This window comes from Puntigrus tetrazona, chromosome 20 (assembly GCF_018831695.1).
Source record: "Puntigrus tetrazona isolate hp1 chromosome 20, ASM1883169v1, whole genome shotgun sequence".
NCBI lineage: Eukaryota > Metazoa > Chordata > Actinopteri > Cypriniformes > Cyprinidae > Puntigrus > Puntigrus tetrazona.
This window is the reverse complement of record NC_056718.1, coordinates 2,685,577-2,829,755: the sequence shown is the minus strand read 5'-3', so window position 1 is coordinate 2,829,755 and position 144,179 is coordinate 2,685,577. Positions and strand designations below refer to the sequence as shown.

The 144,179-nt window shown below is 35.7% G+C and overlaps 6 protein-coding genes across 22 annotated transcripts in view; 3 read left to right on the top strand and 3 right to left on the bottom strand.

The window, feature by feature from the left end:
- rev3l (REV3 like, DNA directed polymerase zeta catalytic subunit) overlaps positions 1-42,617 on the top strand; it is a 61,487-nt gene extending 18,870 nt beyond the window's left edge. Inside the window, 31 exon segments of the mRNA XM_043218727.1 lie at positions 1-122; positions 2,003-2,129; positions 2,496-2,727; positions 4,640-4,782; positions 4,877-5,765; positions 5,767-5,878; positions 5,880-6,142; positions 6,144-7,011; positions 7,014-7,368; positions 7,371-8,691; positions 8,783-9,540; positions 9,543-9,665; positions 10,324-10,412; positions 10,529-10,606; positions 10,608-10,655; positions 10,844-11,036; positions 17,131-17,242; positions 17,419-17,534; positions 17,653-17,771; positions 17,860-17,978; positions 18,401-18,542; positions 31,733-31,977; positions 32,102-32,210; positions 32,541-32,747; positions 33,177-33,286; positions 33,762-33,876; positions 33,992-34,129; positions 34,277-34,467; positions 39,483-39,729; positions 40,140-40,355; positions 41,572-42,617. The exon segment at positions 1-122 is cut by the window's left edge and continues 8 nt beyond it. Of these exon segments, the coding sequence (XP_043074662.1) occupies positions 1-122; positions 2,003-2,129; positions 2,496-2,727; positions 4,640-4,782; positions 4,877-5,765; positions 5,767-5,878; positions 5,880-6,142; positions 6,144-7,011; positions 7,014-7,368; positions 7,371-8,691; positions 8,783-9,540; positions 9,543-9,665; positions 10,324-10,412; positions 10,529-10,606; positions 10,608-10,655; positions 10,844-11,036; positions 17,131-17,242; positions 17,419-17,534; positions 17,653-17,771; positions 17,860-17,978; positions 18,401-18,542; positions 31,733-31,977; positions 32,102-32,210; positions 32,541-32,747; positions 33,177-33,286; positions 33,762-33,876; positions 33,992-34,129; positions 34,277-34,467; positions 39,483-39,729; positions 40,140-40,355; positions 41,572-41,712 (8,048 nt within the window). The 3' untranslated portion in view covers positions 41,713-42,617.
- An 855-nt stretch (positions 42,618-43,472) lies between these two features.
- On the bottom strand, positions 43,473-47,202 carry LOC122324359 (sodium-dependent glucose transporter 1-like). Its single transcript, XM_043218725.1, is given in 7 exon segments — positions 43,473-44,307; positions 44,310-44,383; positions 44,386-45,252; positions 45,355-45,471; positions 46,050-46,096; positions 46,098-46,216; positions 46,837-47,202. Coding segments are annotated over 7 exon segments (1,815 nt in total). The 5' UTR covers positions 47,095-47,202; the 3' UTR covers positions 43,473-43,974.
- A 3,728-nt stretch (positions 47,203-50,930) lies between these two features.
- On the top strand, positions 50,931-68,610 carry LOC122325188 (RAC-alpha serine/threonine-protein kinase-like). The gene is given in 15 exon segments (XM_043220148.1): positions 50,931-51,120; positions 52,590-52,738; positions 55,850-55,978; positions 57,642-57,753; positions 57,838-57,964; positions 58,137-58,242; positions 58,245-58,267; positions 61,310-61,375; positions 61,930-61,998; positions 62,204-62,329; positions 62,425-62,553; positions 67,594-67,808; positions 67,950-68,037; positions 68,143-68,245; positions 68,451-68,610. Coding segments are annotated over 14 exon segments (1,419 nt in total). The 5' UTR covers positions 50,931-51,120; positions 52,590-52,692; the 3' UTR covers positions 68,531-68,610.
- A 3,715-nt stretch (positions 68,611-72,325) lies between these two features.
- Positions 72,326-89,204, top strand: cep170bb (centrosomal protein 170Bb). Of its 12 annotated transcripts, none has more exons than XM_043220137.1 (20): positions 72,326-72,497; positions 74,092-74,226; positions 75,804-75,893; positions 76,203-76,281; positions 76,390-76,448; positions 76,555-76,669; positions 78,023-78,124; positions 78,237-78,740; positions 79,699-80,822; positions 81,185-81,361; positions 81,498-81,624; positions 81,764-83,452; positions 83,604-83,829; positions 83,934-84,093; positions 84,361-84,399; positions 84,856-84,987; positions 85,160-85,248; positions 86,548-86,641; positions 86,732-86,786; positions 86,891-89,204. In XM_043220137.1, exons 2-20 carry the CDS (start codon positions 74,122-74,124, stop codon positions 87,064-87,066), a joined length of 5,142 nt encoding a protein of 1,713 aa, XP_043076072.1. In that variant the 5' UTR covers positions 72,326-72,497; positions 74,092-74,121; the 3' UTR covers positions 87,067-89,204. The 12 variants fall into 12 exon arrangements, 10 of the variants coding, with proteins under 10 accessions (XP_043076072.1, XP_043076069.1, XP_043076066.1 ...); XM_043220134.1 differs by having other exon boundaries at positions 78,213-78,740; positions 86,735-86,786; XM_043220131.1 differs by having other exon boundaries at positions 78,213-78,740.
- Positions 89,205-89,532: 328 nt separating this feature from the next.
- LOC122325186 (pleckstrin homology domain-containing family G member 3) lies at positions 89,533-128,608 on the bottom strand. 6 transcript variants are annotated; one of them, XM_043220144.1, is made up of 20 exons: positions 128,410-128,608; positions 122,659-122,708; positions 120,187-120,253; positions 107,944-108,401; positions 104,323-104,423; positions 101,008-101,077; positions 100,820-100,866; positions 100,167-100,317; positions 99,710-99,841; positions 99,147-99,329; positions 98,885-98,977; positions 98,066-98,152; positions 97,938-97,971; positions 97,744-97,839; positions 97,612-97,644; positions 97,122-97,132; positions 95,844-96,194; positions 93,637-93,741; positions 91,863-93,423; positions 89,533-91,467 (listed from the first exon to the last, which is right to left on the bottom strand). In XM_043220144.1, the coding sequence occupies exons 3-20, from the start codon at positions 120,233-120,235 to the stop codon at positions 90,551-90,553; spliced, it is 4,479 nt and encodes a 1,492-aa protein (XP_043076079.1). In that variant the 5' UTR covers positions 120,236-120,253; positions 122,659-122,708; positions 128,410-128,608; the 3' UTR covers positions 89,533-90,550. The 6 variants fall into 6 exon arrangements, with proteins under 6 accessions (XP_043076079.1, XP_043076078.1, XP_043076080.1 ...); XM_043220143.1 differs by lacking the exon at positions 122,659-122,708; XM_043220145.1 differs by lacking the exons at positions 122,659-122,708; positions 128,410-128,608 and adding an exon at positions 124,147-124,170.
- A 1,391-nt stretch (positions 128,609-129,999) lies between these two features.
- Positions 130,000-141,246, bottom strand: spint1b (serine peptidase inhibitor, Kunitz type 1 b). The gene is made up of 10 exons (XM_043220178.1): positions 140,650-141,246; positions 139,856-140,013; positions 138,450-138,591; positions 133,915-134,085; positions 132,747-132,782; positions 132,528-132,653; positions 132,401-132,448; positions 131,646-131,816; positions 131,474-131,542; positions 130,000-131,088 (listed from the first exon to the last, which is right to left on the bottom strand). Exons 1-10 carry the CDS (start codon positions 141,041-141,043, stop codon positions 130,907-130,909), a joined length of 1,497 nt encoding a protein of 498 aa, XP_043076113.1. The 5' UTR covers positions 141,044-141,246; the 3' UTR covers positions 130,000-130,906.
- Positions 141,247-144,179: the final 2,933 nt, after the last annotated feature.

Genomic DNA, 144,179 nt, shown 5'->3' with positions numbered 1-144,179 from the left:
CTGGGTCTGAAGTTGACTCTTTCCCTGAGCTCTCACTTTATGCTGCTGTGTTAAGCCCAGATGACTTGCCTTGCATACCTGCCAGCCAAGTGGATGTGCATCGAGATGCATTTAAAGGTGAGGTTATGAAAGGTTCATATTTTGGTCATGTGAATCCCAACAACAGGTTGACATGCATTTAAGGTGTAAAATTTTAATCAGATTATTAATATGAATTAGCTCTTTAATTAATATTTGGGGAATTGAATATTGATCATTCAAGTTGGTTTCATTAAATGTATAGAATGCACTTTATTGGCTAATCCCTTCAGCATTTAGCACAATTGGTATTGACTTTGTTTATCTGACTTAATTCTTAATTCTCAGCTGGGTAGCGCAGACCTGTGTAGAGTTTGACTTTGAAATACACAACACACATGACAACGACTCCTAATAAGGAAACAGAAGGTTTATTGCACTATACTTCTACTAACATGACTAAGCTAAAAATGAACACACACAAACAGTTTTGGAAGGAATTGATTAATGATGTCCAAAGTCTATTTGCTATTTCTAAGATCGCATCCCATGAGAATTCATCAAAGCAGAGGATCTAGCTTATCGTTAGCTTTTCACCTTGCACCATTCAGTTAAGAGAGGGAAATTTTGTCTGCGTTAGCGAAACAGCTGGCTTCTCTGATTGGTCACAGTGCTTGACGTGAATGACGTCTTTGGAATTTGAATGGGATTTGAAGAGGTTTCCATAGTTGAAGCTGCAGAAGGTCAATGCAATTCTCGCTGAAGCAGTTCAGTGATTCGTGTTGTGACAGCTTGTGCTGGGTCTTTGGCAGCTTCTTTGGCAGTCGTTCTGTGCAGCGAATTTGTGAAGTTGTTATAGCCCAACTTCACAAACGCGCTGCTCTGATGGAGAAAAACTCTCCTAAGGAGAGAAGACTTCTCCTTCTCTTCCTTCTTTTTTTGCTCTTCATCTTCCTCTTCTAAAGCTCCTTGCTTCAAAGCTTTAAGCAGCTGATTTGACTTGCCCTGAGGGGTGCTTATTCAATCAATGAGGGGCTACAGGGTGTGTTCACACCCAGTTTGGCTTCTTTTCCAAGCATAAATTACTCTACGTTTCTGTCCCATCTGAAGATAGCATCTCTGCAATGTCGTATACTTTATAGAACATTTCCTACATCCCATATAACAACAAAATAACAAACAAGCATTCATACCATGAATACCTGCCAACGTGGCTGTTGGGTTCTCATTTTCATTGGATCGTCATCACAGTCATAGAGGCGCTCTCCAGACAGCAAGGCGCCATGATGGGTGCTCAATTGGTTTTATGGCTTGGGAACAGTTCTAGGAGGAGACATGACAGATTCCTCTGAAAAGTGGTTATTTTTGTAGCTTATTGTGTTTATTCATCGAGGTCCTACAAAGGTCAAAAAATGCTTTCATTTTCTTATATGCACTTTTATGGGTTTTGATATATGCAAGATGTTATTCTGCTACTAAATCACACTGTAGTTATTTTGATCAGTGTCAGGACATAACTCTTAGTTAGAATGAAATAAAAGGAAGGAAGTAATAATTTAGAGTTTTGTCTGGTTGTGTTGTTAAAATTCTCTTAATTGTGCTCTCCTAGTTAGTAAGGACTACATAATCAGAAGATAACAGGAGTCAGAAGATTCACCAGCAGTGATATGCCAGTCCTGTTCTAAATACCAGAGCAGGAAATATTGTAACACTAGCCTCAGAAAATTACTTCAGTGGGCCATTATACCATGATGTCAATGTCCATTTTTGCTGGAAGCAAACCTTTTTTTTCGTCTGTATCTTTAAATGTAAGTGAACTGCTGCACCCTGATATGTCTTTCCAGAGCAGTGCCTTTACAGCTCATGCGTTGATTACCATGGAAACAATGAACAAAACATCTGTTTGTTTTTGATTATCATTACATTTCACACCATAGGCATTCAAATTGAATGTATTATTTAAAAAAATACTTTTTCACCTTAGACGCAAAAAAGACATGGTGGGAAAGATGCTGAAGTGGCAGTTGTTGATGAAGAGGCCATTTTGAGTTTGTTGGAAAACAGCCAGACCTTCCTCCATTCTCATGGACCCAACCAATCAGCAGTACTTGGTACTAATATTTTTACAGCTAATATATCTAGCTAAAATTTCCCTAGATTTTCATACTGCAATTGCTCTTAAAAAAATCCTGAAATCCAGACAATAAAATATATTAGTCTAGAAAATATTTCTATATATCTATATTCAGCTTTGTTTGCATTTTTGTGTTTTTATATAACATTCACTAGTTAATGGTTTAAAATGGAAATAGGAAAAACTGGATTTCAGAATATATTCTCTTAAAACAAGCTTTTATATCTATGTATGTCTTTTTTTGGCAACATTGTTTTGCATATGTGTACAGTTTCTCTGTTCTTGTACATGTTCTATTTGTATTTTCAAGTTTACATTTACATTTTCCACAATGTTTTATCAGACAGCAGTCAAGACCAGGCTATGATTGATCTGTTTGAAGCATTGGCTGATGATGGATTTAGAGTCGACAGATCCAGAACAGTGTCCCAGCAGCTGTCAGGCATTGCTAGCTGCATGTGTAACAGTGATGATGAGGAAGCTGGGCCTGAGCTGGAGAAAGAAGAGTCAGAACTCAGTATAATCATGTCCCAAAGATGGGACTGTGACATGCCAGGACCCTCTGCTGGGCAAAGGTCACCAGACTTTCAGTTAGTATTTTTAGAATTGTATATTGTATGTTGTTGATTCTTATTTGTATTAATTACATAGCTGTTTTAACTACATTATGCAGTTCTCATTTTATGGTCAATCAGGTTCATTTGAGCAGAAAGCTTAAATTATTATAGCGGTGCCTCCTAAAATGACACTGGCCACCCAATTGCACCCCACCCACCCTCCAACTCCAAGAGTGGAGTTTTTTTTATCAATTAACATTGACATTTAATAAACACAATAATAAAAATATAATAAATGTGTACCATAAAATATGCTGTAACCCCTCCCCCTCCTTACCTGCTTTGTTGTGACCAGTGTAAAGCTTACTTATCCACTAAAAAAGCATAAATTACTGCAATTTGTAAGGTAATTTAATTACAGTTACTTGCGTTACTTAAGAACCTGCGTTATATACTGTAAATAATTTTAATAGTAGATTCAATAATCAATATTCAATTTTAAATCTGCATTTATAGTCGAAAGATAAAATTGAATGCAGCATCTTTAACCATCTGTATGCTGGCGCATTCACTTTCAGGTTTTTGGTAGCGCTTTATTTTACAGTGCATGTACTTCCCTGGTACATACATGCTAAATACTATGTACCCACAGATGAATGAGTGGTAACACAAGGTCCTTACCTGAAGTTTATGTAAAAAAAAAAAACTCTACATAAGTCTTGCATGCATGGTAATTAGTTTGTACATACAGGCAAGTGTGGGTGAGAATGGTCACTTATAGGTAGTGCCCCTAGATGGTAACATAACTAATTATATACTTTATTGCACTAACTAGTGTTTATACGTGGTAAATATGTAGTACTTACAGACAAGTGGGTACAAATGGGCACCACCTTTTTCTGTATGTACATATCAGTATGTACAGTAATGTCTTATTAGTTGCCATATACAAGTTTACCATATACCTGTAAGGATGTGCCTTTTGTACCCATATAAGTACTACATATTTATATACAGTAAATAGTAATATTGATGTTTTGAAGCCTATAACTTTATTTGTTCCCAGAGTTAATGTTAATGTTAAAACGTACACTGCATGTGTGTACACCCCCTCTGAATAATTATAAAATATTTTATTAGCCATCCATCCATCCATCTTCTACTGCTGATCCAGGGCCAGGTTGCAGGGTCTTCCCAGACACTTCCTTCAGCTCTTCCGGGAATATTTTGTCAATAATCACTAATATAATTCATGAAAAAAGATAGGCAAAATTTAAATGTATTACACATATCCTTCATAAAAACAACAAAATATATGCCAATACTTTCTGTAAGATAATTAAATGAACCAATTTTGTTTAAAATTAAGAATAGCTGAAAAGGATACACCCTAGTTCCAATTCAACAAAATTATAATATTCCAGTACTTAGTATGTCCTTAAGTATCATTGTATTCTACTATACTGTTCAGTGGTTTGATGCAACCTGTGTTGTTAAAAGCGCTATATAAATAAAAATGATTGAAAGTATTTAAGTATTTTAAGCACAATGCTCTCACCCTTCTTGGCACTGAGTGTACAAGACCATTAGAAATTTCTAATGAGCTGTTTAAAAACTGGAGGACAAGGTTCTTAAATGCTCTGGTCTCTAATGCTATGTTTTCACACTTTGAACAATAATTTGGTATTCCTTTTTTACTATTGTCCTCTTTTATGCATAGAAATAAATCACCTGGCAGTTCTCTCAAGAGTGGTTCCACTGCTGCCATCATTAAGTCACTGATTCACTGGACTATTTAACATTTTTACTTGTCAGGAAATTATGTCTTTAAACAGTTTGGTTCAATATACTTACCTGTATTTAGAAAATAGCCTTAAACTATTAAATTATTGCATGTTGTTTAATAATAATTTGTTGCTTTCCTGCACAGATTATGTATGAAAGAATCAAATGAAAGCTCCAGTGAAGAGCAGCAGGCTTCATCAGATGAAGAGATATATTGGAAGGGAAACAGTGCTGTTCTTATTGATCTGTCCATTCCACAGTTGGATGGAGCTGCAGATGAGAATAGTGGTAAGTAGAATTTGAATTAATTTAATGACTTCCAATGACAAGTATGTCTTTTGGTGCAGTGGTGTATACATATTTGTTGTCATGTATCCTGTAGATTCATCACTAACAGACAAGGAATCTCGGACACGCTCATCTCTAAAAGCAACAGACAAGATCCTTGGAAGCAGAAATGTTTTTGGAAATGAAGCTGTTCGTATGGAGCCACCATCTTCTGCTAAAATTATTATTGAATACAAATGTGCTGAGCAGAAACTCAGTCAAGAGGATTTAACAGAAATACATTTAAAAAGTGAAGAGGTGAATGAATATTCAACTGGATTAAGGGTTAACAAAGAGGAACCATATATTCCACCAGTTAAACACCCAATTCCTTTTAAGGCTGCAAATATACCTAAACTTGGTGCTGAAAAAATAGGTGTGCACTCTTTGTACACTGATGACAACCAAGCCACTTGCCTTAATCAGCCAGATCCTGATGATTCAATTTTTGGAAACTCTAAGCTTGCTCAGAGCATAAAAAATTGCACCAGTATTAAAAATGTGGAAAACAAGCATTTATCCATCTCTGAGAATAACAAGAGTTTCTTTGTATGTTACTCTGAGCTGATGAACTGCCCCACCAAGACTGAAATGCAGCTTAGTACGAATGAGTTCAGAAGACCTGTGATAAGCTTTGACCAGACACAAAGCCCTGTGGCAAACAGCCAAGCTTTGGGCCATCAAGAATGTGAGACAGGACTGGATAAAAAAGAGGAAGATGTCAACAAATTAAAAATAAGATATGAGGATTACCAAGAGAATAAAACTGAGAGGACCATTGTGGCACAACAGGAGGCACATTACAAATTTTTTCCCAGCGTTATTCTGTCAAATTGCTTGTCCAGACCTATCAAGAAACAGACTACGAGCAAGACTGGAGATGGTTGCTCTATCGTAGACCCTCCTGAACAGCGAAGGTCAAGGTTAAAGTTGAAAAAAAAACAATGTTGGGTCCAAAAGGGTAAGCCCTGTGAGGACAACATCTCCTATGAAAGAGGAAGCAAACACATTTCTTTCCAATCCTTTAGGCTCTCTTGACCAGAAAAAAATGATAAGGAGAGGTTGACATGGAAATATCAGATCCACCAACCACTGAAGGTTTCATTAAGAACTCTGTAGAGGATGAACTTGCAGATATTCCTACCAAAATCTTTTGTACCAAGGTGTCTAGTTTACCAGGTAGTAAATATACCTTGCGGGCAAAAAGGAAAATGAGTTATGACAGTGAAAATGGAGATCAGCCAAGTGCTGGTTCTGTCAAACAAGCTTTGGTGCAGCATGTAAGCCTTAAGGGAAAAGGTCATGTCTTTAGCCAAAAAAGAGGAAACTGACTAAAAAGAGCCACCAATCATCATTAAATATATAATCATTAACAGATTCAAAGGTCAGAAGAACATGTTAGTGAAGATTTCTAAAATTAACGCTGATGAAACTTGCACAGTTTTAACACCAGAAAAGCTTGCGCAATACAAAAAGCTTGCTCCTCTCAAAGAATTCTGGCCCAAAGTGCCAGAGTCTACAGCAGTGAAGTACCCATTACTTGAACCAAAAGTAAAGAAGTGTCCCAAACGAAAGGCTAAGGTGAACCAAGTGTCAAAGAGGGCTGGCACCTCTCCAAAATCTAGGTGTCCACAAGCTGGTCAGGCTAGGAGGGCGAAGCAGTCAAAAGCACTGATAACATTACCAAAATTACCCCCTCCATGGCCTTGTTATAATGAGTTCACTGATGACTGTTGTACAGAGTATTCTGATGTGATGGTGGAGTTGGGTTATTTGTCAGAAAGAGCCTCCAGTCCTACTGATTCAACCCCACCTAGATGTTGGTCTCCTACTGAGCCCATACTGGGATCAAATTCAAATCTAATAAACCCATATAATGATCCATGTCTAGGTTCATCCTATGAAGTACTAGCTCCAAAACCATACCAAAGAGGTCTTTTGAATAGAAGAACAACCAGGTCTAAAAAGACTTCTGCTACCAGCCCAAAAAGACAAACTAATACTACAACAAAGTCAGTGAACAAAGATTCAGTGACATCTGTGGTTTCACAGAGGAAAGGTAATCGAGCGGCTTCAAGGAGACCTAAGAAACATTGTGAAAGTACTGAAGGAATTACTCTGGAAGATGACACATCTACCTCTCAGAAATACAGGATGCTTAATGACAAGCAAGTCTCAAGAAAAAGCAGGTCCAAGATGAGGAAAGTGACTCCAGACTCCTACAGACTCCATATTCAGTTAACAATGCACTTATTACTTCCTCATCTGATGACTTAACTCCTTATCAACATCCCATTTCTCTAAAAAACAGTCAAGAGGACTTTACTATAAGTTGTTCACGCTCTCAAACAGAGGTCACCAGTACTGGAAAAAAAATCAAATCAAGATGTTGTTTTTGTCTTTAATACCATTGCCTCAAGTGACTCTAAAAAGACTCTCAGATTGTCCTCAATCCCTGTATTGAAAAATCTCTAAATCACATTCTTTCCCCATCCACCAGGATGGTAGGATATCCATGTTCTGTCATCACATACAGCAGTTCTAATTCGAATCACAAAATATGAGTCAAGATGGGACTATCACAAAAAATCTATGTAAATTCAAATCAGAGGTTTCTGGCCATGAAGAGAATTCTAGAACTATACAGCATTTGCAGTCAGCCAGGAAAAAGAAACCGGCAAAAAAAGATACCATTACGTTTTTGGAGTCTGATGATTGTAGACCCTCCCTTATGCCCTCTGCTAAGAGTGCAATTAGATCTGGATTTCACACAGTTCTTACGTTGTCGGACCCTAAAATTGATGAAATGTGTGTTTCTCCCGAGTTGCCTTCTGGACTGGTTGTCTTGAAGGAACTTCTCCAGAAGAGGCAACATGAAGCAGGACAGGAACCATGTGAAAGCGATCATGTGACTGAGGATATGTCTTCTACCAATCAACCAACAGATATTTTAAAAACAGCCAAATCTAAATTGACTTATTCATCAGTATCAAGAAAACCAAGAACTAAAGTGCCAAAAGAGTTACAGTTCAAAATCAGAAGTAATCAAATGACACAGGATGATTTGAGAATTGACTGTCTTTCATCAGATGGCAGTCCTGTGTTTTTTTCTGACCCTGGCTTTGACAGTTGCTCTATTGAAGATAGCTTATCTCCAGAGCTCCCAGACAATTACAGTTTTGATATCAATGCCATTGGGCAAACAGAGTTCTCCAGTCTTTATTCTGGTAACCAGTTTGTGTTAACTGATAGGAACTTGCCTCAGAAGTTTCTCAGTGATGTCAGTCAGGAGGCAATCAATGCCTTTGTCGGGTTAGGCGACAGGACACACAAGGTGTTTGATGTTGATGCGAGCAGCAAGCATGAACAGGACAGGCACAAGTCTGGGGCCCTTAGCCCAGAACTGTTTGATAAGTCATTTTGTGAAAGTGGCAAAGTTTATCCCAATAAGATGTCTCTTGATTCAGAAAAGATATTTAGCAAAGATTGGGAAGGCTCTTTAGGTAAAATCCATGGCCTCAGCCACTTTCAGGACTTTCACTGTGAAAAGAAAGATGTGTTGCTTGACCCAGAGCCCTTTTCCCCCCTTACTTCTGCTTCGTTTGGTTATAATGGTGTTTCTCCAAATAGTGATCCCCTAGATGGGAGTTCAGCAACACCAAGCAGTTCTCCACAGTCCTTCAGCTCACTGTCCCAGCTGAAAAATGGAGGTCAGAGTTCAAAGACTGGGGGTACTCACATTCTCAAACCTCTCATGTCTCCACCTACTCGGGAGGAAATCTTAGCTACTCTGATGGAACTGGACCTCTCAGAAGCTATTTACCAGGAACCATTCTGTAGTGACCCATCAGATGCACCCTTGAAGCCAAGGTAACATTTTATAATGGATTACCCACTTGAATTTTGTTTTTGTATAATCCTTTAAGCTACTGTTTGTTTTTTGTTTTGTTTCTGTCACCAGGTATATTGGTGGTCGGAAGTTGATTTTGGAAACCAGGCTGGTGAAAGAACTGGATGAATTTCAAGGAGACTTATCTCAAAGTGGCTTACAATTTTGGAAAATGGCATTTTCTGCAATGACAAATCAAGCCTCTGCACCAAACAATGGGTGTAAATCCTCTGTACTGACCAAGGAACAAAACCCATTTTCTGGCAGTGATCAGAAAGTGATTATGCTTCCCTGCAAGTGTGCGCCGAGTCGAGAACAGGTGCAGTTCTGGTTGCAAGCCAAAAAACAGTATGAGTGCCTTCAGAGTGAAAGGAAAAATTTGTGTGGCCAGACAACTGTGGAACTTGCTACATATGATGGGACCTCACATCAGAATGAGGACTCTAATTTACCTTCCTCAGGGAATCATGATAAAAGGCTTCAGAGTTGGGAGAAAAATGTTGAAAAGACTTCAGATTTAGGATTTAGGTTAGGAATCGATAGGAGTGGTTTAAGTTTACCACTCCATATTTCACCAGTTAAAGCAGCTTCATCTAACAGTAGACCTAAGAGTGTGAAATGTATCTTCGATATAGAGACAAACAAAAGTTGTCAAATCACTTCTCCAAGTTCTCCTGATCTTTCTACATTGCAACAAAGGCCTGCTGAGATTAAACAAGATGAGGACAGGGAGGATTTGACTGATGTATTACAATCCCCCGGCTTGGACCAGTCTCAAAATCTCAATGACACATCACTTGAAGATGTACAGCAAGACCTCTTGAGTCCATCAGTTTTTCAGTAAAACACCTATATTCTGATGTCAAATGCTCTTACCTACTTCATAGCACACCTGTCCAACGAAGAAGCTACACTGATGATGATGAGTCTAGCTACAGTCCAGTAAGAAATGAAGGTATAGTTTTAATGTTTTTTTTTTTTTTTTTTTTTTTTTTTTTTTTTTTTTTTTTTTTTTTAAAGATTAAATCTTTTTTAAGGCTATCTTAATGTCTTCCCAGACATTTTTTTGACTGGAACCCACCTAGAGAGGTAAATTCTTTTGTGTCAGTGAGGTTGACAGGGCTTGGCAATAAACAATATCATGTGGAGATCATATAATTATAAAATTTGTCAAGGACGATGATAAGCTGGACATTTCTGCTCAGTTGGGCTTAATCAGTATATAAAAGCAAAAATAATTTTGACCACAGCTAGTCAGTGCATGTCGCTAAAATGCGTGTTCTGCTTTTTTCTGTGTGAATGAATGGCATAGTTTGCTACTCAACAAAGGACACAAACACATGCATTTTATTTCCATAGGTATTCTTACAGTCACACTGTTTAATTTTGATAAAAGCTACTGTCAAATATTACTATTATACTATTACAATTATAGTTGTGAAATAATTCCATTTTCTTTTGCTGATAGGTTCAGGATAATTGAATTAGTCATGCTTGCTTGTCTTATGTGATCATGCTTACTTAACTTTTATTAATTTTCAAAAAATATGACTACTAAGCTTTTTACATTAAGCTACTCATCGCAAAACTTTTATGGATCTGTTTTTGTACAGACATAGAGCCCAGATCACAGCGACCACAACAAAAGGGTCATAAAAGCAAAGATGCTTTACGGAGAGTTTTGCTTACCACACAAATGAAGGTCTGTAATTTATTTAGATAAAGGTTAATGGATTTATGAATTTGCTGAAGTTTCTATATTATAATCCTAAAGTATCGTATAAGGTTTTTATAACACAAGCATTATATCCAATACAGAATCAGCTTACCACTATGAATATTCCAAAGAGAGAAAACTCCCAGATTGAGGGACCATCAATCTGTAATTCCTACGGACTTTAAAGTCAGTATGCAGAACTTGCAGGAGGCCAAAGCATTGCATGAGGTACAATCTTCTTTTGAGTATGCTAAGAACCGTTAAACGGAGTGATTGATCCAACATAAATGGGTAAATTCAGTTTTAACAAAGGGGAAAGGTTTGCCCTCTTAATGTCATGTCACGTGGTTAGAAACACGTTTATTTTTATAGGATTTCAACTGTTCTCATCTCACATTTTTATCTCTTTTCTACAGGTACAGCACCTCACATTAATAAGCATGGAGCTTCATGCAAGGACTCGCCGTGACCTTGAGCCTGACCCTGAATTTGACCCTATTTGTGCTTTGTTCTACTGCCTCAGTTCTGATATCCCTCTCCCAAAGTGTGACACTACACAGATGACAGGTGCCATTGTCATTGATAAAGATTGCCGTTTTTCAGCTCAAGGTGAGATTGGTGTTGTTTGATTATTATTTATGTATATACCAATAGTAAATTTGTAAAACTATACATCAATTTAATGTTGATTGTGGGGGTTTTCTCTGTATGACATAATGCACTGATTAACCACCTTAGTATGATGCATTGTAGTAGAAATTAAGTGGCTAGTCATGACTGTTTCCCAAACACTGTTTCATCTGTAATGTTTGAACCACATTGGTTTAACAATAAAGGGCCATTGTTAATGACATGATACTTACGTGGTAGATAAATTACTTAGCATTATTAATTTGAGCTCTTTGAGATGCTGCTGTGTTGACCGTGATGACAATTTTTTTTGCTGACTGTCATTTAGCTTTATTTGATGTTTGAGTCATCACTGGTTCCATATGCAGCATACTACTGGGGTTTCCTCCAGGGAAATTACACAAGTGTGCACTTTTTAAAAACAGTGCTGCTCTAAAATATAGAGATTCAAATTTGTATGTATTTAAATACAATTTTAATTTGAATGAAATTTAGTGACTTTGCTCACAAAGGGTATATCTACTTCTGAAATTTGTTTTGGATCATTTTCATAATTTTTTTATGGGAGATTTTTCACCTTGTTACACTTGTGCTATTTGGGGGCAAAAAAAGACCTGGCCTCAAATAATTGCTTATAAACCACTCATTATTCTATATTATCACCAAAGATTGTATTCAATCTTTTCGGCAACTTGTTTTCTGTGTACATCTCATTAATCGTAAGCTTCATTTATCTGAGAGTAGGTACCTCTTTTTATATAAAATGGAAGCTATATTTTGTACTGTATGCTAGCTTGCTTATTCTATCTAAGAGCATGGTGTATTTAAGTCTTTAAGTTTTAATTGGCCCAACTGAGCCTGGTGGTTCCCCCAAGGTTTTTTTCCTCCATTCTGTATGGATGGGGTTTTGGTTCTTTGCCACTATCGCCTCTGGCTTGCTTAGTTGGGGCACTTACTTTCTAGCGATTATCGTCTATTTGTCTCTGCATTCAATAACAAATTGTTCAATCTCATCATTATAACATCCCTATCGTTGTATTCTCCTATTTTATACTGTTCAGTGCTTTGATATAATCTGTATTGTTAACGGCGCTATATAAATAAAAGTGATTGATTGATTGATTGATTGACAATAACAAGTAACTGTACTTTTAACCTCTTTGTGGATGTTCATTTGAACTATGGTTTATCATTACCAACATTGAACTATGTTGGTAATGATGAAACTTGCTACCATAGTTTGCTAACGATGATTTTGGAAAACTCTGTCCTTGCTGGTTAATGTTAAATATGTAGTTCACCAAAACATTGTGAATTTTTAAATATCCCTTTTATTTGACAGGTGACTCATGACATCTGTTCAGCAGCCATTTAGCCAATTAATGAGGAACAATGAGGAATCTTTTGACACACAAGAAATCTTTATAACAATTTGCAGCTATATACAGTGCCCTCCATAATTATTGGCACCCCTGGTTAAAAATGTGTTCTTTAGCTTCTAAAAAATTTAGTTTTGTTCTAAATAACATAGGACCACAATGGAAAAAAGAGGAAATTCCAACCTTTAATTCAAGTGCATTCACTCAGTGGAAATAAAATCCCACATTAAGAAATAATTCTTTTACATGAAATCATGGGTGCCACAATTATTAGCACCCCTGATGTTTAATACTTTGTACAACCCCCTTTTGCCAACAAAACAGCACCTAATCTTCTCCTATAATGTTTCACAAGATTAGAGAACACAGAAAGAGAGATCTTCGACCATTCCTCTTTGCACAATGTCTCTAAATCATCCAGTGACCTGACTCCTCTCCTCTGCACTCTCCTCTTCAGCTCACTCCACAGGTTTTCAATGGGGTTGAGGTCAGGGGACTGAGATGGCCATGGGAGGAGCTTGATTCTGTGTGGTGAACCATTTCTGTGTAGATTTGGCCACATGTTTTGGGTCATTATCTTGCTGAAAGACCCAGTGACGACCCATCTTCAGCTTTTGGGCAAAGGCCACCAGATTTTGCTTTAAAATGTCCTGGTATTTCAAAGCATTCATGATGCCATGCACCCTAACAAGGTTCCCAGGGCCTCTGGAAGAGAAACAGCCCCACAGCATCACCGATCCTCCTCCATATTTCACAGTGGGAATGAGGTGCTTTTCTGCATACTCATCTTTTGTGTTCCGCCATACCCACTTAGAGTGTTTGTTGCCAAAAAGCTCTATCTTGGTCTCATCTGACCAAAGAGCATGGTCCCAGTTGAAGCCCCAGTACCGCTTAGCAAACTCCAAACGCTTATGCGTTTATGATTGTGACTGAGAAAAGGTTTTTTTCCTTGCATGCCTCCCAAAGAGCTTGTTGGCATGTATATAGCGTCTGATGGTTGTTTTGGAGACTTTGTGACCCCAAGATGCTATCATTTGTTGCAGCTTTTTAACAGTGAGCTTTGGAGAATTTTTTACTTCTCTTACCATCCTCCTTACTGTGCGTGGAGGCAAAATAAACTTGCGTTCTTGCCCAGGCTTGTTTACTACTGTTCCAGTTTTTTTAAACTTCTTAATGATTCCTCTCACAGTAGATATGGGCAGCTTCAGGCGGGTGGCTATTTTCTTGTACCCATTACCTGACTTGTGAAGGTCGACACACATCTGCCTTACTTGAATGGTGTGTTCCTTTGTCTTTCCCATGTTGAAGAGTGGATAAGAGAAATGGCCTCTGTGTCACGTCATATTTATACCCCAGGGAAGCAGGAAGCGATAAATTGCTAATTAAATGTTCCTAGATATTCTGATCAACTTTGTAAACTACTGTAGAAATGACAGAAATACTTCAATTACATTTATTTTATAGGAATTGTTAGGGGTGACAATAATTGTGGAACAAGTTATTTTATGAAAAATAATTATTTGTTAGTCAGGGATTTTTATTTGCCCTTAAAATTCATTTTATATTCACATTATATTTTTCTACAATTTTCATTGTGACAATATGCTTCTGCAATAAAAATTGAATTTATTTTAAGGCTTTTAACACATCTTAACCAGGGGTGTCAATAATTATGGAGGGCACTGTATGTTTAAGATTACTGCCTGTGTGTGCAGTGGTTAGATTTTTTTGGAGAACGGCATTTATTTGTGTGATGCTGAATTTTAAAGGCTCCCTTTGAGTCTAGACACACAAGTGACTTTGAACTGCGTTGTTCTGTGTCTGTAATGGTTGTATGCTGTTTTCTGCTGCTCCATTTTTGCAGCCACATTGATTGCTAGTTTTGTGTAGCAGTGGGGTAAAATCATATAGCCATATTAGCAATATTAGTTTCTTAATCTCAATTACATATGTAAGGTTTCCAGCTGAAATCAAAATTGACTAGTTTTTTTTTTTTTTTTTTCTGTTCACATTGCTAAGGTAAACAGTTCATCTGTGCAAGTCAGTCTACGCACAAAAACAATTGTGACAATACATTTTGTCAGTTGCTTGACTTTCATTTGTGTATTCCCACATTAAAATTCTGTTTTGCATTGAGGGATAAAAAATTATTTTAAGCATTTTAAATTTTAATCTTCGTTTCTAATGGTCACCATTGGCTCGTAATGCAATGCAATGCAATGCAACAGACCTAGATAAAGTCTTAATTGTTGACTTGTTAATGTCCATGTTGAAAAAGATGCATTAGGATTAGCTTTCTTAGACATTCTGAACTCCATTGGGCTTAGACAACACAGCAGCGCTTATCTCCTTTGCGTGATGATACAAATAAAAACGATCAACAAATAAAAGATAACGATAAACAACAGGATTTGGAGCAAAAAGGGAAAGGACATCAGTAAGGGGTGAGTGAGACTAAAAACTATTTCAAGTGTAGAGCAGCCTAGTTGTAGTTCTGAATGTAATTTATCTGGTAGAGTTGAGCAGGTTATGGATAAAAGTGAGACAAAGAGTGGTGTAGAAGATAAGTGTGAAGTATGAAATGCTGTACAGACTCTACTGGGTGTAGAGGAGAGTTTGGTTGATGAGATGGATGTTTTATTTCAGTGTACTGATGATGGAAGAGATGATTAACAGTGGACAGGAAATAATAAAGATTTTTATACTGTTGAACAAATTAATTCTTTCCTAGGGGAAAAGCAAGTATCAAAGTAGGTGATTTTTTTTCTCCCTGACATTGACAAGTTTATCTCTTCTGTATTGTGGTCTAGGAAAATAAGTAATTATGAAGAGCTTTCACAGCAGAAGCTTTTTTTCGTCTCAAGAAGCATATTACTGTCCTTAGACAGGGAAAGGGACAGGAAATACTGAGAAGACACTTAACTGGTTCGGATGTTTTAAGCATTATATTAAGCTTTCTGCTTATGTGCTATGGAAACACATGTTTCATCCATGGTAAATTGGCAAAAAGTGGTGCTCTGTGGTTTGGTTGAGATTTTTATTAGTCTTTCACTACCTGGTGGTTTGCAGTGGGGGAGGACCTTGTGGGCAAATGGTTGCTACTCTAGCTGTCCTATAAAAGGAGGGTCCTGATCAGTAATAATTATCTCTGTGGCATTGAATGATGATTCTAGAACTTTCAGAGGACTTAGTAAGAGGAATTCCAACACATGGTGGACTTCTTTTGGTCAGGTCAGCACTGGCCACAGGAAGGCATTGTGAATGGCAAAAATGACAAAAATTGGACACTTTGTTTCTAAAGATGGATGGATTTCTCCTGAGAACTTGGCACCTCAGCTGGGATTTTTAGCAGTTTGGGAAAGAAAGCCATTTATGCAATGATTGTGAAAGTGTCCAACATTTTTCAGCTTCAGAGTATGAGAGGGTATGAATGGAGATCTTTGCCCTCCAGTTGCCTTTAGGTAAGGTGTCTGGACCACTGTACAAGCCTCCCATAGAGAAAAGAACATCTTAGTTACTTGTGTAAACCCTCTTTCCCTGAAGGAGGGAACTTAGAAGTTACGTCATTGACCACATTGGGATCCTGCTCGGGAACCCAATCTGCTCTGATCTTTAGAGAAAAGGCCAGTGGCTAGTGGTATTTGTATGCCAAGCCCCTCCCTTGTACATACGAGTATATAAGAACATTATTCCGGTTTATGTTGAGGAGCCGAGATCTTACCCGACTCCCAGAGCAGATCAAGGTTGTGGCAAGAGGTTGTGACATAACATCTCTGAGGGTTACACAGGTAACTGGAGACGTTCTCTTTCAGTCGGTCACTACGGTTACATCATTGACTGATGTCATGGGGTCCCTATGGAAAATGCCACAAACGTTGGTGTTATCGGCACATATAATCGGCTTAAGAATGTGCATGTAAACACGTTCATTGAAAACAAACGAAAGTATACAAATTCAAAGTATACAGACAACATACAAATATCTCACTTGCATGAGTTATAATATCCGATTAATAAAGGCATTCTGTATACAGTTAAGGGTAGGATGAAATAGGTGTAATACTCACAATAGTTTTATGCATGCGTGTGTGTGTGATAGTGTATGTATATATGCATCCATACACACAAAGTTCCAAGGCAAGCACAACATGCTCCTGAACACTAGTTGTTTCTCAAGTGTGACTTGCAATTTTGTACAAAATAAAACCATTTAAAAACAAACTTTCTGACATTAAAACACACTAGTGTGATAAAGAGTGCAAATGTTGTAATTTTTTGTTTCATATTGTGAAAATTATTCATTAAAAAAATATTTTTTTACTCAGAAAATTAGGTACCTACTCTGACAAATGAGGCTCATGATTAGTCAAACAAAACAAGATTGAATCCAATAAGTGAATTATAAGCAATTATTTGAGGCCGGGTCTTTTTTGCTCAGGAACATCACAAGTGTGACAAGAATCTGAACACAACACAAGATTTAAGTGTAAACTACATAAATACAGAAAGAGGTGATATATTATAGTAAGAGCCACTATAGTAAATCATGTTTGCTGCATTACTATAATTATAAAGTTCTGCTTCATATTGCCGTGGACATTCTTTTTCAATAAGTCCTAGTCTGCATGATTACATATTTTATATAATGTTTAGTCTGTATTTATTTCAACATTATTACCTTATTTTTACTTAAGCCTCCAGAAGCACTGCGCCATTGCTTTTTAAATCTGGTGTGACGGGACTGCTGGTGACCTATGTCCGTGATGAGAAGGAACTTTTTGAAGAGATCACAAACATTCTTAGAGAGTAGGTTAACAATGTATATTTTGGATTTTCGGACCAGTCGAATTCTGAACTTAGACATATATTTTTGTCCTGTTGAGCACAAAAGTAATGTTTTTTCTAAATTTTAATGGAGATTTTATGATGATGATGATGATGATGATGATTTAAATATAACCCAACAACTTCAACTCCACTAGGTATGACCCAGACATTCTTGTTGGATATGAGGTCCAAATGCATTCTTGGGGGTACTTACTACAACGCGCATCAACACTCGGTGTAGACCTGTGCCAGCAACTCTCCCGTGTGCCAGGTAAGGTTAGCTCATTTAGCAGGAGTATACGTGTTTATTAACTGTTTTGCTCAATTTCACCATCAGAAATAGTTCCAAACAAGGACACATCAAATGTTGTATTTGATGTCATTAACAGGAGATACAAAAGAAAATAGGTTCATGGCAGAGAAAGACGAGTATGGTGCAGACACTATGACTGAAATTCACATTGTTGGACGTGTTGTCCTCAACATGTGGAGGATTATGAAGACTGAGGTTGTCTTGAAATTCATACGCCATAAGTGCCAGAGCTAACACCATTTATTTGAGTGTTTTATCAGGTGCTTCATGTATTTTTTTTCAGGCTGCATTGAATAACTACACTTTTGAGAATGTGGCTTTCCACCTCCTGCATCAGCGCTTTCCTCTCTATAGCCATCGCACACTCTCCGACTGGTTTGACCACAACACACACCTGCATAGGTGGGAATTGTTCTTATATCTATCTGTCAAAAGTCTATTACTTCCTATGAATATCATTGCTCTATTTATCTTTCTAATAATGTATATATATATATATATATATATATATATATATATATATACACCAGCAAAAAGTATGTGAAATGTTTATTAATGTGTAAAACAGGCAATAAAACAACACAAAATGCTGACAATTGGTGCTGTCAAACAATTAATTGTTATAAAAAAAATTAAGTAATTTTTGTGTTTGCTTTTGTTAAAGTAATATATTTATGCTTGTGTGTACTATGTACGTTTGTGTGTGTGTGTTTGTGTGTGTGTGTGTGTGTAAAACCCCAGTATCTTAAGCAACTCTTAAGCAAATTTTCTTTGTTTCTTTTGTTTCTTGTTTCTTTGTTTGTGTGTTCTGTTGTTTTGGACAGGTGGAAAGTGGTGGATCATTATGTGAGCCGTGTGTGTGGCACAGTCCAGTTGCTTCAGCAGCAGGATATTATCGGCAGGACAAGTGAGCTGGCACGTGTGTTTGGAATCCAGTTCTACCACGTGCTAACCAGGGGGTCACAGGTAAGGATCCATCTAAAACATGTCACACTGATGTCTTTAGCCACTCTGTTTAATCACTATATACAATTGTGCTATCATAACTGGTAAATATGAGCAAAGAAGTCTTTAAAAATAAATTTGAAAATTTTATCTGATATTTAATTAAAAGATTCCACAACCTTTAACATGACGTGAAATTATTGAAAAATCTCATTGCGAAATGTTTTTATCTAATACAGTCACTTTTTGCAACTTCCATATGCCGACATGATATTGCTAAATCTTCTCCTATAATGCCTGAAATCCACATTATGTGGGCCAAAAAGCTCCTGTTTGAGTTCCATTAATTAATAGTGCATTTCTGTAACTAATTGCACATAAGTTTGTGATCTTTTATATTTTTTATATATTTTGTTAATTCAAGTTTGTTATATAGACCATTTCAACAGCTATTTAATCCATTTAGGAGGTGATGTCTTTGTTCTTGGTTGTTACCAGTTGCATTCCAAGTGCATTCAAAACTATAAGGCATGCGCTTAATGCACAATGCGATGGTGTTAATCTGTTATTCCTGCTGTTTATAATGTCAAATTTAAAATTAAGTCCTTGTTGCTGTGTGGTTGGGTGCTCTCTCTGGCCTGGAAGTAACATTAGTTTATACACTATATTGCCAAAAGTATTCGCTTACCCATCCAAATAATTGGAATCAGGTGATCCAATCAAGAACCTAGGCATGCAGACTGTTTTCACAAACATTTGTGAAAGAATGGGTCGTTCTCAGGAGCTCAATGAATTCCAGCGTGGAACTGTGATAGGATGCCACACGTGCAACAAATCCAGTCCTGAAATTTTGTTGCTTCTAAATATTCCACAGTCAACTGTCAGCTGTTTTATAAGAATGTGGAAGTGTTTGGGAACGACCACAACACAGCCATGAAGTGGTTTGCCATGTAAACTGACGGAGCAGGGCCAGTGGATGCTGAGGCACATAGTGCGAAGAGGTCGCCAACTTTCAGCAGAGTCAATCACTACAGACCTCCAAACTTTCATGTTGAGATTCATGTTCAGATTAGGTCAAGAACAGTGCACAGAGAGCTTCATGGAATGGGTTTCCATGGCTGAGCAGCTGCATCCAAGCCATACATCACCAAGTGCAATAAATTGTGACGAATCGTGCTTCTCCATCTGACAATCTGATAGATAAGTCTGGGTTTTGGCAGTTGCCAGGAGAACAGCACTTGTCTGACTGCATTGTACCAAGTGTAAAGTTTGGTGGAGAGGGATATTGTGGTGAGGGGTTGTTTTTTAGGAGCTGGGCTTGGCACCTTAGTTCCAAAAATTCCCATAAACACACTCTTAAACCTTGTGGAAAGCCTTTCCAGAAGAGTTGAAGCTGTTATAGCAGCAAAGGGTGGACCATCAGCCTTTTCAAATCAGCCTTTACTCCAGTCTTAAGTGTCACTTGATTTTTAAAAAAAATCATACTAATGTGCTGATTTGATATTTGGTTATTGTCAGTGTTGGAAACAATTGTGCTGCTTAATATTTTTCTGGAATTTGTGTTAATTTATATGGGATTGATTGATTGACTGAATCAATGGCTGAGATTTTCAAAATATACATCTTTCTTAACAGTATGTCTTAACTTGTAAGGAGGAGGCGGAAGCCGACATCGAATCTATTTGCAGAAGTTTATTTTTTTTTTAAATAGTATTTTTATTCGAATTTTTAATTTTACAACAAAAACAAAAACAAAAAAAACAAAAACAAAAAAAGACAAGAAACCCCCTCCCCTCCTCTCTTAAAAAAAAAAAAAAAAAAAAAAAAATTACAATAACAATTAGGGCATTGGGACAGATGTAGTATTATACACATTCCAACACAAAACACTTCACAAGAGCTAACAGCATGCTGCAATTCAATATCACTGGTCATTTTCACTATTAAATTGAGCAAGATGATCCAAAAATGGCTGCCATATGTTATAAAATTTATCTATGTTGCCTGCAATTCCAAACCGAACTCTCTCCATGTGCAGTATTCCTGTAAGAGAGCTTAACCAAGTCTTGAACTGAGGGATATCCTCGGACTTCCAAAGTCGTAGAATTATACTCTTAGCAATAATCATTCCATAAATAACAGTGTTTTGTACAGAGTCATTATGGTCCATTAAAGAAAGAGAATGTCCGAATAGTGCAATCTCTGGGTCAGGCTCCAACACAAAACCATACATTTCAGAAAACCATTTGAAAATGTCACACCAAAATTATAGAGCTTAGGACAAGTCCAGAAAAGATGGGTAAGAGAGCCTTCTGCAGACTTACACCGATCACATGTAGAAGAAATAGTGGGGAAAATTCTGTGCAGTTTAGACTTTGAATAATGCAATCTGTGCATCACTTTAAATTGAATTAACTGATGCCTAGAGTTAATGGAACAAGAGCGAATCCTGCTAAGGCTCTCCTCCCAGATCTCAGGTCCTATTTCTATACCCAATTCCTCCTCCCAAGCATTTTTAAGGGAGAGTGTGGAGCAACTACTTTCATTAGAAAGTGCATTCACAAAGTCAGAAACCAAATGTTTGGAATCAGGCGGGACTAACATCAGCCTATAAATTCTTCTTTCCTCTGGGAGAGTTTCAAAATTAGGCACTGCATGGCGTACATAGTTCCTAATCTGCAAGTACCGAAAGAAGTGTGTTTTAGGAGAGAAAATTTGTCTGCTAATTGGGAAAAAGATGCAAAATGTTTATTTATATACAGGTCCTCCAAAGTAACAATGCCATTCTGCCTCCATATGCCGAATGTTGAATCCAATAAGGAGGGGGGAAATGCATGGTTGCGATACACCGGGGAAAAGACTGCAGTATCAGGCAATTTACAATTCTTCTTTATTTGGTGCCATATTTTCAGGCAGTTCGAGACAATAAGATTATCCACCTTTACAGGTGGAAGTCCAGGGCTGAGAAAAGAAGCGCTGGGAGGGAACTGTTCCCAACACCACTTCTCTCAATTGCAATCCGGGGGTATCAACTGAGATCTCCATACTATAATCCTCCTGCCAGTAAACAAGAGCCCTTGCATTTGCTGCCCAGTAATAGTGTAAAAGCAAGGTAGCCCCAGCCCACCCATCTCTCTAGGCTTCTGTAAATGTTTTTTTGATATTCTGTGAGCTTTGAAACTCCAAATAAAGGGTAAAATTACTGAATCTAGTGATTTGAAAAAGGCTTTTGTCAAAAAAATAGGTAAATTCTGAAATAGATACAAGAATCTAGGTAGAGACAACATTTTAACAGCATTTATACGACCTACCATAGAGAGAGGAAGAGTCCTCCATTTACTAATGTCCGATTTTAAGTTTTCCAATTTCTGTAAGAAATTCAATTTAAAGATTAATTTGGGATTTTTGGGCAGAGTAACACCAAGATATTTAAGTTTATCTGTAATTTTGAAAGGGAGATTTTCTAAAAATTCTGTATCAAGATTAGCATTTAAAGACATAAATTCACTCTTTTGCCAATTAATTGTGTATCCTGAGACTGTACCAAAAGATTTTATAAGGTCCAATAATATTGGGACTGACTGTTCAGGATCAGACAAAAAGAGGGCAATATCATCAGCATACAATGAGATGTAGTGGTCCACATTCCCCAGTCTTACAGGTTTGATAGATGGATGATTTCTAATATTAATCGCTAGGGGTTCAATTGCTACTGCAAAAAGTAAAGGGCTGAGGGGACACCCCTGTCGCGTGCCACGATGTAGTAAAATGGCTTCGATTTTTCCTGATTTGTAAGAACAGAAGAGGATGGATGGGCATATAATGTTTTAATCCATGACACAAAACGACTCCCAAACCCAAATCCCTCTAAAACGTTTAGCATGTAGGGCCATTCTAATTGATCAAAGGCCTTTTCTGCATCTAAACACAGAGCAGCCACTTTAGAACCTTTTGGATATTTGCTATACATTATGTGCATTAATCTTCTAACGTTAAAAAATGAAAATCTATTGGGGACAAAACCTGTTTGATCTGCATGTATAATGGATGAAATATGTTTATTTACTCTATTAGCTAATATTTTGGTAAAGATTTTGATATCAGAATTAAGTAACGCAATAGGTCGATAAGATGAAGGCTCAGTTCCATCCCTACCCTCTTTCAGTATTAATGAGATATTAGCATTATATAATGTTACAGGAAATTTTTGAGTCTCTAGGGAATGCGTGAACATCCTCAATAGAAGGGGGGCCAGCTTCTCAGAATATTTTTTATATAATTCAATACCGAAACCATCAGGTCCCGCTGCTTTGCCATTGGGGAAGGACTTTATGGCATCAACAATCTCTTGGGACGTAACATCCGAATTCAGGGCCTCAGAGGCAGCGTCACTCAGCTTAGGAAGATTTACAGAGCTCAGCCAATCAGAAACATTTCCTGCCTTTGATGAATACAATTCTTCATAATATTGTTTAAAACAATCATTTATGCCTTTTGGATCAACAATTACATCACCTGATTTTGATTTAATTTTGTGTATAGATTTATTGGCTTGTAAACCTCTCAGTTGTCGAGACAGCAATTTATGAGGCTTATCTCCCAGCTCAAAGTATTTTTGTCTCACCTTTAACAGCTGATCCCATACCTGCTCAGATAAAATAGTATTATATTCATATTTCAATTTTAGAATGGCTTGTAGTGTAGAAGGGTTAGAAGAGTTTCTATAAGAGGGCTCTAAATTAGATAGTTCTACTTCTATTTCTAGGAGACGCCTACGCTTGTCTCGCCTGGCTGAGGACTCAAAAGAAATAATATGGCCCCTAATCACCACCTTAAGGGTTTCCCAAAGGATGGAATCAGTGACCTCAGCATTATCATTAATCTCTAAAAATTCTGATATCTTGTTAGATATAAACTGGGTAAATGTCGCATCAGAGAGTAAAGCAGGACGAAAACGCCAGCAATATGGTTTAGTCTTATGGCCAAAATCAAAAATAACTGAAGTTGGTGCGTGATCAGAGATTAAAATGTTGTGATAATCTGAGGTGACCACATTTGATATAAGTTTAGAGTCTAATAAAAAATAATCGATTCTGGAAAAAGTCTTGTGTCTTTGTGAAAAAAAAGAGTAGTCTCTACCTGAGGGATGTAGCAGCCTCCATATATCGACCAGGTTCATGGAGGACATTAGGTCATTCAAAACCATGGAGGCAGAAGGCAACTGGCTTACCTGGGTTGACCTGTCCAAAATGTTGTCAAGCACACAATTAAAATCCCCACCTATAATTACATGCGAATCAGTAAAATCAGACAATAGGTTAAATATTTTGGTGAAGAAAGATGGATCACAAAATTGGGCCCATAGACATTTAGAAGTGTGACATGAAATGAATAAATATAACCCGTTACCAAAATATATCGACCATTTGGGTCACTCAGGGTAGAAATATGTCTGAATGGAACTGTCTTGCGAATTAAAATTGCAACTCCTCTAGCCTTACTGGAAAACACGGACTGAAAAATATGGCCTGCCCAGCTGCATTTGAGCATCTTCTCCTTTGTGGGCCTAATATGTGTTTCCTGTAAATATATAACATCTGCAGACAAGGATTTCAGATGTGAAAATACCTTAGCACGCTTAACCACATGACCCATACCTCGCACGCCCAGCTGGTAAAAGTAATGCTGTTGCCCTTAGAAGGTAACCTAGAAGTCATACCACAAATAAAATTGAACAGTGTATATGCCTGCCGCCTTTTTAAAACATTTGAAGTAAAAAAAAATTAAGAGAAAAATAATAACCAAAAAAGAACATTACCCCCCAGCCCCCATCCCACTTTCCCAAACAAAGTGAGAATACACATCCCAAAAAATCACTAAGGGGTTGCCGGACCATCGGAACAGTGGAACTTCGGTCGTGTAGCTCCCACTCCATGCTTATGTAAAGAACTCAAGAACAAAACAAGCGGTCATCTAAATGTTCCAGTCTAAATAGCGCTGCTGCGAGAAAAGTCACCTACATACCCAAACAAAGGATATCAACACATGTCTTTAGCGGTTTTGAGACAGCGTTCCAATAAAGGTCACCGCTTCCTCGGGAGAGGAAAACACCTCATCAGTGGTACCGTGCGAAACGCGCAGTCTTGCAGGGTAAATGAACCCGCTCCTCACCCCGGCATCTCGAAGTTGTTTCCTGACATCCTGAAATGCCTGGCGCTGTTTCATTATTTCGGCGGGAAGATCCGGAAAAATGTGTATCGGCCTTTCCTTATAACACAGAGGGAACTGTTGACGAGCCAGCTCAAGTATTTTTTCCTTCATTTTAAAGTGATGAATCTTGGCTATCATCACACGCGCCGCTGCTGCTTTTCTCCAGGTGACTGCCTCCCAGCCGATGAGCCCGGTCCACCTCAAGTGGTTTAGAAAAGTTACTAGCGCCCAGCAGATCGGGAATAAACTCCGTCAGAAATTCCGTGGGCCTCCCGTTTTCTATCTTCTCAGGTAAGCCGACGATTTTAATGTTTTGTCGCCTGGAGCGAGCCTCCAAATCAATTAATTTCTCACGAAGGGATGTATTTTCTGACTGTATTTTGAGCCACTTCTGCTCGACGAGTGAAAGACGGCGATCATAATCGGCTGCAGCATTTTCCACCTCCGTGATTCTATCTCCGAGAGACACTAAGGTTGCTTGTGTAGATGCCAAAGATGCCTCCAAAAGATCAAACCGGTCTGTCATCGTTTTGCTCATATTCTGTATTGCCAACAGAATACTGGTAGACTCCGCGTCTACTCCGCAACTCATTCCCGAGATTGCCGCGGCCTGCTCGGCTGACTCCGAAGGCGACGGAGCAAGCGCCTCGTTCAGAACTTTATCCATCTTTTTCCCCTTGACTGTTTTCGGCTTAGACATTTTGTAACCTTGCCCCAAGAAGTGTCCAAAATAATAGCGCTGAAGAAACCTGAAAATTATGGAAATAACCGACTAATTTAAAGAAATGGAGGAGAGCTCGACAAACTACGACTACTCCATGTGGTGCTCACTAGCGCCCCCTTGCAGAAGTTTATTAACAGGGGTTGAAACAGAAAGCATAAACGGTAAGCCAGGCAATGGGTCAGTAACAGTGAAACAGTCCGATCTTAAAACAAACACTGGGATAATCTAATAAATGATAGTGAGAAGGCAGGCAGTGAGTCGTAACCAGAAAGGCATTTCAGTCCAGGCAAAGAGTCCAAAGGGCAGATCCGTGAAGCGTAATTCAAACAGGCAGGCAAGGTCCAAACACATTGCAAACAATCAGATATACAAGAACATTTACTAAGGCAGGTAGACTGGCAATACTTTGCGACGATCTAAAAGAGGGCTCCTGGTTTTAAGGCTCTGGACAGGAAATGATAGTAGAAGAAGACAGAGGGAGTGGGGTACTGCTAGTACTCTGGTGATGGCTCCCTCTGCTAAGCATTACAGAATCCAGAGGTTAAACTGATATTGATATCGAGGTGTTTGCAAAAAAACTCTCCATGCCTGAGACGTGATTTGGGTTCCCCCGATCACTCACAATATCTTCTGGAAGTCCAAAAATCTGGAAGACATGGTGAAAGAGGGCCTGAGCTGTCTCCATGGCTGTGGGAAGTCCCTTCAGAGGGATGAGACGGCATGACTTCGAAAAGCTGTCGATAATTCAGAGTATTGTAGTGAAATTATTGGAACAGGAAGGTCGGTTACGAAGTCTATAGATGAATGTGACCATGGCCATTTGAGGAATCGGGAGTGATTGGAGGAGCCCTGATGGTAATTCTTGAGCACAAACTTGGCATGACTTGACGTAACCAGTGACATCCTTGATCATCTCAGGCCACCAGAAGGAGTTCTGAACCAGACGTATAGTGCGGGAAATACCTGTATGTCCTGCAGTTAGCGAGGTATGAATCCACTGCATAATGCGTTGGCGTAATGTAGAGAGATTGTACTATTGGTCGGGTAGAGTTTGTGCCGGCATCGGTTCATGTTTTTGCACTCATTGTAGTTCCTCCATGATATCCTAGGACACTGGGGCCAGGATTACAGAAGGTAGAAGGACGGGCTCAGGGTCTGATTGTTCTGTGGATCGTTCATACCTTCGGGAGAGGGTATCTGCCTTACTGTTCTTACTTCCGAGTCTGTACCTGATCGTGAATTGGAATCGTGTAAAAACAGACCAACAAGCTTGACGTGGATTTAATCGTTTGACACTCAATGTATTTGAGATTTTTATGATCGGTAACAGCCTCTTCAAGCCAGTGTCGCCATTCTTCGATCGCCACTTTCATGGACAGGAGTTCTTTGTTGCCTACGTCGTAATTCCTTTCAGCGGGAGTGAGTTTTCTGGAGTAGAATGCACATGGGTGTAATTTACAGGTCTTGCTAGATCGTTGTGAGAGGACGGCACTTATACCACAGTCGGACACGTCAACTTCTACAATAAATGGTAGGTCAGGATCAGGGTGTTGTAGAATGGGGGCTGATGTGAATTTAACCTTGAGACGAAGGCTTGTTTGGCCTCCGAAGTCCATGTGAGCTTGGCTGGTTTGCCCTTGAGTAACAAAGTTAATGGTGAGGCCACAAGACTGTAGTTACGAATGAATCTTCGATAGAATCAATCAATCATTTTCAATCATTTTTATTTATATAGCGCTTTTAACAACACAGGTTGCATCAAAGCACTGTACAGTATAATGACAGGGATGTATAATGACAGGGATGTATAATGACGAGAGTGACCAATTTCTTATTAAATGCAGAGACGGTCTCTGTAGTCAATTCAACGATAATCACTAGAAGTTAAGTGTCCCCAACCAAGCAAGCCAGAGGCGACAGCGGCAAGGAAACAAAACCCCATGCATACAGAATGGAGAAAAAAAAAACCTTGGGAGAAACCAGACTCAGTTGGGGTCAGTTCTCCTCTGACTGGACGCCCAGCACTTAACTTCCAGTTCAATTTTAAACGCAGCTGTGTCAGATAGTGTAAATGACTTAGAGTGTGTGTGTGTGTGTGTGCATCAGGATCTGGTGATCGGTCCACGGGGCGCATCTAGGTGTTCTGGTCTCTGATGAACATAATCTCTGGGTGCTGATCGACCATCTAGTCTGGATACAAACTGTGAAAACAGATTGAGAAAGAGACAGGACTAATATTAGCGTAGATGCCATTCTTTTTACGATGTCACAAGTACATCGTATTGTAGGAGTAGTGTTCCCAGTTCCAGCAAATCTAAGTAATGCAGCCTAAAAATCCTTTAACGGATTTGAATAATAAAAGGTGTGTTGGTGTGTTATGTGTAGGCTAAGTTAAAAAGATGTGTCTTTAATCTAGATTTAAACTGGCAGAGTGTGTCTGCTTCCCGAACAGAGTTAGGGAGATTGTTCCAGAGTTTAGGTGCTAGATAGGAAAATGATCTGCCGCCCGCAGTTGATTTTGATATTCTAGGTATTATCAAGTGGCCAGAGTTTTGAGAATGCAGCGGACGTGTGCAGGACTATAATGTGATAAGAGCTCGCTCAAGTATTGAGGAGCTAAACTATTCAGGGCTTTATAGGTAATTAATAAGATTTTAAAATCTATTCGATGTTTGATAGGAGCCAGTGCAGTGTTGACAGAACCGGCTAATATGATCATACTTCCTAGTTCTAGTAAGGACTCTGGCTGCTGCGTTTTGGACTAGCTGAAGTTTGTTTATTAAGCGTGCAGAACAACCACCCAATAAAGCATTACAATAATCTAACCTCGAGGTCATAAACGCATGAATTAATATTTCTGCATTAGAGGTTGAAAGCATAGGTCGTAATTTAGATATATTTTTAAGATGGAAAAACACAGTTTTACAGATGCTAGAAACGTGATTTTCGAAGGAAAGATTGCAGTCAAACAGCACACCTAGGTTCCTAACTGATGATGAAGAATTAACAGAGCAGCCATCAAGTGATAGGCTGTGTTCTAGATTATTATATGTGGGGTTTTTTTAGAAATTCGCAAAGCCCAAGAAATGTTGTAGTTCTTTGACAGTATTCGGGGTATGGCCATTCAATGACTGCCTTGCCTTTTAACTCATCCATTTTTACACCTTGAGGGCTAATTTAATATTCTAGGAGGGAGGTTTTTGTTACGTGGAACTCACATTTCTCTGCTTTGACATAAAGTTGATTCTTAAGAAGTCATGCTAAAATACTGTCTAGACGTGGGAGATGTGTTCGGCTTCAGACTTTGAGTAAATAAGGATATCATTGAGATAGGCAATGACGCACTGGTTCATAATGTCTCTGAAGATGTCGTTGATGAATGACAGCAATACAGCTGGTGCATTGGCAAGCTCATACGGCATTACCTGATACTCATAGTGGCCCCTAGTGGTGATTAATGCAGTTTTCCACTCATCCCCCTCCCTGATACGGATGAGATTGTATGCGCTTCTCAAATCGAGTTTGGTGTAAATGAGGGAACTAGAGGGAGTGGATATCAAAACTTGACTGTGACATTGTTGAGGCCTCTGTAATCAATACATGGACGAAGACCTCCATCCTTCTTCTCTACAAAGAAGAATCCCACGGCTCATGGGGAAGTTGAAGGGCCTCAGAGTACCTCTGAGACATAATCCTCTATGGCCTGACTTTCTGTTCTATATAACGGGTAGACTTTACTTTTAGGGGGCATGGCGTTGGGGAGAAGATCAATAGCGCAATTGCCAGATCGATGAGGCGGTAATTTTGTAGCTTCTGATTTACTGAAAGCCTCACGAAGGTACATGAGGGAATGATAACTGCCTGCTTGGATTCAGGACTCTCTACGGTGGTGGTAAAACAAGGCACGAGTTTTTGGGGAATACAATGTTGGTAACGGAATGGACCAGTTCAGTAATTCGCCACGATGCCAGGATAGTTGAGGATTTGAGTGGCTAGCCATGGGAATCCCAAAATTATCTCCTGCTGGGGGGAATCAACTATGTAGAGGGAAATTGATTCTTGGTGGAATAGACCAACTTGGGAGTGTTAATGGCGGTTGATCAAGTTCAAGGAAGCTCCTGAATCTATCATGGCTGTTAAATCAAGCGATACAGAATTAAACATGAGAGTCTTAGGTAGCGTGAGTGATCCATTCATAAGGAGAGAGAATGAATTGATATTCACCCTGGGCATTGAGAATTTTCTATTTCCACGTGATTATGCCATTCTGCTCCGTCCCCAACTACATGCTCACCTGTCAGCATTTGTTCCTGAATTACGTAACACAGTTTGGGTTGTGCCTTTTTCCATAGGGACACCATGACGTCAGTCAATGACGTAATGTCATACTGACTGACTGAAAGGGAATGTCTCTGTACACAACTAACAGAGACATTATGTCCCAAACTACTCAGACTAATCTGAAGTGTGAGAGAATAGAAAAGTCAGCGTTCTCCAGGGGGCAATGACTGAAGATAGCGCACAGATCCAATGGAATTGCATAGCAAACCGACACTGGCCTCCTTAATTACTTGATGTTATCCAGTACATGAGAGGACACAGGCTCTACACGAAGTTTGTAAAATCTTGTCAAGATATTGGGCGTCGCCCATCATATGTCTGTTCTGCTAGAAAGGCTTCCTGTGTCAGCACCCAAGAGCAGGCAACACTCAGAGTGAAATGATCTCTCACTCCTAGGGGGCATGGCTCATCCTGGGACTGGTACGCCAAGTTGATGGCATTCACCACCCAATGAGCCACCCTGAGTTTGGAGACAGCATTCCCCTTCTGCTGTTCCCCAAAGCAGACAAAGAGCTCCTTGGAGTTCCTGAAACTCCACATAGGTGTGAATGGCAAAGCAAGGGCCAGGTCTGCCTCATCCGGGGGCAGTGCTTGCAATTTCACTACTTGACCCTCAAATGGGAGTAGTGGAAACCTTGAGCATATAACCAGGTCGGGTCTCAAAGTAATGTGAGAGTTAGTCAGACCGAATTCAAGGCACAAATTATTAACAGAGAATTTGTGCAGGTCTCACATCATCTTAATAGAAGTGAGCAGGAAGACAAAAAACTCAAGTTTCAGGAGTCAACCAGCTCAAAGGGATCACCCCGTAGTCCTGACCTTAGCAAAGCCATCGACATGTGGTCACAATGTGAGCATGACCCATCCATGAACGCATGTTTACGGCCCAGGCATGTGAGATGGCAATTGTTTCCATTATCTGAAGTGAGGAAACTACAGCACCCAGAAGCAAGCGGTGAGAAAGACATCCTGACATCCACTCTTAATGGCTGTGCATGCTGTAGAAATTTGTTCTTTTAGGCTGGATTGCCCAGGGGAGGACCACTGCACACAAGGTGTCTCAAGGATCAATAGCACATAGAGTTTGTACAGTACAAAAACCATTACGCCTATAAAGAGTCCTCATAAACCACAAATGCCAATGTCTGTGTGTTGTTTAGTTTTTTTTTGTTTATTTGGTAACATTGTCAAGTAATATGTGACAGTAGTCATTTAGTGATTATACCGATTTAAGTGTCACAAGTATAATATGACACTATAACAGTTTTTAGTTTGTTTAGTGGTATAACTAAAAGTGTTATTTTGATAAGTTCAGTAAGTTCATTTGTTTGGAAGTGAAGGCTAGAATACACAAAATTACTTTTTGCCTTGTTTACAGTCTGGAAGAGTAAACGAGTCACTAGTTGACAAAAAATGGTCTGCAGATATTGGGAAATCATAGGAAATCACAGTGGTCACCAACATTTAAATTTTTCTGAACATTAGGCAATGATTCCATCGAGCAGAACAATCAGCAGACATTTGATATTTTGAGCCAATTTTTAAACACAGCCAATTTTACGAGTTCCCTAGTAAAATGTGTGTATTGATGGTATACATGAAGTTATTGATCAAGTGTGTGTATATGTGTGTATGTGTGTATGTATGTGTATATATATATATATATATATATGGAAAAAGCTTTGTAATTTAAATGTCTATACATAAATGATATATAATAAATGTATAATGATGGATTATAATTATTATATTTTTGTGAAAAGTTTGAACCAATGCTATGTAAAAATTTGTTAATATACATGGGAATGATATCCAGTACTTATATAATTCTTAAAGAAAGATTCACAGATGTTGTATTTATGTTTTTATTTATTACATTCATAAATACACTTTTGTAGTTTTGTGTTGGTAGTCAGTCTTTCTTCTCCTACTGCAGTACCGTGTGGAGTCAATGATGTTAAGGATTGCAAAACCAATGAATTACATCCCAGTGACTCCAAGCACACAGCAGCGTGCCCAGCAAAGAGCTCCACAGTGCATTCCGCTCGTCATGGAGCCAGAGTCACGTTTCTATAGCAACTCTGTTATTGTGTTGGATTTCCAGTCACTTTATCCATCCATCATCATTGCCTACAATTACTGTTTCTCCACCTGCCTTGGACGTGTTGAGAATCTTGGAACGTAAGCTGTTTTTGGATTTAGAGTAATATACATTTAAATCTATTGTTGTAGCATATACTAATGCTGTATTTTTATATATCCATGTATTTTGTGGTTCATGAATCTTATCTTTTCACTGTCTCAGGTGTGATGAGTTCAGGTTTGGTTGTACATCCCTTAGAGTCCCTCCTGACCTCCTTTACCACCTCAGAAATGACATCACTATTTCTCCCAATGGTGTCGCATTTGTTAAGGTAATACTGAGAATGCACTGCCATTAAAAAGTGTGACTGTATCAGTTTTATGGATGTTGACAAGAGCTCAGTGACACAATTAACCAGCATTTTCTTATAACTTAAAAGCTACATTATTTTAACTATTCATTGAACCCTGGTGTTCTTTTGATTTTGTTTACCAAGCATTATGAAGGTCTTTCTGTAAACAGAAACTGATATAATGCAGTGATATAAAATTCAACAGATGTGCATTTACGTTAGATTTTAAATTTTTTTTTTGCTTTGAACACATCTTTTTATACAATGTTTGTGTCCAAGTCAGCCCAATTCAAGTCTCTGTGTGTTCAGTCTTCAGTACGGAAGGGTGTCCTGCCAAGTATGCTTGAGGAGATCTTGAAGACGAGGATCATGGTGAAACAGTCCATGAAGGTGTACAAAAATGACAAAGCTCTATTACGCCTGCTGGATGCCAGGCAGCTTGGCCTTAAACTTATTGCTAATGTCACGTTTGGTTACACTTCTGCCAACTTCTCAGGGCGTATGCCCAGCGTTGAGGTGGGTACTGAAATTTGCATCCCAGAAATTATGTAATTGTTATGATGGGAAAATAAATAGCCTTATCACATTTGCAAAATTTTAGATGTAAAATTTGGTTTTGGCAGTAGGTTTTTTTTGTCTGCTTAATTAAATTTTACAGACTGAGCACTAGTTTGGCAACTTGTTATTAGTAAATGGTGTTCGCTAATCTAAAGTCTAGCAAATTTGGGTTTTTGAATACTTGTATATGATAAATTATTTTAGGTTTACCCTTATTGTTTGACTGGAAGGGCCAGTCTTTATTAATTGGTTTGCAGCAGTGTTGTATGTACAGTTTGCTAATGACCAAATACATAATTGAAAACTACTTATTTTCTTTAAGACCCACCTAATGCAGGTTGTCTGTATAATTACTGTGTATATTCTGTCTTTGTCCTAATATACCAGTTAGGTGACAGCATTGTGCACAAGGCCCGAGAGACTTTGGAGAGAGCCATAAAGATGGTCAATGACACAGAGAAGTGGGGAGCACGTGTTGTCTATGGCGATACAGACAGGTAAAGAAATAAAAACTGTCTAAATTCATTTCATTGTAGATGTGATGTTGCTAACCAAGCAAGTGTGTTCAATTTTTTTTCAATTTTCTCCATTTTGAGACTTCTTTTTTATATGATAGGTAAGCATTATAATATTGCTAGGTGAATTAGCCAATTACAGTGCTGCTGAGGCATTGCCTCCTTTGAAACATTTCCATTGTTGTGATGGGCCAGATGCAGTTCAGTTTTAAATTGATTGATTGATTGATTGATTGATTGATTGATTGATTTTTCTGAAATTCCTGCTCTGTCCTAGTATGTGAGACTGTTCCCTAAAAACTCACGTTAATATAACACAGTTTTCATAAATAAGCAAATACTATTTACTATACATTTGTTATTTTGTTGTGTAGTTGTTTTGTATTTAGTGTTAACAGACAAATTGCTTGTAAGTAGAAATTATGCTGTCTCTGATCTGTCCATTTCTCTTTTCTAGTATGTTTGTGCTGTTGAAAGGAGCAACCAAGGAACAGGCATTTAAGATTGGTAATGAAATTGCAGAGGCGGTCACTGCTACCAACCCTAAACCTATCAAACTGAAGTTTGAGAAGGTTTGTAAAGTGGTTTGTGTGTATAAGTGTACTTTGGTTTTGATTTGAAGGGAAGATCTCATATGATTGTTATTCCAATTTTGTTATTTCTCTGCGTTCTTGTCTGTTTGGGTAGGTCTACCTCCCATGTGTGTTACAGACAAAGAAGCGTTATGTTGGATACATGTATGAAAGCTTGGATCAGAAAAACCCAGTCTTTGACGCCAAAGGCATTGAAACTGTACGTCGTGATGGTTGCCCTGCTGTTGCCAAGGTAACTAGCATTCCAATATTATTATTTTCTTTTTGCCCAATCCCTTGATAAAGTTTTGCTCCACTTGTCATTCACATTGCAGTTGTAATGCTGTGTTTCTCAGCCAGGGGGCAGTTGAGTTTAATGAATAAAATTCTATTATGTTAGATTTTGGAGCGATCACTGAAGCTGCTTTTTGAGTCACGTGACATCAGCCAGGTGAAGCAGTATGTGCAGCGGCAGTGTGTGAAGGTGTTAGAGGCCAAAGCCAGCATGCAGGACCTCATTTTTGCCAAAGAGTACCGTGGCAGTGGATCGTACCGACCAGGGGCCTGTGTCCCTGCTCTGGAACTCACCAGGTGAATAAGTATATGTGTTTAAAAAGGTTTTTTCATTCACCAGCAATGTAGGCAGAACAAGAGTTTAGTTTACCTTTGCCTATCAACAAACAGGGAAAATATTAGGGTTAATTTGTAAGGGCCTGACAATGGAGGGGGTTTCAATCAAATGTACATTAGTGAAATCACATCATACACATGCCTATAATTTAAAAAAAAAACATTCAAACATGAACCTTGTGAAATTTCACAAGATTTGCTTTATCATTTGTTCCACTTACGATTTATGCGTGGTTGTTCTCAAAAATGTGATCAGTAGCAGTTACAATATCATGATTATGGGTAAATAAGAAAAAGACATCAAATTAGGCTACATTTATTTTAGTAGGCTATTAAATATTTCAACATATCAGATACAACTTTGTAGATTTTAGTAGAAAAGCCTAACTGCTTCATTTTGGCTTAGGCCTATATTTGTATACTTTTCTGATTTGCATTTCCATACTGCTCTGTTACTTCTACTAAACGTTAATTAAAACTAATACTAAACTATGAAAAAAAACAATAAAAATGTCTTCACAAAATAAAAACTAAACTAAAACTAACAAAAATGATGTCCATCTGTTTTGAACTTGCCGCTTCCTAGCAATAGATTTTTTATTGAAGCTTTACTTTCAAATACTCAGATGAACTTTTATTTTAGTGGCAAGAAGCCATGTAATGCACATCCAGCAGGTTATTGCAGAATAGCCCTTCACTTTTATATAACACCCAATAAGCCTGTCAGGCTTCATTCTGCGATAGCAACCTGCTGGATGTACATTATCATGGTTTTTGCTTTTATGTAAAGGATAAAGTTTAAAGTATTCAAAGATAAATCCTATATAAATGAAATATTTGCACAATTTACTTGGGTACTTTACTTGGGTACTACAGGATATTTACTGGAATTGAAATAATCATTTGTCAATAATTATTGTCACACCTGTTTATGATATGGTCATGGACTTCAAAAAAAATTTTTTTTTTTTTAAAACAAAATAGAACCCTAATGCAAAAAAAGAGAAAAGGAGAAAAATCCAAACTTTGTTTTTTTACCTTTAAGTACATTACTTTGGTGAAGAAAAAAAACAACAACAACTTGAAATCATGTGTCCCACAATTATTGGCACCCCTGATGTTAATACTTTGTACAACCCCCTTTTGCCAACAAGACAGCACTTAATCTCCTCCTATAACATTTCACAAGATTAGAGAACAGAGAGAGAGGGATCTTTAACCATTCCTTTTTGCACAATCTTTCTAGATCATCCAGTGTCCTGGGTCCTCTCTTATGTACTCTTCTCTTTAGCTTGCCCCACAGATTTTCAATTGGGTTGAGGTCTGGGGACTGAGATAGCCATGGGAGGACCTTGAGTTTGTGACTGCTGAACCATTTTTGTGTAGATTTTGCCACATGTTTTGCCATGGTGGACATGAGGTGCTTTTCGACATACTCATCTTTTGTTTTAAGCCAGACCCAAAAATCTCTATCTTAATCTCATCTGACCAAAGCACACAATCCAAGTTGAAGTCCCAGTACCGCTTAGTAAACTCCAGACGTTTACGTTTGTGAGTGTTGGTGAGAAAAGTCTTTTTACTTTTATGCCTTCCAAACAGCTTGTTGGCATGTTGAGAGCGTCTGATGGTTGTTATGGAGACTTTGTGACCCTAAAATGCCACTCTTTGATGAAATTCTGTGACAGTGAGCTTAGGAAATTTTTGTACTTCTCTTACCATCATCCTCACTATGTGTTGTCGGAAGATAAACTTGGGACCTCTTCCAGCCTCATTTGTCACTGTTCCAGTTGTTTTAAAATTCTTAATGATTCCTCTGACTGTAGATATGGGCAAGTTAAGGCAACTGGCTATTTTCTTGTAGCCATTGCCTAACCTATAAAGGTCGACACACATCTGGCTTACTTGATTGGTGTGTTCTCTTGTCTTTGCCATGTTGACAAGTGGGTAAGGGAATTAGGCCTCTGTGTCACGTCATATTTATACCCCAGGAAAAGTTCCAACATAAAAAAAAAAAAAAAAATATATATATATATATATATATATATATATATATATATATATATATATATATATATATATATATATATATATATATATTTTTATTTATTTATTTATTTATTTATTTATATTTAATTAAAAAATTTAGGAGCAATTGTTAGGGGTGCCAATAATTGTGTATGTGAGGAAAAATTATATCAGAGAAAAGTGTAATTGGAATTGAACAGATGATCCAATCTAAATGTATATAATTACTCATGGAATATTGTTACTATTCCTAATGTTTTGAATATATGATTGAATGTATCACTTTTTGAACATTTCCATCATAGATAGATAGACCTTGATAATTTTGGTTACTGTAATTGTGAAATGAAATTGAATCTCAACAGTACACAACATGAGTAGATCCCCTCTGAACATAGATGTATTACTGTTTATCACTCTTAACATTCATGGAAAGAAGAACGTATTATATTAATTATTATTAAAGCGTATAATTAGTAAAAAGTATAGAAAATGTCACCCCATCTGTAAAAAAAAAAAATAATAATAATAATAATTGGGCAATTTTGCTTAAATGAAGGGTTGCAAAAATTAATACTCTTTTGCAAATTCAACCATTCATTCATCCATTGTGTAACGTTCTAGAATGTAATATATATCCCAAACTTGTCCATAACAAATGCTTATCTGACTTTTCTTGGCATTGAGTTGTATAAGTTCAGACTGTCATATCTATTCTCTTTAACTTGTATAAGAGTCACTCTCCTGTTGAAAACGTGTGTAATAACACAGGGAGTGAGGAGAGGGTACCATCCTCTTTTCAATTACACATTTAGGTTGGTATAAGTGTCTCTTAGTCATTGTGCTGATTTGTACGAAAATACAAGAAGCTTCATTCTTTACTAAAATTTACTGAGATTAATAAGTTAATACGTTTTCTTTCTTTTTGTTTGGCTAAATGATGAAATAAACAATTGGTTCACCTATACTGCTTCCTTCAGTTTTACGGTGCTTTATTGGAATGACCAGTGTTTTTACATTTGTATTGCCAAAGCACGTACAGGTGCTGGTCATATATTTATAATATTACCAAAAAGTTGATTTATTTCACCAATTCCATTCAAAAAGTAAAACTTGTATATTATATTATATTCATTCATTACACTCTGATTCATTACAGACTGATATTTCAAATGTTTATTTCTTCTAATTCTGATGATTATAACTGACAACTACTGAAAATCCCAAATTCAATATCTCAGAAAATTAGAATATTACTTAAGACCAATACAAAGAAAGACATTTTAGAAATCTTGGCCAACTGAAAAGTATGAACATGGAAAGCATGAGCATGTACAGCAATCAATACACCTTTTGCCTGAATTACTGAAGCAATGCAGCGTGGCATGAAGTCAAATGGTCTGTGGCACTGCTTAGGTTTTATGAGAGCCCAGGTAGCACTGATAGTGGCCTTCAGCACTTCTGCATTGTTGGGTCTGGCAAATCGCATCTTCCTCTTCACAATACCCCATAGATATTCTCTATGGTTAAGGACAGACCAGTAGATGACATGGCACCCCAAACCATCACTGACTGTGGAAACTTTACACTGGACCTCAAGCAATGTGGATTCTGTGCCTGTCCTCTCTTCCTCCAGACTCTGGGACCCTGATTTCCAAAAGAAATGAAAAATTTACTTGTCAGAGAACATAACTCTGGACCAATGAGCAGCAGTCCAGTCCTTTTTGTCTTTTGCCCAGGCGAGACGCTTCTGACGCTGTCTGTTGTTTAAGAGTGTCTTGACACAAGGAATGTGACAGCTAAAACCCATGTCTTGCATACATCTGTGTGTAGTTGTTCTTGAAACACTGACTCCAGCTGCAGTCCACTTTGTAAATCTCCTCCCACATTTTTTAATGGGTTTTGTTTCACAATCCTCTCCAGGGTACAAATATCCCTATTGCTTGGTCATAGAGCTCTGTGAACAGCAAGCCTCTTTTGCAATGACCTTTTGTGTCTTGCCCTCCTTGTGCAAGGTGTCAATGGTTCTTTTGGACAACTGTCAAGTCTGCAGTCTTCGCCATGATTGTGTAGCCTACATAACTAGACTGATAGATCATTTAAAGGCCTTTGCAGGTGTTTTGAGCTAATTAGCTGATTAGAGTGTGGCACCAGGTGTCTTCAATATTGAACCTTTTCACAATATTGTAATTTTCAGACATGCTGAATTTAGGGTTTTCATTAGTTGTCAGTTATAATCATCAAAATCACAAGAAATAAACATTTGAAATATCAGTCTGTGTGTAATGAATGAATATAATATAATATACAAGTTTCGCTTTTTGAATTGAAATAGTGAAATCAACTTTTTGATGATATTCTAATTATATGACCAGCACCTGTGAGCTTTTAAAGCATTGCAGTAGAACCAACCAAGCGAAAAGCTCATTTTTAGCCTTGACTAGAATTCAATTGGCCTGTGCTGTAGTCACTCTGTAAAAGCAGGTAAAGCCACTAAGAAACTCAAATGCATCGTATCACAATGACAGCACAAATCAAATAAAAGGCATCAAATGCCTTGAATCACATTAATTTGCTTTTACAATAGTCATGTGTAAAAGGAATTTAGCGAGATATTATTGGAGGGGTAAATTAATTAATTTACATTCACACTGCCCTAGACACACACACATTACATAATCCAGGGAAACTTGCAGAAAAATGACAGTGTGCGCCCTGTAGCTAATTAATGCAGATAAGCAGGACTGTCTTACTGTACCTTAGGCTGCTGCCTAGCAACACACCCATTAACAAATGCTGAAATTACATTTGAGCCATAGTATTCTGCCTTCTGTGAATATTGCTGTAGTTTATTTTTGATTGCAGGCTGAATCTAAATGCTTTAAAATTACATTAAAATTAGATTTTTCTTTTATTTTTTTTAATAAATTTTTTTTGGCTCTTTCTCTCAGGCGTATGATGGCATATGATCGACGTTTAGAGCCACGCGTGGGTGAGCGTGTACCGTATGTTATTGTGTACGGGATGCCAGGAGTATCTCTCATACAGCTGGTTAGACGTCCTGTGGAAGTACTGCAGGACCCCAGTCTGCGCCTCAATGCAACCTACTACATCACCAAGCAGATCTTGCCACCGCTTGCACGAATTTTCAGCCTAATTGGAGTAGATGTGTTCCACTGGTACCAGGAGTTGCCGAGGGTTAGTGGTTTGACATTTTGTCTTTTAGCATATGCAAAATATAAACAAGCTTGAAATTGAAATATCATTCACCTTAAATATATGTATCTACAACTAGTACTTGTTCCTTTGTTTCTGAATTATACTACCTAGTATTCACATAAAGGCACCATCTGATGATAAGCAGGACTGCAAATGTGTAATGTTTTACATATGAAGTTGACATTTGACAATTGACAGGTATTTTATATATATAAAAGTATTTTAATATGCAGAGACAACTGCAAGTAAACCAGTAAATTAAATTTAATCATATAGTTAATTCAGCATATACAAATTGGAGAAGGCATTTTAACATTCAAAATGGTGTGCTACCTTTTAAAAAGCACAGTCAAATTAAATGTAAATTTTTAGTATTATTCACTGCATAGGTACAGAAGGCATGGAGCTCTGCGAATGGAGGAGGGGAGGAGAGCACAAGAAAAGGTACCATCTCTCAGTACTTTACAACGCTGCATTGCCCGGTTTGTGATGAGCTGACACAGCTCGGAGTATGTGAAGGTTGTCGGGCTGAACCACAACGTGTTGCTGTCCACCTACACCAAGACTTGCGGCTTTGGGAAAGCCAGCAAGAACAGCTCCTAAAGGTGAGAGGTTGTGTTGTCTTAGTCTTGCCATATGCCATAAAATGCCATGGTTTGTTCAATGATCATTTGATTGCATCATTCCAATACAGTCTTATTAGCAACCTGTGTATGTTTGCTTGAAGAGAACAAACATACATTTGCGTATAAATGTTTAGCTGAAATGAGCTACAGGAAAGTAAATAAATGGACTGTAATAAAATAAAATAAACTTTTGCAGAGTTTTGAAGAAATTAAAATTAGAAAAACAAGCTGGGGTATTAAAGTGGATAGTATATGATCCAGATTGTCGAACCAGCTAGGTTAGATGAAAGATTCAGACAATGGGTCTGAAGAGGAATTACATCTTACTCACATCTAATGGAAATTTACTGAGTTTACAGGCAAGAGTTTGTCAGACACATTTGGATTCGAAAAGCATGATGTTATAAATGCTTGCAAATTATGGATTACTTTAATAAAAATGTTAAATGTTTGATAAAGAGTGATGAAAACCTGATCACAATATTCATCAATGCAGGTGATAATAAGAGGCTGGTATTGAAATTATATGGACATATACGAAACAGTAAAAAAACATTTGTCAAACTGTCTAAAACAAAAATGGGAGAAATAATCACTCTTATATAACACAGGATGACTGGGTAAATATGTGTTGCACAGGCAAACACAACAAACTCAAGATCTTTGTTCAGTTGGAAGTTGAATTGTATATAAATTTTTTCCATCCAAAATCTTGCAGTGGTACGCACAGATGAACAGAGTTTGGCCTTTGTTGGAAATGTGGAACCTCAATGACTAATCGTTTTCATATTTTCTCAATGTATTTAAACATACAATCTTGATATGAAGTGGCACCTGAAATTAGAAAGATATCAGGAGAGGAGTTGGATTTTTCATTTATTACGCTGTAGCCATAACATGTAAGTTTCAGGTTGATCCTCCAACAAAGAAGCAGTGATTGGGAATTGTACATGAAATATACTGTTTGTAGAGACTTACAGTTGCTGTTGGACTTCATTTTGAAAAAATCTGTTTAAGTATTTATATAAATGGATTATGTACACAAACCATTGAGGAAAAGTGTAATACTTTGCTTCAAAGAATGTATGGAAACACCTAAGACAACCTTTTGTTCCTTGTTCTCAATAAAGAAAAAAATACATTTAAAAAAAAAAAATAACAAAAATTTTATCTTTTGTTGTAATTTGATTGACAGGTATGTAGAAGTTGCAGTGGGAGTGCAGAGCGCCAGGTGCCATGCAGCTCGCTGGACTGTCCTATCCTCTACAAATTATCTCGTGTTAATAGGAATCTTTCCCGAGGACCATATCTTCGCCAGCTGCTGCAACAGTTCTGATAGTCCAGAATTGTGTCCTCCTTCATTTTATTCTGGTGCTAAATATTGTGCCATTCAGCACAATTTCTGTGTACAATATAAAAGGTGCTTTTTTTTCCCTGTGTCCTTGGAGAGTTTCCATCTTATACGGTTTGATTTTGTGTGGTACTGCAGTACAGTGGGACTAAAGAGGCCTTAAATACAGAAAAGAGGAAGATGATTTTGATGCACTGTGTTTGAATTTGCTTAGTAGTTGTCTTTAGTGTTGATTAAATTAAATTAAAAGGTTTAAATGGTTAATCCCCCAACCCCCAGATCTGTCTGTTGTAAATAATCCTTGCATATGATTATTCAAAATTCTGTCTATGAACACTGATTAAAAAAATTACGTTTTTTCGCATATGTCCTGGGAAGTTTTATGTCTGTCTATTCTCTACAAAGGCAAGTCTAAGGACAAGCAAGTCAATATCAGCCTTGTCTTTGACTTCTGCAATATGTTTAATAAGTATATATTGTCTGTGTGCATAATTGTCCTTTTAAAATACTTTTCTAATGCTTTATCTATTCTAAACCAGACATCATGTTACCGACTTATGCTACCTACCAGAGCTACATAACCTGTGTTTTTGTAAACATGTAAATAATTTTCTGGTGCTTTGTTTTTTAAACAACATTTGTGGGTGGAGATTTAATATTGATATAATAAAATTCAGTGTATTTAACAAATGTTTGTTTTAGTTAAAATGATAATTTTTACATAATTTTTACAGTGTAAGCTTCACAGAACTGTATTGGAACACTGTATTTAAACAATGTTTTTCAGCCTTTTTGTGTGTTCAATGACCCATAGAAGTGAGTTATAAGTTGCTACATTAATTTGAGTTTTTACTACTGACTTTGAAAAATACAAAAAAAAGATACCTACACAGAAGACCTTCAGTGTTACTTTATCTCTGCTTCAGAGTGTATCACACTCAAAATCGTGTTAAGTGCTGATTGTACATTAGAGATGAACCCCTGCTATTAACAAGCAGAATTACTTAAGAAAAAAGAAATAAGAACTACTGCCACTCAGCCACAACGTTAGATAAAATCAGATTAAATAAATCTTCTCAGCAGAGCAGGATTAAACAACTGTACAAACAGCATCACAGTTGATGTTTTATTTCTTTAAATCAGTGTTTACTTCAGTTGGGCTCTTGACCCTTTTAGAACTTTTTAATAACTTGCAATTGCTATATTGTTTCGCTGCAAACACTGTCCATATTGTTGAATCAGAAGCTTGATGTAATAGATTGCAGATTCTGCTTATAAAGAAAAAAGTTTACTGAATGAAATTAATGCAATAAAGGAGAAATAAAATGTAACAAATAAACATGGCACTGAATGCTTCCATGATGAGGCATTTCTGGTCAAGCTTTTAGACATGAACCCTTTGATTCTTAATAGTGGTGCCGTTAATTATTCATGCTGCAGTGCATGATGAGTTTTTACTATGGTGTTACCAAGCATGAAGAATTTAGTCACCATTGTGATTCTGCTTCTTGATGTCTGTGTGTGTCTGTATGGTGCAGACGTTCATTTATTTGAATTTGTGATAACTGTTGTGCGATGCTGTTTATGTAGTTGTTTAATCCTGCTCTGCTGAGAGCTTTTATTTCAGTTGATTTTAGTATATATGCACACACACACACACACATAAACATATACATATGTTGAATGAGACCCAATACAAATAAGATCAAGATCATGATTAGCAGGGCAGGGAGGAAATCACAAAATTTAAACCACAATGTGTTAATATTTATTAATTAACAATCTTTCAGTATTATTTGAAAAATGAAAATAAATATTCTGTTAACATAAAAGATAAAGACAGCCTTGTGAATTGTGCTGGTTAACATTGTGCAAAATACTTTAATATATGGTCAATTAAACAATAACAAATAAGCAAATCTGAGGCAAATAAGATAAGAGATCCAACATCCTAATATACATAGGTGTCCAATAATTAGGCTGATCTGAAATAACAGGACAATTCTCAATTAAATGTACAATGTGCTAATCACACTTCTTTAGAATAATCTTGTACAGTGGTGAGCAGGAACAGGCTTGGTGTGAGTTATGTTGATTTATGTAATGGACTTCAAACCTGCAGTTGGTATTTAGAAAGTACCAAATCAACTAGTTCATGTGATCTTTTCATCCAAGAAAAAAAGCAGCCACTTCTCAGTTCCTGGATAAGAGCTAAAGTCTGAGACTTCTTTTATGTAGTGCAACATATTAGTCTTTCTTCTCCCTGTTTAGAGATAGTTTGCGTCTGGGAGAGTCTGTGGAAAAGGGCAATGTGTGAGATAGAGACGCCAGGGCTGTAAGGTCTCTCGAGGGTGCTGGCAATGAAGCAGTCACTGATTGGGCAGCAAGTGCACTGGCTGCAACATCAGGTGGCACTGAGGCTTTAGAGGGAGAGCTCAATAGGCTGGCATCATCCATCTCGATCACCTCAAAGTCTGCATCATTCCACTGGTCAGCTTCACTTTCATTTTCCTGCTCCTCTTCTTCCTCCGCATTGTCCAGCAGTGCTTGCCGGTACTCACTATCATCAGAATCCTTGGTGCGTTTCCCAGGGTTTTTCGCAAGGTGGCGTCCCCTCCTGGTGACGCTAATTTGTACAAGACAGGGAACAAGATCAAGTAAAAGTGGATGTGCCGAGTGCCAGGTACATCAGCAACGGCTGATTCTGTACCTGCCCCAGTAACAAGCCCAAGAGAGCTGGCAGAACCATTTCTCCAAGAGCTGCACCCACCACAAACACCGCTGCTGACCGCCCTGTCACAGTCGTGTACTGTTCAACCCATGAAATTCCACTAGGAAAAGTTGTAGACATAGAGACACCATATATAGCAGTGCATGCCCAGAGCATAGGGGAATTTCTGCTAAAAAGACAAAGCAGAAGCGCAGAAACTGTGGTGCCCACTAGACTCAGTAGGATCAGGATGCCTGGGTGCAGACAAGCCGCAAAACATATGGCCAGACCACGACCAGCCGCAAATGTTCCCCAGAAGAGTGAATTCAGTCCTGCTGCCTGAACAGGGTTCATTTTAACATAGTCCTTGCCAAAGGTATATATAAAGGAACCGTACGCCACCTCACTTCCAACATAGAAAAAAAAGAACAAGGACAGCAGGAATATGAGTATGTTATGGTGTTTGGAGCACAGCTGCTTTCCTGTAGCTGTTTTTGCCCTATTCGAGTTGGGGGAACTGCAAGAGTACAAGCAAAAAAAGATGAGCGACACCAATAAAACAAAAGCGCCAATCACAATGTAGGCCCACATGGATGTTGAAGTGGTGCTCTTTAGATAAGAAGATGGCAAGATGGCATTGAAGGTCTTGGACGCATGACCAGACGTGTAAGTGGAGACATTGTTGGAACTGTGGCCAAAGAGCAACTTGGCTATGATTGGAGATGCAAAGGCCCCAGCCGCAAAGCTGAAATGTAGAGCCTGCAGGTGAGGTCCAGCTTGTTCTCCCCATGTATTAAGTATGAGAACATTACCACCTGTTGACAACCAGAAACTCAATTACAGTAGACCTATCACTTTTTTATTTTTCTATTAATTAAATAATAACTACAGCACCTTGTCTACACCCGGCATCTTACCTGTATCTAAAACTCCCATTGACACCCCCACACCAGACATCAAAATAGTAAGCAGCCATGCCTTGTTACAGAAAGGAGTACCAGACATCCCAAATGCTGTGATTAACAAAGAGAAGCCTGCAGATATAAATCAACTGTGAGTAACGAATCATACTTTATATCACATGTGTATCCAAAAAAATAATAAACATGCCAATACAAAACAAAGGTAACATACTCCAATGTACTACTAGCAAATGTCATGTAACTTCCATGCATTTTAAAGTTTCTAAAATATTACAGCTAAATAAATCTACAAATCTGTGGGGTCCTAACACAAAACAAAAACCATGAGACATGGCTCGTCTGATAATCATTAAACTCATACAAGATAGCTTCTACAAGAGTAACAGGGTTTGTTTTTTGTTTTTGTTTTTTTGAGTAATCTGGTTTTCTGTAGTCTTTTGTTTATTTTGCCCTTTCTGTTCGTTTTCTTTCTCTTATTGATGAATTTAAATAGTTTACCCCAAAATAAAGGTTAATCAGGTTATTCTCCAAACCTGCAACCTTTACAGTCTGTATTGTTAACTGTTAGACCAACTCCTATAATCAGTTATAACACACTTTCACAAGTAAATGATTTACAAAAGTTAAATATTAAATGACTCTTTCAATTAATACAAAGTCCATTTCTCAATGGAGTTTCTGGACCTTACCCAAAAGTAGATGGGGATTCACACAGTCAAACAGGATCCCTCTAACAGGAACCTCCAATATATCCTGACGAACGACCCACAAATATATAAGATAAATTACTGATGTTTTTGTTGACATTGGCAGCCAGGTCTTCAAAAGTAGGCCCCAATACAGAGATGGCCATTCCCTATAAATATAAATTCCCATATAAACAAATATAAAAATATGCAATAGTTATTGTTCAAACAATAATTTGAAATTATAAATAATATCGTTTTTAAAAAATAAATAAAAAAGTACAGAATCTGCTCATAAATCATGATTCCTGCTGTGATTAGACCTATATTTGCTATAAATAGATCTTGACATTTTAAATGCAAGTAATTTGAATTAATTTCGGCAGTTTTTCTACATCGCACATACTATGTTACATACTCGGCACATATGGTAACCAAGCAGTATCATGCCGAAATATTACGGAATTACCCTGAATTCATAGTACCACAGTACCCAGGCCACAATGAACCCGTCAGCCCTGTTACACCACTGCTAACTTGTCTGGCATCTTCTTTTATGTAAATAATCCTGTTTCACTAGGATACAGCAAAGCGACCAGGAAATTAACAATAACAGTCATTTTACGTCTATTTCAGCAGTCTTTACTATGAAAATTTCAGGCTTTCTACAGAAACAGGACACTACCTACATAGATTAAATATCAAAACGTAAGGTTTTAAGGCTTCAAATCACAGGTTTTACGTGTTTTGTTTATTTTTGCAACAATCAAACCGAACATGCAAGACCTACCAGACCAAGAAACGATGCGCAAAGCGCTAGACTGACTAGCCATCGCCAGCATGCCCCAGGATTACCAACTACATCAACCTGATCAGTCCCCGGATTCAGTATCCCTTTGCTCCCCTTCAGAGCGCTTTTCAGTCCTTTTTTCACTTCTTTACGTTTGTCGAAAACAGTTTCCTCTTCCTGCTCGTCGTGGTCAATGCCCTCTTCCATCTTAGCGAAACGAACGTGCTTTTTCTTCGGCACCGCTTCAGCGGAGGGCATTGCAGCACGATTGTCGCGCTCTTGTGTACGGAAAGCTGTCAACGTTTCCGTTAGTTTATGGTCAACCTAAAATGATCCACATTTGCCCTATTCTTGCCTATTACCGTATTGAATTTATGTTCTGGATATATATATATATATATATATATATATATATATATATATATATATATATATATATATATATATATATATATATATAATTTTTATTTATTTTATTTATTATTAATTTATTTATTTTTTAAACTGTACAAAACAGATTCAGCGTCGATCATAAGTAACGCAGTAATATCGCGTGATTATACACTAGAATTTAGGTACTATTCAGAAAGCTTGAGGCTCAAAACTGCCGTATAGTAGGCGCGCATGCGCACAAACCAACAATTCTTCTGCAGGCTTGTGTGTATATTGCCATCTCTCGCGCTGGAGTGTGGTTTTGTTGTTTTGTTTGTATTTTATTGAATGCTTAGGAAACAACCACCATTCTCATAACAATACAGCAACAAACAATGTTCCTTAACAAGTCTTTTAGTCTAGACTGACTGCCAAGCCCTTTGGATAATAGAGCAAGCAAGGGTGTATGGATTACAGTTCAATTGCCTTCACACTATTCTAAAATTAGATTTGTTGTAAAATATATATGTTCAATAATCACATGCGAAATGAAAAACAATTAAATTTCAATTTCAATTAAAAACATCTGTCAAACAATAGTAAAGAGCCTGTCATTGTAATGAAATAATCAACCGCTCGGAAGTATACAGCGGTTTGCCCAGCACTACTACTACCATTTTTAACAAGAAGCTGTTAGCAGTTTTGTTGTTGTTGTTGCTTTCAACGTGGATAGGCTGATTTATTAATTAAATTTAATGTATTAGACTTCCAATAAAAAAAAGGGTTGTAAAGAAAAAATTTAATTTTATTTTAAACATGTTTTGACCATAGTTTGTTGCATGTGCACAGTTGTGACCAGCAGGCGTCACCAGCACGTTTTGTTTTAAAAAGCTTTGAAACCTTGTTTTTAAAAAGATTGATTTGTTCCTTCACTATTTTGCAAACTAGAACACACGCGAATACAACAAAAGACCACAATTGCATTATTTGACAAAAAAGTAATTATTATTTACAAAATATATATGTTTTTAGATCGCTGATGACAAATTTATTAACCACTTTGTTCGCAAACAGCATATTTTACATGGATACCGTTAATTAAATTTGATCAGTTCTCATCCACATAAATAGACCTATCTAATATTAGATGGAACCTATGATACAGTACACTAAGTAAACTTATTCAAAAAAGGAAAAAAGGAACACAAACCCTAGAAGGCAATAATGTTTATTTATTCATTTATTGTTATTTGCAATTATTTTCGTAGAATACCATCAAAGACTAAGAGACTGTACACTTTTAATGTTTTTGATATGCATTAAAAAGCTCTTTAAAAAGTCAAATATTGCTTTTAGTGTTTTAGTTTTATTCTAATTTTATGGTAGACATAAGTCTCATTCTCTTTTGTTGTTGTGGACTGTATATGTTTATTAATAATATAAACTGTTATAATAATTGATCTGTAATTCCTACTAAAACATTTTTTGTTGTGTGATAAGGAAATGTTGGGTCTGTTTAAGAAAAGCTGACGTCACCGCCTGCGCAACTCATTGCTGCACCACACTGAAATATCGCGAACGAGCAAAGAAAAACCAAATGAAAGATGAGCTAGCTGAGAGGGATATATAGCGATATAAGAGCGAGCGGAAAGAGTTTTGCAGGATATACTTTTACCCATAACATGATGGAAATAAGTTGTACAAGAAAACGCTCGAAGAATTTGTGAAATGAACCGAAGTCTCATCTGAGGTCTTGGGGTATGGCATGATTTTGTACACGTGCATATAGATTTTTTTAAGTATGCATGATAGCAGTCTTGTTTTAGTGAGAAGTGAAGGGTTTCCTAAGGCATCTAACCGCTTCACGACTGAAGTTGTCCGAGCAAACACAACTTTTGTCAGCTCAGTAAGCAAGCAAACATTTTGTTCTTCAGGAGTAAAAACTCAGACGGTCAGGGGTTTGTAGTTGTTTTTCATTTATTTCTTATACTGCATATGCCAGCTTTCAAATGCTATAAATGTTAATGCATGAGATTCATTCAATTATTGTGCATACCTTACCTCCAGCATCCAAATCAAACGCCAAAATTTCTATTAGAGTGAAGTTTGGCTTCAACATGTAGACCGATTTAGACCATATACTATATAAATAAATTATAATAAAACGCAAACAGATTAGATCAGAATATAATAAATTAGAATACAATAGAATAGATTATAGTTGATAAGGCAGGTTTGAATTTATTTTTATTTTTTTTTTACAAACAGTTGTGTAGGATGCTTCGGGTCTGGTGTAGGTATATTTGCGCAATGTGGTGGTCAACCAAGGTAGTTAAGTGCCCAGGAACAATGTTCTTTGTGTGTTTGAAAAGTTTGAAAATATGCCTAATTGACTTAAATTGACTAGCCCTGTGATTTGGTCAGTGTTGTGGATTTATTATTATTATTATTTTTAATAAGAAAAGTACTGCTTTTTTAAGATAGTTTTCAGTATATTCAGATTGTTAGATTTAGTAATTAAGAGATGCCTCATGACTGTTGAAACATGACTAGCTGTTGAGAGAGCAATCATGTTCTCCTTTTAAGAAAATCCTAACAGAAAACTACCTTGTCTACAAGCTGAAAAACTTGGCGGCTCTCTCAAGGACTCAACCAGGCCTATATTAGTAAGGAACTAACAATAAAAAACAAACAGGCCTCTAAAAGCAGTAATTGAAGACCATGTTGTTTTACCCAGAATATTTTCAAATTTTGTTTTGTAAATTTTGAATTCTGTGTATAATCCCTTATTTATTTACATACCGACAGTTCTACATTAATTGTAAGTAATTATGAACTAATGAGTATAGCAGTTATGTTTTTGTCAACACTATGCTATTATTATTCACTGTTGGTTGAAGTTTGGAATAATCTAGGATTTTTCATATTTTTTTAAAGATGTCTTGAATGCTCACCAAGGCTGCAATTATTTAATCAATAAGGTAATACAGTGACAGCAATATTGCATGATATTGATCATGTGGCACTGAAGAAAAGCTGAAAATTCAGCTTTGCAATGACAAAAATACATTTAAGTACATTTTCAAATATAATAATTTCCTTTATTTAAATAATTGCAACCTTGGTGAGCATAAGAAAGGATTTTTCAAAAATATAAAAAAAAATCTTTACGATTCAAAACTTTAGACCTTTTATATACTATATTTTACATTTACATTTAGTAATTTAGCAGACACTTTCATCCAAAGTAACTTACAAATGAGGACAATGGAAGCCATCAAAATCCACAGGCCTTTTTTGCTTTAGATAATTGTACAATGAATACAGAATACAAAATTATTATAGAAGCTAGTGTTAGTTTTTCTTAAGAAAAAAAGCAGTTAGAAAACAAATAGAGTGCAAGTTTAACATGGGCAAGTATATAACTTAAACAATCAAAGTAACCATACTAAGCATATCAGGAGCTGGCATGCAATTATAAATGTATCTTAGTTATATACACATGCAGTTATACCTATAAGCATAAGGCACTGGCTGCTGCTGCTAAAAAAAAACTAGGTGACTGATTCTTTTTCCTGTCTTTCTTCCCTGAGCCATGAGCAAAAGCTGAAATTTTGAATGAGGTGGGTGGCCTCAGGGGCCTCTGTCTCTCACTCTTTCGCTTTATTCGTGCCACGTGACCATCTGCGAGGCCATTGAGTTCATATGGAGTGCTGCATTGAGCACAGGCTTGGTTTGCCCGCCCACTTTTTTTTTTTACTCTCTCTTTTTCTCCCGCAGCGTGGCGGCTTTGGGAGGGGCCGTGTTCAGAGACAAGCTGCAGTGGCAGCACCAGACAGTGAAGCTGACACACATGAGACTTCCCTGGTGTGTGTGGGTTTGAGTGAGACAGATAGAAAGGCATTAGAGAAGGTAGTTGTGCCTGAGAGTTGTAGGTCTGTGTGCATCTTTGCATTTGCTTGGAATTATTGTGAGTAAATGGTTCTTCAGTGTGTATTTTTGTGTGTACATGTCATTTTCTCATTACAGCACTTCTCATAGATTATGTGATTACATGTCAGCTTTTGTCTTTCTTTCTTTGGCTTCCAGCCGTTACATTTATTTTTTTGTAAGTGCATGCATGTGTATTTTGAGTCAGAGGATTACCTGCATCTCCTAGTTGCTGATCTTTGAAGCAGGGGGAGGGGAAATTCACATGAAGTTGTTGTTTCAGACCGCTCTGAGGCAAGACAACGCTGTTCTTTCTCACTGCATTCCAAGCAGCCAGAGGCTGCATAGCTGTGGGGTGCATCAAGGGCAGCAGGTTTTAATAGTCAGACCTCAAAAACTCCAGTTTAAGCGATTCCCCAATTTGTTTGTTCTACGACTGCATTCTATCTGTTGTGCCTTTTGAAATAATGTGCCAAATATATATGCTAAATTTGTCAAAGAATACATTTTTTTGTGTATGCATTAAATTGTGTACACATTTTCCAAATGACTCTTGTCCGTGCTTACACACTCTTTTTCTTGTGTAAATGAATGATGTTTAAACTTTTTGATTTATATATATATAAACAAATACATTAATTAAAAAGCTTGTGAACAGAGTTAAGCAGTTAACTTTTATATATATATATACACACACAATTGTTTAATATCAACAAAAGCCATTTTTATTAACGATTTAATTAAACATTTTACTTGTTTCATTACTGAATGAATCAGCGTTTTTGAAGAAATCCCCAAATTAATGACAAATACATTTAACAGTCACAGGCAACATAGTGGCAAAATGATGCACTGGACACATGTTATTTGTAATGGGTTTTGAAATTTGATTGCTACGATATCTAAATGACAAACTTTCATTCCTGTATTCTTGTGATATAAATGTTTGTATAAAAACTGTAGTTGAAAAGACCCAAGTTTACCCAAGCACGCTTACTTGACACTGGTAAATCATTGTCATCATTGAATTGCATGCCTGTTTCAATCAAGATTGCAACATTTTGACCATTATCCATGCAGCTCTACTGAACTAATATTTAAAATGACCTGTATACAGGTGAACACTGTGAATTTCATCAATTTATGTTAAGAACCCATAAGCCTGCATAGTTTAGTTTCATGACAGAACTTGGAATTTGCTTAGCATAGATCATTGAATCCAGTTAGACCAGTAGCATAAAAAAATTATCAAAGAGTTTCGATGCATGATATCACTGCGCCTGCTGCTATTGCCAGACCCAGAGATCGGCTGAATAAATTCTAAATTGGTAAAACTCAACCTATTAACTCATTGGAGAATGAGCCTATTTCCAAAAAAAGTGAAGTCTTTCTTTAAGGTTTAAAATAAATATAAGTCAGATATGTTTTCTTCTGTTTCTTGTCCCGTCCAGACTACCTGTCCTGCTGAATGTCTAGGCTGGAGAAATCCAACAGTTCCCACCTTCTGGTCTTGGTCCGAGTCAAAAGGACAAGAGGCTGTTCTCTCTAGCCACAATGAGTGATGTTGTCATTGTGAAGGAGGGATGGCTACATAAGAGAGGTAAAAATTCTTTAAAGCACCAGTTTCAGATGTAATACTTGTAAATAAGCAAAAAATTGCTTTGTTACATATGTTAGTTAAGATAAGATGTGTTGAACCAAGTCCCATTTTCTAAAAGCATAGCTTTTCTACTCACAGTCCAAACTACAATATGAATTATGCACTAAATCCAAGAGAAATGGCACAATCTGCATATTTATTAACTTTCAAGACAAACATGTGATCTTCACAGCTGACATTTTGCTCCCCTTATTTGAATTGAGTTGAGCATTTTGACTGCTCTCGGCTCTTTATACACTCCAGTGACAGTTGCACAATTTATCTGGCAAGTGTGAGGCTCAACTTCCATTGGAATTAACTGAAAAAGCCCTCTCTTCTCCATCTCACTCAGCATCAGTGTAAACACTACACCAGCGACAATGCAAAGGGCTGCATGTGTCTATTACTTTTTTCAAATGCAGCCATTCTCTTTATTTTTCTTTTTTAGAAAGTAGTAGTAGTAGTACTTCTTTTCTTATTTATTCTGTATTTTCAACATTGGCCAACATGTAATCATATCACATTCTTCTTAAGTAAATTTTCCTGCTGTACGTGTCAGTGAGAGGATATTACAGGGTTGTACTCTTTAAAGCATGGAAATTTTGAGCGCATGTCTGTCCTTGCGAACCACAGAGTATCAGAGTCATTGGGCCAAAGAGGCAGGTACAACAGTGTGCAAAGGAAAAAGCCTGAGGGTGTGGAGAGCAGAAAACAGCAAATGGGCTGTATATCAAGAACTCAGGGTGTTTGCTATTCTCATTTTCCCAGGGTCCATGAGTCTTCCACTGATGGACACTGTAGGGCTGTGTGCTTCTGTAGGGAAGGTCATTCCAGTTCAGCTATGCAGACAGACACCACCCGTAATGGCACTCTAGATCCAGATGAAAAGCAGCTCTGCCTATGCCTGGATTTATGCTGCTTAGCATGGCAGCAGGCTTGTTTTGCCCACAAGGGATTTAGGGAGGTTTTTTTTTTCTATGTGTGGCCCTGGGGGCATGCAGGACACTGTATTGATTTTTTTTTTTTGTTCATCTGGTAATGTTTAACATTTCTTTGTTTCTTAAAAATAATTATAATTGGGATATGTTTGTTTTCTAAGATGCTCATTGCTCACCTGTTTATAATTCCCTTTGCTAACAAGAAGCGTTGCTCTGCTTATCTGTCTATAAACTTGATGATGCCCTTAAAAAGAAGAAAATCCTTGAGTGAAAACTGTCTGTGCTTAATCTCGAAGACAACCATTTTCACAGACACTTATATACACACATAGTTGAGCAGGTGCTTTTGTTTTCCATTCCAGAGAATTGCTTCCATAATGTCACTATTGAACATCGAATTTTCTCAAAGGAAGCTTATTGAAACAAAATGATAACTAATACATTGACATTACAGTAATAAATAATGCCCCTTATTTTTCTTTTTTTATATATTATTTTTTTGGACAGTTATGTTATGATCCTACTGTGTGCATGTTTAAGTCTTTATATCAGTGCAGATATGAGTCAGCAATAGCAGTAGCTCATTTTTAAACTGCTTGTGTGGCCACACTATCTTTTGTGTTGCTTCCTGTTTTCAAGAATCTGACTCTTAGTTACCAGAAGTCCCACTAATGTGGCGACATTAAAATAAAAAAATTACAATGAAAGAAAATCCAACCATGAAACCACAAACACCAGCAGCAGTAATGGCTTCATACTGTTGTTTTTTGAGTACACTTGTTCAGGCTTGTGAAGCTGACAACCACTCTCACCTGAATGATAATGTGAACTTATGCATAAAAAAAAATCTAGTTGAGTTTGTGTGACTCTTATCTTGAGTGAGCTATTCAGAACTAAACAGTTTCCTGTTTGTTTTGATGACTGTTGATAAAGCTGATTAAATAAAAGCTGTTTATCTTGAAAGTTTTCAACCTTCTCTTTTTGTTAAGGGTTCAGGGATGCCCCTTTTACTATTCACCTTAAAGTACTGCAGGGTACTTCCCCAACAAGAAGAAAAAGTGTCATGGTGTGGACTTGTCGTGGTGTGGACTTGCAGTTTATGTGGTTTAAAAAAGAACAGCCACTGACATGTGTACTGTAAATTTTGTAGTTTAACAGAATTCGGCTGTAGATACAGCCTGCTTCTACATATTACACTACATCTTATTTCCTGATTGCAAACCTTATTGCATATGCAGTTCAGTTGGAAAGTAATTATTTGCTAATCATATTGTTCTGTTTCTGTTAGTACCTTCTACACTTGGTAATAAAGTAAGAGGTAAAATAATTCACAGGGCTCAGGCGAAATTTTACTGGTTTGATCCCCCACTTTCTGTTATTAACGTTAAGATTTTAATTTAAAATAAATACATGTCAATAAATAAATGTAAAATGGAAAGTCTTATAATTTTCATATTTTTTTACAATGTGCTGTTATTAGTCAGCATTTCTTTTAAGTTTTTTTTAAAAATCATTTTAAACACCTTCTGTCTTAAACAGCCTTGTGGTATAAGATTTTTAAAAGAAAACAAATTACATTTAGTTGGTTATTTGTAAAACTGCCTGATAATTATAAGGAAATGTATAATGTTACATCACTCTAATCATAAACTTCCTAAACTATTTATATTTATCATATACACTGTCATTCAAAAGTTTAGCATCAGTAAGACTTTTGCTTTTATTCAACAAGATTTAATTTAGCAAAAGTTACAAAGACATTTTGTAGTGTTATTAAAACAAATACATTATTCCAAACTGTCTAAATTAAGCAGTTTTCACCAGTTTTTACTGATCATCAAATCAGCATAGAATGATTGTTGAATGATTGAATGATTGTAATTAAAAAGATTTTAAAAAAATTAAGTGGTGCAGTGTGTTTATAATATCATAAAATATCTTATTTAAAAAACATTTTGTGATATATAAGACTTATGCTTCCAGTTTAAATGTGTCTTTATAATAATAACATAATAGTGACATATGTATTTAATGATCCATGTTAGCATACCATATATTTAATAAATATTTAATACATCAATGTTTCCGTGTAATGTTTCAATATGGTTTGTTATACTAATCTATTTATTTCCAGGAGAATACATAAAAACATGGAGACCAAGATATTTCTTACTCAAGAGTGATGGAACATTTATTGGGTACAAAGAGCGGCCACAAGATGTTGACCAGCTGGAAACTCCACTCAATAACTTCTCAGTGGCCCGTAGGTAGTCGTTTGGTTTGATCAGTTTGCAGAGGAATGCACACACACACCCATACACACCAACAAATACTATACATTTTCAGTAACACTTTAAGGGTACATAAATTACAATGAATCGATGCATTAATTCATGCATGAATTATGCCTTACTTCATGCAGTAATATCTCATGAATTATCAGGAACTAACATGAGTTCAAAGTCTTTAATGACTTCATAGATGAACTACACAGTGATTAAGACATTAACTAAGATGGGTACATCATAATAATTTAGGATTTATTACTCAATGTTTTCTTTGGTCGCAACTCTTTACTATTTACTTTTGGATAAATCTATGCTTATGTACATAAGTTGTCATGAATTTGTGCATAACAAAATTGCATTATTTTGTGCGGGTAAAACTACTTGAATTGCTAAATGAATTTACACAAATCCACATTATCTCATACATGCTTACAGGCTGGAAGAGTCCAGTGTGAAAACCAGTGTTTTTTAAATAAGCATGATCATGAGCATTTGATTTTCCTGCAGCAAAATCTGTAGCTTCCTAAAGTGGCAACATTCAAATTTGGTCAGCACAGGCTTTGCTGCTAACAGTTGGTCCTTCTCTGCTCGAGATGGAGATGGAGCCCCGATGAAGCCTTGGATTTGCTTCTTTCCCCACAGTTGAATGAATTCTGAAGATTTGCATTAGAGCATGAACAAAATTGATTCCTTTTGTAATTAGGTTGCACTTCAGTCACAGCATGTCAGAGAAAACGCCTTTTGTGTCCCACGGAAAACAAAGTAAATATCGAAAGTAGATAGAAAGTGGTTAAATGTTTGCATTAATGTTATTTTATGGTTTCAAATGCCTTGTTTAAAATTATGAAGTTGTATTAATGCTTAGTTAATGATGAGTACTGTATTTAAATGTCAACAGTATTTACAAGCTGTGCTGTGATTGGCCAATGTTTGGGTCTTGTCACTGCTTTAGTTGAGGGGATACACACATCAAGAAACCATGAGAAGCTAATGCTTAGTTCGATTTTGAAGTCAAAAGAATTCAAATACTGTGTTGTGATTGCCTAAGTTGGGGTCTGTCCATGCAGACTACTATGAAGAATATATGAACATGCTTGATAAATCAAATCATAATTACTTAAAAACAGTTCTCGCATAACATTTTCAGCCTGTATGCACACATGAATTTATGTATATTCCTTTAATAATTAAAGTAGTCCTACCTGCACAAAATAATGCTTTTTATGCACAAATTAAAGGTAATTTATGTAGATATACAAAGTGGACAGCAAAGACTTTTTATTCTTTTTTTCTTATGTTTTTTTTGTGAAGAAAGAACATCATGATAATCACATAATAAATCATGATACCCATCTTAATTAATGTTCTACATAATGTGTAGTTCATGAAGTCATGAATGAAAGACTTCAAACTCATGTTAGTTCCTGACAATTCATGAGATTCATTATAGTACATTACTGCACAAAGTAAGGCATAATTCATGTATGTATTTATGAATTCATAGTAATTCACTTACCCTTACCGTAAAGTGTTATCCTTTTTTCTGCGTTTGTCCCTTTTTGCATCCTTTCCTAACCTCACCTAAGAACCCCAAAATAATAAAAATACACTCTTTTTCTCTCTCTTGTATTCTCTCAGAATGTCAGCTGATGAAGACAGAGCGACCGAAGGCAAATACTTTTGTTATTCGGTGCCTGCAGTGGACTACTGTTATTGAACGCACTTTTCATGTTGAGACCCCAGAGGAAAGGTTGGTATGTTTTATTCAGAAGCAGACAGTATGAAGTACAGTGTCTACTGTTTAGCTAAGTTTCCCTACACTTGTTTTCGGTAGGGAGGAGTGGACAAAGGCCATCCAGGCTGTGGCAGATAGTTTACAGAAGCAGGAGGAAGAGAGAATGGACTCTTCACCTGACCCTATGGACTTGGAGATGTACTTGTACAAACCTCGACTCAAAGTGGTAGAGTTTCTTGTCCTTTCTATTATTTCTATGTAAATTTAAAGATAAAGTGTAGTTTTTAAAATATTTTTTAAGGTGAAATGAACCTCTCATTTTCTTCCTTACAGTTTGTTTTAAAATATGCGATATTTTAAATATCAAATCTAAGACTTTTCTTTATGCTCTTGTGTAGACAATGCATGACTTTGAATACATAAAACTCTTGGGGAAAGGCACTTTTGGAAAGGTCATATTGGTGAAGGAGAAAGCCACGGGAAAATACTATGCCATGAAAATTCTTAAAAGGAGGTGATAGTAGCAAAAGTAGGTCTCTTTTTTTCTTTTTTTTTACAGTAAATTTAACTATTAGTTTGTTTACTTGCATGTACAATGTATTTCAAGTTCTGTATATATCAGTTATGTCATGACGACAGACTGGTGGTCTTGTTTGGAACCCAGATTCGTAAGAGAAAACGACAAAGAAATTTGCCTAGTGGTATTTCCATACCTAAGCTCCTCCCAAACATAAAAGGGTGACAGGTACTTCACTTGGTACGCTCGTGTCCACAAAGAAGCTAGAAGAAGAAGCTGTGTGTGTGGCGTTACGACACAACCAGCAGTGTACCTGTTTGATCAGTAAATGTTTCACAAAAGAGCATTTATAGAACACGCCCTCTTGAGTGTGGATGTTACCCAACTTCCTACGACTCCCTCCGAGGACTTGTTTGAGTTCATGTTCTTATTGCGAGGCCATGCACCTGTCAGTCCTGTGATAATGCGGCCCTAGCATTTAATTCTATCCTCAGTAGAGATGCACTTTCTGCTGCCACCCGTCCCTGGTCTGCCGGCTGCTGAACTGTTGAGAGCTTCTTTGCCAGATGCATCTCTAAGAGCCTCTTGCCCCGCCCGCAGTGACTGTCCCCTGCCGCTCACCGGTGATTCATCTGGGCAGTTTTATGGTGTTCTTAACTTTTAATTCTGTTAATTCGGCCCTCACTGTTGGATGACTGTTGGCTCACAACCACGTTCCAGTGCAGTTCTTTTCTTCCCGGAGGTGCGTGATACCTGATAAAGTTATGGACAGCCCCTTTCTCTGTCAAAAGCTGTTCATCTCCCTCCTCCATCCTCACCACCTGTGTCCACAATACGCTGCCACCTGGAAGAATCATCCACGTCTCTTTTCCAGACCCTGTAGGACTATGACAGCTCTCACTGCTAAAGCCTACAGTACGGCTGATCAGATGGTGATCCTTCAAGTACATCAAGCCAAGGCACTTAAACAGCTACACGAGGGTGACTCTGACCCAGGGTTGATGCAGAAGCTGCACACGGCAACCAACGTCACTCTCTGGGTGATGAAGACTACAGTCCTTCAGAAAGGCGATGTCTGCTTTGCAGGCCCAAGAGCGCCATCTATGGCTTAACCTAGCAGAGATGAAGGACAGCAACAAAGTCTTCTTACTGAACGCCCTATCTTCCAGACTGGGCAATTCGACGACACTGTCGATGACTTTGCCTAGCAGTTCTCAGCATTACAATGTCATACGAAGGAGATCTAGCACATCTTGCAGCATAATCCTCCAGCTGCTACCTGCCTGTCACAGAGAGTTGTTTAAACTAACAGATTAAGTAAATCTGTCCCATCAGTGGCACCAGTAGATCTCGGCCTGATCTCTGATCTTCTGGTTCTTCCGCTCCTTTCTCCATCCCAATTCTGGATTATTGAGCCACAAGAGGAGTTTCTACTTTAGATGTTTTAGTCTGGCTGTGTTTCTCCAGCATCTAAAGTAATAATGAAAGCAATAACCAAAATGTAAATGTAACAAAAATGAAAACAAAAACAATGGTTGTCTAAAATATGTATACACTTTAATTTTCCCTATTGTTAGAGCATTTCCACTGATTTAAAAGATTTCTGTTGTGGTAGAACTAGTTGATTTTTATATTACGTATTTTGGGGTTTTATGCGGTCTTTTCAGAGAAAAACTACTTTTAAGTATTATTTAAGTATTATTAACTATTTACAGCAATTTAAAACTGTTAAAAGGATTCTATTTAAATGTTGTTATTTTGTTTTAAGGGATGACCAAAATATAATTTGTGGTAAACAAACCCTTTGGTTAAATTAAAAAAGGGCATCAAATTACTACTAAAACCAGTAGATGGCAGTAGAGGAACACACGTAGGCTTATTAGTCATTTATTTGTACTTATTACTTTATATTTTTAAATTATAAAATCACTGTTATACAATTTGTAATCAGGGAACCAAATTTTGTAAAACTTTATAATAACTTTGTCATTAGTATAAAAAAAAGTTTAGTTAAATTACACATAAATCTTGTATAATCACTGAAATAGTTTCAGTTTCATATAATACTACAGAAACATTATGGTATATTTAAGAGTAGAATATGTTAATTTTCTAGATAAAAATTACATTGTGCACATGTTGTTGTTGTTAAAAAAAAAGTAAGTTTAGTGCTTTACAATTAAAGCTCAGTGCTTTACTGTCAAATGTGCCATACCAAGAAATTAATGTGTAATATTACTAGTAACTGCACTTAATGCAAAAAATTTTCTAATTTAATTATCTTTATTTTGAATTCCCTCCACACACCACCTCCAGGATCACCAAATCTGCTTTTTGAGCCACAAACTGCAGAACTGCTATATCTGCACTGCAAATGTGGTACAATTACAATTGCTATGCAAGTACTTAAAGTCAGTTGCTAAAATTTTAAAAGTATAGTACATAAGAACCATACCAAAATGATGACTGACCGAAATACAAATAATGAAATGTACTTACACAGCAAAAGATGCAAGATGTGGTTAAATGGCACAGTTTTATTTAGCTGTGAATGGCACACAAACAAAAGGGAATTAAAGATAAAAGAATCACTGAGTGTGAGTCAAATATTGGGTATAGGGTGATTCACACTAGAGTTTAGGTTCACATTTGATCACACCAGCTTGTGACTTTATCCTTCAGTTTAACAGAAAAGGCTTAAGCCTGGTTCTAGACTAAATTTAAATCTGAGCTGTTTCAACTGAAAGAAACTTTCACTGATTGATCTTAAAACATGTTAGTGCCTTTGTATTATAGAGATCTTCTGCAATATATTTTGAACATAATATATTCTAAACCTGACAATTCAGAGAGGCAGAATGATACCAACAGGTATGCAAATACCACTAGCCAAATTTCCTCTGCATTTTATTTTAATCAGAGCAAATCTGGGCTCCAAACAAAACCCCCAAGCTGTTGTCATGACATAACATCTCTGTTCTCTCCGTCATAGAACAAGGGTTATATACGTAACCAAGATGTTCTAACAAATTCTTTTCATTACTTTATTTACAGGATGAGGTAGCACACACACTTACTGAAAACCGGGTCCTCCAGAACTCCAAACACCCTTTCTTAACAGTAAGCTGATAATATCAAAGTAGAGAGACTGTTAAGAGTAAAATAAAATTTTTGAATTATCATTTATCACACATTAGAATGTGTAATTTTTATGGAACATTGCAGGTTCACTTTTGTGACAGGACTTTGGGTTGTTTATTATTGAGTAATAATTGAATAATAATTAATAATCAAGCAGGAGCAGATTTAGAAAATATTTATTGGGTGACATAAGGACTATGAGGGGTGGCATCCATGCATAGTTTTTGTCCATTTGTGGCCTGGCATTTATATCCATGAATATTCTAAACATTTACATTACCACAAAATAACCATTTATACTGGTAATAATTTCAAATAATTAACAAAATATCAATATCCAGGGCACCAAGACACTATCAATTAAACATGCTGTATCAATAGATTCCAGATGGGATAAGATTTCTCAGATGATTTTTCTCAATATTTCTTATGCCACCCCAGTAGAGTCAAATTAGTTTCCACTGAAAATCAATATTAAAATTAGAGAGTCAATCGCGAATGTTACCACCTCTAATGTCAACTCTTTGTTTCAGGCTTTGAAGTATTCTTTCCAGACTCATGACCGCTTATGTTTTGTTATGGAGTATGCAAATGGTGGAGAGGTGAGATCTTGTAAAGGTGAAATTTAGTAATGATTGTTTATTAAAATTAAAAATAGTAATTACTTTTTATTTTGTTTAATTTGTATGCGGTCAAATGCATTATTTAAATAATGTGTGCATTACATATAATATATTTTAACCCAGAAGTTACTTACTGTTTATCATCTAGGTTATTTATGGGATTTATTTGTTCTTACATCCATAGCTTTTCTTTCATTTATCGCGAGATCGTGTTTTCTCGGAAGAGAGAGCACAGTTTTATGGAGCAGAGATCGTCTCAGCCCTGCATTACCTTCACTCTGAGAAAAATGTTGTTTATAGAGATTTAAAGGTGAGATCAGTGAAAAAATTTATTTAGTGTAATGCTACTTGTTATATCATTATGAGAGCAATGTATCACATAACAATTAAACTATTCTGTGGAAGTTGGAGAACTTGATGCTGGATAAAGATGGCCACATAAAGATCACTGATTTTGGCCTGTGCAAGGAGGGAATTACGGAGGGAACAACAATGAAGACGTTCTGTGGTACACCAGAGTATCTGGCTCCAGAGGTAAGAAAACATTAAGTGATAGATATGTGAAATGAGTTCCATACATTAATATTTTGTATATAAACTCTATAATAATGTCTGCATGAACATAGAGAATAGATTTAAAAAATGCAAATAACACCATAATCTGCTTACCCCCAAGCCATCCTAGGTGTATATGAACATAGAGTTTTAAAAAAATGTATCATGTCTCTTCCTGTTACGGAAGCGGACAGCGACAATAAGGTGAGTTGAATAAAAGATGTTTTATTTTGACACGGCATAGTAAAAGGCTGATGCGTAGCAAGACTAGGAGACAATTTAAGTGTTTGTAGAGTAATTTCACTTTGACTGATTTAAGCTTGACTTTGTTTTGTACTGTGACTTGATTAGCTGTTGATGAAGTACAGGTGATCACAATTCTGGTGATTGTGAGCCTTGTGGTTGGCTGGTGGGAGAGCCAGGCTCAATCATAACAGTGCCCCCCCTTGGGGGAAGTAGGCCCATGAATGGAGACGTGAGTTCCCCTTCTGCTGTGAAAGGACTGCTCCTACTCCTGTGGTTGAGGTGTCCACTTCAACAACAAAAGGCAAGTCAGGATCAGGATGGTCCAGGAGTGGAGCACTGGTGAAATCTCTCTTTAGAGTGGCAAAGGCTTCTGTGGCTTCCAGGGTTCAGGACAGAGACTCGGGCTTGTGAGGGGGCTGGTGATTGTACTGTAGTTCTAAATGAAGCGGTGATAAAAGTTGAAAATCTGACAAATCTTTGGCTGAGTTGGGTCCTGGTCAGAAAGTGATGGCTTTGACCTTCCCTTGTCCATCTGCACGCCCCTGTTATCAATGTAGCCTTGAAATGGCACAGAGGATTAATGGAAAGTACATTTCTCTGCCATACTCAGAGCATTTTCAAGACCTCCGCAACATGGTGACAATGTTCAGCCTCACTCTGGGAGTATATCAGTATATAAACTTATGGAGAAACTCATGCATCAAGTCTTGAAATATTGAAGGAGCATTTACTAATCCATAGGGCACGACAAGATACTCCTAGTGGCCGGTTGGGGTCACAAAAGCTGTCTTCCATTTATCCCCTTTGTGAATCCTGATGAGATTATATGCGCTGTGGAGGTCCAGCTTAGTGAAGATTTTTGCTCCTTTTAATTGGAGGGCTGCAGGAACGAGGGGAAGTGGGTAACGGAATTTGACTGTGATGTTATTCAAAGACCTGTAATCTATACAGCCACAAAGAAAAAGCTGGAAGCAGCAGGGAAAGTTGTTGGTCCCTGTTCTAGCTAGTCAGAGATGTATTTTCCAGAAGTGAAAGTGGGTAAATTTTTCTGTGGGTCACTGGCTTACCCGGAGCAAGGTTGATAGCACAGTCCCATGGCTGGTAAGCGAACGGCTGTGGTGGTAAGCTAACGGCTCTCTTAGGAGCAGAACACATCACAGAAGTGAGAATAACATGGAGGATTACTGACAGACTGTTTTGGACTTTTTGATGGATGTGGAGTTGACAGAGTGGTGACAGGTCGGGGGCAATTCAAAATACAGCCTGGGGAAGCAGTTCTTACCCCACTTCAGTACTTCTCTTGTGCCCCATGTGATCGTGCTTGACCAACCACAGGCACCCTGAGACACCCTGACACTTACGGTGGAATCCTTTAGAAACAGGAGGTAGATATGTTCCACGTAACAAAGTCCTACTTGCAAACGGAAAGGTCCAGCTCGTTGTCTGATATGTCTTCTACATATGGGTTTCCCAGTTATTGAATGGATCGGGTAATTAGTCTCAGTGGTGATGATCAGTAAGTTGAGCTGGCAGCAGAGGGTCCCCGAGGAGGGCTGTGACTGTAACAGAGAAGTCAGAGGCAGTAAGCATAACACAGGTGGATGCAGTTTTTCCAGGGTAGGTTGAGTGACACTCACCAATGAATTCTTTGGACGAAAGGGGCATGATAGGCAAACATGCCCAGCTGATCCACAGTACAGACATAGACTTCGGGTTAGACTTCTCTGCTGCTCAGCTGGAGACAATTTTCCATATTCCAACATAATGGTTTCAGGGGCTGGAGAATTTTCAATGGAAGAGAAGTACTTTAGCTTTCAACATCAACATGAAAAGTGGATTGACAGTTGAATTAAATCCTCCAATCCATATGAATCGTCATAAGCAGTTGTAGGCAAAGTCTGTGCTCGTTGCTGGTGGATTGTCGACAGGTGATTCCGTTGGTGGTGATGTGGAGGCTCATGACTCCATGAGTTCCTGGAATGGGTCAACCGTGCTCATACTGTGTCCGCTGTCTTGGCCTGGTCTTCTGTTACGGAAGCAGACAGGACAGTGAGGTGAGTTGAATAACAGATGTTTTATTTTGATACAGCAGAGTACAAGACTGATGAGTTGTGGGAGTAGGAGGTAAGTAAACAGTAGGGTAATTTCACTTTGACTGGCTTGAGCTTGAGCTCTAGGAAACTAGACATGGAGATGACTAAAGCCCATACCACAGGATTTTGGAGCGAACGGGAAACACAGGAGACAACTGGAACTGGAGAAGAACACAAGAGGTAAGTTTCAAGGTAAGTATTGCAGGCTTTAACTCAGTTGAGCGTCAGCAGTATTCCACTACGTCAATGAACAAGAACGAACACTGTGGTGTCTATTTTTGTACTGTGAATTGATTAGCTGTTGATGAGGTGCAGATGGGGCTGATCAGAATTCTGGGGATTGTGAGCGTTGTGGTTGGATGGTGGGTCAGCTTGGCAGTGAGTGGCTGGTGGGAGAGCCTGGCTGATCAATTATATTTCCAAGCTTGGTAATGTTCGCTAATGGTTCTGGCATAGACAGTATTTGCATCCCCAAGAGCGTCAAGTTTCGGCTTCTTGGCTGACATCTGACCCTACATATGACATAAGCTGTGGGCATCAGTTTTTTTAGGTTATCATTTTTAAAAATTAGGAAATTATTTTGTTACAAAAACCCATTGGTGATCTCCCAGAGGTAACATGTATAGATTGAAAAGTAACGGTCCTAGCACTGAGCCTTGAGGAACTCCATATTTCACTTGTGAGCGATATACCTCCTCATTTACTGCTACAAACTGATAGCGGTCAGATAGATATGATTTAAACCATGCTAAGGTGCTTCCTCTAATGCCAACATAGTTTTCTAGTCTATCCAAGAGAATGTTGTGATCGATAGTATTGAATGCTGTGCTATGATCTAATAGCACTAATAACGAGATAAAACCACAATCCCATGATAGAAGCAGGTCATTAGTAACTCTAATGAGAGCAGTCTCAGTACTATGGTACGGTCTAAAACCTGATTGGAATTTTTTTCTAAAAAAGAGTACAGTTGTGAGGATACTACCTTTTCTAGTATCTTTGACCAAAAAGGGAGATTAGAGATTGGTCTGTAATTTACTAAGTCTTTGGGATCAAGATGTGGTTTCTTAATAAGAGGCTTAACTACAGCCAGCTTGAATGTTTTGGGAACATTCAAGCTATAATAATGACAATGATGAATTAATAATGGTCAAAATAGGATCTATGACTTCTGGAAGCAAATCTTTTAATAGTTTAGATGGAATAGGGTCTAACATACATGTTGCTGGTTTAGATGATTTAACAAGTTTGTACAAGTCGTCTCCTCCTATAATAGAGAAAGAGTGTAATTTTTCCTCAGGGGATCTATAGCTCACTAAATGATGTGAAACTGTAGCTGACGGCTGCATAGTTACAATTTTATCTCTGATGGTATCAATCTTAGAAGTAAAGAAATTCATTACTGCTATACTCTTGGGGAATGTTAGCACCTGTTGACGTTTTATTTTTCGTTAATTTAGTCACTGTAATGAATAAATACCGGGGGTTGTGTTTGTTTTCTTCTAAAAGAGATGAAAAATAATCAGATCTAGCAAATTTTCTGTATGACAGGATACTCTCCCACCAGGCAATACAAAATACTTCTAATTTTGTTTTTCTCCACCTGCACTCCATTTTCCGGGCTTCTCTAATTAGGGTGCGTGTGTTTTCATTATACCATGGAGTCGTATTAGATCTAGAGTATGATTTCTACAATGAGTAGGTCCAGATACGTGTTGTCTAACCCCAACAGAGTTCAGAATGTCTAAGAAAGCTAATCCTAATGCGTCTTTTTCATTATCAACATGGATATTACATGAATACAAATATAAAATTCATATATAAATGAAAATTGTCTTTGTCTTTGGGAATATACCACAATTTTAATCAGTTCCACATGCTATCATTTTATCTGTCATGTGATTAATCATGGATATAATAGTACAGTGAAAGCAGATGACTCTTTATGCTTTTCAATCGCTTTTGTGGTATTTTGATGCCACACAAAGGTTGATCTACACAATGGCTCTTCAAGTGGTAGTTTGGGATTTGTAAGACTTGTAATGTTTTTCTTTGTAATGTTTTTTTACAGAAGAAAATACAATAACACTATTAAAAAAATAGAACATTTATTCAAAATATAAACCAGTAACAATGCATCTAACAATGCAAATCATTTTTTATTAATTTAACACATCCTTGGGGAATAAAAGTATTGATGTATTTAAAAAAAGAAATTATAAAAATGTATTGACCCCAAAATTTAACAGTAGTCAATATTGTTAGAAAACCTTTCTATTTTGCCATTTATTGATCAGAGAATCCTAAAAAAAATACAGGTTCCAAAAAATACCCCAAACATTTTTTTCTTACCCACTTTTCAGGGGTTGTGCACCTAATGGAAATATTTAGAATGTATTTCATTTCAAGCTATGAGCTGTCATGTGAAAGGCATAAAACTGCCATTTTGTGCTTTTAAGAACATTTAAAAACATCACTGTTAAAACTTCTATTAAGCTGTAGTATAGAATTTGTGATTTTTCATGAATTTACATAAATATCTGTAAATTTAATTGTAATATGCCAGACTACACAGCAGATTTTAAATGGTTTTCAATTAAAAAAAATTACTTTCAACTTTTTTTTTATCTACTATGCAAAATTGTAACCCCACTTTTGGTTATCTGCTGCTCTTTCTCAGGTTCTTGAAGACAATGATTATGGCCGGGCAGTGGACTGGTGGGGGTTGGGTGTAGTCATGTATGAGATGATGTGTGGCCGGCTGCCCTTCTATAACCAGGACCATGAGAAACTCTTTGAATTGATCCTCATGGATGAAATCCGATTTCCTCGTACACTCGGCCCTGAGGCAAAATCTTTGCTGTCAGGACTCCTTCAGAAAGACCCAAAGCAACGGTGAGACCCCTGATCGTTTTGAAGTTACTTCTGGTGTTGTGTTTTCATGTGCATTGTTTCAAGAATTCATGATAAATAATGGATAAATTATATTACAGGTGTAGCTGTTTTTTAATCTGTTCTTGGGTTTTCTTTCTGCAGGTTAGGTGGAGGTCCAGATGATGCAAAAGAAATTATGCAGCATAAGTTTTTTGCAGGCATTGAGTGGCAAGATGTTTATGAGAAGAAGGTGAATAATACAAAAATACCATCTATTCTATGTGTTTTCTTTATTATTTATTATGTAATATATTCATACATACATACACATACATTTATTTCTGTTTGTCTACAGCTTGTACCACCCTTTAAACCCCAGGTAACCTCAGAAACAGACACTCGCTATTTTGATGTGGAGTTTACAGGGCAGACCATCACCATCACACCCCCAGGCCAAGGTAATGCCCCTGTAATTACAGTACATTTTTAAAAACTCTCACTTGTATTTGCATAATAACAAAGGCACCACCTAGTGGTAATTTACAGGCTGCTCTATTAAACAGTAAAAAGCTTTCTTTAAAAAAAAAAGAAAAGAGAATACTGTACATTTTTCATTAGAGACTCTTTATCTGTGTTGTTTTAAGCATGACTTTTTCTTTCCAGATGAAAACATGGAGTCCTTTGACAGTGATAGAAGACCCCACTTTCCTCAGTTCTCATATTCTGCAAGTGGCACAGCATAAAAACTCTTTAAAAGAATACTCAACAAAGAAATACTTACCCCATGTCATTCCAAAACTTCGACTTTGTTTCCTTTTATTTATATATATATATATATATATATATATATATATATATATATATATATATATATATATATATATATACACACACACTGTATTATATATATATATATATATATACACACTGTATTATATATATATATATATATATATATATATATATATATATATATATATACACACATATATATTATATATATATATATATATATATATATATATATATATATATATATATATATATATATATATATATACACACTGTATATATCTGACAAAACTTTAATTTAGTCATTTTTGGAGTCATTTCCACACTACTGCATAAGCTTCAGATTTTTTACGCTGGATGTATCAAAGTGTTTCAGATCAATTCAAACCAGTTGACTAAAGTAGTGGAAGTGCATGGAGTACACCAAAGATAGAACCAGGAATCAGATTCCTGTTGGATATTTGGTGTGTTGTGCTACATCCAGTGTTGAAAGCATCACTAGTTAACTTGTTTGCTTTTGTGGTAACACATTACAGTGCTTGTGTAGACATGGATCTGAACCAATATGAGGTTAAATATAGAATGACAGAATTTTGAATTTGGGGTCAACCTTTCCTCACACATACACTCAACTGAAACACCGCTATTGCTGCACTATATATAGTAACACTTTTCTACAAGAGAATACTGGATTCGCAATGTAAAGATTCTATCAGTGAAAATTATTCAGTCCAATTCTTTATTGCATATTGCTAGGTTTTTAAAACAGACTTTCTGTTATTCATTTATACATTTTTACAAATGCACTCTTAAATTTTAAGACACACTTTAGTACACCAAAAAATATTACATTACATTATATTAGTCATGGTCATTTAGCAGATGCTTTTTTCTAAAGCAACTTACAAATAAGGATGATGGAATCAATCAAAATCATCAAAAGAGAAAACTAAATAAAAATTCTGTTATTTATTCACTCACATGTTGTTCCAAACCTGTATTACTTTCTTACTCATGTTTTACTACTTAAGTTGTACTTAAAATGTGGTCTTTAAATATAATTGTAATATATCACGGTACAACCTAATACCAAAGAAGTGATGAATTACAGTTGTGTTAGAGACTGTGTGTGTGAGTGTTTTAAAAGATTGTTTTGATTCCCTTCTTTCAAAAGATTTAAAGCATATGCCAAAATACTCTCCACTCTGATTTACATGAAATTTACAGCAATGAACCGAAGGTTTCAGCAAGTGTTAATAGAGGTTAATTAGTTAAATAATTAATCAAGTCAATGCAATTTATAAGATTTATTAAATCTGTCCTTGCTATGTACTCATGTGTTTTATGACTATATCAGTTGGCAAAAAAGCTAAAGAAAATGGAAAAAGTTGTTTTCGTATAAGTTTGTTATAGGAAATAGTTATACAACATAAACTGAAATTGCCCAACAATCAATTTATTTAACTTAACATTCTTACATGGATTTATAATTTATTTTATTTTTCATGGTGCCCATATTTATTATGTAATTTTAAATGTTGTATTACATTAATTTATTTAAGAATTGTATTACAAAGAATCCGTTACTAAAGTTTTCAGACCATTCATTTTGTAAAACATGCTGCAAGCATATTTGGCTCTTATTTCGGTGTGCTCAATGTTTTATTGAAGACTGGGATAGATTATGGTTATGATTCTTTGTTCTTTAATTGACATCAACAACTTGTCAATGCTGTAAATTCAAGCTGTTTTTTCCAAACCTCTACATATTTTAAAAGCTGCATAATAATATCAATAATATGATAAGTTTCAGCATTTTGCCCCTTAGTTAAAACATTAGATAAAAAATATCAAAAATTGCTGAGAATGGATTTGGTTCATTTTTGAAAAACGAAACCCTAATATATAATTGATTGTTGGTTGTTGTATCATTATATACTTTCTTTTACATTTTATGGAAGTTTTTTTCTACTTCACCTGAAACAACATTTTTATTTGATAAACTCCATTTTCAAATTGTAAATGTTTATTTAAAAAAAAAACATAAACATATTTTCTTAGCAGAGTGATCAAGGGACAAAAATATTATACAATGTTTTGAAAAAAAAAATACTTTTTTTAAATTAAAGAACTTATGCTCTTGTTTTTGTTTGTGTCATAAAAATGTGTTTTATTATTATTATTATTATTATTATTATTATTATTATTAAAGACCCTATGCCCTCATATATATTGATGACTCACCTCTAGAAGAATACAGTATTAGTTCATCAACAATATGAATCAAAGTATAGTGATGTTTTTGAGACCTTTTTCAGTTGTTGTTTTATTTATTTTGAATGCTTACACAGATTCTGAAACAATGGTTCATTTTTTTCTAAAATTACACACAAAACCAATAAATATACACACAGCATTACACATCTATTGCTAAAGCAAACACTTTTTTTGCATAGTAACTCATTACACAAAACATCAACTGATTGCATGCTATACTATATTTTGACTTTGCTTGATAATTGTACAGTGGAGTGTACAGGTGTACAAAAATACTGTACATACTTGTACAGTGTGCATGCAAAATTTATCAACTTTACATTGAACTGAATTGACAAACTATACACTTGGCTTAGTAGAGCTTGTTTGCAGCAGAATTTGAATTAGGATTGTTTATGAACAATCAGAATTAAATGTATCTGTAACTTGAATTTCAGTATTTACATAGAATTACTACATAGGCTACATAAATGTTGAAAGTGTGGCTTTATTTCCACTGTAAAAACAATTGATTTCTTTCTTAAAACAATGAGTTTTGATTTCTAAAGTTACAGTATGTATATATATTTCCACACTGGATCTTTGGGTGTGGGTCACAAATAAATAAGTAATACATTTTAAATAATTTATAATAAATAAGTAATGTGTTTTTGCAGTCGTGGACTTTTTAGTGTGGAAGCAATTTTAAAACACTAACTACATAAATGATTAGCATATTAATAAAACATCTCTTAAGCAATGTATGACACATATGTAAGATTTAAAATGTACAACATATAATAAAAACATACATATGAATATGCACTATACTTATTTTGTAGTAACTCCTACAAGAGAATACTATTACTGATTAGTGAATATTATTTAGTCCAATTCTTAATTGCATATAGGTTTTTCATACAGGCTCCATTCTCTGTTAGTCATTTATACATTTTTACAAATGCTCTCCTAAGTAATACAGTAGTTCATAGGCTATAAAACAAGCTATAAAAGGCAATAATCTTAATTTAATGTGCATTACGTATTATTAGCAAACCACCTTCTAAGCATTATATAATTTAAAACTTTATTAAAATTCCAAAGAGTTTTACCTTTACATTTTTAATTTTGCATATATGAAAAATAACCAAAAAAAATCTATAAATTTCAAAAATCTAATTTACCTTACAATATGCACTGAAAAAAGGATGAGCTTTAAAACCTCTTTCATATTAGACATATCACATATGAAATTAGCAATTAAAGAATGCAAAATAATATTCTATAAAACTGTCAATGTAGAGTCAACAATCACTGTTAACTCGTAAGCTCAAACTCATTCCACTTTATTCGACTATACAGGCCACCCTTTCCCTTTATTTTATTTATATATCCCCCCTTTGGAGCCAATGAAAAAGCCCGTGTCTTCATACTGGACACCAATTCGAATGCTTGGTGCTTCAGTGGTATTGCAGTATACTGCTGTAGAAATGCACCGGTGGCGGCGCTGGACGCAGATGCCATGACAGCATGATCTGTGTCTAACGGGAGAGGGTGTAGTCTACATGGAACCACAACACCGATGACAATCTACGATCTTTAAACTGGATTTCGCAAAATAACGTCGTGTAGTAGAGGAAGCGCCTATCATATTGCGGAAGGGTACGGTTCTTTTGTTTATCTGGCTGAGATCCGTGCATCTGGAGTACTGTAGGTAAGGTCGGAGGATATTCAGCATCATTAGGGGCTAAGGATGAAAGGCCAGATTCGCACTGGATTTATCGCATTTCACAGTGTAGAGGCTTAATGTTTTTAATACATGTAGCGATTTCTTGTACAGAATACTGAGCAGTTTGACCTGCGGTTAAATTACGCGAATCATCTCGGGAGGGAGAGATTCAGTTCTAAAAAATCAATATGGCCAAATATTTGTGAATTCGTGTATTTGGTTCATGCATTGGTTACTGAAGTCACACTGAATATCTGATGTAAATAGAGAAAGACAGCAAAAGGCGTCTCTCTGTGCTGGTGCGACAGCAGCTGATCACTCCATTACCAAATCATTGCTGCTCACCGCTCTTGAGTCAATTATAATCGCATGAAGCAGACATGGGCCCGATTTATTTTAAATGTGACAGACGTAATACACACAAAACTATACTTGCATGCTAAATTCTATTGTTCACTAACAATTTGCGTGAATGGCGCGAATGCTTGATTGGACGGTTTTGTAGTCTCTTTGAGAAGAAGAGATGAAACCTTATTTGTGAAGGCCAGCTAAAATACCCGTGTGTTCTGCCCAAATCCATCTATTAACTATACTTCTTAATATGTACATATGGCCTGCTGCATAAAATAAATAAAATATATATATATATATTTGTGTGTGTATGTAAATATGTATACACACACTCTCTCACTCACACACACTTGTTTTTTAAGCAGCAGATCTGTACTATACTAAGAAGCATAGTTGTTAGATTAATTACTTAATTGATATATCTGCAGTGTAAATCTCAAATTCTCCCTCTTTTGCTATCTTTCATTATAGCTGCATTTTCTCTCCTTTCAAAAAATATTATTTCGACATAACATGTCTAGACAGCTGTCTCATCGAATAACGTGTTGAATACTGTCAGCAAATATGCAACGATTAAGCATCCATTTTGTGAAGAACATCTGCACAAACTGAACCACAGTTAAAACAAGAACACTTTACTGTATGTCTAATAGCTCTATGTTAGGGTGAATGACATCCTGTACAATTGTGAGGATTAAATGATGACAGTCCTAATTAGGCTGAATTCTTAAAGCCTTAACTGAATTACATGTAGTAATGTGTACCAGATCAATCAGTGCTGTCTAAAATTCTTACATTTTCCACAGTTCTGTTGTCATTCACTGGTATAATGGAGAACGGAAATATGATGGTTAATTCCCAGATTATTAAAGATGAGGCTGGATTTTATTTGAATACTTTCATTAAATTGACATGCTAAGGTTTTAGGACAGAATAAGTGTAAATAAGTGGTTTTGCTAAGCTAAATTAGATGATAAATAATTAACATTGTCCTATCATTTTACCTATTAGTGATTAATGCATGACGATATAATATCATAAGCTACTAAAAAGCTAATTTGACATGATTTAAGAGATTAATTGAATGTGTTCTACATCTGATATTAAAGTAATAAATAAAATGTCTCCTTAAGCATACAAGTCTTTCATGTTTTGTTTTTATGTTGTATGTCACAGGATGCAAAGGGGTTTCTCTGAGAAACAAAGATGAGCGTGACATCATGGTTCCTGGTCAGTAGCTCTGGTACTCGTCACCGTCTGCCTCGGGAAATGATCTTTGTTGGCCGGGAGGACTGCGAGCTAATGCTGCAGGTAGGATTTTCACCTTATGCATTTATCTACCTCTCTCTTTCTCTTTTCTCTCTCTCTCTCTCTCTCTCTATATATATATCTATCTATCTATATATATATATATATATATATATATATATATATATATATATGGTCATACAATATTTGCACTCATTATTCCCAGGCTATATAGGCAATAAGGAATGAGAGGCTATGCTGTGTAAATAAATCACAGCTATAAAACAGTTACCACACAATAAAAAAATATTTCAAATATTTGTATGGAAATTTGTTAAATGCAGTCCTTCCGTAAAAACATTGTCCCTGACAGCAACAAACTCAAGAGAATATTCTGAACACGTCTCTCGTCTAATTTAATGGAGCTTAAATAAAAACAGAGAATAGAAAACTATAGAACTGTAGAGATTAGAAGTGATACCTTATCATCCGCTGCATCCTTTATGTTTTTAACACTATGTATAGTTTCTTTCACACAGACATCTGCTTACCTCTCAACATTTGAAAACGTCTGTTTTGTGTATTTTAATTTCAAAACAGATTGATTAGCCCGAGATTGCAAGCATCATTAAAGTATAAACTGATGGACATATGGACATATATAATCATACTTGAAACAGAAAACTAGCAGATAGAGAAATATTCCTTCATAACATGGAAAAACTACATGCTGTCACACAGACACATGCCTTGGTGGGTGGTGGGTGTTTATTGGCAGTTGAGGGGGTTGGTGATTGGTAAAAAAATTAATAACTAAATATACATATATATTTACTTAATATATGCATGCACAGATTTTTGTCTCGTAGTTAACGTGTGTTTTTTATCAAATAAGTATGTAAAATTACTGCAATACTGAAAAACAAATAACTTTCATAATGCCAACTTATTTCTACATGATAGGGCATACAGCTTATTATTTACTAACCAAACGTTAAATGACAGACACACATAGCATGTGACAAGGCTTAACATTTTTTTGAAAATTAGAAAAATAGAAAGAATTTTTTGTAATCTGTTTAACTATTAACAAATATACATACAATTTAGGAGTTAATTTGTGCAAATGTTGAGCATGACTCCAATGACTTTGTCTTCTCTGCATAATTAGGTCAGGGTCTGTCCCCCCATCTGAATGTGGGCAGGAGCCAGGGGAAAGGGGGTATTCCATAACTCCCTACATTTCTATGAGACATCCCCTTTAGCCAGCAAGGTTTTAATAGTTTTTTCTCCAGTGTCTCACTCCAGTGAAAAAAAGTGTGCGGTGGGTTGTACAAATTTACAACCCAAGTCAACCGCTAATTGTCACCACACAGACCCATGAACTGTACCATCCATATTGTAGCCAGGATAATGGATGTCATATCACATTGTGTCAGTTCAGACATTAAAAACAAAAACATTAAAAAGCAAATAACTATGTATTAATTTCACAACATATTAATATTTTTTTTAAATATTGAAATGTCGAATTGTTTAACAACTGTAAATATACAACTTATGCTGATATTATAATTTCCAGTGGAGTTAGATTCATGAATAAGCAAGATGTCAGATATAAACATGTTGTCTTCCTTTAGTCTCGTAGTGTGGATAAACAACATGCTGTTATCAACTATAACCCTGCAACAGATGAGCATCTTGTCAAGGATCTTGGAAGTTTAAATGGGGTAAGCAACATAACAAATGTGATTGAAGCTCAGAATATAGGTATGAACACATAACTGCATTTTGAGATGAGGAAATAACCCTTCAATCAGACTTTGAATCAAATAACACCTGAAACTATGTGTATTTCTTTTTCTGCAAAACACAGAAGTAGATTCTGTGCTCTGAATGTTAACATTTTTCTTGTGATAATCCTCATTTCTAAGGAGCACATTTTATGTTCTGCTTTGCATAAAAGCATAATAACTCTGGCATTTCTTTATCTCAGTATCATACAGTATACATTCTTTGTTTTTCTTCTCAAATTTCAGACCTTTGTGAATGACTTGAGAATTCCAGACCAAACATACATAACCCTCAAGCTATCGGACATTGTTCGTTTTGGGTATGATATCCTTTTTCCTAATTAGCTGTTATAGTTAAGATATAGTTAAGATCTTGTTACATTAAAGTTTATATACATTTAAATTAAAATAATTTGACTTAACATAAGAGCACATTCACATGTGTACATTCTTGAGAAGAGTCAACACAAAGTCCCTGAAGAGGCCCTCAAGGTATGTTTTTTTTTCTTTATGTGCATATGTGTCATTCTGTTCTATTTAACATGTATTCATTTATATATATTTATTCTTTTTGGTTGGCTGCCCCCTGCTGTGTCAGCATGAGAAGTACACCAGTCAGCTGCAAATGGGCATAAAATCTACAGAAAGCAAGCAACAAAACCCCCAGGAAGAAAGGTCTAAATTAGAGCGCTCTGAACGCAAGAGTCTCACAGGTGAGAGTAATCAGGAATAAAATCAAGAGAAAAAGATGGTGAGAGAGTAATAAAGCAAAATGCCTTGTAACATGGATATCTGACAATAACATTCTATCTGTTAGCACAGCCTTTATTAATCTCTGTTTATCTGTAAGGCTTAAGTACGGTGGCCTGGTTTATTTGTTCCCAGTTGAGGTTTTGGTCAAATGACAGATACTAAAGATAATCCTTGTGCCTTAGTTCATCTGCTGGCAACGTACTGATATGTCCATCTAGGCATATGCCAGTATCAACTTTTCATGTTGCTATTAATTGCTAAATCTTTTATCATGGTAAATGGTATTATTACAATATTGAAATTTATTTGCAAAAAGGTGTTGTCATAATACAGTATAACAGTATAACTTTTTGTTCTGATATAAAATATATAAGAACATTTAAATAAAATAAAGCAATGCACAAAAAATGTATAAAGTAAAAAATTGTACACACATTAAAGTGCAAAAGAATTAAAAGATTAATAGATATCATCTATTAATATCATCCATCATTAGTTAACCTTAGGTAATGCATTACCATTATCAGTGAAAGCTAAATTTGCTACAAAATGTATTAAAGGAACACTTAACCCTTTTGGAAATAGGCTCATTCTCCAACTCCCACAGAGTTAATAGCTTTTTATCGTTTTTGAATCCATTCAGCCGATCTACCAGTCTTCAATGATCTATGCTAAGTTATGCTAAATGTGCAATGCCCAGGCCGTGAGATCGGCTGATTAATCAATGTTTTGAATAATTTCTCATTGGGAGTTTAACTAATTTATTAAATAATGTTAAATAATGAAGCCCTAATGTAAAGTGTGACAGAGTATAATTTAAAAATAAACAACCTATTGGGACTAAATTTAATGAATGCCAATGCGAATACAAAAATCTGAATAGATATTTCAATAATTTCAATTAGAAATTAGCACAGCTGCTTTGTTTACAGCGTTTCCGGGGAGTGTGAATGCGAGTCTCTCACCCATTCCGCGATGTCCTTCTCATTCGTGCTTGTGCACACGACGCAGCTTACTGGAGTTGTGCATATTACCAGTTGTTCTTAAAAGTGTAAAATACATTACAAATTTTGAATAAACAATTATTCTCGTTATTTTGAAGTGCCCAAGATAACAATACATGCATATTCATTATCGCATTATCGAATAGCGGCGCATGTCTATGGCCATCGATGAGCGGCCTGCACCACACGGCTAATACGCCTTTCATCCTGTAAAGTTAAAGGCTGAACTCTCATTAAACCCATGTGCATAGCTAAATACAGTGTTGTCTAAAATTATTAAATCTTACACGTGTAATTCTTCCTCTTCAGAGTCACCTGTACCCCGGCCAACACCACTGTACGGCCAACCATCATGGTGGGGTGAGGAGGACTCTGGGAACAAGGAAATACACAATGACGTACGGAAATCAGGTGAGAGTCATTCAGGTAAGCACTTGTCCTCCCTTATGACAAATTTTGTGTTACATTGATATGGATATTTGTCTTACCATATTTACAGTTTGGTGTGGGTGTCTCTTGACAGACATCACAAAGGAGGCCCCAACAGCTGAGGATGAATTTAACATTTCTGTTCAGGAGATCCGTGACGGCCAGGCCAAGTCAACGTACCCATACCACAGAGAGCCCAGTTATTTTGAAATCCCAACAAAGGAGTTCCATATACAGCCCAAGTCCCCAGCAACAGATTTAATTGATATCCCAACCAAAGACACCAATGTTCCTCTAATTTCTACACCTCCAGTGGTCCAGAGTCACGCCTCTTTTACTATAGAGTTTGATGACTGCATGCCAGGCAAAATTAAAATCAAAGATCATGTGACCAAGTTCTCCTCTCGTCAGCGTAGCAAACAGCAACAGCAGCCCAGTAATTCCCTGGTAGCCACACCCACAGAGGTTCTATCAGCTGAGAGCAAAGTGGCAGATTGGCTTGTTCAGAGTGATGTCAGTATGATGTGTAGGCGGCCACCCTGTGAGGATGTGTACAGCACTAAGAGTGACTTGGCGATGCATATTCGGACACTTAAAGGTAAGAGACATATTGCACTTGCATTAAAAATGCACTTTCTGTAAAACTAAGAATCATACAGAATTTTCTGTGCTTAATGTTCTAAAATAAATATAAGTGTGCTGTAAAAACACCTGTGGTTATGTTGCCTGCTTTTGCTAGGTATGATGTTAGGTATGATTTAAGCCTGGAATACACTTTACAGTTTTTGTCCCGATTTTCTACTGGTTTACAGTCTGTAGAAGGTGATGCTAGTTGCCCAAAGTCAGTCTGCAGATTGCGTAGTGTATGATGGTAACAGACTTGATTTTATAAACAACATATCATCCTCAGTCATGCAGTGTATTATGGCTAGTTTTCCTAAGTCACTATTTACAAAGCATTTCGCCTAGTGTTCTAAGCAAAATGCAATGAGAAGTTGTGTAGTGTACCTCAGACTTTAATGATTTAGGCTAGAGGCAGACTTCAGAAAATTATGCACAAACTACTATTAAATTTTATTTTCAATGTTGTGTCCTGCACAATTCCTTTTTTTATAGAATTTAATTGCAGGCTATAAAGCATGTTTAATTGCATTTTTCACTTTTTATTATTTTCTTTAAATCAGTGGTGTCAAACCACAGCCTGGGATTCAGCAGAATTTAGTTCCAACCCTAATTAAACACACCTGATCCAGCTAATTGTGCCTCTCAAGGAACTGGACAACTGCATGCCAGGCAAAATTAAAATCAAGTATCATGTGACCAAGTTCTCCTTTCGTCAGCATAGCAAACAGCAGCAGCAGCCCATTAATTCTCCGATAGTCACACCCACAGAGGGATCCAGACTGATGTCAATATGATGTGCATATACTGGCATCAAAACTAAAATCTGCAGGGTCTGTGGTCCTCCAGGAACCGAGTTGCTTAAAACACCTTTGCTTAAAATCAGTGCATTAAAATAACAGCCAAAATTTTAATTATATCTGTAAACTTAATAGGGCATCATCATGAAGATGGAACCCAGAGTGATTCGGAAGACCCTGTGATGAAAGGACAACGCAGCAAGTCTCATCATTCCATGCAATCTCAATCTTCAGTACGGTCAAACCAGTCAGCTCAATCAAGGAAATCTGAACCACTGGAATCAGTTCTGTCCCAAGAGTCTATCTCAGTGCAAACGTTTCATCCCCAGTCAGTCTCTCCACACAAACACCATCAAGGAGAACTTGATGAAAGCGAGATTCATCTTGTTCAAGAAGCGTCTTCTCCTCCCAAGACAGAGGTTAAGCCCATTCACCCTGAGCCTCACACCCAGCAGGCCTTCATCATTGAGTTCTTTGATGATAATCCCAGAAAGAAGCGGTCACAGTCGTTTACCCACAACTCTGCGCATGCTGACTCCTATTCTGCATTGAAGGCCAAACTAGAAAGACGGAAAGGTCTGACTCATGGGGAAAGGCCAGCATCTGTGCATGGGCATATTCCTCCAACACAGCAAATCACTGTTCCACTGAAAGGTTCAACCCATGGAGGTTCACAGCGCTCAAGCTCACTTAAAAGAGAGAAGATAGAAGACACTGGGACCAGCACATCTTTATTAGCGATCTCATCTCGCTCTACACCAGCTATCACCATTAAGCCTTTTGGGAGTGTCGGCAAAAAGTCCAAACTAGCTCAGGAATTTACAGCAGAGTTCTTGAAGGATACGGGAAAGACTTCCCCACCTCCCATGTCTGCCCCACCTGTGATGATGTCCCCATCACACACTCTTTTACCTTCCCCAGCAGAGCCGTCTGGACCTTCATCTGTATCATACCCATCTTCTCCATCCCAACTACCTGCATTATCCCAGTCTCTTCTTCCAGCAACCTCGCCTGTCTCCGTCCCTTCCCAAACCCCAGGAAGGTGTCCAGTTTCTATTGCCTCCCCACTCTACTCAGCTGGTTCAGCTGGGTCACCTGTGCCACAGTTTTCACAGCAATTAATTAGTGGTGTTGAAACTAAGGGCTCAAGGGTGACAAGAACTGAGGAGGAGGACAGTCTGAGTGATGCTGGTACCTACACAATTGAGACAGAGTCACAAGATAAGGAAGTGGAGGAAGCTAGAAGTATGATTGATCAGGTGACACTTTTTTCTTTTTCTTAAAAAACACTATATACCAGAGTCAAAATTCAGAATAGTCAGTGATTGACTAACAATTAGAAAGCAGGTGCAATTTGTAGATGTTATGCTGCTTTTTCCTATTCTGGTTTACTATACTGATACAATAAGTAAGCAAAGTTGAGAAGTGGAAAAGTGTGACTTTGTGGCACTTTCAAAGCACTCTGATCTTTGTTTGAATGATCCAAAATGTCAAGTTCTGCTTCAACTGCTGGTGTGAGTTTGTATTGCCACCTTTTGTTTGACTCCTTTGTCTCGACAATGGTAGACAGTGTTGTTTTGAGAAATAATATTGAGTAAATAATATTATTTAAATTTCACAGGTGTTTGGTGTTTTAGATGCACCAGAATACAGTGGTCAGACACTTGGAGTTTATAGACCTGTGATTGATGAGGGTAAAGATGAGCAACTATTCTTGAGTCATAGCCATGGTATGGCAGCTGATGTAATGTCGACGTCATCACAAGGCCATGGTGGAGAGCAAATCATTTCACTTCAGGTATTGCATTTACATATAGCTCAGACAGCACTGCCCTCCTTCATTACTGAAAAACTGTGCCTTAACTGTGTTAGTAAATAATGAATAATTAATGAGTAATTATGATTGTTTATTGTTACTCTTTTTATTTATTTAGGCACATCCAGAGGTAGAAGGGCCAAAATGGGTGTCACGCTGGGCCAGCCTAGCAGACACTTACAGTGATTCTGGGGCTACTCAAGGATCTATGGGAATTCCACCCCAAAGTGGACCTGCAGACAGAGGTATATTTGTTGAAAACCACTATTGGTTTTTAAGCAATTGAGCATTTCAATAAAATTGTACATTTTATACATAGGCCAGTAAATTAATTAAACTGTTTTTACTCTTATCTCATTCTTATGTCAATCTTTCACTCTTAAGATGACAGTGTGACATCAACAATAAGTCAAAGCTTGGATTACTTAGAGTCAGAGGGCAGTCAAGTTTCAAGGACCAGACGACTACTTCCTCAGGTTCCACCTGGAGAAAAACTGGAGAACACAACCCCCAGTATCTTAATTCGACATGAATCAAACGTGGACCATGAGCCACCAGAGAAAGGTTCCAGAGCATCACAGCAGCAGGACTGCACTCAGAGGCTACGTGTCCAAGACGATGTGGACCCAGACAGTCTGAGTGACACTAGCCGTTCAGACGACAGCTCTATCCTTGATAGGAGTGGAAGGAGCCAAGGAAAGAGAGGAACTACAGTACATTCACCTTCTGAAAATGTTAACCATTCCAGAGGATTAAAAGAGTTGCTAACACCCACGCCTAAACCCACCTCATTTTATATTGGTTCTGAGGATGGTTCTTGCAAGTCAGATGTGTCCAAAAGTCCAGTTCTTTCACAGCCAGAGAGAGACTTCTCTCCCAAGATACCTCCAACAACTGTCTTGATACGACATTTGAGTGGCCATGAGTCTAGGCGTCCAGTGAAACCTAACTCATCAGCCCCAAATCTCCAGACACATAACAGGGATGCGGTGCCCACCAAAGAGACCTCCATGTCATTTGTTCGGCAGGAGAGTTTTACCAAAGATAGGCCAAGTGATAACATTCAAGTCAAGAAACTGCCACATATCTCTAGTCATCCTGCTTTGAGAAGCTTGGATACTGAGGACACCATTCGAGATACATTTTCCTATCCTAAGGAAGCAGAGAAATCTTTGACATCACCAGAAGAAACAATACCTGAATCTAGTCAACAAACAAAAAAAGGAAGCTGTCCTGCACAAGAGGACTCTCTTTCTGGTGATTCAGATGTGGATACCGCCAGTACTGTAAGCATGGTGAGCAATAAAAATGCTCCTGTCAGTTCAAATAAGAAGCACACATCTGCAGGTGATATGCGTAAAGAGAAGTCATCTTCTGGTTTACAAGACAAAGCACGACAACCTACAGCTCGTGAACGACTATCAGAAAAACGCAGAAATCATGCCCCTCCTGATAATAACAGTAAAGCTGAACTAGGTCGTCGGCTACAGCTTCGTCGCAGTGCCGGTAACCGTGGTTCTTTAGACCTTTCAGATAATCAGCATGGTCAACAGCTCTGGCATGAAACTGCAGCTTCTGACCACGAGTCAAGTTCACGACCTAACAACCGCAAAAAACTCACTGCAACCCTGCAGAAGGAGGATCCTAATAAGATGGCCAAAGGAAGCCAGCAGGTGTTGACTCGGTCCAATAGCCTTTCAGCCCCAAGACCAACTCGTGCCTCCATGCTCCGCCGAGCTCGACTAGGTGAGGCCTCTGACAATGAGGGTGCAGAGACAGACCGTGCCTCTCAGAGCTCCGAGCACAGTAAAACTCCTGCTGAGGGCAAGAAATTGTCAAGATTGGACATTCTTGCAATGCCTCGAAAACGTACTAGATCCTTCACTGTTCCAAGTGACAATGAGTCCACCTCAAGCAAGCACGGCATTTCTAATCGCCCTACAGAGACAAATAGCAGTGTGAGGAAAGGGGCTTCAAGTGAAGTGAGGCAGGCTACCAGCAAAGGGACCGCATCAGTAGGAAAGCACTCCACTACTCGTAACCGTTCTAACCAAGTTAAACACAGCACAACTGGTGAGTATCTTAAACCTCAGTGATGCTCTGTACCTCTAGACAAAACCGCTAGAATTGCATAACATTGAATTTTTCATTATATTACTAATAATATTCTAATTTGATGTTTTGTTTAAAAACATTAATTTTCCTTTTTTGTTTGTAATTTGAGGTACCCACCGTAGACAAAAGGATTCAGACTATTCCTCTACCTCAGAGGAGGAGTTTGAGACCAATTCCAAACATAAACGCTCTCATGCCTCAGCTTCAACTCAAACCCAGACACCACAGAAGAGTACTCAAATGAGGCTAAAATGTGGCTCTTTGGAAACGGAAGAGGATGAAACTCAGAATGAACACTTTCAAAACTGGTCTACTCATAGTGCAGAAATTGCCAGGTTATTTAACTTTTGTTGTTGTTGTGGTGTGAAATGCTAATAGATTAGATATGAGTAATTATTATTATTTTTTTAAATTTTACATATATACTTACTTCCTTTAGGCTGAGTCAAGATCTGGCCAAAGATCTTGCAATCCTCGCACGTGAAATCCATGATGTTGCAGGGGATGGTGACTCTCAGACATCGCCGGGCATTGGAGCTACCACTTCGCCGGGCTCCATTCCCAATACCCCAGCATCCACCATCTCAACGAGAGAGGAGGTGCACCTAAAGTTTGCTTGCTTGGTTTGATGACATCCCATCATATACATTGACCCATTCCATTACTTTTTTAACATAAAGCAGAACATGCAGGAAAAAATGTAGATACAATGTAGGTAAGCAAGCCTGTTTGGTTTTGAGTTTTGGGTTGCTGACCATGGTATACCTCATGATAATTATATTGTGTCCCAAAAAGGACTAAGACTAAGGTAAACATTTTTGTTTAATCTTGCATACGTTTTGTTGTATATTTTCTCTTTTGTGCAGAGACCATATGCATCATTACAGAGGTTCCTGTTACCTCAGGTGCTGAATTCATCACTAATATTAACAAGTGGTGTCCAAAATTAACTAAAATACTTTCTCTGTGAGCCAGTTTCGATGTACTAACAACTGTCCAATGTCCAGCTTCAAAACCTGTTGTTTAAACTTCTTCCTTTTTTATGCATGAGGGAATTCCCTAATGCATGGAAACTCACTTCCAAACTCACTCCTAAGGCTGTATGTTCACAAAAAAAAAATATTTGCCAGATGTATCTTGAAAAAACTAGTATCAAGCTGTGCTGACTGTGAACATAGAACCCTTTTCTATTCACCACTGAAGTAGCATGATCACGCAGATATTTTCCCAGAGATTTGCTCCTAGTATACTCCATTGTAAACTGAGCTCAGAGATATTTGTCTCTTAACATCAAATTTAACCTGCCATTGTCATGTCCACCTGTTCTTACTGGTGCTTTCCCATCCCTGATTAATCTGCAGCTGGTACAGCATATACCCGAGGCAAGTCTGAACTATCAAAAGGTTCCTCCAGGCTCAACTAGTCCAATAGACCAGGACTCAAATATGAACGACCATGACAGTTCTAGACGGCGTCCCTGGAACCGTGAAGAGGTCAAATTTGGTCAAATCCTTTGCTCATTACACAATAAACTGATCCATTAGTCATTTAATCAGGGTGTAATAGCCTTAATAGCCAATGGCAGTGCCTCTCAGAAACTGTATAGAAAAAATGCAATTACATAATTCTCATTTTAATCTTTTTATTTATTTTTTTCAATCACAGGTAATTTTGGACAATCTCATGTTAAACCCAGTCTCCCAGCTTTCCCAGGCTATCAGAGAGAACACTGAGCAACTAGCAGAGAAAATGAAGTATGAAAAAAATATATACTTAAAAACAAACATGTTGGGTGGGACATCTTGAAGGGATTGTTCTTTCATTTACTTCTTTTCAAAGGCCATCAGGCTGTGTCTACAAACTACTTGCTTGCTGTAAGAATGGAGAGTGTTGTCTTAGAATATAAGAAAATTTGTGTAGTCCAGGATAAGTCATCAGTATTTTTGGTCCATTTTGCCACAAAAGAGACTATATATTTTAAATGCTAAAGGTTATTTTTAATTCAGCATACACGAGTTTCAGAGCACAAAATGTGTTTTTTTATTCTGTTAAGATCTTTAAAACAAAGAACTAGCAATAAAGTTCAAGGGTCTCATTTATAAAACATACGTATGCACAGATTTGATTGTACAGTGTGTTTATGCTTAAATCCATGCCAATGCTCGTACTTACAAAAAAATGTCTTGTACTTAGCATCACCTCAGTATCTGAGCAGACGTACACACTTTTTCTTGACGGAGTAGTGCAGATTTTTGAAAATGTAAACTGTTCTTGCAGCTTACTGTTCTAAATTATGATGATTGGGTATATTTTATGTGTTCATGATATTAATGAGGAGTCGTTTACGAGCAGAGAGTTGAAACCATTCATTGGCATGCAAATTCAAGATCATTTGTGATTTACAGGTTTCACATCTGAAAGAGATGTGCACGCACAATTTGTGTGTGTATGTTCATTCTAAATGCATATCGGAGAAATAGCCGGTAACCGTTGTCCTTTAGATCTCTCAGATAAACAGCATGGTCAGAAGCTCTGGCATGAAGCTACGTCTTGAAGTTCATGACATAACAACCGCAAAAAACTCACTGCACCCCTGCAGAAGGAAGAACCCAATAAGGTTCCAGGTGCCTATATGAAATATTTTATAAAATATTGCACAGAAACCAGATTGAATGTACAAACAGAAAATGCATGTCCCTTTCAGATGTGAAATCTGTAAATCGCAAATGATCTTGAACGAACATAATTGAATGGTTTCAGCTGCCTTGTAAGTGACTCCTAATTAATGGCATTAACAAAAAAAATCACCAATCACCATTATTTAGAACAGCAAGCTGAAAGAACAGCTGACATTTTCAAAAACCTGCAATACTCCGACAATAAAAAGCATGTATGACGCTAAGCACTTTTCCACGTCTACATCCAGTTTTTACAAATATGAGTGCTGGCATGGATTTAAGCATACACATTCTAAGATTAACTTTGTGCATATGCATACTTTGTAAATGAGGCTCCAGGTCTCTTTAGTCCCACAAATATTGTGTCTCTTTTAGAGCTCTGTTTCAAAACAAGACAGAAGTCTGGGAGGAAATAGAGGCAAAGATCAATGCTGAAAATGAGGTTCCCATCCTTAAGACATCTAATAAGGTACATTTATTTCAATGTATTTTCCAATGACCAAATATTCTGTTCAGAGATGTTTCTTTATTTTTTAATGTATTTTCCTGACTTCGTAAGCAGGAAATCTCATCTATTCTTCAAGAACTGCGAAGAGTCCAGAGACAACTTGAGGGTGAGTTTATTAGCATTAGATTTTTAACTTTGACCATGTATTCTACACATTCTGGTACCTCCCCACAGTATACCAATTGGTGTTTTATCTTTGTCGTACCAAAGTAATCAACACTATTGTTGAACCTGGAGGAGTACTCAAGATTCACCCAACAGGAACTTCTCCCACGGGAAAGACCAAATCTACTCCCAAGGAGTTTACCAGCCCCACTTCTGCTAATGCCAATGCAAGTGCAAAGCGAGGTCCCAGGGGGCCTGAGGGAGGTCGATATGTAGTTTAAGCTTGCTTTCAACAAGGGCATAGCCATTAGCTTGCTTTGCAAAAAAAAACGAAAAAACAAATCACAATCATGTATTGCACATCTCTTTGGAAATTGCCATATTCGTGGCACATTTGTGAAAGTATTGTGAGATCTGTGATGCAAATATATGGCATATGCTTTCTCAAAGACTGTGGACACACTCCACAAGCTACAGCAGGTGTAAACATTGTTATTTTCAACAGTTGTAATCTGTGGTTTGTTTGAACGATTGTCCAAATGCCAAGTTGTCATTCATGGTTGAATGAATGAGTGGGTGTGTCACTGTATTCCTGTACCATGTCTGTTGTGGTCTCATTGATTGAACACCATGTAGCATTCAGTCCGTTGTTAATTGTCAATCATGCAGTACACTTGGCTGCTACAAATCTTCAGCATGAAAAAATCGGTGAATACACATTGCTAAATAAGTGTTTGCCTTTAACAGGGCAAGAAAAAAAATCATGAGATGTTTTAAATATAATGCTATCAAAGATAATACTCTAATATTGGTGCTTTTAAGAATATGGCTACTGTTCAATTCCCAGACATAGCAAGATAAAATGTTTAAAGTAAGCAACATTTGGCATATATAAAGTGTTTTTTTAATGTTTCTTTTGCAACTACTCCACATATGTCTGGGGTGTCTGGTGTGTTTACGCGTGTAAGCGAGTGCTAGGTTATGCAGAATCATGTGTGATGCTGTGAAGTATTGTTGCTGTGTGTTAGAGGTGAAAACTTGAAAAACGGGTTATCTTCACCATGCCCCTATATTATGCTTTTATGATTGTATGCAACAAAATGATTGTTTTTAATTTAGGATGACAAAAAAACTATCATTGGAGCAATCAAAAAGCAGTTGGATGTAAGGCTATCGCCCTCTCGTTTGCATTAGCCATGTATTCTTTTTAATGTCATATACTCTATGTATTTTGAATGTTTTAAATGCATCAAAATGATGTTGAGATATCCTTTAAAAGAGAATGATATCCAGAACAATAATGTCACACAAATATTTAATTTAGAAAATTGCACATATATTAGCAGGGTAAGACAGGGTAAGATGCCCCTTGAGGCAAGAGGATTTTTCTCTTAAACATAAATATCATCTTTTTAAAAAATTAGACTACCTAATATCTTTGGGATAAGACACCTCTCCCACAATTGGCCCCAAGCAGTACGTTGTTACTAATATTTTTTTAAAATACATGTGTGAATGTGTTAAAATAATTAATACACCCATGTAGTATTATAAAGATCTTTGCTTCCTATTGAAACCTTTTGGCTAAGTGAAATCATTCAGTTTAAGTTTATAGTGTTGCTGTAATGCATCTTCAATAAAAAATATGGGCAACAAAATATGTAAATATTTATGTGCTGTATAATGTAGTAAATGCACATTGTTCTTAAGAGTGGCATTTTACCCATCTTACCCTATTTTAGCTTGAGACTGGCCAATAGAGTTATTGTGACATCCAGTACTGTAGCTTATGATACCAACAATGTGAATGTGCAGTGAACCATACAAACAACATACAAGAACCAAGAACACCTTTCTGTGTGTCAGGGTCCCATTAAACACATTAAATTATTTAGTAAACAACATGTAAGATTGTATTGTTTTGTTTTGTGTCTGTAAGTGTAATCTTCCATTACAGCATTTTTTTTCATATATTGTTAAAAAGTCTTTGCAATCCTGGTGTTGAGGTAATGTTTCTAAATATCTGCACTAAGAAATGATTGTATAAAGCATTAGTCTTACAGTTTAGCAGCTCACCATCAAATAGTTTGCTTTTGTTTTGGCTGTGTGTTATGGATGGTTTGATGTATGTATCAAATGCAAATGAGATAATTATTTTCGAATTATTGCATGTGTGCCATATGTAGGTGAGCCAAAGTTAGGACTTGCGTACAGCTTTGTGTGTGTTCACTTATAGAGCAGTACTGCAGCAAGTTAATGAACAACTAACATTTATAAAGATTAGTAATTGCACATAAGGTGCAATTGTATGTTTTGTGCTGGAGTACTTATGCTCTCCTTATGTATTTCTTTACTCAATTTATTTGTCACCCACAATACAAGGCCTGTAAATACATTGCGTTGAATGTTTTATTTTTAATCAGTGTTCGTGTTCTTGTATGTAAATCTGAAAGCACATATTTTGTTAAATTAATTTTGCTCTGTGGCAACTGCAATTGCAATTATCTTGTGATGACAGGTTCCACATCAACATTATTTTCATGGATTCACTAAATCCACCTTAACACTTTTGACAGATTTTTTAACAGATTTTAATTAGATTTCTTTTAAAGCTATAATGTGTAATCTTAGCAATTCCAAATGAAGAATGTATTTTAACAAGAGGATGACACATAAAGGAGTCATATATATTGCTTATTTGACTGATTTAAGATAAAAGACCATTTAAAGACCATTTACACGGGACATAAAGTTGAATTTTCTTTGGTTTTATTATGGAGTGAATTTTTACTTTCACAAGTATTTATTGATACATTTTGTAATAAGTCAGACAGATAAGGAAATTTATAGAACCTTAATAAATAACAGAAACACAGTGATCAATGAGAGATGTTATCACGGGTTTCAGATGCTAAAACATACAGGGTTAATATTTGTCTCGCAATTGTGGCATTCCCCAAAATCTAAAAATCTGATTTGTTGTGAAGATTGCAACAAATCTTAACATAAGTAACATAATTGGTGTAAGCTGTAATTTTGTTAAACATTTGGATCTAGTCTCTTGGACAAATGTGATCTGTGCCTGAATCCATTAATCAAAGACCAAGTTTAGGTTAAAAATATATAAATAAAAGACTTTGTTCCATACATAACATTGACAAATAATAATAATAATAATATTGCATTTAAAATGTCTTTCAGTTAAAAGTAAAATAAAACCCTGTTTTCAATGGTTCGTTTCATTTAGAGTCTAAACAAATAAGGTTGCCCTGCCAGTGACTAGAATTTTATCTCTTGCTAAAGAAACCCTTAGCTCAAAAATGACGTTATAAATAATTTACATACCTTACCCAAAATGTAAATAAGAATGTAATTTATGTAAAGTGTCTACAAAATACATACATGTATAGCTACTATATCAAATATGTTAATGGTATAACAAAGACTGAATGTACAACAAAATCTGTACAATATGTACACTTTCTCCCTGACATTTAAACCATTAAAATCCACATGCTTCTCAATATCAGCAGGTTACATACAGTGTCCAAAATACCACAAAATAGAATGCAAAATGTGAAAAGTATTAGTTTTGAGGTTTAAATTTGCCAAGATGATTTATTTGGCTACAGCATGATATATGCTGACCATACTGTACACATTTGTCTTCATTGGTGAAGACATAAAAGAAAAGACAAATTAAAGAAGCTACAGAAAATAAAGATTTCACAGCCCATGATTTTCTAATTAAATTGTACATCTATTTTATCTTGTGTTTTGGAATTTTTCTCTGAGATTTTTGACAACACTATGGTGACTAGAATCAGCCTTTTTTATAGGATCCAGTGTATTTTTAACAGCATTGTCTGAATGTTCACTACAGGATGAAGCTTTCTCAGTTTTTTTGCACCTGTCAATCTTATATAACTGTTCTGCCTTAGATCCTCCATCTTCCCTCAAACGGTATTCCTCTGACTCCTGATATGCCCGACAGCGGTCAATGACAGCCACGATTGAGATCTTCTCACGAGATGTTGGTGAACGAATTAGGACGTAGCTGTCATCTATTCCATCTGTTATTTCCTCTTTCTTGCACTCTTGTGTTGACAGGTCCATATCTACTGGTGGTACTTTCTCAACCACAATTATATTCTTCTCATTCGGAAGGGTAGCTTGAGCGGAGATATAGAAGCCACTGCTGGCATTTTTACTCTGAAGACTCTGCAGATCATTCAAGTACAAACTACCCAATTTTTGGTCCAGAGAGCCTGCACGCTGGGTCCGAGTCAGCAATTCTCCTGTATCCCCTGGATAAAACTTATAAACTGAAGAGTCTGTCGAGCCATTAGAGGTGACTAAGCGGCTAGAAGAGAAGCTAGAGCGTCTTCTAGAACTGCTGTCAAACATCTGTTCTTCCACTGAGCGACTTTGGCTGACTGGTGGCTGAGCAGAAGAGCTACCAAGATGTGCATATTTTGAGCAAAGTTCACGGACGTCAGGCCAGTTGAAGCTCTCGGGTGGTGGACTAAGAGGACTCCTGGAATGGGACAGGTGTGGGGACAAGACCTTTGGACTACTGACAGAAGTGTGGTCTGGGCTTGGAGTCATAACCTTGGCCTTCTGGTCTCCCTCGGGATCAGGCTGATCATATGGAGTCATGGAGAACATCAAGTCTGCTTTAACTATTAATCACAAAATGGCAAATGTAAGTGGAGCAGTAAATCATAAGATAATTTTATTAGTGGTGTCAAACACTCAATTGCAATTACACACTTCCAAAATAAACTTTTTTGTTTACATAATATACAGTGTGTATTTGTACTGTGTATATTTATTATATATTTTATACTATTATATATATTTAAAATATTTACATACACACACACACACACACACACACACATACATTATATATATATATATATATATATATACACATTTATAATATTTTTACTTTAATAACATATTAATAGCATTAATAACAATTTAATAATATTTCTACATCCATTGATTTTTGTTTATATATGTTGTTTTATGTATTAAGTAAAATTTGTTTTATATTATGTAATTGTTTTACCTTTGCTCTCTTTCTCTGGCTTTTCTTCCACCACCGAAAGCAGATTCCTCTTGGTCAACCATGTATCTCCTGACTCCTGACTTCTCTGTCTCAACATTGGTTGTGTACACTTGATGCGTTGACTGTATTTCCTTGCCAGATTAAAAACTTTGTTTTGGGATGAATCTGCATGTTCTGCCTGAGCGTCTGTGTCTCTCTCATGTTCAGTTTCTGCTCTCAACTGGATAACTCTGGGGGCTAGAACTCTAAGGGGTCTACCTTCATCCTCCCATTCTCTGGGTTTAATGGCATCACTCTCACTGGCTGCACGGTTTTCCTTCTCCTTAAAAGCTAATAGTGTAGCAGACTCCTCTCTGATAGTGCTAAGATCTGAATCTTCAAACATAATCAGTCCATCGCTTACTTTTGTTTCTATCTTTCTTCTCTGGCATGGATCCTTCCTGGAGAGGCTTGGACTGGTCCCTCTAAAATAAGGAATTTCTCTGGGCCTTAGTGCTTTGAGGTCCCCTTGACATCTAGTGATCTCTTTTTCCATATCTTGCCAGACTTTGATCATTTCAGAGGAGGGACGGAAAACCTCTTCCTCATGACTCCCAACTTTAGACTCAAGTTTTATGGATCCATCCACATCAGAGTCAAATAGGTCTTCATTTCTGTCATGCTTAGAGAAATCTGTGGAAGCACAGATAACCGGTTGTTCCAGATTAGCTGGATTTGCATTGTTCTCTGACAGAGCCGATGCAACCAAAATTGTCTCTGTAATTGAGTTATGAGCTATAACAGGTCCAGATGTACTGCCGGTCTTCTCTAGGGCAAGGCCTTTATCTTTTGGAATGCTGTTAAAACGAGTAACTGAATTTCTAACAAGCCCACTTGGAATGTAAGTGAGGCTCTCTCTACGCTTTAGGCTAAATGCAGCATCCTGGTGTTCTGCATTCTCATAGTAGCTCCTAATCTTATCAATGAGTAGTTGGTCTTGCCTGGACAACACTGAATCCCTTCTTCTGCAGATAGTTCGATCTGAGTCAAAAAGATTGTCCTCCCCTGAAGACCCAATCATAAAGTCTGCTGATGCAAGGGATTCCTGGGTCAGTGGAACTCCATGTGACTCAGAGCAGGTGCTAGCAAGGCGGGATTGATGCTCATGGGCATCTCCTAGACTTATCGTGCTCCCAGTCCTGCTGGGAAGCCGTGGAGATAAGCAACCAAGGGAACGCATTTCCTCTGTGCTAATGCTACTACGCCGTGCGTTAGACACAAAGTGTTCAGCAATGGCACTGGCCTTATCGAGCACAGATGATGGTAGGATGCTAGTGGTGTCTGGTTTTCTTTCTATATCCTCCTCTTCCTCTGAAGAATCACCAGGTGCATCTTCCTGCTGTAACAGTGAAGATACCTCTTCTTTAGGAACTAGCTGATCATCTTTGTCTCTTGCAGACTCCAGATCCTGGATATTTGGGACCTGTTTGTCTATCTCTTTGGACTCAGGATCACAAAACACATCCGGCTTCAATTTCTCAGTGGAACCCCAGTAAGAGGTTTCCAAGTTTTGAGATTTGTCCTTGAGAGTGTAAGAAGGGGAAATTAAGATACAGTTATAAGTAAATGTTTTTTTCCAATACAGCTGGGTATTGCCAATAACCTTGTGATACAAAACGTCAATATTCAAAATATTGGATAGGTAACCTGTTACAAATGCAAAATACAATTTTAGTCATAGGTGTAAAGTAAAATAAACAATTTAAATGAATGAAACGATTTTAATTAAACTAACCTGTTCTGAGATATATTTTTCATCCTTGAGATATGCTTCCACCTGTTCAACTGAAGAGGAATTTTCTACTTTAAAGTTCTCAGTGTTCTCACAACCCCCTTCCTCCTAACATTAAAAAAAAATGTTTTTCAGAGATGTTTGAGAGCACAATTTACTTAAAAATATTTACAGTGTTATATAAACAATACAAGTATCAAATAGTAAAACAATTATTTATACATCCAGATTAAGTTATAGTCATTAGAAAGTCCAGATGAAATCAGAATGAATGAAATGACTTCAGATGAAATGATTTCGGAAAGAACATGTGTATTATTTAATTTATGTATTTTTTGTTTGTATATTTTGTACAAAATGGCAAAATCTTTTTTTTTTACTAAATGTTTTACATAATTACCACAAACATAATATAACACACACACATATATATATATATATATATATATATATATATATATATATATATATATATATATATATATATATATATATATATATATATATATATATATATATATATATAAAACAAAAGATTGGAAATATGTATGAAAAAAATCTGTTGCTTCCTGAATAATTCTGTGCACACAGATTCCATCTGAGCTTGGTTGTTAGTTCAAAACTACTTTCAAAAATAGATCATAACCATTTTAATCACTTATGTTAATGCAGTGAATAGAACAACTGCTATTACATGCAAATGCAAATCTTAGTTAACATGTTTAAATTAAAATCGCAGCTGAATTTTTAAAACAATGGGGTATAAACTGGGGTCTCATGTCCTAACACAATGTAGCGACATGCAATATCATCCATTTTTAAAGAGTTTTTGTCCTGTTTACCTCTTGCTTTTCTTTATTCACAGAACCTAAATTACTACTCCTTCTATATATGAAATATTATATGACAAATCTTTCAATTCCATATGAAAAGCCATGAAAAGCATGCCTCACATTAGTCAAGGAACATGTTTTTTTAGCTGTATGTTCCTCCGTTGCAGTGCATTATTCCATAAATATCATAGTGCTTGCAAACAGAGAGAACAATTCTGACAGTTCACACACTGTTTACATGTTGAGTGTGCATAAACAAATTGTTTGGTGCTAGATTCTTGTCTTATCAAGCCTAGTTAGACAAAATGTTGTTACCAACATTATCTTGATGAAAGTTTTTATGTAGCCAGAATTTAAAATCAATGAAACAAATGATAAATAACCTGTGATTATTTATAAAAATTTATAAATACAAGTTAAGAAAGTACTTAACTTAAAACGACAAAATACAAAATCTTTAGTGTATAATTGTGAGTGTTGCTCATTATTAAATTCAAAGTGATTCTGCTATGAACATATTGTACACTTAAATTTACTTGTGCAAGTAAAGTGGAAGTATGTGGAAGTGGGAGTATGAAAAGTAAATTCAAAATAAACTATTTCATCCATGTTTGATAATTTATGTACACAAGAAAATATTACAGTATCAAATATAAACAGATAACATAGTTTTGACCACTGGGTGTCAGGATAGAGGAGAATATATTAGGAATTTTTTATGTCTATGTCTATTTTTATGTCTAAAATATTACATTTTAGTGAGAGAGCATTAAGAAATTTTGAAATGAAAAATAAATGAATAAATACATTTAATAACAGGAAAATAAAGAAATAAATGACTTCTGAATTTATTTTGAAATTACTTTTTTCCTTTACGTATTATTTCCTGTACTTATTTCTGTACTTTTTTTAATTTACTTTTTATTTTATTTTCATCCATTTTTATATTACTTATAAATTTATTTACTCATGTTTATTTATTTTTATACATAAAAATAGAAATAATGTATTTATTATTTAGTTTCTATTTATGCTACAAGCCAAAAGCCTGGTTTTCAATAAAGCTGTTGTAGCGATATTAATGGAAAAATAAATTATTGAATGAATTACATTTTAACAATTAAAAAATGATCACTACCACTGATAGATGTCAACACATATTCATCAATGCACTGAAAAAACATTATGAAGATTGTATATGTTTCATGTGTCAGTTTGTTTAATTCTTCTAGCATTGCTGCAAGCTTTACAAAGTTAGATTCTGCTTATGCTGTATGAGCTGTTAGTGAATTGAGGCATTCCGTGAGAGCACATGCAACTTGGCTGGAGGTGTGGCAGACATGCGGGTATTGTTGCAGGTCAGGCAGAGAACCTCACCATTGTGAAGTCCATGGTAAGCAAAGCTCTGGCTCTATAGTGCCAGCAGGAAATGGCAGCCAACATTGAACTGGCAAAGTCAGCTACCTGGTTGTCCTCCATTAAAATATCGTCAGAATCACTTCCCTCCCCTTCTGCTTTATCCCCATTCTCTTGCATCAATCTGGCCTTCAGAGACGGTGAGGCACGGATGAGTTCCTCATTATCACTGGGAATTAGAGCTTCAGGAGAGTATTCGTCTTGTGCAACAGGCTTCTCATCTGAAGACTCGCATAAGCCAAGAGTGCTAATGCTAGCAGTGGCTTGTAAAGGCCACCTGTCAGCGGCCAATGCCCCCTCACTGTCAGAATGCTGGGGCATGAAGTGACAAAGATTTCTTCTTAGGAGATATAAGGACATGACCCATACCTTCTTTTATAAAAGAATATCTCTTTGGTAAAAGAGTTTCCGGTAACACTTTCTACTTTCTTCGATAAATCTACTTAAGTAATTCTTTACGTTTTTTTTTGTTTGTTTGTTTGTTTGTTCAATGTAGGTTTAATGATGGATACATCTCATTCAAGTACAAATTTCTAATTACAAAAATCTACTCATTCACATGAAGATGGATAATGTACTTTAAGTTATTTAAAGAAGGTTAAATTCTAACTGGCCATCACTGTTTTTGTATCACTCATTCACGCAAATAATTATTAAGGTTATTCCATTGATATTGTTTCTCCTTGTTGTTATTGTTCCTCATTTCTACAACAATTAGAAAAATACTTAAAACTACTTTAAGTATTGTTATCATTATTGTGAACAGACCTTTACATCGGGCAGCTGTACTCTCTATGTTCTCTATATTTTGACGTCATTGCTCACACATGCACAGAAAAACACATTTTATGTCATACATGTGACTGACTTCACCAGGATCACTTCATCATCATTATCTAGCTTACTCCTAATCAGATCCTAAGTAACTCACTACCTTAATTCACTACTAGTACACTACTCACTATCATTCTTTTCATTGGAAACTCTTTTTGAATTTTTTTACCTAGCTATTATAAACATTTTTACTATTATTTTTTTGCCAGTATTTGTACTTTTATACACTCTCCTTCAACATTTTAAAAGTTATGGACCAAAATGCGGACATCAAATAAAAACAGCATAATTTGTATACTTCTGCTTTTGTGGTTTATAGAATGTAATATACTGTCTTTATGGTTTTGTCCAAGTACATTTAACTGAATTCTAAATATTTTTTTGGTTGATTAAATGGCTTCTTACCTTTAGTATTACTGAAGAAATCATCCAGACATCAGCCACATAAAAGAAAGAGAATATAAATAAATATTTAATTTATTACAAATAAATTACAAATAAATTTGAAGGCATTTTTATCAACAGTATTTATAATTTTGTTCCAAACAATTTCAGTGAAATATGTGAAATCCAAATGGTATAAAGTGGGGTCCAGGTGGGGTCCTTTTTTTGCCACATTTGTGATATTAGCCATACAAGTGAATTTCTAGCTTTCAAGCACAGTATGCTTGGAACATTCTCAAATAATTCCAGACAACATGGATTTTCAGGGGTCAGTGCCACTTTCAATAAACTACTTGATTGCCATTTTCATTAAATACACAAGAAAAATAGTCACTAGTGTCTGGTCCCACTGTATCATTATTACATACCAGCAGGTAAGACTTTACATTTAAATACGACATAATATATTTATTTAAATTTAAAAGAATGGAATGGACACACATTTACACACCTTTAGTATTCTTTAGGATCTCTTTAGATGGTTCTGTTGGAAGATAAAGTAGTAGACCATCTTTGTAAAATTGTAAAGTTTCAAGTAAAAAAAATAGATAAGTGAATTGTAAGACTTAAATTGAGAACCTACCTGACTGTCTCCGGCCTTGTCTAGAGTTAGAAAACTCCTCTGACTGACATGAAACAGACTTTTTGAGCCTCTCAGGGCTGTACCTATACTTTTTGTCTGAAAAACAGTTGTCAAAACAGGCCTATGACATATTTTTTTCATAATAAAAAAAGACAAATGTTATGAAATTGTTTATAGTGGTTAAAAGTATTTACAAATAGAATCCATCTCCAATATTGCTTCCTTTGCCTAAAAGACACACACAGAATTATTATCTGTCCAAAATCATTTTAGACATTTTAAATACAAAACCTAGTTGTTGTTTTTTTAATTCACTGCATACCTTTTGTGGTATCACAGCCTGATGGTTCTCTAGAATGAGCCGTTTAATATGATGAGCCCATAATTTTTTTTCCTCCACCGTCTTTGCCTAGTAAAAATAATATACTGCATTTCAGGAGTTGTATAAACGTAAACATAAAAACAAAAACAAAATAATATATTTTTATTTACATAAACCCACATGTAAAAATGTATTTTATTTATTTTTTATTTTATTTTAATTTTTTTTTATTTAATTTTTTTAGTTTGTTTCTGAATATATATATATACATCTGAGTGTCATCAGCATAAAAATGACAGATAAGGTCAAAAGAGCTTAAAATCTGGCCACGTTAGTTAATATATATGGTAAAGAAAAAAACAAGGGACAAAGAACAGTGCCCTGTGGGACACCAATAAGGACAGGACAGGACCTACACAAACCATGTTTCCATTCGGTATTTCAAATAGCTACCTCCTAATTATTAACATCCTTTAGGTATAAAGGCTTTGCTAATGATATGAAAAGCTTCACAAGTTGACGGGATTAGTTACATGTTTAATAGTAGGAAATGGGCCGTTTCAATCCACATATTTAAGACTATCTTTAATAGAATGATGTTGCAGCAATAATGTTAACTAATTAATTTGCAACATTTGTCTATAAGCATATTTAAAAACAAAACAAAAAACAGATAGACATGTTAAAAATCAGATTTTTACCACATGGGTCTTTTAAAAATTTCTACATTTTTTGTATAAATGGTATACATTTACACAGCAATCAGACAATAATTACAAAACGTTTTTTGCATAAAGGTACTAATAATTGAATACACACCTGGACAGAATGAGGTTGTTTGGGATGCTTGTAATGAGTGACACTGAAGCAGAGAGAATCCTTGGCACTCTCAATCAACATGAGTGTTGAGCACTGTTGTAAGCAGTGAGACAAGAGAGAAAACAATAGCAGCTTCACCAAACAAGAATCACTTCTTATAATTTATCAGGTAAAGGCTTCACACTACATTAGTGTTGAGTGTTCAGACAATAAATCAATGAAAAACAAAGTACTTCTCTATGAAAACAGATAAAAGTCATACCGAGATGTGGGTCTTATAGACATAATGTTCTCCTCTGCGTTTGGTGATAAGGAGCATGCGGTCAAAGAGAAAGAGTGTGCGTTCATTCTTAGCACGATGGACTCGAAAAGTGCCTTCGAGAACCAGTTCTCCATATGTAGTCAGATCAGGTCCCTTCCAGTTAATAAGTAGAGACTGGACCTCCTGAGATAGATTATGGAAATACAAGTGGCTTTTTATTGTAATTTCAACTACATATAGCTGTGCAGTACATAGTACAATGAGACAACGTTTCTCCAGGACCTGGTGCTACATAAAGTCACAACACAATACAAAGAAACTCACATACTAAGCTAAGACAGTGCCTTAGCCACATAAAGTACAAAGTGTGCAGACTGGTGCAAACAGCAAGAGAGTAAATTGAAAAACCCAGTGTGCAAACTAGTGCAAGGACAAAATCAGTGCAAAGAACACAAAATACAAGACAATCATGATATCATGGATTGGTTAATATCTTCAACATGGTAATCACATGAACAAGAGCATCGAAACATGCCAACTTCTTTGTGTGTTCATGAGCTCACCTGAAGACGGACTGCATGTTCATGTTTTCTCTTCATGTCATTTATATACCATGCAACACCAGTCATAGTATATATGGCCTCCTCTACCACCTCATAACCCTCCTCCTCTGGATCAAAGTGCTTTGCAATCTCCTACAATATAAAGAACATCCAAATAAATCTAAAATTGTTTACTGCATAAAAGCAACAAAAATGTCAATCATGAAATTTCCAGCAAAATAGTCTAGAGCATCGGTTCTCAATCTTTTTGACTAAATGGCTTCACAAGTTGACATTGTCCACAACAATACTTGAAAGCCTTGTACCTTAATGGACAAAGAATAAGGGAATTCCTTCATATACTTCATATACAATTATAGTCCAACAAATATGATCATGCATGATAATGGAACGATTAGGTGATTTGAAGCCTTTACTATTCTATTCTCTGAAGTATTAACCTGAGTGGTTCTCTAACCTGTAGTAAGAGATGATATTTGAGGATCCTCTGGACAGGCTTGAGAAGGTATGATCCCAGAGGCAGTGATCGCTTTAAAGCAGCTTGCCTCTCCCTGAAGAACTTGGCAAGAGTTTTGTTTCTCATGCAATCTGTTAGAGCAGCCACAGAGCTATGGAGAGAGTATGAACAGTCAAAATACTGCACACAACAAATAACAAATATGTCACTATTCAAACTAAAAATGCACCTACAGTAAGACCTAACAGCCATGAGCAGAGGAACTAGTGGCTTTTTGCAGTAATGATGACATCTACACCTTCATCCATATTAAACTGTACACATCTCATAATTCACATAACTCTTGATTGTTTTTAAACTGATTTTATGCCTGTGCTTTACTTAACTATATGTTATGTCTGTAGATTGTTTTGTAACTATGTACTGCTGTTACAGCAAAACTATTTTATTTAATGCATTTTACTGTCCCCACACATTAGTTCAGTAATGTCTGGTATTGTCCCTGAAGTTTTGTAATTGTTCGGGTAAAACCGTATTGGTCATAAATTATTACTGTATTAATATTAGTTTCTCTGGTGCAGGAAAATCACATCAATCTGACCATATATCCATAGGCCTTTCAGTATAATATGCGGTACAACAGTACAACTTACTTTGGGTAATTGGTGCAATATTGTGTGTAGATGTCAAAATATTCATGCTAAAAAGAAAGGAAAACCAAAGTCAGTAAAGTTTTACTGAACAACACACAATCAACGGTTTAGACACAACTGGTTTCATAAAAATGTTCTCAGATGATCATATGATCAGATCTGAAGACTTGGGTCAGCTTGAACTTCACCTTGATCACAAAGCATCTGGCAATGGCCACAGGATCATTGTCACACATGTCCAGTGATTGAAGGAGCTCACTAAAAGAAAACACAAAGCATGTTTATAGATTACAAAACATTTACTGTAACTAATGATTATTAAAACACACATGCTCTGCACACTTCTGTGAAAAAAAACTGCCCAGTTAAAACATTAAACAACATTAAGTTTGCAAATGGCTTTGTGATACAGATTTAACAGCACTTGCAGTCTGCATGTCAGTCATATTTCTCTACCTATGGTCAGTAAAAAAAATCTCCATCTCCATGTCCATGGGTATTAATAAGAAAAGCAGTGCCTTGATATTTTAATACTATTAAATGTCTTTAATAGTATTAAAATAAAATCACTTTAATGAACAGCAGCAAGTGGCTAATTCCTCTTAAAAATGAACACGAAAAAAGACACTATTGCATAGCAAATGATTACATGCATGAAATAATAATCACTATCCCTTTAAACTAAAATTTTTTTAAACAAAATTTTGCAAACAAGAAATAATTTAAACTTGATTGTTAGTCACTGTATCATCTTTCATTTTCATTTTTGACAGCATTTGCTTTGCCACTGTTATAGGAAATTTGAATCTCCTGTCCATTAAGTGTACTTAAATCCATTTTTAAATGGATTTGAAAGCAAATCTCAGGGCTTAGCTGACCACAGCAAACACCACAGCATACAGGGGTCTACACTTTCTGTGTCATGCATTTGTGACATACCACAAACAGAAATATGGCAATTATTCACTCACTTACTGTATGGTATTGGAAGGAAAGTATCTCTCTGCAGTAAGACCAACACCTGACAACAGGTGAGCAGACAATGTTCAAAAACAACATGCTGGTGTGAAAGTTGTGAAACCTTAGATGCTCCAGATAAAATATGTGTCTTGTTGGGCTGGGGGTCCAGACAGTCTACTGTCTAGAACATTGGCAAGCAACTCAAACTACTGTTTAACCAAATACAGCCTAACAAATTATAGTTTATGTAACTGTACCAAAACACAAAAAAGAAAATGCACCTATAAGGCAAGGCACTAACAACGGCAAGGCAATGCGTTTGATTTTCAGGAAACAGACATACTGGCTAAATGAGTGGACTGCAAGTCACTTTGAATTAAAACACCTAACAAATTTATATGCAAATGTAAATTCAAATATGAAAATATTCATAAAAAAAATTGCATGAGATAATTTAGAAATTCTTAACACACTGTTACAACAGATAAGCTTACTCTGACAGTTTAGTAGTTTCTCTCTTCTCTTTTAATTTGTTAAAGCAGGGAGTGTGTCAAACAAAAGACTCTTTATACATGGCATAACATGGAAAAAAATGGAGCACCAAGGAGAGTGCTCTGAAGTTTACAAATAGCTGCATGAAAAGTGCAAATCAGCATTCTCCAAAGAAGCAAATGAAACCTGGAAAGGTAGCAATTTTATTATGTACATTTATAGACTGTTATGCAGCCTGACACTGTGTTTCTTCACATGTGAGCAGCTCATGATTTGTTGTGTTTTCATTGTCTCATTAGCAGTGTCTCAACTCAGTTCTCAGTAAATGTTGCTTAACATGAACTACACAGGTAAGCACAGTGAGATTTGGTGACTTATATGACATGCCGAAGGTTTCATTCTTCTCAATGGTTCTCTGGCAAAATAGATTTTTACTTTGCACTCTATGAGATGTAGTTTGGTAATAATACAATATTTTTGTTTTATAATAATATTGAATAGATTCTATAAAATCAAAAACCCAAAACTCCACTGACTCTCACACGTGTGCACACACACGCACAACACATTTTAAGACCCTTTCACACAGGACGCAGAATGAGCTGCATTTGTGCGAGCACAAAAGTCCACATTTGAACAGTCAATAGCAAATACTTAAAACTAATAACAACACATACTTGTAGTCGCTGATTTAGAAGTGCCAGAATGTCAGAGCAAGAGTTGACCTTTTTGTATTCTCCTAGGTTCACATAAAATGCATTGCACAAATCCAAACATCTGGGTTGTGCTGTTCTGTTTTAATGATTCCTAACTGTAAATACTTTCAGAAGGCAAAATTAAGGAAATTGAAATTTCCTGGCTTTTTTCAAGGTAAGTGAGGGGCTATGCAACTACCATATAAGTTTCAAAACGGCCAAACCACAGTAAACCGCACACAGCCTAAATTTTTCATGAGCTGTTGTGACTTTAGTAAAAATGTGACGTCACATCTACAGTCACCGCCTTCAGTCATTACTCAAGCACCGCTCACCATCCATGACATGACTGAGATGCAAAAAAACTTTAGTTGAGCCCATAAAAACAAAAGCCAATACTTTATTGAACCTTATAATAAGTGTGCAAACTCAAGCATTTTTGAAGATCATTTCTTTCCAGTCCGCTCATTTTATTGTGTTTAACCACAGTTGTCATCAGTTTTTTGTCTGGCAGTAGCATCGGGTATGCAATCATATTTGTAATTTACGTAATGTAGCGCTGTGATATAATTGTGATGTCACTACATTTTATTGATGCGTGACTCAGAAAAGAACAGGCCAATAAGAATAGAGGCTCACGAATAATTAGAGATGTTTTTGACAGAACACCTGAGAGAGGAGCTGTAAAAACATAAAGATGTTTTTTGTTACTTATACTGAAAATCTATATTCTTGAGGACATCATCATCTAAAATAAAACTCCAAAAGAGTAAACAATATGGGACCTTTAACTGCTTTTGCACAGGCTGCATCAACACTAATGCATTACTGAAACCACACCTTCTTTCTTTGCATGACCATTTGGGCTGCATTATGCAAATATTAACACATCTTGACGTAATCACGTTGGGGTGCGTTTTCATATTTTTACCCCAGTCTAAATAAATCCTTTTGTGGGAAACTTTGAGCTTTGTAACTAAGATCTTATACATGCACAAGCTACATACCACACTAAAGAAAAGGAAAATTAAAAATCGTATCATATGACCCCTTTGAAGAAAATAAAAAAAATAAAAAATATCAATAAATACCTGTCAGAAACAGCTAGTCATCATTCTTTTAATATTCTGTTTATATGATTTTTAATTTACTTCATTTGGATTTGTGAGACATAATGGTAAAAAACTGTGAAAAAAAAATCATGCTTTGGTGTGAGCTCTAGTACAATGATTATAATGAATTAAAATTATGATTGTTCTTTGTATCTATTCCAGTGTACGTACATGAATCAATAACTAGTGCTGGTTTTAGTTTTGATGGGCTGCAAAATTGAGCTAATAATGAATGATTTCTTACCTGTTAAACTCATAAATGTCCTCAATGTTTCCAAACAGAGCACACACCTGTTCTGGCTTGATGGGAAGATCTGCTATATCTATAATATGTGCAAGGTAGTCCTGCAAAGAAAAAAAACAAATCTTGAAAACTTTTGAGAGTTTTCTGTTTCTGTTTTATGAAAAAGGTTATCACAAAAGTTGCACAATATTTGGATAAGCATCACAATGCGCATCAGCCAATTTTGCTGTTAAAATGTGGGACACTTGCAAAAAAATTATACCTTTTTATTCCTTTTTAGAGGAATGTCTGAAGAATAAAGAATGTTAAAATTAATATTGAATTAATTCTGTCATAAGAACTGCATTGAACATACTTGTCTAAACGCCATGATCATTCTATATCTAAAGTTTGCATGGTTGTAACTCATAAAATAAACACTGCTCACATAAAGACAAATAAACAAATGCTGTTAGCTTAAAGAAAGCATTTTGAGTATAATAAAGAAAGCATAGTAATTCAGTGGTTTTCTGGCAAACTAATCAAGTTCAAAACACCAGTACCACAACTCTCAATTACAAAAATCTGAAAAAAATGACCTTGACCCTAAAAGATTGCTTGCTAAAAGATACAGAAAACACCAGTTAATATATGAGCATCTGAGCATGGTTGCGACAAAGCCCATTTTGTCTTTTGCAGAACGCAAAAGAAGATTTTAAAAATGAAACTAAACAATTTCCGGGACTGATTTCCACTGTATTTTCTCCCCATATCATACTAAATCAATGTGGATCAGCGACTGTTTGATTATCCCTATTCCTCAAAATACCTTTCTTTCATGGTTAATTAAGTGTATTCACTACTTTTTTGTCTAAATAATAAATAAAAACTAATTATTACATACGTTTCCATAAATTTTACATTTTAACAAAAGTTCTTAGTGATCATTTCACCCATAACAGGTCCATTAAGTCATCTGCTGGAATCTGATCTAACTGATCACACTGGACAAGAAGAGCCAAACCTCATCACATTCTGTACTGTCATGCTCAAACTCAAGAAACAAATTCACTTTAAGAATGAACAAAGTGGCATCATTTAGTTCAAAGTATAAAAAAAATATCTACAGGAAATATTAAAAAAGGACAATAAAAATTTGTTTGTTAAATTTTTTTGGATGCACTACATTATCTGCCAGACCCCCTCATGTCAAAATGCAAGACTATATTTACAGGTAAGGTTGAACAGATACTGAAAGACTTAATTTGACTACTAAACAGTGCATGAAGCAAGTGAAACCTTAAAAGTTTCACATGGTCTATGGCAAACTACAGGTCTAAGGCCTGACACTGCATTACATTGTTGTGGAATCATTTTACATTACTGACACTCTATTCTCCTACTTGATACTGTTAAGTGCTTTGACACCCTCTATCGTTTAAAGCCCTATATAAAAAAAGGTGACTTCAATTTCTGTGCACAATTCATTCAAAATCTAAATAACATTTTTGTTTTTAATGCTTCTAAATTTGCCAATATTAGTTCCACCATCTAGTCTTTATTTACAGATGTACACACATATACAAATAAGCATTAAATGTAAATGTAATTAATCTAAATGACAATTACAATATCAATAGAAATAATCAACAGTTATGATTTTGTCATAATCGCACAGCCCCAAATGCAAACAAATCCAGGAATCCAAATGTGGATTTTTCAGGACTGTGTGATCTCAGGGCTCATCCATTAAATATCTCTAACAAATGACAATTATTTGATAAAGTGCATAGTCTTTTTAATAAATAATGAAATTGTGATGCATGATTTTCAGGTTCTTTTAGATGCTACTTTAAAAGAAAAATTTAATTTTAAAATGTTTTTTTTTTACACCTTATGACTGTGTAATCTCACTTCAAGCTGTGTGACATTGTGTTGTACTTGGAGGGCTTAATTGGTACAATCCAATTGTCAAACCTGATGTTACATAATGTGATAATCCCAGGGCACTGGATGTCTCACTGATAAGAAGTCATAATACGCAGTACTTAAACTTCGGAAGCATGTGAAATATAATAAAAACATGTATTTAGTAGGGAATATAGTAGCAAGAGAATAAAACATGGTGTATGAGCCGTGATATATCTGATGGGTTTAACTACAAACTTGATTGCAGTGCACTAAACTGACCTCCTAATGTAGTAATCAGCTTAAGTTGAGAAGTATCAGCAGATCTTTATTTCTGTATTGCGTAATGAAGGGACATGATTCTAGTCATCAGTTGCTGATTGGACAGAGGTGGATCTAAATGCAAACTTGCTGCTAATTGTAAGAAAAGGGCTGTGATTTAATCAGACTAAATTATTAGGGAAGTCTGGTGTGTGTCACTAGAGAGAAGTTAGATGGTGGATCAGCACCCAGAGATTATGTTCATCAGAGACCAGAAAACCTAGATGCGCCCGTCGACAGATCACCAGATCCTGATGCACACACACACACACGCACACAGTCATTTACACTATCTGACACAGCTGCGTTTAAAATTGAACTGGAGGTTAAGTGCTGGGCGTCCGGTCAGAGGAGAACTGAGCCCAACTGAGTCTGGTTTCTCCCAAGGTTTTTTTTTCTCCATTCTATATGCATGGGGTTTTGTTTCCTTGCCGCTGTCGCCTCTGGCTTGCTTGGTTGGGGACACTTAACTTCTAGTGACTATCGTTGAATTGACTACAGAGACCGTCTCTGCATTTAATAAGAAATTGGTCACTCTCGTCACTATATATCCCTGTCATTATACTGTACAGTGCTTTGATGCAACCTGTGTTGTTAAAAGCGCTATATAAATAAAAATGATTGATTGATTGAAGTTGTTTTAAGAAGATCAAGTAATGCTATTTTTAATCGTTATAGTGAAAACATATTCTTGGATGAATCAATAACATTTATAAAACAGGTGAATTTCCATTTCATGCAGGCTTTAAGTTTGTAACTAAGCTTGTAAGTAAATTCAAATCAGTCACTTCGGTTAACACTGAATAAACTAGATTGGATAGAGTTAAATGAAGCTGCTAGACTGAATAGAGTAAACTAAACTCATGCATTTACAATAAAATGCTCTGGGCTCAGTGCTTTACAAATAGTGAGGTGACTGTACTATTTACAGCACATTTGAATAAAACTAATTTACAATCAAATTGCATTGTACAAATTTGAGAAAGAGTGCGTCATTGACCTGAAGTAGGGGTTCTATCACACAAATTGTTGCAGTGTAGAATTATTTTTTTTTAAATATGTCATAGGCTACACACAGCATAAAACATAGATACATCAGGTTCGATATAGAAGTATCATATAGCCGTTGAACTTATGTTTGTAAAAATTTAATAAATGGACAAAAATAAAAAATAATATTAAAAATAACTTAAATTTTTGTCATTATTGATTGATTGATCGATTGATCATTGCATGTTTACAAAAATTATAGCCTGTCAGATAACGTAAATCTTAAAGAACCAAAACTTTAAAACCAAAATAACAAACCATAATTTTGTATATGGATATATCCCTAGCATATATTGTACTAATTTTATTTGCTTGACAGTTAAATATAACCGTTTGTGTAGAAAATGTAAGACAAATGCTGACCTCTACGATACTCCGCAGATCTCTAACATACATCCGTTCTGTCTCAATGATCTCCATGACCACACGGTCCAGGTAGGTGAGCTCAGGGTTGGGTGCCATAGTGCTGGCAGCAAATGGAGTGAAACTGTTGGAAACGGAGGAGCTGCTGCTGTTGTTGTTAACAGTGCTGCTGCTATTTTGTTGGAGGAATAGGGTGGTTGCTTGGGTGAAACTAGTGTCCTGAGTCTCAGGATCAGCAGCAGCCGTTAATAACAGATTCACGTTGTCTTCAATAGGCACACCAGCAAGTGGGATACTTGACGGGAGAACGTCTTCCCGTGAAGAACAGGACCCCGATGAGATGGTGGAGACTACGCTTACGGGTCTCTGGACTTCTGTGAAGTCAGAACAATCAGACAGCGTAGCAGTGGAAGACCGGTCATTACTGCCGAAAGAGGCGGTGGACAACCGAGGCGATTCTAAAGAAGAAATGTCACAAAAAAAGAGAGTGTGATTTATCTTCACATCATAGCCAATCACAATACACTCAAATTACTAATTTTCCCCATCACACAGTAAGACAAAAGTAGGATTGTAGAAGAGTGCAGCAACAATTTCAGATTAATTTTTAATAGATTTGTTTTAGGCTCCTCTAGTTATCATTGCTTGGAACTGTAAATACCTCAGGTGTCACAAAAACATAAATGTATCTTACAACAAGCTGAGGGCATGCTAAATCAATACATTGGACACTTTTTAAAGTAATTTAAAGTTTGACAGGACATTTAGATTTAATATCTATGTAGGTTTCTATTTTTTAATTTAAAAAAAAAACCTTTTTTAATAACAACATTTGAATTTAAAATGAAAATAAAGGATAAAGGTTGTGTTTGTGTTATACAGCTGCAAATCAGTGGTAGACCACAATCTTGTGAAAGCACACTGAGCTTGTGCTGTTTCTGCACCGCATATATACCACTCAACGACTGCATACGAAGCACTCCAAACAGAGTATGTGAAACTGGCATAATCCCTATAAATTATCAGCAAAAAAAAAAAAAGTGTCTTTGCAATCACTATTTAAAACCTAAACAGTTTAATCATGCATTCCATCTGATTAAATAATAAATAATGCAAAGCATATTAATGTAGACTTTGTGAGGCCATTCCATTGCCGGTCAATCACATTGATCAGAACTGAACCTAACAAAAGGACAATACTGCAAGAAAGGAAACTGGTCATTACAGTGCATGTCTATTAGAGGAAGACCACCTTCTGAATTAAAATATAATGCCAGTAATATTAGTTAATGGTGTATTTGTCCTAATATAGCCTTAATTATTTATAAAAAATATTTGTAAAATATCCCTAATTTGTCCTAAGGAACAGTGATATGAAGAGTTTGTCATTAGTTATAGTATTTACAGACATGTGTTTACAAGCACTTGCTTAAGGTCCAAATTAAGTTTTATTAAAAACTGTCAAAAGATAATCAATAAACACATACTTGCTCAGAGTCAGTGTCTCTCATCTACCTTTCAGCTTACAAAAGTTAACTTAAGGTCAGCAGCAGGCCAGAGGAAGGAAACAAATATTTCTCTGTTCATTTCCATACAAGCTTTTTTGAAAGTAAACACTTTCAAACTGCATTGACGTCTCCTGCTAGCCCATCCCATTTATGCCTTGTTCTGGACTTTCACCTCTATATCTTTAAACCGTTGCTGGCTGGTCAATGTGTTATCATGTGTTATTTTAAATCATGTGATAAAAACAAACACTGCTACAAAGTCTCAAACATTATGTATTTTTTAATGTCTTTTTTATCTTTGTTTCTTTTTTATTTACACATTTATTAAATTCTTAAATTCTTAATTTTGTACAGTGTCTGACTGGATTTTTAGTTTCTGTATTAAGTTTGATCATTTATCTATAAATGGGAACTGGGGACTGGCCATCTATGATCTGCTGTATATTACAAAAAAAATGTATAACAAGAAATTGTATTTATTTTAAGTTTTAGGTCACTCCAGCGAAATCAAATGTTAGTCAAATTTTCAAATAAGGGCCATCACTGTGTGGCAAACAGCAGAGCAGATGAATAGTTCTCCTAAAAATGAAAATTATGCCATTAATTTCTAGCCCCTGACTTCTGACTCGACGTTTGACGTATGATGTAAGCTGTATCATACGTCAAGTCATAGGTCAGCCAAGATGCCGAAAGTCAGTCAAAGTAAAAGCCAGTTATTTACAGTAGAATTTTAAAATTAGAAATATTTTTGCTACAAAACCCCATCAATCTGCTTCAGAGGACATGTGATAACCCCCCGGAAGATGTAAAGATTATTTTTATGACGCAATACTTGTGGATATATATCCGATTTATGAAACTTCAAAATCATGGCCACAATTGCCAAGCTTGGAAGAGCCAGGATACATTTTTAAAAACCTCTTGACTGTGTTCGTCTGAAAGAAGAATTCATATACATCTAGGATAGCTTGAGGATGAGCAAAATATGCTGTCATTTTCAGTTTTGAACTATTCCTTTAAAGTCCTTTTATAGTGCGGGGGCCATATCTGGTTGAAATTTTTTTTAGGATAACTGATTTCAGGTTACTATTATAAGTTGCAGATTTAAGTCAAGCGATCAAGAATGAGAATATGATTAACGTCAAGACTAATCTCATCTTGAATGAAAGAGCATCATCTCCAGCTCAACCTTGCCAAGACCAAGCTCCCTGTAATCCCAACAAACCCACTCAACTAACCAGGGTCAACAACACCAAAACTAACTAGGAGAGCAAGAAGGGGTAGTGTTTGATGACCAACTGAGCTTTACCATCCCATTCCAATAAACATTTTAAGGTTGTGTAGATTTGAGCTGTAAAAAATTCAGGAATAGACTACTGCAGACTGGCAAAATTAAGGTTTTGAGGATGAAACCTACCTAACCTCACCTGCTAAATTCATGAATGCAATGTAAATAAAAACTAAATAATCCTACAGTTTACAATAATTAAAAACATATTAGAAAAAAACATTTAAAAGCCAGCATGGTTCCAAATTCTTAGATAAATCCTATACTTCTTAAAAGAATGAGATTTTTGAAGATTTTTGGAAGGTAGAAACAACTGTTTTAAAACTCCTTCTTCTTGACAGTACTGATTTGAAATAAAAGCATATGAGAAATGCCTTCAGACTCACCAAACCACCGTGATAACCTGAGATTAAAGCCAGTGAACCAGCATCTGTCCTCCCAAATACTTCTAAGGGTAGAAACTTCCACATATGGTTGGAGAACCATTCCTCAAGAGTTGGAATTGTTATGGCTCAAAAAAATGGTGCTAACTTGACTTCTGCTATACTATATACTCTTTTGTAGTTTCTTTTAAGTTTGCCCCAAAATGGGTTCTTACTGTCCAACACTGGTACTGCACATCAGCTACTGCACATCAGCTCCTGCATATCAGCTCATATGAACAAATAGAGCACACCTCTTTTCAGAAGGAAGGAGGGGCCTAGGCTAGTAGCTGTGCTTGGCTGAAGTCATAAAGGATTGAGAAACTGATAAAAGGTTGCAGCTCAGTAAGACTGAAGGAATGCAAAGACAGCGGTACATCTCTCTTCCTGTACAGTACATTTCACAAGAACAGCAGAATAGGTAGCTGGACTCTTGAATAAAGTACAACTTGATGATGTGAACATGATTTTTAGTAACCCCGTGTAATTTAAAGCTGTATATTCCCATAATTACTCACAGGTTGCCCTGAATTTACAGGCTTGCAATAATGCAATAAAAATCCAAGAACGATTTACAATGATTTAGTTAAATAAACAGTCAAAAAATAATTCTTTATGTAAAAAATTTGACAGCTTACATGATGTACCTGTATCTGTTTTAAGTTCTATTTGGAGTGTTTGAGACTATAGACCAGCTGCAGCCAATAACAAGTTTTTAAAAATAGAGGCCACAGAGGGGGCAAGATAGTCAGAGAGTAAAAAAAGTGATTTACAGCACAGGACCTTTGGCTTTTGCTTGGGTTATGTCAAAAAAAGGAGGACAATTATATTGACAACCATTCTAAAAATGGATGCCGGTTCAATTTCTAGTACAATATTTTAATACAACAGTATAATACCAATATACAGTATAATTACAATAAATATTCACAGATTCTCAGAATGACATCTAAAAATCACCATAAAATGAAAAACTCTTAAGCAAATAATCAGCACCCCACCCCACTCAAGGACATTAAGACATAGGAAAAATAAACTTAGTATAACAAAAGACATAAAAGAAATAGACCTAACATAGATCTACTTATCTAATAAGAATTAAGAAATATTACATCTAAAAAGTAATAAAATGGTTAAAGAAAACCCAGCATAGTCTTTACTTTATAAATTAAATAGACATTTACGCTCTTAGTAAGTCACTACGGTGTGTAAATTTCAACCTACAAATGGTTTACTTGTACAGTGCTTCTGCATATTATGTTAGATAGGAGAAGGTATTTTAATATAAAAAGAAAAACAAAAATTCAGCTTCTTTCTTCCATAGTCGAATTACAACTACCACATGAAGTTCACCTGTTCCAAGTTAAAAGCAAGCTTTCCACACTAACCTTTCTCTGAAGCTAGTGGGGGTATAAGATAAATGTCACTGATGCCCTATTACTAGCTTTGAACTGGCTAGCTTTCCCTAGGGGCATAAATGGCATGGGGACATAATGTGGGTGGGGTTAAATGGTCACGCCGCAAAAGGTCTTGGACAGCCCTGTGCAAAAATCTCTATGGGTGCCAAGCATATAATTAAATTCCCACATGTTGATTGTAAAGAAATCTTTTTTTGTAGCAATTTCAGAAGAATATTTTAGGAAACCAAACAATGCAAGAATGTTAAAAATATGGCGTTATGATGCTTGCACAGTCCATAAACCTGTGTAAAAAGAGATCAGAGATCATGTCACAATTCTAAAGGACTAAAAATGATAGACACAGGTGTTCTCTGGGTTAATGTTTTATCGGAATGGCTGAAGAGTTCCAAGCATTTCATTTGAAATTTCTTGGAATGAAGGGAAACATATTAGCAGTTAGTCTGTGATACCAACCAGAACCAAATTCCATACAGTAATGTCCTAAATTCCATGGGTGAGAAAAGTGCCACTGAATCCTATACTGAAAAATAACACAAATGATAAGGACTGAACACTTCTAGGACTCTTCTGAGTCAACTGGAATCAAATGAAGCCACTTTAAATAATCCTGATTTAAAGCTACAAACAGTAGCAGGTATATTAAAAGTCACTAGAATTAATTCATTTACTAATTTATTAATTTACAAAAGATACCAAAATACATCTTGAATGTTTGATTATGAATGGATCAAAGCAGAAAATGTTGTCTGGTCCACAGCATATTTTGTCATTCTGCTATAATAAATGTGGTACCATAGAAAGGAAATACTGTAAATGTTGCGCCACATTGCTACCTATTTAAACATATAAAATAACACATATAAATGTGACTACAGCAGTACCACACAACAACAAGACACAGGAATGTGCACATCATAGTTCACATCAAATCATATAATTATGTGGTATATTAACAGACATAATATTTATTCTAATATACACAATTTTGGACTAAATATCCTTATGGATAATGTTGAGCAAAGCCCTGTAATCGCAAACAAATGTAATAAATATGTAGGCCCTATGTGTCCTGTTATTTTATTTGAAATATCAATAACTGCTGATTTACTTTGACATTACAGTTTTATCATAAACATAGTCAAAAGACAAATTGGAGCAGATGCAAATCTTTGATCTTTGTAGAAAAGTAAAAGTGTTAAAACTGGCAGAGCTTCAATGAAAACAAAGTGACAGCAAAAACAGCTCATGGAACTCACTTGCAAACGTCGATCAAGCCAAACTTGACAAAAACTTTCCAAGTGGAGAGCACAAAAATGTAACAACATGTGCAACAAGATATTCCTGTTATTGTAATTGATATTGGAAAACGAACTCTAAAACTGCGAAAAAGCTGTTGTATTTCAGACTCTCCTCTGTGTTTGAGTCAGTGTAAATATTGCCATGTACTGTTTGCGTCTCCTAGGACTGTATCTGTGCTCAGCAAATTACTAGCCTGTATGAGTTCCAGAACCAGTTAGTTGTTACATTAATGATGTATTAAATTACCACATGTAATTCTATCTAGTTATTTGCAAGTAGTGAAAATAACCTACAAAGTTATGCCTTTACACAAGTCATTCTGACATCCATTCTTTTCACTTTTATGATTATTGATCACTATTTTATGGATAATGATACAAAAAAAAAAATCATATATATCAACAAAAACTAATATGGTCTGGACACACTAAGCATTCAAAAGAAATAAATACAATTTAAATACAATTCTGGATTCACATCTACTTGATACTTAATAATGTCTGTGTATCAATTTAATAATATGTGTATCAATGTCATTATAAACTGTGAATGCTCTGCATGCCCAATCTGAGAAATCTGAAAAAAAAAGACTGTGGGCATTTTCTCAATAATATTAATATAATTGTCTTTGTTAATTCTTTTTCCCTAAAATTATTCCATCATTAAACCATAGTTTTCTGTAATTTTTTTCATGATTTAGGAGTAAATTACAGTATCTTGATCGTCATGAATTGTTGTCATTGTTAAGCATTGTTTGGTTGGCATGTGTCTGATTTCTGTGCTAGAAAGGCTGCACCCAAAAGGCTGCTTGTCCAAGTGTAAAAACAAAGCACTGTTGCAAAATTATACTGATTACAGTAAAATCACCAGCTATGAATGTGGTACATGCCAAACCAACTCAACTAAATCAAATCAAAAAATAAACCATAACTGTATATCTTCATGTTTTTCCTCCAACAAAACAACATGAGAAAACCCACAGAAAACATATTCCACCACATTTTTTTTCATAAATACATATTATGCTGCAGCATAAAAAAATAAACGCCTCCACTGCATTAGCAGGAGGATCAAAACATGACCTTTGAAACATGACCATGAAATTTAAAAGTTATGACCCGTCTTGAGAGAAAGACATTAGATGACTAACTTTTTCAAACTAGTTTTAAAAGAGTTTATGCAGCTGGCCCCTGGTCTATGGCATTACGTTTGTTCTAAGCAGATATGCTGCACCTTGCTTGGATTAGCTTGATTGTTAGTGCCACTTAGATCACATCTAGTGACATTTAACAGTGTTCAACTCTGTTGTATACATTTACTCCTGATATTAAAGCATTAATGTACATGTAAAGCATAAATGTTACTAGTCTTAGGAATGTGAACAAGTACTCTGATGGGATTGATGACATAAACAAAAATCAGACATTGATAGACAGATAATGACTCAATTTAAAAATTAAGTCAAATATAGCAACAAAACAGAGTTGAATATTTTGTGGTTTTCTTTCGGAGTCTTCTATTTGTATGACTCTAGGTGTGGCGTTTTCTAATTGGCTAATAAGCCTTGCAAATGTTTACTGGTCCACAGCGCATCTTGTTATAGCTCTTTTGCTCTCTGCCTGTTATCGAATAGCTTGGTTAACTCTGCCTTGTGTTACTCTAATTGTGATATTGTGTAAGCTTGTGGCAAGAACCACACCAAAATCACACCAAAGCCAAAACATTTTTATTAAGAACTTATTTTAAGAAATTTAAGAAAAGTAGTTAAGATGATTTTGGTTAATTCAACCCCAGTATAATAGTATGCTACTTGAAACACTGCATTATAAATAATTAAAATTAAATAAATCTATGTCCTACACTACATATATGCATGCTAAATTCTTTTAAGAGTCATGGCCTCTTACACAGCTTGCATAAGATCACGTTTCTTACAATCTAGCCATTACCAAGATGTGTGCTACAGACCTGTCAAAACCAATCAATTATCAGTTATTGGCAGGTGACAGATAAACACCTTGAAAATAGGAAACTGCTTTGTCACTGAACACTTTAAATAAGAAAGCTTAGAGCTTTCTTCCAGTCTTTACCTATGATAGATAAGAAAACTTGGTTAAATTTTTTCTCTGCATCACTGCAGCACACAGACTCATTGTTGCTTAATGAAGACAAAGACAGCATTGTGTCCAAAGCAGAACATTACTAACTGCTCAGCGGGCTAGGAATGACCTAAATGACAGAATGTTAACTCAAAATCAAGCACAGAAATGAAAATATCTCAATGAAATTAAAACATGATTAAAAACTAAACAAAATACAGTTATCTTTGTTTTAAAGCTGTCAATCTGTCAGAAATGCATTTAAGTCTCAAGGTCTGAAATTGTGAATTAAAAAGCATGAATTCTGAGCTCATGACTGACATTTTTAAGCCTTGCAGTTATAGATATGTAGTTATTCATTAGAGTCACTTAATTATTCATCTGACTTTTTGAGATTTTAAATAGTTTTATAAATTTTTGTTTTATTTTCTCAAAATATGATACATTATACATGATACAATATAATAACATATAATTCAATACACACACACACACACACACATACATATATATGTATGTATGTGTGTATGTATATATATATATATGTGTGTGTGTATATATATATACATATATATATATATATATATATATATATATATATATATATATATATAACAATCACTTTTGTTTATATAGAGCCTTTAACAATATTGATTGCATCAAAGCACATACTTATACACACACAAGTAGGTCAAATTATACCACATTTCAAACTAATTATTTATTTTTAAATTGTGATCTGCAAAAAAAAGGCACCTATCTTAAAGGCAAAAATTTAAAACATGTAAATATGTAAATCTACTGTATAATTCAGTGATAAATAATGACAGCATTTAGTAAAAGTTTCATCTAACTATGTCTCTAAAAAACAGTTTGAGCTGTTTTGTGCGCATCAAAAACATTTTAAGTCATAATCAAGAACTAAAGACTGATATGTTTGTAAACCATCAAACGTAAGTTTAATATTAAACACAGTCTAACCTAAAGTAAATAAAAAAAAAGATTGTTTTACACACCTTCATGTAGAGCTTTTATCTTTCAAACTGTTTCCCAAGACAACCAGGTGCACACGACTCGGCGGATGGAAAATCCTGCTTAACGTATTTAGGGGTATCTACAGACAAACACCATCTCCTGCCACAAAGTTAACAAATCAAATGAAGGAAAATCTACCTTACAACGTTTACTGCCTGTTCTTTTTCACATCTCAAAGATAGAATAGTCGTAAAGAGTTAAAAATCTATTTAATTATCAAGAGTTTAGAGGCAGTAGTACTGTCCCAGCCCCCATCAGAACGGACAACAACACATCACTCACGGCTCAGCTGCACGGAAATGACAGCTACAGCACATACACAAGGCTAGAGCGTAAATCCCACAACGCGCTCATATATCCAATGCAGCACCGAGAGACAACTTACAGCTCACCTGAGAACTCATTAAGACACAATTTAACTGTGTTTCTGAGAACCTAACACTAATGATAATGAACTGTACTGTGTTGTGTAACATATGCTGTGTTTATGTGTGAGGACTTCTCATGAGAAGAAGCGGTGGTTGCATAAACAAAGACTAGGAAGTGACATAAATTGGAGTATATAAATCTCACAATATCACAGCAAAATCTTTGAATAATTTAGAATCTTTAATGGTGTTACCTGTTACTGTTACACTGCTCTCTTCAAACTGTATTTCACAATCTTTTAGACATTAAACCAAATGTATAAATTAAACGTGACACATTAAAGTGGGTGTATTCAATTAAATGTTGGATACCTGGCAGATAAATATCAAATAATGGCTAATACCAATAAGGACACAATGCTTTATGTCACTGGCTGCCATCCCATGTGAAAGCTTTGGCTTTACACTAACCAGAGGAGACAATGTGTAAGGTCTCTCCATTCACCTCCAGATAATCCAGTCTGTTAATCCATTTACATGCTTTAAAAAGAGGCCCAGGCTTGTGCGCACTCCTGTACTCATGGCTCAAAACACACACTTTTGCACACCTGCCAATACAAGTCGACCTTTTATTGTCCATCATATTGTCTTTTTTATATACCCTTGGCCTAAAATGCTCTCCATACCGTTGCAGTTACAAATTGCTGCAGACAAGAACAAAACCCTACAATGTCTGACGAGATCTCGTGAGGTTTTTTTTGTTTGTTTGGTTGGGTTTTGGGTTTTTTCTACAATATTGTCAAATTACTTGAAATGAAATAATCAGAATATAAACATTTATCATAGGTGTACCATACTGATTCAGGACAAGCCAAAAACGTAGTTTGAAAATTTGATTCATGGTGTACTCGCTCATTATATACATTTTGTCAATTTTTAATACAAAAAAGTTATAGACTACAGCTAGCTTTAACTACTAATTGTCAATATTTGTTTTGTTTGCTGTGGGACAAGGCAGATACATAATACATAAATACATAATACTGCTTACATTTGCCATTATTCTGTTAACCATAATCTACTCTGTAAATTGCCTATATTCAAAAAACCTAGATACTGTTTTCACTTTTACATATTTGTTCAAAAATAAACTAACACACACACACACACACACACACACAGGGTTTTTTGCATAGGCAAATTACATTGTCCTCTGAAGCTGATTGATGGTTTTTGATGTAACTTTATGGAATTTTATGTCTAATTTTATAAAACTATTATAACCTAAATAACTATCTTCCAGTTCAATATATCAGCCATATTAGTAACATAGAGTTGTCAAATTCTGTTTTGTTTGTTTTCCATTCCCACTGCTCTGTGTAACTGACTCTATGTATGATGTCAAATCATCATCTCCCTACATCAAGTCAGAGTTCAGTGCAGATACAAGTTCAATAAAAATCAGATGATTGATATATTTTTCCATTCAGTTCAGTGTGGACTATTCCTTTCATTAAAAAATGCAAATGAAATGAAATCTAATTCCATACATGGAAATTCTTGTTTGATTTAATAATACTTAACACTTTCTTACAGTAATACAAACATAAATTTTGTAATTCAACAAAATGAAACATAAATTCATCCTTCTGGGCCACATTCTAGTTAACCATATTAAATAACATCAGTGAATATTTAAAAGAAACACTGTTTTATCATGTTAAAGTATCTACTAAATATTTGGAACTTGAAACATTGGGGAAAATCTCTAACCAGCCCTCTTGTGCACCTCTACAGATTTAGTTTAAAACACCTGAAACATTAAATGTTTTGGACTAAATTGAATATCCCAGTATTCACAGCAAATGTCCAAAACAATTATATAGAAATATAAACAGGAGGGAAAAACAAAGTCCAATTCTGTTTTAGTCTTGGTTTTTTTGTTAAGCCATTTTTACATACACAATGAATATCCAAAAATGTCCATTGTGCATTTAAAAATGGCTAGACAAAAACAATCAATCAGTAATTTAGACAAATGAGTATGCAGTTTTGACAGCTCTATAAAGAAATAACTGAAATAAATAGTACATGAAATTTCCAAATGTTTCTTAACATTTTCACCCAAAAATTTAAATTTCACCATAATCTACTCTGTAAATTGCCTATATTCGCAAGTACTGTTTCGGAAAACTAACCTATACACCTACGGGGGTTATCGCATGTCCTCTGAAGCTGATTGATGGTTTTTTGTAACCTATTTCTAATTATAAAATTATAACCTAAATAACTATCTTCCAGCAACAGCCATATGTGCATCCTAGAGTGCGTCAAATTCTGGTTTCTTGGCTGACCTCTGACTCTATGTATGATGCAAATTATGTCATACATCAAGTCAGAGGCCAGCCAGTTCAATTCAGAGGTATATTTTTTTGGGTGGACTATTCCTTTATTAAAGCAAAGAGTAGATACATGGTTCTTGTAGCCTGTAGTCTAAGGTATAGATTTTGTAGTTCATCATCCTGTGGGCCACATTCTAGTTACCCAATTAACAACATCAGTGCTAGAAACACTGTTTTATCATGTTAAAGTATCTACTAAATATTTGGAACTTGAAACATTCTAACCAGCCCTCTTGTGCACCTCTACAGATTTAGTTTAAAAAAGAAACATTAAATGTTTTGGACTAAATTGAATATCCCAGTATTCTCAGCAAATGTCCAAAACACAATAATCAGATGAAAACAGCAAAAAATCTTAATTTTAAAAGATGTTCATGATAAACATGAGAATTAAGTCTTACCTTCACCCATTGGGATGTCATGGGCTGTACTATGGGATTTCTCTGGCATGGCACCGAGGCCTCACTCCTGTAAAGGATTAAAATATTTAGTGACCATCTCTGAGCTCCATTACACTGAATGCATCAAATTCGTCAAAGCTTTTGACTTTACATAAGTTACATACATTTAGGGTTTTCACTGAGATTAATCATGTGTTAGATTAATCATTTTCACTTTTCTGCTGGAGCTCTCTTACTATTACTCTCTGTTGTCTAAGTGATAAAATCTAACTTAATTCCCTCCATATTTCTGATAATATCTATCAAACTAATCGAATTTGATTATTCTAATCTTGAGTAAAGATGTGCCATGTTCCTTTATGTAAATAAAAAAACTTTCATTTTGGATGAGATTAAACATGATTAATCATTTAACAGTACTAAATAATAGATAGAATGCCAAAAAAACATTAGAATATTAAGTAAAGATCATGTTCCATGAAGATATTTTATACATTTTCTACCGTAAATGAATCAAAACTTAATTTTTGTTCAGTAATATGCATGACTAAGGATTAATTTTGACAACTTTAAAGGCGATTTTCTCAAAAAATTCACCCTCTATGGCTGATTTTGTGGTGTTGAATATGCAGTTTATTTTACGACATTGATTTTACATCGGAGACTGCACTTGTCTTGACTGCACAAAAATTCCATGTTCATAGCATCCGACTGCATTGCTCTAGATTGTGGGCAGGCATTAGCATGGTTTATAACATTAATATCAGTTTGTTTGTTTAAATGAAGAGATTTCAGATAAAACAGGTATGGTAAGTTAGATATGAAGTGCAACCGGTATCAGTATTAGCACCCCTGCTGTACAGTAAATTTAACTTGTAACTGCTGGGATTCTTTTAAGTTTTGATTTCCTTCTATTTTCTGACAAAAATAACTTGACTTAAATCAGCACACAGCTGTGATCTGACCTTTACATGTTGAAACCAAAGCCTATGCCCCACTCTAATACTTCGGTATTGTCTGACATAAAAGCAGTACAGAATTTACATCATCATCATCATCATGCTCTATGCCATACAGCAATTCTTAGAATGCTTGGAATAATGTGTGCATATCTTCTTGTCTTCATTTCACACTGTAAATAGCAAAACTCTCCTGAATATCCAGACCATTTACTTAAATAAGGATCAACATTGTTCCCTATCGATACTTCGCCCAGTTCCGACTAGAAGCCTCCCTCGCTGTTGACAAGCCTTTGTAGCAGAACACTGCCTATCATCTAAGCGACCTGCTTTCGACAGAAAAAAACAAAATGGTACATTTTGAGAAAAGAGCCCGCTCACCTGTCCAAGATGTGCAAAGCCACCTCAGCTCAAGCTAGTCAGGTGGCCTCAGCACAGCACTCCATGGCTATGCTCCATGTTTTCCAGGCCAAACTCCTCACAAGAGTGAACAAGTCTGGACCGCACATGGCTCAGCGCCATAAAGATTATGGCACAAGCGATCAGCCATTCCATGGCCAGCCTGGAGGTGCTGGAGTGCCACCTTTGGCTAATGCTCACTTAGATCAAGGACACTGACAAGGTACCATTCCTAGATGCAGTGATCTCCTCAAATGGCCTGTTTGGATCGTCGGTCAAGGGGTTCGGAGAGCCCTTCACTGAGGCACCGAAAACGTTCCAGGCTATGCAGCATTTCTTGCCTAAGCACTTGACACCTGCTTCAGCTGCTGCTGGCCAACCCGAGCCCAGCAGCCCAGCAGCCCAGCAGCCTAAGCCCACACACCCCCATGACCCCCACTCAGCCTGCTAAGCATGAGTAAAGAGGATGCAAACAGACACTTCTCCTTCCTGAAATGGCAGGTAACCCTGCCCAGGGTAGTGCTAGACACTTAACCTCCAGCATCTTCCTGATCTGAGTGTCAAAAAGAGGGCAGGGTGTTATAGTGCAGTCAATAAAAAACACACATATTCAGAAAAGGAGCAATTTCTCTCTCCTTACTCACATAAGCATAGCGTCCCTACTCAGTGACCATCAAGTCTACGAGACACCTATATGCTCTAAAATAGTCTGTATTCTCCGAAGCAACCAAGGCAAGGACCCAGTCTCATGTTGCATGCCAGTCATTCTATAATTTCTACAGAAGCTGTTGGACATGGGACGTGCCTCTTGAGCACTTGGCCGAGTTCAGACAGTCAGAGCAGTTCTTTGTGTGCTTTGGTACCCGTGTGAGATAGCGTATTGCAGTACGAGTGAAGTATCAATAAGAATATCGATACCATACTGGGTTACTTTCATAATCTAGATTCCCTGAGATACGGGAGTAAGTACTGCATTTCCTGCCATGCTAAAAAGTGATGCATGTCTCAGTCATTGTTTTAGTCGAAGTAACCTTAATCCTGCGGTGAAGCGGCCACTTATACAACTGGAGGCCTGGTCATTCTGCTGGATTTCACTGCCACAGGTTATACCTACCTATAGTTCGTCTTTAATCTGCATGAGCCGATGGCTTTCCCATTTTGTATCTAATTTAAAGACAACAAAATCAGTAAAAAGTCCAGTTATGCACTGCTCAGAGAGTTCACTGTAGAAGCACTGTGAGATGATAAGAGTATTATATGACATTATTTAGGTGTAATGTAAGCATTCAGAACAAATATATTAAGTATATGCTGATTTAGTGTATCTGATATGTACTGTAAGACATTTTGTTTTGTGCCTTGCAGTGGGTGTATCTGAAATTGAAAAACCTGTTAATAAGGAGGTGTGCATACTTTCAGCCTAGTAGTGTTCCTATTATGTAACACATTTGGAAGCTTACATCCTGTCAAGGGCTTGGTAACACCCTTGTCCACAATAATTTTGTTTATCTTCAAAACATAAATTAAGAAAGTTTCTAAGAAAACCTAAAAGATTTCTGTCCTATAAAATCTGGATTCAAACAATATGAATTATTATGCCTCCTTGCACATTTAAAAAACTTTGAAGAGACTTTCATCTAAAACTCTTTCACATTAAAAAAAATCTTCATTTAGGTTTCAAAGATAAACAAACTACTCATGAATTGGAAAATTGAGAGTGAGTAATGAAAATTGTAATTTTTAAGTTAACCTACCATTCACCTGATGAACTAGCACAAAAATCCAATGCAGAGCAACACTGATATCTGACCGAGTACAGTCACTTCTAAGACATTCTAAGACCTGACAAACGCCAATTCAAGATGCTCATCTTGTAAAAACAAACACAGACCAACACCAACAGATGCCAAAAGGGGTAACATGCTGATCAAACAAAAGTCAGCATCACAGAACTTACACCCTCAATGAAAAAGCTACAATGAAACAGTGTCTCTTCTTGATACATAGACAAATGTTCAGTTACCTATTAGTGTGCTGACTGCTTTAAAGGATGACTGAAAATAGTACTTATGCAAAATAAGCTGGTCTAAAAAAAATGGCAACATCTATGCTGTAAGTTTTCATGCCAACTTGGTTTTGCTTTTAAGTTAAATTGACAATTTAGACATGTGCTGTTAATATGCCTATGAAAAGGCCATACAGATAGAATCATGACTAAAGGCTGAAGTAGGATAAAGGCTCAAAACTTATGTTTTAACCAATAACATAAGCAATAACAAAGCTGTGCATGGCCATATTGCAGCAAGTCGTTAACTCTTAAGATCATGATCTAATCAAATACCAAAACAAATCATTTTCAAATCAGGTTTTGAACGCTGATGGGTATAACTTCCAGTAGTTTGAGGAAGGTGACATTTTATCAAGGCAAGATGAACTATATTTACAATATTTTGTGGTTTACAACTATTCTAAATAACGTTATCAATGTTCATATTTGTTAAATAACTTTCTTCTAGTCCATCTTAACATTTAGAGACAATTACAAGTTTTGACTTTTTTTTTTTTTTTTTTAAAGTGGTCATTAAATGTGGATACCACTCACCAAGTTGAAGTGACTCCTAAAGCTCCAATAAGCAGGCATGGTGTGACATGGAGACATAAGAAACTAAATCTTGCCCTCAGGCTTGGCTAAAAGGAGGGATGGGAGGGGGTTAAATGACACAGCTGGAGGACAACAATGAACAAACAGCCCCTCACAACCCAGTGCCAGATCACATGACAAGGCAAAGCACAGATACAAGAGGGCCTATTCTGGGAGCATCTACAGAGCTCCACATTAACCTATGCACACTGACAAGAAGATATACACAAACACGGAATACAAACACGGATGTGCTATATTACGAGATGGAAGGAATATTTTAAAAAACTTCTCTGCAATAATGTGTCCTTTTGGAAGACATGCATTAATGTAGATTGTTTTTCTTCATGAACTTTTTAGAGGTGTCATACAGTAGTTTTGGTTGAACCAACTTTCTGTAAAAGTACAGAAATCTGTTAGGTTTTGTAGATAAATGCAAGTGTTAGTCTTTTCATTATACATTACTATCACTCTGTTCTCCTACTTAATACTGTTCTGTGTTTTGGCACAATATGTATTGTTAAAAGCACTATATAAATAAAAATGTATTATAAATCAATGCTGAAATCAACAACCTTTTGACAATTTACAATAGAATCGACAATCTTTGACCCAAATAGTCTTTACCTTTACCTATACTAAAGACAACTGGGAATTTTTTTTTTTTTTTTTGATTCTGACAACTGCCTCATCTTGTGTTCACTAACTACATCAACTGACTGTCACATGGCCTCATGAAATAGAGAAATATGCACCAGTTGCACATTTCAGAATCTCAGTGTGCCATCTAGTTATTCCTTGCCTTCTGTATCACAAAACCAAATTTGGATAGCCTACTTATTTGACATGTACTTTTTATTGGATGTGAAGCAATGTTTTATAAGAAATTCTGGGAAAATTCTCTTGGAAAATTTTATGAAAATAATAAAAATATGATATTACCCCACTTTCTAGGCCAGGGGTGGTGAACATCAGTCCAGGAGAGCCACAGCCCTAAAGAGTTTTGCTTTAACCCTAGTCAAACACACCTGAACAAGCTAATTAAGGTCTAAACGGTTACTTGGTAGCTACAGGCAGGTTTTAATTAGGGTTGGAGCTGAACTTTGCAACTCCAGGACCGGAGTTTGCCACCTCTATTGTAGGGTATACATGATAAACACATTCCATTCGCTATTGTGTCACATAATGACAGACACACATACCACATCACAGTTTGAAAAGCTTCTAAGAAGCTCTGACTAGTCACCATAGGACGGTAACTACCAGGGGAAGCAATTATAGGAAATAGACACAGACCTAAACTAAAAATAAACATTGATAGGCATCTCTCTGCATGTTTACAGACATACATGATGACTACTCCTAAGAAAGCTGATGTGCTACTAAGCGCTCTCCTGGAGGCTATTAGACATTTTATATGTCTCTCTCATCTAATATATCTTTTTTGCTCCTTAAATACAAAAACAAACAATAGCAATAAAGGCTAATGTTATGCTAATTCATGTTTTAAGATTTTACACTGTACATTTGTAAGCACTGGGTTTACGTTCTTCTGTGTACTTATAAGGTCAACAGCATTGACTGGATGAATATAGCTTGCCACATGCACACCACCTGTGTCCCTCTATAAAAACATAAAATGTCCCTCTATAAAACACAAAATGTAAGTGCGCTCTGTAGTAGAAGCAAAATCAATAATACACTCTTTTCTCTAGTTTAGCCTCCACCCTATAACCAAATATTGTCATTCTGAAATTAATTTTTAAAATGAGAATTTTCTATAGTTTAAAAAAAGAAAGAATGCTAAAGTACAGTGTAATTCCTGAAATGAGAAACATCTTGCTATGGTTCAGGTAGTACATTACATAGACCTTTAACAAAGAATCCACAGCAATGGAAGGGTTAAGAAACACCCAACACCATCCTATTGTTTGTACTTCCACTGATTGTGTTCCACTGGCCTCATAACTCAGAAATCCTGATGCGGTACACTACCATTCAAGGTTTTAGACATCCTTGGTTGAATTTGTTTCTCATTATGTTACACACTTTTTGATGTGACGGTTTACACTTAAGTACTTGAAATTAGCTATAGTTAGAGTAAACAAGTACATATAAAAATTAGTTAAACAAAAAGAGCCCAACATACATGAGAACTCCTTAAACATTACAGTTTTACTCTATACTTAAATGGCACACATGCATTTATGTCACTGCATAGCATAATCTTATTGTAGAATGGAGATAAACAGGGATAATAATTAATAAATATGTCTAAACCTTTGACTGATTGTGTATTTCAGCAAGCAGCAGATTTAACAGTCAAATAACAAGCCTCCAGTCTCAGGCTAAGGCAAATATTAGTCAATGGATAGAGTTTGTTTAGTGGCAACAAGTTGCCCTGGTGATAAAAAAGATGAACAAGAACCCACTATCGCATCTTTTGTATGACTTACCCATTTTAGAAATTAGTTATCTTCAAGATTGTCTTCTAGGAGGTAAAAACTACCAAACATCAAAGGAATTGACTGCAAACTGGAGACAACTGCATTTTTTAAACAGAGTGGCCCTTCCTTATCTGTCGATGATCAGGAAATGAAAAAAGCAGCCTGGCACCCCAGCTGGAAAAGGAACCGGGTGTGTCCACAATTCTATCACAGGTTTAGCACACTCTCACATGGGACCCATTACCAAAGATTTCCCCAACCTGTTAGTGCCAAGAATCACTGGCTACATCTAAAATCTAATGAGATGGCTACCTAGACAGCATTTGGGAGCATCATAAGCTACATTCTCACTGGAGTTCCTGAAATTCCTGAAAACTGCTTCTCCGTGAATGCAAAGTCAAAGTGCCAAAACGTGTCTGTGTGAACAGAGCTAATGTAGGGTGTGAGTTGTACTGATAAAAGAGCAGTACTTCAAGCATAAGAGCACACATTATGGAAAAGCTCTGGTCATGTTGATAAACAATATTCTGCAATGCCAAAACAATTTTTCTATAGAACAACAATACTTTTCCGGACATATTCCAATATACGTAAGTAAAAGAAGCTTTTAGACATTCTCACAGCTTAACTGAGGTTAAGCACTTGTTGCAGATAGAAGTAGCACATACTGGCTACTGTACAATGAAACAAGCAAAGTGTTTAGAGGAAGAACTAATCAAGTTAAAACTAATCAAGTTACAAGTTAAAAGTTTGAAATTTCACAAACAATTACAATTAGTTATCATTGCTTTCTTGGCAAAAATACCCCAAAATGCTGACTTTGCAGATATTAGATATTAGATAAAGCCAGCAGTAAATGTGTAGTCTACATGTCTGTGGCAGTGACAGAGGGGAAAAGAGATTGAACAATAGTTGAAACCATTTTTTTTTTGGCATATTCCACACATAATCATGATGAAATTCATAAACACTGTAGTGACATGACAAGCAAACTGGCAGAAACTTTATTTTTGTAAAGATGTTACAATAACTAAGAACATTCCTCAGATATTGAGTCATAAATCCTACCTCTTTCACAATTGCCTGGCTGAAATGTATCCTTCTGTTATCAAACTAAAAATTTCTTCCTTGTTGAAACTTGTGAAACAACGGTTATCATGTCTGACAGACTGGACAATAATGACCACTCTTCATTCCTTAGATCAGAGGTCTTTCTACCTCTGAAGTATTTCTGCATTAAAGTTGTCCTACTGAACAAGAAATTATCCTTTTGATGAATCATCTAAGAATAGTGAAGAATTTGAAATATAAGCTATAACTAACTATGTATCACAACTTTTCTTCCTATAAACTGTTTAATATGGCTTCAGACTTTTGGAGTATATCTTCTTGAGTATGCTTGTAGTCATTCAGCGGTTTGTAATTTTTACTTTCAATAATCCCATCGAAGTTTAAACTGAGATGTTAGTTAAATTAGTTTAAAGAATCGAATATATCGCGCAAAAACAGATGCATGTAATGATTTTCAGATCTGTCATCAACGCTGCAAGCGACTGTCGCTTACGGGTGACAAACATATGGCAGTTTAACACACACTTTCAACTTTTGGAGTTTGCTTGCGAATACTATGCCCAACTTTTTTTACTCACCAGAAAATATCAGTGAAGGCAGATAATGTCAGTTGCGTAATTTTACAAAACGAACTTACTATAACAACTAAAATCGTTCATCTAAAATATAGTTTAGGAGCGCAGGATATAGCTTGTGCAACACTTACCGATACAAGAAAAGTTTAAAAACTTCAAAAGATGTCAAGCGAACAATCCGTGATAAAGCTGCATTTATGTTAACCAGGTCTCTGTGAAACAAAAAAATCCGGTCGAAGTAAAATATGACAACAAAAAGCCAGTTCTGTTCAAACTCCCCCGTTTGTTGCTTGTGGCTGCAATGATGACAGTCTGATCATGTTCTCCTCCCGTAACCCTCCGCTTTTTTCGAAAGTGAACGAGTGCGCATGCGCAAACGGTTAAAGTTTTTTTTTTTTTTCCCTTCACTTTCATTAAAGCTCTCATTCTTGCTTTTATTAAACAATCAATATTATTGTTAAACACTGTTACAGTTTATCCAAGTTGCATACATTGAAAATGAAAACAAAATAAAAAATTGTATAGGCCTATAAAGCACGTTAAAACAAATTATTTCAAACTTAAGGGGAAGAGAGCATCCTTTGCTGTAAGGATTGACTTTTTTTATTCACATAAGATCACAAACGTACCCATAATTAAAATATTATTGCACAAAAAAATCTGTTAGCCTATTATTTTTGAATAAAAACATCAAACTTAACATTTTCAAAAGCTGGTATTACATTCTTTGTAATTAACCACTTCTGGGATTTAATATCTTTTTGACAGAATGTACAAATAAAGTAAACCTCACTCTTAAAATTTTACTCATTGGATAAATATATTAAATTTTTTTATTTAACTTTATTTTAAGTTGATCTATTTTTGGAAATTAACATTTCCACAAGAGTCTCATAGTGAGTCAACTTAACCATCATCACCGTTAACTTGCACAACATTATTCTTCTCGTTAATAAATATAGTCTTTACGCAAGTCTTTAGCTACGTCATTTATCAAGATTAAGATCAAGAACACTGCAACACAACACGTCAAGACATGCCACAAACATAATTGTCAACCTTCACAACCTTCCTAACAGAACAGGTGTGTTCCACAGTTTCCACACTATTACTGTCTGTGTCTTTAAACCCATCAAACAGAAAGAAATAGAAATAGTCATAGAAAAAGGTACAGCTACGTATAAGCACACAATCCTTACTTATGCTGACTAATGACAAGAAACAACATAAACATGCTTAAATGTGGTCAAAGCTCTTCAGCTGGCAAGAAAAAAAAACTGAATCACTATCATATGGTCTTTAATTTCTGTAACAAATAGCTATTTTTACCTTTATGTATGCAATGTAGGTGTTGCCCTTGACTTTTAAGTTGAGGGCCAAACCTTTTCCTTCAGTTAAGATCATTTTGTTATGCAATATGTTCAACTGAGAGAGCAGCAACCGGGTGATACAATAAAAGATTATAATAAGTTTTCTTCAAGGTATTTCAGACAAATCTGAACAAGTCAAAGCTTGCTTGGAAGTGACATAAGATTCCATGTAAACACTAGGTGGATGTTTAGCTTTTGTCTAAAATCATTATATTGGGTCGATCAAGTAATTAAAGGGGAAGAACGAATCAAAGTTTTCTGATACTTTCTGAAAAATATGACAAGTATTTAGTAAATAATTGTGACAAAACAATTGTCTTCAGCAATAAAATTTTTTATTTTCTATTTAAAAAAAAAAAATTCCAAAACAAATTCTCCCCTCTAGTGGGCAATCACGGAAATACGTATGATGAAGATATTTTCCTCAAGGGGGGTGCTTGACATATCAGGCTGCAACGCTCTCATGTGAAAGATCTTCGTTTTGCGTTCCTTGGGCCAAACAGAAACAAGACCCACCCACAAAAAATATTCGATATAGTTCAATCATTATTTGACACTATCGACCTATATTGAGAAACACAAAACAAGGTTTTGTATCAAAAGTAGATTTATGTTGTTTTGTTTTTCTCCACTGTGTTTAAGCCTGTTTAGCAACTGGAATATCACTCACTCACATTAAGGTCTCTTTAATAAACGCATTAAAAAAATCTGGAAAACACTTAAAATTTAGTGCAATAAGAACTAGTATATAGGGCTAATAATACAAACAAGCTTAAATTCCACATATAAACAATGACACCATTAAAACATATGTAATTTAAAATATAACAGAAACATTAAGATAGCTTAGGTAAGTCAAGACATTTCAATTTCCCTAAGATAATGATAAATGATATGGCTTTATAGAAGAAGAAAAAAAAAAAAAAAAAAAGTTACAATATTTTTTTGTCAAGTGCAGGAATGTAAAATTCTCAGATGGTAGAAGACTATATTTAAAGAGTGGTTTCTCCTCTTGGGTCACAAAGACAGGTCTTATTAATGTAATATAATAGACTAATTCTAAAAATCCTTATTAAACAACATTGACCATTAAGACCTGAGATAAGAGACCTGGTTCGGTGACCAAACATTTGTTATGTAATGGTCAGGAACCCTTAACTGAGTTGGTTGGTCTGCCCCTCAGACTGCAGTGTATAATGGGCATCAACTATATTGGCAAAAAAGATGTTAAGGCTTATGGAGTTTTTAAAAGATTATGTCATGCTTTAGAAGTGGTGCTGTTGTAGACCGTCTGTTGGTCATCGTCACTGTACACCACTGGAGGACTGCTTGTGGCCACAGGCTGATGGCTTTTTCTCCTGTTCTTGAGGAAACAGTAACCCAACACAGCCACAACAGCCAAGACGGCAACAACCAAAACCACAGCTAGGGCAACGGAAGCTGAGAATGGGAAAAAAAAAAAAAAGGTAATTCACAATTTTAGACTGAAGGATCCTATTGTTTTTTTTAATAGAATTCTGGATCATTAAAAATATTCAGCATTTACTCCAATAGTGTCAAACATCATGTTTATAAATATTTTTGTTGTCCTTTTGCTTCCTGAAAAAAAAAAGATTTTAGATTTGTTCTGCAAATTAAAAAAAAAAATCAATCAAATAAAATAAGAAACATAAGAAATAAAACAAAAAGAAAACATGGTATTAACAAATAAGGATTTTTTGAAATGTGTTATGATTAAAAAGCTGTTAAAAAAATACAATTAGGATCCTTCCTTCCTCAGAGTAATGATAAGTAAGATATATTTGATTGCAAATCCACAGATTACCTGACTGGCTTTCCCCTAGATCCTCTCCTGTTTCCCTTAAAAACAATCCACTGGCAAACACATCATTTTCTATAAAGACAGACAGAAAAAATAAAAATTATATATATATATATATATATATATATATAATCGTCACTAATACATCTTGTTGAAAACTGAGCACCATTCATACCTGAGATACCCGAGCAGTTGTCCATACACTTGTCAGATGTCTCAAAGTTGTTCCCATTGCCATCACAGCCACCAAAGGTGAAGCGATGGCACTTCTTTTTAAGAGGGTCATAGTACCAACGAGGAAAACTGGCTCGGCATGGGCCCACAGCAGGTGGATATGTGCAGTGTGCTATACCATTGTAAGACAAATGAGACTTTAGAAGAGAATTAAAGTGGGTGCAGACAAATTGATTGTGCGATCATAAAAAAATTTAAGAACATACTTTGTTCATGAATAGACCTTTATCTTGGAGCAATAGTAATATGGGGAAATAGACACTAATAAATATTAAAGACCAAGATCAATTATTTAATGATAACCAATAGTGTTGGCTAATCTTGAAATCAAATTTTTTGCAACATCTTATTCTGTTATATTTTTTAAATATACAGTGTGAAAAGGATAATTTGGTCCGCTCATTAAACAAAGCAATCAAATGGCTTCAAAAGACTTGGTAAATATGGCACGAGCTGTTCAGACTATTTTATAGCACTTTCTTGTTTTTCCGCTTTATTGCAGTTTGACAGTCCCAATAACTTCTTGTTATACAGAAAAGAATACGGGATTCCACAAGAAAAGAAGATTTCTTCAGTGTTCAGTGATAAAGAAAACCATAAAAGTTTAAAACTACTTATTATTATTTTTATTTCTTAACGTCAGGCTGCTAGTGAGCAATACATTTTTTTTAACCGTTTTTCATGCATAAAACTCACCTTTTTTATTCACTTCAATCCTTAGAAGTCGAGTCAGGCCATTATTCACTAAAAGGTAAAGAAAGAAAGTACATTTAAAGCCATTGAGTACTTGTCACGAGGTGTGTGTGCATGGTAAGTGTCTCACATTGTTCACAGTTCTCCTCATCAGACCCGTCGCTGCATTGCTGCTGTTCATCACACTCAAGCTCTTTCTTCACACAGCAGCCGTTAGAGCATTTAAATTTGTCTTCTCCACATGGCAAAGTGCAGTCTGTATCACATAAACAAAATAAGACAACTGACAAATTCAAAAGGAAATTTAATACAGCATAATTGGTTGAAGAGAGGTCTAAAGTAATTATACCTTCCTTGGGCAGTTTTCTCGATTCTCCAGGTATTACTGCAGACAGACAATATTTGACAACAAATTACTTGGTATCTCAGACTTTTACTAAGGAATTAATTTAAAGGAATAAACAAGGTCAAAAATATGTTGGCATCTCAAATCTAATTAATAGGTTTGGTTATTCCATTAATTTCAATGAGGATAATTCACCACATTCACCCACCATCAGTGTCTGATCTCACTGATGCTCTGGTGTCTGAATGGAGGCAAATCTTACTTTTATAAATCACCATGTTATGGATGGACCAAACAAGAGTTATATTTTGCTATAATAAGTATTATTCCTTTCCTTAGATGAACACAAATTTCTTGAAAAATAATAATATAATAAAATAATCCATCTCTATGCCCATATTGGAAGTATAGAACTTCCAAAGTTAGCACTACAAAAACCAATCAATGTCTTTTGAAGCAAAAGGATAGGTGTGTGTCAAAAACATTGTTATATATTTTAGACTTAAAAAAAAAACAAAAAAAAAAAACAATGTTGTGAAGAGTGACACTTGTTGAGTTTGCATGCTTCACATGCCAACATTAACCATGATTCATCACATTTTTGCTTGTTTTTCAACTCATATAGATGGAATATTTCTCTGTGACAAAAACTCTGTCTGTCAGTTGCTTTGGAATGATGACTAAATGAAGAGAGAATTTTCTTTTTGGTTTTTTTTTTTTTTTTTTTTTTTTTTTTACAGTATTTTAATGTTCAAGACACAAGAGCATCGATGAGGTCATGCTTTGATGTTGTCACTGCTCTAATTTATCCCAAAACTGCTATATCAGGTTCAGTAAATAAATTCATTACCAAGGTCAGAACTAATTCTTTATGGATTCCACTTTTTTGGACTACTGTCATTTTGGAAAATAAAAGGACCTTCACATAGAAGGCCTGCCATATAAAGCAGCACATGCAAAATTAATTTACTAATTTTGCTCTAAACCTATATACTCTTAATCTTAATTTGCTTACAGCATCTTAAGTATAGCTCCTTAATATGCCACAGCTGTATGTTAAACACCCACAAAATTATTTGCTTTTTATGCTCATTGGTGTCTGATAGACATCTCTGGTGTCACATCAGATTTGAGAACTGCAGCAAGAATGTATACTACAAATGAACATTACCTATTGTGTTTTTACAGGCATTCAAACACTCCTGTTCGGAGAGATAGTTGTTTTGATTCTCTTTACACCCGCCAAAGAAGAACTGCTCACACTTGCTGGATGCAGCGTTATAATGCCAACGTGGAAAAGCACCTCGGCAGGGTCCCACCTTTTTAGGGACCAAACAGTGACCTAGAGAGACAAAAAAAAAATAAATTATACATTGATTCTGTACTAAGGAATTAAAGAATCGTGGGTTCATTTGGGATCAAATCCAAGTCAATGAAATTGAATGTTCATTCAAAATAACATGAGCAAAAACTTTAATCTTTATCACTGTACATTTTTATTTTGTTGAAAAATCAGGGCTTGTGATTACCCTTACAAGAAATGAAGTACAATCGACATGTAACAAAAGCAAGAAACAAACCCAGTAGTATTTAATTACGCATTTCTATAGAGCTGTTCACTATTCCAGCAAAAATGACAATTTGCTTCCTTAAACCCGGCATTAAATTAATTTATTTTTCATGTAGTACTGGAATATTAAGCAGGGTTTCATTCCAATGCATCTTCAATGGGATTTCAGTTGTGCTTTTTAAAAAAGTACTGAAGCAATTTTTATGACCCTCAAACCCAAGGTGAGGGGAGCACTGCTAAGCTCAACCAATAAAGAGAGCAGCCCAACAGGGAGGCAGAGAGAGACCTAACAACCTAAGGCTCATTGGAGTTCCCGGGAGCGAAGGGCTAGGTAAGAAGAGACCTCAGAGGCTCAATCAGGAACGTATGCACAAAGAAAAACCTCTGAGGTGGCCAAACCACCTCATATCACGGTGACAGAGCTCAAAGAGCAGAGGGCTGAAGCCTTAGCAAAGAGAGGGGTCAAAATACCTAGCACTCAAGTAGAGAGGAGCACTCACAATCACATGTTCAGGGTGATAGGTGTCAGAAGCATGCATCTAAACACTGCAATGTTTGTAGTGTTAGTAATGATTATGATGATGTGTTATCCTGGTGCCCTTTAATACTGTTATCATGCCTGGAATGACGTCATAGGCTGGCCAGTGTCATTGTTGTGTTGTATGCTTTAGACACCGGTCATGCTAACTACATGATTATGTATGAGTCCTATCCTCCACTTGAGAGAAAGACCCAAAACTATTAAAAGCCAAGAAGAATGTTGCAAGTTGCAAATGACACATGCAGGTCATTTCATTATAGTATATTACAAAGCAGTGTTGGGCCGTCATTGCCAGCAAAGCCTTCGCTGCTGGCCTGAACACTATCAGAATTTGTAATTTTTATATATTTTTCTATGAAGGATTTTGCATTAAATGATCTCCAATAGTCTATTCTCTTTATTTCATAGCTTGTCTTTACTTTAAAATCAACGTCAATGAAAACATTACATTAACCAATCAGATTTCAATCTGGCAGCATAAAAGGGATCGCATAAAATCTAGCAGGCTTACGATAAATGTCAGCATTTTCTCAACCTTTGACTGGATGATCAGAGAACGTACTAGTTGAATCTAGCAAACAGAAATGTAGAGAATTTTTGTTTTTCACAGTATTAATATTTCTCAGGTTTATTTCCTTATATGCTGTGTACAGTGTGTTGTTGTAAATTTTAAGTGCATTCTAAATAATATTCACCTTATGTAAAACAAAATATTAAACTTCTGAATGACCACCAAAAAAATTAAAAATAAATACATTTTGGCAACAGCTCTGTGAAAAACCACTATGCTAGGTTAAATTTTATTTATTTTTTATTATTGATAATTTTTTTGTTAATTTCATTTAATTTTATTTACATTTATTTATTTTTAGTCGCTTTATGTTTTGTACTGTGATATTATTTTCAAGATATATAGCCAGGTTTCTGTAAGAATATCTCAGTCTCAGAGTCAAGCTGTATTAACAGGTCTCTTCCACCGGAGATGGCGTCCGGTGCGTTGCACAGCTGTGGAAACTTGTTGAATTGTGTTAAATTTCACTAGTGTCAAATTCTCACTACATGAGATACCTGTCTGTGATGAAATGCCCTTTTATTCTGCATTTCTGTGTAATATATATGGTTTCAAGGATGATTCGATATGCACTATAGTGACAGAGCAACTGTATTCAGGTTTGAAAAAAAATAAATAAAAAAATGGATCCAGAGAGATGTGAAGGAAAAGGTCAAGAACACCACGGAGGAGGAGGAGGGAGTAAAGAAAAATTTATTAATTTTGGTGTTTGCTTTATTGTACTGTACTCTACTGTGTATTAAATTAAAAAATAATGCACTTGGGGAGTACCACAAGCAACACTTTTTTTTTTTGTATTGTTCTGAATTTAGCTCATCTGTGTGTGTTGTAGTGTGTGTTTGTGTTTGAGGATTTGTGTGTCATGTCTGAGAGCAAAGTTTTTCAGCAAGATCGAGTTGTTTTGAGCTTAATTTTGAACTGAATATAGGAAGTTTGAGGAACTTAGAAGTTAAGTTAGAACATATGGATGTGTTTAGTTGCAAAAAAAAAAAAAAAAAAAAAAAAAAAAAAGTAAAAGTTTAAGTAGTAAGCCAGATAATGTATTTAAGAGTTACTCACTAAAACAAAAACAAATAATTAGTCATGTTTTATATATATATATATATATATATATATATATATATATATATATATATATATATATATATATATATATATATATATATATATATATATATATATATATATATATATATATATATATATATATATATATATATATATATATCTCAAGACAGATTCAGATTAGGACTGGCTTATATTACTTCATATTGTACCACTGAATGTCTGGAAGATACAGCACAGAAATCTAAAAAATTAAAGTTCTAGAAGGGGAATCCCCATAAAATTATATCAAAGAAAGAAAGAAAGAAAGAAAGAAAGAAAGAAAGATTTTCCAAGAGTCTAAGAATTTCATTAAATGTTAACAGTTCCTCGTAACAATCAATGAGAATACTGGAGCTTATTACTGCACTAGTAAGAAAAACTAAATAAATTTGACAGCACTTGTTGAAATTAAAAGAAAATGTTGAATTGAGCAATACAGTTGCATATGTGCAGTTGTTAGCATGAATAACATGACAAGACATGTTCCTTTCAGTCACTTCATTGTAAGTTCTTTTTTCTTTTTTTAAGTTATTGTTGAAGCATGCATGAGTGCTAAACTGATTTGGCACATGTTCAAAATGCAAACGTGTACGTAAAGTTCAGGCTCTGCATTATCGTCTGGCCCAGTGGGCATTTTGAGTTTTATCATTTATAAACCCACAGTATCACCATACGTCTAAAAGAGACAAACTTTTAGTAAAAAGAGAGTATCTTAATTTCTGTGCCAATTTATCAAGTTCAATACAATAATCAGGTGCACACACTAGCACTATTAAACAGTGTTCTTATTCACAAAATGAACATAATTGAGAATTGCTGAGATTCCAGTACGAAATATACTAACTGTTACTAAGCAGTACACTAAGTCAAGGGAAATCAATTCAGCACTCCCACACTGTCTGACAGGCAGTATTGGAGCAAAACGTGAGCAAGCAAAGTACATTTCTGGCTTCTAATCATTGTGCTACCAAATGTCTTGGTGGGTATTTAGGTAAATATCCACAAATCTTATCTATGGTTATTTCTTAAGTAAAGGTAAACAGCTTGAAGAAATTTAGACGTAACTATAAAGGATCCACGCATTAGGTCTTAAAGTGACAGCAGCCTAACTTAAGAATTTTTGCTTTAGACATAGCCCTCTCTAAATTTTATAGGATTTATGACAAACGGAAATATATTCATATGTAAAGATGTTGTCTAATGGAATTTCATTATCTTAAAAAAAATAAATAAATAAAATCTTCTATCATTTATTGTGTTTTACTATAAAATACTTTCTTGGTATCTATTTTCCCCCCTGCCATGAGTTAAATCATATTCAGTTTGCTGTAATTCATTAAAATGACTTTGCTGGGGGTGTGTTGCATGTTTATGCAGAGCGGTTATCCATATACTGTGCAACTCTGACTCAAGGCCTACAACACGTAAAACCGGTTCTGCACATTTACAGAGGGAGTGGTAAGGTCTCTCACACAATGAAAACAGAGAGAGAGCTAGAGTCATCCCCAACCCATCACAACATTACTAGTTATTTGTAAGCCTAAAACATTTACATGTCTGAAAACGTGCTTTAGCATAATCTCCTTTATTTTGTACTAATGCAGTTTGTCATAAGAGACAGCAATATTTATAGACAACACAGTGCCATGTTTAAAGTAAAAACTACATTAGAACAAAAATTAACTATGTCAAATAAATCAACATTTTTATTTTTTAGGTTAAAAAAATTCAATGTATTCTTACAAAGATGGCAGGTAGTACAACAACAGTATAAAGATTTGTGATAACTAATAAGTTAGCGCTATAGATTGTTTTTTCCCAATTTATTTAGTAATAGTGAGGTAAATACTGAGCCTTATTTATAAAGGTATAAATCTAGAAGTGGTTGAGCAAAGCAAAAAAATAAATAATACTCACGCTCAGACTGCTCAGGTGTGAGAACCAAAAGAGTGACTTGAGCCGAATCAGAATGGTGACCTGAATCGGTCACTGTCAGTTGGAAATTGTACATCCCAGGTACCAGCTTGGACACCTTCACCTGATCTGGAAAATCAGTTTTCTGTGGAAAAGATGTTTAGATTTAGTATGAATGCCACGCTCGTTTTACCCAGATAAAAAACAAAAAAAAAACAAAAAAACAGCTGTCAGTAAAAGTGATAAGACGTTAAGTATTATGGAAGTAGCCATCTTTGATTTTACATTGGTTGCTAAGGTTACTGGTAAGGAATATGGGCTTGACTCTCACTGCATATTCATGAAGACAGTATTGAAGGTGCTACTGTAAGTTGCTGTGTGAACAGGACATTTAGAGACTCACACCTGTAAGTAAATGTGGTTGTCAAAAAATATTTTTTTCAATTAAAGCTCTGCTAACTGGTACAGAAGTGTGGTATTGAAGTTGACAGCAGATTTTAATTATGCTATAAAACAAGTTCTCAAATAAATTATAAATATGTGCAAATCTAGTGCTTTTTGACATTTGTTTCAGAGACAGTTTGTCTCTTGAATCCAAAGCAGTTTGGCCATGCTTTGAATTACCATTTCATTCTGAAATGATCAATATTCGTCATTAAGAGATGACGTTCCTCAGCTATATGCAATCCCTTACATAAAAAAAAAAAAATATATATATATATATATATATATATATATATATATATATATATATATATATATATATATATATATATATATATATATATATATATATATATATTATATATATATATATATATATATATATATATATATATATATATATATATATATATATATATATATATATTTATATATATTTATATATATATATATATATATATATATATATATATATATATATATATATATATATATATATATATATATATATATATATATATATATATATATATATATATATATATATATATATATATATATATATATATATATATATATATATATATATATATATATATATATATATATATATATATATATATATATATTTTTTTTTTTTTTTTTTTATGTAAGGGATTGCATATAGCTGAGGAACATCATCTCTTAATGACTTAATTTTTTTTTAGAAGAATGTTGATAATCAAACAATGCTGATTGCCAATTGCCATCAGCAGGCATTGACTTCTGCATGGACCAGAGGGCAGAAATTGGAAGAGGAAAAAAAAAAAAAAAAAAAATTCTAGATAAATTTAGTCATACAAGTTTGAAATGACAGGGTAAATAATGACAGAATTTGCTTTTTTTTTCCCTAAAGAAACTGGAATCACTTGAAAACATTAATATCATGACATATCAGCTCATACACAACATATCCAACAGAATACCTCTATCTGAACAGATTCATCTCCTCTGATGAGGGTCCATTTGTAGTCGATGATCTTCCTATCGTCCCAACTCTCAATGCCATTCAGCAAGACCTCCTCATCTGGCTGGACCACCATATCCGGTCCAGCATTGGCAATGGGCGGTTTGTCCTTCTCTTCTGAAGAAAGAAATATCAACAATATTTTAGTCAATAGTCACTGCTAAAGAATGTACATGACTTAAAATAACAAAAGAATAGCTACCTTGTGATAATAGTCATAGTCAAATTTCAATCACCCAGATTAAAAAAAAAAGAAAAGAAAAACTAAATATAATTACACCTCGCATGATTAAATAAAAATAAAAAAAACAGTCTAAAACTGAAGGAAAAAAACAAAACAAAAAAAACTTTCTTTAACAGAACCATGGTACCCATAAGTTTCAACAAAAACAAGTCAGCAGTTCATCATAAAGCATAAGTATGCCATTTTGCAAGAATATGCAAAAATATAACTTATTGTGCATTCCAATTAAAAAGCAGCTGTTTTTTTACTTGAAAAATAAAAAAAACAGCTAACTAATATGATAAATAAATTATAAAATATTTAATAAACACTCAATAAAAAGATGATTTTTGATTTTTTTTTTCTTTTGCAAATAAACTCTTCGTATATAAATAGGAAAAGTATGATTCTCAAAGTATTTAAACTGAATTCTCACGCATGTTAACATTAATTTAAGAGTAAATTAAAGACATTTTAAAACATATGTAACTATATGCAGAGAGAGAGAGAGAGAGAATAATAAAGTTTACCACTTTCGCGGCCGTTCAGGTAATATTCATAGAATGAATCCGGTATATAACTTGTAAAGCCCTTCTTCTGAATAAATCGACAGACATATTCATGCTTATATAAGCAGTTGAAGAGAAAGCAGCTGCTGTCGTTTTCTATGAGCGCCAAGTTGCATCTGGAATCTTTGCAACACGCAGCAATGCACGCGTTCCTGTGCGCGACACTCGAGTTCGCCAGGAAAACGGCCCCATCCTTAATCGACTCTTCCGTGACGAGAACAAAGTTTTCCCGACCGGACCTGAAAGCACACTGACCCTGTGCTGATGCGAGTTTGTCCACTGTACCACTCTGTGTTTCTCCGCCATGAACACCGACAATAAAGACCAAAAAGAAAAGAAAACGCAACGAGTCCATCTTGACTTAATTTAAAAGCAACCTGGTGTGAGGTATATATTTCTTTCTATCCACTTTAGTCAGGCAAACTGACTGGTATAAATTTAGACCAGTCGCTTAGCTTTGTTTCCTGTAAAAAATGTTCAAAGAGTTCCCTGTCGAAAGCTGTCAAGAGCAACACAAATCATTTGATTTCTAACCGCTTCCGAGCTCAGGTGTGTTGTTTTACCTGCGAAAGCAAGGAAATAAAAAAGTGACGTAATCTGCGGTCGTGTTTCAACTCTGTATGATTTGCCCTACTTAGAGAGCATGTTTATAGGGTCACCTACTACACACACATATTATATATATATATATATATATATATATATATATATATATATATATATATATCAACCCCTATATATATATATATATATATATATATATATATATATATATATATATATATATATATATATATATAGTTGATAAAAAGGATGATTTAAAATTTAAAAAAAAAAAAAAAAATAAAAATAAAAATTGTAAAAATTAAAAAAAAAAAAAAAAAACATTTAATAAATTTTTTTTTTTTTAATTTAAAAAAAAAAAAAAAAAAAAAAAAAAAAAACTCCCACAGCGCTCGTCAATGTCAGAACATTTAGATGGCCAATCAAATCAAGGAATGGCGGGGCTTTACTGTTTCAGCGCACACATTTAGTTCCTGTGCTAGGGACCCCCAATATGTCTCTCTCATTCAACACACCTGATTGAACTAAACTAATCAGCTCTTTAGTAGAGTTTGCAAGAGTTAAACTGGGTGTGGCCTATGAGGGAGACTTATTAAATATGTGGTGGTTGGGGGTCACCAGGACAGCTTTGAAAATCACTGCTGTATCAGAACCGAACCGCACCCGCATTAAATCTAGCCTTTTACACCAGGTGGGCAAAATTATTTTAATTCTTATGTAGCACAAGCAATCAAACCAACATTAGACATTCTAAGTTTGTGCATTGAAGAAAAAAACACAAGCAGCGTGATCATTAACAGAAAAAAAATTATACCATACAATGCAAAACGTTTGCCTCCATCTTTTGATTACTCTGCCAGGCAAATGTGCATTGGCTAAATCACATCACACACATGCTTAGAAGTTTTTATAAATGAAAAAAACATTAAAATATGAGCCTTTTATTAAATTTGCTTTATCATTTGTCCCAGTTATGATTTATGCGTGGTTCTTCATGAAAAAGTGATCAAGACAGCACAGATATCAATATCATGATTATGGTTAAAAGTCATCTAACCATCATAAGCAAATTACAATTACTGCATTTATTTATTTTAATATGAAATTCAGTGTATCATAATAATTTTTGAAGGATTCTGGTAAAGGTGCTAAAATGTGGCTTTGAAATTATCATAAATTACATTGTAAAAATAAATGTAATATGAATATGAATGAAATATACATTGCATGTAATAAGTATTTGGCGCTCTGTGATGTTAATTTTGCCTTATTCTGGGTTCGAATAAAACATCAGGTGATACTTTCTCTTTGAATGTAAACCTATAGTTGAAACCTGAAATCTTATTAGAAAACTGATAGTCATTCGGCAGTCCGTGAATAGCATCTGGAAAACTGTTTCATATTTTAATCATTTATCAGCTGGAGAAAAAAGCAATGTTCCAACAATATTGTTTCTCTGTGCAGTTATTGTTAGTTGTGCTGTGGAATCTTCTATTCTTTTATACAGAAGTTTTTTTCCCCCCTTTATTGAGATATATATATATATATATTTATTATGTTTATTCTTACCATACTCTGTGTGAACGTGCATGTAAACAGCTAAGGTTATTGAGGATTGTAATTGTTGGAATAATAGCTTGCCGATAATTCTAGGCATAGAGACACATTATGTAGGTAGATCAAGAAAGATCAGAGGGAGTTCCACCATAAACAGTCATCCTGATAATCACAACATACACAACATACTCCAAAGACATAATGCTTTTTATACTGTATAAAATTATAATATAAAAAGTAACACAATATAGTAATATTTGTATTCTACCCTTGAAAATATATGAATGTTTAAAGAAGCTGTGGCTTTATACGTAAGGAGGCTTTATAAGATATTTCAGAAGTATGTTCAGACTATATTGAGCCTGAACAATTAAAATTTTAATTATTGCTGTATATCCATCATAAATTACATTTATACACTGCATCAGAAAACCATACACTTGTAAACTGTACACTTTACAAATAATTTGTATGTTTTTTCTCTGTATTATATTGCATTATTATATTTTTCTTATATTAGTGTTAAATATCTCCTGTGTAATTCATATGTGTGCACTAATTTCTAGCTATTATCATCAATTTGATTACAGAGACCATCTCTGCATTTAATAAATTGTTCAAATTGTTTATTTGAGCAACATGGGCATCATTATACATCCCTTCATCATTGTATCATCCAATTTTACACTGTTCAGTGCTTTAATACAATGTGTTGTGAAAAGTGCTATATAAGTAAGTGATTGATTGATTGATCATGTAATGTTTGTACTAGTCTGTTGTTCTATACTGGAAGCTCCTGTCTCCAAGATAAGTTCCTTCTATGTGTACACATACAATAAATCTCTTTATGACTTGCGATTTAGCTTTTTCTTTCACACAGCTATTTGTTCGCTACTTTATTACTCGATTTCGCTGATTTCAATTTCTGTCTCAGATTGAAATTGAAAAGAATTTAGGAGAAAAGGTGCAAAGCTTGGAAGAGTTTGGAGTGATGCTCCACATTGATTCCATGATTCAGATGTCTGCTTAGTCTTCTGGATCATGTGTTCCTGGTATGTCCAACTGGGAAGACCCCATAAAAATGTAATATATGAGATATATTGTCCTATCAAGAGTGATAATACAATATATGTTATCTATAGGGTCATTTACGATTCTCACATATTCACTGGGTAGATGAAGTTTTTTTTTTTTTTAATATATCCATTCCTTTAGCAAAATGTATCCTTACATATATATTTTAATAACATTTATGATTTTTTTTAGATCCACCATATATGTCAAAAATATGCGAATAAATGTTTTTATCTGTAAGGCCTTTTAAGCTTTTAATCCTTTTTATTTGTTATTAATTCAAACTGAAATTATGC

Bases quoted from the DNA above. Each gene is read 5' to 3' on its own strand.
- cep170bb (XM_043220131.1), top strand. From the start codon at position 74,122: ATGAGCGTGACATCATGGTTCCTGGTCAGTAGCTCTGGTACTCGTCAC. The intron at 75,894-76,202 runs GTAAGCAACATA...CTCAAATTTCAG, and splicing joins ATCTTGGAAGTTTAAATGGG to ACCTTTGTGAATGACTTGAG. The intron at 85,249-86,547 runs GTATGAAAAAAA...TGTCTCTTTTAG, and splicing joins CAACTAGCAGAGAAAATGAA to AGCTCTGTTTCAAAACAAGA.
- LOC122325186 (XM_043220142.1), bottom strand. From the start codon at position 111,225: ATGGTTCTCCAACCATATGTGGAAGTTTCTACCCTTAGAAGTATTTGG. The intron at 99,842-100,166 runs GTTAGAGAACCA...TTTATATTGTAG, and splicing joins AATATCATCTCTTACTACAG to GAGATTGCAAAGCACTTTGA. The intron at 93,742-95,843 runs GTGAGGTTCTCT...TTTTAATGTTAG, and splicing joins TTACCATGGACTTCACAATG to GAGGAAGGGGGTTGTGAGAA.
- spint1b (XM_043220178.1), bottom strand. From the start codon at position 141,043: ATGGACTCGTTGCGTTTTCTTTTCTTTTTGGTCTTTATTGTCGGTGTT. The intron at 140,014-140,649 runs GTAAACTTTATT...TTCTTTCTTCAG, and splicing joins CCTGAACGGCCGCGAAAGTG to AAGAGAAGGACAAACCGCCC. The intron at 132,654-132,746 runs GTATAATTACTT...TATGTGATACAG, and splicing joins GAGAAAACTGCCCAAGGAAG to ACTGCACTTTGCCATGTGGA.